Genomic DNA, 144,179 nt, shown 5'->3' with positions numbered 1-144,179 from the left:
TGACAAGCCTTTTATCATTTCATGTTTGTGAGTAGTTTTCATTATTTTATTATTCCATTAAAATTTGCCAAACGGTAGTACACGAGGCTGGTGCGCCTTTCTTTCTCCCTTTTTGTCTTCTATCAGGATTCCCCCATCCATGAAGGGCAGCAAGGCCTCTGTCACTACGTTTTTTTTTGGACATCTAAGGAGAACTGTTTGTAGACATCTGACTAATTATCAAGGATCCCACTTGTGCGCAGGAGTTTGTGTTTTTTGTCAGTATTCCACCGACCTGGCACCTGACCTCACCCAACCCCTTACAGTGTCTGACAGCGGGCCCGACCTGCACACACGTGGGAACTGCCCACCTTTCCACCCTTCCCGCATCCTGGCAGCCGGTCCACTCTGACAGCAGCTGCCTCGTGTTAAAGATAGCCCGGGTTGTGACCTGTGGTCTGGGCCCTTCGGACATGCAGGACCCTTACATGTGTACCGGCTGTACCCCCCTGATGGTTGCCCTGGATACATGTACCAAGCAACAACTACATCAATGCTTTAAGTCCATCACATAATATTTAGAAAGATTTTGCAAATTAAACTTTCAAATCTCTTAAAGTGTAAGTAAACCCTAATAATAAACATCTCTTATTTGCTCCTTTTGGTGTATTTAATATACCATTGGAACCATTTTGTTATGTCTGTTTGACAAGTGCAAATAAATTGTTAGAAATTCAGAGTTGTCCTGTGTGAAACTTTCTGTGTTATCTCAAAGAGCCCTCCTAGTACTTATCTTGGAATACAGAATGATTAGCCTTTATCTTGTAGAGATCTGAGTGTGGGAGTGGATAAGTAGTTTAGCAAAAGATACTGGGCTAACAGCACACAGGGAAATGTGTATTACAGAAAAGTAGTAGGGACCAGCTTGCAGCCAATGCATATAGACCAGCCTTTTAACGGCTTGCCGACCAGCCGCCATCATTATATGGCGGCAGATCGGCTCATTCCAGCGGACTGTCACGATGACCGTAGGCCACGAGCGATCGTAGGCACGAGAGGAAGAGCAGGGACGTGTGTGTGTGTAAACAGACTTCCCTGTTCTGAGAGGAGATACAGATCGTGAGTTCCTACAAGCTGGGAACCACGATCTGCAATCTCCTATAGCAGTGATGGCAAAAGCGTGGCACGCGTGCCGCTCCTGGCACAGCAAGCCATTTCGGTGGGCAAGCCGTGAGACTGTATAAATGTAATCGAAAAAATAATGAAATCGTACACCGCACCTACAAACTACAAAAAAAAAATATCAGCGCTGGCTGATGTGCTGGACGTGCATGGGAGCATGAGGAGAAGCCGTGCGGCGAGAAAGAGCTGCAGCAGCAGTCGTGAAGCCATCGTTCTTCTTTACCAGACGAGCATATTTATTAGTAAGAATACATGTTTTTGGAGATGTGCAATGGCCAAAAAATTTTTTTATTTATGAAGACCTCACACTAACATTGCTGTTCATGTGCCTCATTAAATATAGATGTCATTGGGAAACATATTGCCCCCTCACATGACTAAACATTTCGCCCCATCATTGCTGTTATTGGGCCTAATTATTAGGCCCAATAACAGCAATGATGGGGTGCAATGTTTCCCAATGACACCTATAATGAGGCACATGAACACTAAGGAGGGGGGCAATATGTTTCCCAATGACGCCTATATTTAATGAGGCACATGGACAGCAATGTTTCCCAATGACATCTATAATTAGGCCCAATAACAGCAATGATGGGGCGCCTAATCATAGGTGTCATTGGGAAACATTGCACCCCATCATTGCTGTTATTGGGCCTAATCATAGGTGTCATTGGGAAACATTGCGCCCCATCATTGCTGTTATTGGGCCTCATAATTAGTGTCAATGGGAAACATTTTACCCCCCTCATTGGTGTCATTGTGCCCCAATGTTTCAAAATTGCAATTAATCTTTTTTAAGGGCCATACACGAGGGCCGAATATCGGGCGGCATCGGCCAGTTCAATAGAAACCAGCTGACATGCGACCCGTGTGTATGGTGGCCAGTCGGCTGCCTTCTATCGAAGGGGCATGACCAAAAAAGGTCTGTGAATTGGCATCCGATCAACACTCTCAGCCAATGACTGGAAGCGTTGACCAGTGTGTTCTGGCAGGGGGCCGTCCTCCTGTCTGAACACAATAGCTCAGCGGGGGAGATTGATGTACTAACATTGCATCGTTAGTACAGCAACTCCTCCCGTGCTCTTCAGGGTTTTTTTTGGTCAGCCTGCTGGGTTGAAAAAAAACACGAATAGTGTGTACTAGACTTTAGATACTCTATGCTGGCCCTCAATTAATAAAAAATCCTAGGTCCCTTTGTTTCTAGTTTCTCTGTTTATGAGGGGCTGGGAGGCTGCGTTTTCATTTTTAACCCTGTCTGTACTGTGCAGGCAGATCTTCATTATCACTTGTTACTAAATTTGAACACTGTTTGTGACAGGGTCAACGTTAACATTGTTAAAAAAAAAAATCTTGTAGTCAGCCATGACACCTCCTTCTGAGAAACATCTAAAAGGTAAAAAATATTTATTTTTTCAGGCATGCTGTATGAATGGGAACACATAGCAAACATAAAGTGGGGTTTTCTCAAAAAGACTGCAAAAGTGGAAGCTTTAAAAAAAAAAAAAAAATTAAATCCTCTTAATACTGTTTGTATTTTATTACATTACAAAAAAAAAAAGAGTAATGATAGAAATTGTAAGATGAAGTTAAAGAGAAATTAGAGTTGGACAAACTTATAAAGGTAGACATTTTTTGTCACAATGCTACAGTGACTGCTGAAAAAAGCCATGATAATTTGGTTTAGAGTGCCCACCTTAAGGCCCCTTTCACACTGGACATGGGAGGTGTGGTGGCGGTATAGCGGTGCGATTTTTAGCGCCGCTATACTGTCGTATTTACCGCGGTATTCGGCCTCTAGCACTGCGGTTTTAACCCCCACTAGCATCCGAAAAAGGGTTAATAGAGCCGTGGTTTGCGGGTGGTATAGCCGCGCTCTCCCATTGATTTCAATGGGAAGGAGCAGTATACACACCGCTCCTTTACTGCTCCAAACATGCTGCTTGCAGGAGATTTTTTTTCCTCCCGCCAGCGCATCGCCTCAGTGTGAAAGCCCTCGAGCTTTCACATTGAGAATGCTGGGGCAGGATTATTTCAGGTGTTATTTATGCGCTATTTTTAGCGCTAAAACGCCTGAAATACGCCTCAGTGTGAAAGGGCCTAAACGAAAAGTCAAGCCTAAGCTCGTTTGGCTGGGCTTCTCCTATGGATCACAAGTGTAGTTGCTCCAGAGCTTAGTAAATGAGCAGAAGCTCTGCTGACTTATACCATCCAATCACACGCAAGCAAAAGTGCAATTTTTTTTTCTTGCATGTGATTGGGTAGTCTTTGGAAAGTCAAGCTTTACCTCAGGCGCAACTGCACTTGCAGAGTGCACAGTCTATTTATCTTTAGTAAATCAACCCTAATCTGTCTGTCATGAAGCCCAACATTTACTTAATAAGCTGATCACTTTGGAAGGTAATTCTAATTTGCTTCAGATAAACTTCCACGGTGGTGGCACTTCTGTATGTATGATTTATGAAATGCTCTTCTGCTTGATTACGTCTCAAATCCATAACAAATTGACCGATTTAAATACATTAAATCAAACAAAATCAAAAGTTTATACTTTTGGTTTAATTTACAATCTATTCTCATGAGATTATGTTCAGTAGTACTGTGTAATCAAAATATTGTTTTTGTCAGATGTCCCAGAAGCCTAAAACAATATTGACTGGAAACCAGATTGTTCCCTTCCAAATAAATTTTGAATTTACACTGGGCTCTTGCCAGGTGGTTTTCCTCTGCTGTGCAAACAGCTGTGCCGACCGTAATCTTTACTTAATATATATATAAATAAATCAATAATAATTTAAAGGATACCTGTAGATTTGTTTAAATAGGGATTGTTAATGTAGGCAGCTGATATGCTGCAAATTATAAGGATAAATATGTATCAGTTAGGTAAAGACCTCCCTATACCTGCCTAGTCTTGCCTGTACACACCTGGTGTAAGGTAATTGTAACGTTAATTAGCTCATGTTAATTAGGTCTGGTCACAGGTGTATTTTCAGAGTAATATGAGCAGGATATGTATGCACCTCCTCTTTTACTGTATATAAGCCTGTAGTCTTTCAGTAAAGATATATAGTCCTGCTGGACCCGCAACAAGGAGCTTTGCCTCTTATTTGGGGGGAGTATAATTCTTATGGGTTTCTTGTTCGGCTGATTGGCGTGTCTGGTAGCTGCCTCGTGTTCGGGAATAGAATATCCTAAACGACTTTAACCTCTTTCATACTCTGGGTGTCGCTACAGTAATGTCCTCCAGCACTCCCAGTAGTGTATACAGACTCACTGCACTCACAAATGTTAGGATAGTTAGTTAGAATTATTGGACAACCTGACACACACCTTCTCCTCAGAGTTTATGCTTGAGCTGTATGCTGTCAGCATGGGTGAGCACACTCATACATTTTTAAAGCTGAGCTCCAGGTACGATCCTAATTGCATACTTACATTGGTTCAGCTTGACACAATGTAAGTATGCATTTCTCATACCTTGGGGACCTCCGGGAAGTGGACAATTGCTGTAGGAGTTGGTGTTACTACATTGATCACCACTGTTTTCCAGGTCCTGGGCTGAGCGGTTGACCCACTGCACACTGACCACAGGGGATCACTTGCTTAGAAATGCCACTGTTCACAGAATGCCTTGTATTTCTCATACCTTCGGGACCGCTTTGGAAGTCAACAATCACTGTAGAAGTTGGTGTTGCTACAGTGATCACTGCTGTCTTCCAGGTCCTGGGCTGAGATGTTGACCCACTGCACACTGACCACAGGGGATCACTTGTTCAGCAATGCCACTGTTCACAGAATGCCTTGTATTCTCTTCAATGATGCATTCTCTGATTGGACAAGATGGAGAGGAGGGGTGGTGTCATTGCAATCTCCACCTAGTCAATTCAGATAGATCCTTGTAATTTTTAAAAGAAATGCAAGGGGATCTGTAAATGGTGACAGTGCTGGCACAGGACCTGGAAGATCGTAGTGATGACTGTAGTATTGACGACTAACACAATGATTGTAGGCTTCCACAGCAGTCCCCCAGTTATAGGATATGCATACTTACTTTGGTCAAAGCTCAGAAAGAGAGAACTGTGCCAGTGTTGAACTGTAGCAGTTGTATGATAAGTAGGCCATATGTGTGGCAGTAAGAAGATGATAGCTCAAGCATAGAGAGCCACATGTGTAAGTGTTGGCTTTTGGGATTTGAAAAGTTCTTATCATGATTTTTAAGGTATGAACATATTGCACAGTTATTCTTTTTTATGCTTTAATCACATTCACTTTAAAGCTGAACAAACAGCAAACATACAGTTGACTTATAATGCAGCCCTTCCTTCTCCAAGTAAGAGCGCTACTGTGCACAAGATTACCATTTGCTGATACCAAGATTGATACAGGCACTTTCCATAGCTGTAAAACAACATACAGTTGTATTCAAAATTATTCAACCCCCACTGAAATTGATTGTTTTGCCCAGTTTGACATTGATTTTGATCATTCAGTCATCCTGCTTACAATTAAATCAAAGAGGCACGTGTAGGTCAGACAAATATAACATAACATTTATAATGAAATAACCACAAATGTCTTTTCTGTGCTCACATCATTATCAGTTTTATTCAACCCCCAGTTGACATTCAATCTTAGTACTTAGTACAACATCCTTTTACAGTTATAACAGCTTTTAAACTTGAAGCATAGCTTGACACAAGTGTCTTGCAGCGATCTACGGGTATCTTCGCCCATTCGTCATGGGCAAAAGCCTCCAGTTCAGTCACATTCTTAGGCTTGCGCACTGCAACTGCTTTCTTTAAGTCCCACCAGAGGTTCTCAATCGAATTTAAGTCTGGTGACTGCGATGGCCACTCCAAAATGTTCTAGCCTTTAATCTGCAACCATGCTCTAGTGGACTTGGAGGTATGCTTGGGATCATTGTCCTGTTGAAAGGTCCAACGTCTCCCAAGCCTCAGGTTTGTGACGGCATCACATTGTCATCCAATATCTCCTGGTATTTCTCAGTGTATCCATGTCAAGGTTTTATTGTAGCACCCTCTAGTGCGTACTACTTGTTTCGGTAGAGTAGGCAAACTAAAGTCACTAAATTGGGTCATGGTTTTTAGAGGCCAAGGCTGGTTGACTCTTTTTGGCAGCTCTCTCTGGTGCCTCCCCCTGGTCTGGAAGGTTGGAGAACCTTCTAGAACTAGAGGGTGGGAGTTAGGAGGGCTGTCATGAATATTTGTGGGGCCTCGGCCAATCCCCAGAAGTGGGCTGGCAAGAGGGTAGAGACTACCCCATAAATAGACATGGACCATGCCAGCAGGGCAGTCGGATGGAAGATGGAGATGGAGATGAAGTCTCCCTAGTCTGAGGGTGTCCTGCCTTGGACCAGGGCTTGAGTTCTGGAAGACACAAGGAAGGAAGCTTTCCTGGAGGCACAGGAGCAAATAGAGGACAGAGTGAGTAGTTCAACACTGGTGGGGACCAACAAAAGGGGAGGACTGCCACATGTAGCCAGTCTCGCTTGAAGACAGTGGTGGGCTTAAGTCTTCTACCTTTCCCCTCAAAGATCTCCAGAGAGTCAGACGAGTGGGCTGGTGAAGAGAAAGACAGCTGTGAGGCAGCTGCAGCCAGGAGGTGCTGGGCTCAGTGACCACAAAGGAAGCAGGGGGGGGGGGGGAGTTACTCGCTGTGTCACTCCACATGTGCTATTGTTAGGGGTTGTGAGTTCCTGCCTGTAATGGGCCGCTGCTGAACTGACAAGGAGCCTGTCAAGTTCCCCCAGGAGTGAACCGGCTGAGAGCGAGAGAGAGCAGCAAAGTGTGTGCAGGAGGAACGGTTGAAGAGGAGTCTTTCTATACCTGTATATAGGAAGTTGTCCCTGAAGTTTGCTGAAGTCAATTGGACATCCCAAATGTTCCTATCCCCTTCCAAGTTGTTAATCTATATATATAAAACTCAGTGGGCCAGATTCAAGAAGCACTTGCGCCCGCGCAACCATAGGTTGCGCGGCGCAAGGGCTTACTTGCTCCGGTGTAACGAGTGCTCCTGATTCAGGAACCTCGTTACACCGACTGCAGCCTAGGATGTGACAGACATAAGCCTCCTTATGCCTTCACATCCCAGGCTGCATTCTTGCGTTGGCCGCTAGGGGGCGCGGCCATTGTGATCGGCGTATAGTATGCAAATTGCATACTACCACCGATTCACAAAAGTTGCGCGGGCCCTGCGCACGCAAGGTACGGAGTTTCCGTACGGCGACTTTAGCATAAGGCTGCTCCTGCTAATAGCAGGCGCAACCAATGCTAAAGTATAGCTGCGCTTCCCGCTCGCGACGTTCAAATTTTACGTCATTTACGTAAGTGAACCGTGAATGGCGCTGGACGCCATTCACGTTCACTTAGAAGCAAATGACGTCCTTGCGACGTCATTTGCCGCAATGCACGTCGGGAAAGTTTCCCGACGGACCATGCGCTGTTCGCTCGGCGCGGGAGCGCGCCTAATTTAAATGATTCCCGCCCCCGGCGGGATCATTTACATTAGGCAGCCTTACGCCCGGCTGTTTAGCATATCGCACGCGCAATTTACGGAGCAATTGCTCCGTGAATCGCGGGCAAAGCGCAATATTTGCGTGGGCGCAGAGAAAAATTTTTGCTCTTTGCCCACGCAAATATTGCGCGATTCTACCTGAATCTGGGCCAGTGTGTGTATGTATGTATGTTCCAGCATCACGTCCAAACGGCTAAAGATATTAACATGAAACTTGGCACACATGTTACTTATATGTCAGCAACAAACATAGGATAGGTGGTTTAACCCTTACCCACCCCCATTTGCCATGGTCGGGGTTTTTCTTTAAAGTCCCATTCAACTCTATGGGAAATACATGTTACTTCATAACTTCCAAACGGCTGTACATATTTCGATAACACTTGGTCACATGTTACTTATATGTCCACTTAAACTATAGGATAGTTAATTTATCCCTTAACTACCCCCATTTGTGAGGGTCGGGGTTTTTGTTTAAAGTCCCATGCAAATCAATGGGAAATGTATGTTCCCACATAACTTCTGTACGCCTGGAGATATTTCAATAATACCTGGTACACATATTACTTATATGCCAAATAAAAATATATGACAGTTAAAATAACCCTTACCTACACCCTTATATAAAAGATGGGTATATTTATATTACTATGATTTTCCTCCCCAAAAGGTTAAGATAGGAAGACCGGGCAACGCCGGGTATTCAGCTAGTCTCCTAATAAAGAACAACAAATAAATCCAACAAAGCTACGGACTGTTCCCTGTCTCTGTGTGCCTGTGAAGATTCAGTGTGCCTGGCTGTGCAGGAGTGGGGGCTGCCTGTCCATCTGAAGCTCCTACGTGGGGTGTGCTACAGGATTGCCCTATGATATGTTAATATATATCCTGTTCAGCCCAGCTCTGTGAAATTTTGAAACAACCGCATGCTAGTGATCCCTGGATTCGAATTTCCAGTGCCTACCAGCACTTGACTGTCCGAACATTTGTATGCTTACAAATCAGTGTTTTTGGTGAGTAAGCCTTTATCCATGTTGGTGGTGGCTGCTCTTTATTAATGTCTCTCCCTCTCCTACTTTTTGGTCAAACCCTCCCCCCCCTCTCCCCTTCCCCCTCCTTTTCCCCTATTGTGTCCCAGAGAAACAATATACTTATCTTTGTTTAAAGCCCAATTCTTTATTATTTACAGATTATTTCCCCACGTTTGGCTGGCTTGATATAGCTTGTCCGCCCAGCCACTGTGGGGCTAACACGCTATTATCGCTTGGTTACCCCCAATGCGACCTATTCTTGTAAGTCATGTTTTGCTGCTACATATTCAACATAATTATATCTCTTCCTTCTTTCTTTTTTCCCTTCCCCATTCAATTACATAATTTCCTATGACACTGCCCCCCCCTTTTTTCCTCTTCTCCCTTTCTCCTCCTGATCTACGTGGGCTTTGGGTGACGCACCACTACCCCCCCTGCTGCGCCGCACTCGTGCTGATAGACATAAATAATCTTTTTAGTTTTATAAACTGTTTTTGGTTCTCCTTTATTTACTGTATTGTGTATATATTTTTACTGTATATAAGAAATTTCATTTTATATATGTATACTTGTGAACTCATTGTTTTCTTGTATATATGTTTCAGTAGATGCAATATCTTATGCTCCTGAGGAAGCGCTAACGCGCGTAACATGTAGAGCAAGCTCTTCACCAAATCTTGGAATACTACACTGGATATGCAACTCAACAGTGTACCTGTAACTGTGCTTTCAAAATGAAGCCTATATATGATATGATTGTATAGTGTTGTAATCACAGTTGTGGTATTAGTTGCTGACCTATTCTCTTTTGATTTTATGTCATTCCACTTTTTATGATATTTCATACTAAATAAATTTCTAGTTTTCTACATCTTTTGGTATTGTGTGCCCTTAAAGCCCAATTTATTAGTTCCTTCTTTCAATATCGTTATTTCGGGGCGTTGGCACATTACTCACTAGTGCATTCGCGATGTCACCACGCGTTGTATGCACATTAAAATAGGTCCCTTTATTATCAAATTGTGCTACATTATTATTGAATGGAGCTCAAATTTAATACAGTAAAGTAAATAAACCACATGATGGATGCTGTGAATAGCTAACAAAAGGAATTTAAATGCCTTCATTCACTTTATGGCTGAAGCTTTGTTTGCATGTCTTTGTTAGCGAATGTACATAGGCATGGCTTATTGCTCCATTTTCAGTTTGTGTAACCTGTTTTTTCTCTGTTATATAAATAGTAGCAGCATGCCAATTAGTGTGCATCCATGCATATACCATCTATGTGTTACAGTCTACAGGCTAAATCCAGAGCACAACACAGGATTATTCTTAAAGAGGAACTCATCGTTACAAAAAATGAAAATTTAGCAGCTAGACATGTTATATTGGGGTGTCAGAACAAGCACGGTGTCATCCTGGCCTGGAATGAGGAAGTTGGAGCAAATACCTGTTGAATAAATTATTTGTTCCCCCCCCCCCAATGAAACAATTTCCAAAAGTGTAAAGGACTGTTGATTATTATTTTAATATATAATTTAATTTTGAATAAAATTATATAAAGCCTGTATACTATACAGACCTTCACATAGAGCATTAACCACTGCTGTTTCATAATCAGAAAGAATATTCAACTAAGGTGCAGCGCTCTTTAAAGCGGCCTTCAGTCATTTTTTCAACTTTCCATCTATTAAATCTCCTGCCCTTGTTGTTTTAACTTTGGATAGTAGACATTTTTTTCCCTGCCAGTAAATACCTTATACAGCCCACTTCCTGTTTCTTGTCCAGGCTTATGACATCATGCACAGCTCTCTCTCTCACTCTCGTTAGAGTTTGCCAGGAAGGAAGGAAGGAAGGAAGGAAGGAAGGAAGGAGGGATGAGTCATAAGAGGGCCAATGAGAGCTGCAGAGCTGAAGGTGTGTGTCTGTGTAAATCCAGCAAGTGAAAAGGCAGCAGTTTCAGCTGCCCGCATTTAAAATGGTTGTTTTTTATTCAGCACTTTAATTTACACATACTAGAAGGTTCCATTAAAGAAAATAAGAAAGAAAGCACTCACGTTGCCACATCCGTAAATAATTAGGGGAACATGAAAGAAAGGGATACCAAAAAGGTAACCCAAGATCGGACTTTGAAGGCACAGTAAACAATGAAGAATGTAGAAAACTTTACAATGTTTATTAAGACAAAAATACATACCCGTATTTATCGGCGTATAACACGCACAGGCGTATAACATGCACCCTAACTTTAAGAGGGAAGTTTCAGGAAAAAAACATTCCATGGCCCCCTGCGTATAACACGCAGCCACAGTTTACCCTCTATTTTCAGGGTAAAAAAGTGAGTGTTATATGCCAATAAATACAGTACATGGTATGAAAAAAAAAGAGCATTGAAAAACCAGTTAAAAAAACATATATACTATGATACATGATATATAGTGAGTCCTTGTGTGTCAACATGTTTCGCTGTAAAGCTTCGTCAGGACACATTCAGGGTTCGTTGGTAGCAAAAAAAGATAATGGATCTCACTATCTTGCAGGAGAATCAGCCTTGTTTACGGACAGGTAGCCAGAATATAGATTGATATAATCCTTAGGTCCAAAGTATCTCAATTACTATACAGTCTTCCGATACATAGGCTAAACTGTACATATGTCACAGGTCAGCTGCGGAGCTGATCTGTGGCTTACCTTTACTACTGTAGGTCGGCTGGCACCTGTTGTTCCACATGCTTGTGTTCAGCGCTGGCTGCCCTCAGCAGCTATGGGTGTCGCTGGCTTCACCTGTTGCTTAATATATCCTTCCTTCCTGCTACTTCCTGTCCAGCCCCCTATGTGCCTCGCTATTTAAAGTCCACCAGTTTCTGGTTGCTTGAGCAACACTTGTTTCTGAACACCCTTCCTGTTACATGTTTTACCTGACTTCTCATGAACTGATCTCTTGTGTACCGACTCGGCTAGTTCTCCTGATTACGTTGTCTGCTGCCCGCCCCGACCTTGGCTCGCTATCCGGCTCTCCTTTTGCTTCATCCATCCGTGTCTGACTGGGTCTTTTGGTACTCTCCCAGCGAGCAGGGTGAACATGGGGGTCGTGACCTGGGGTCAGCACGCAGCTTAGCCCAAACCCTTGTGAAGGGTCCCTGGCAGAATAACGTCTGGCCCTTAGATTCCACGCCCTGAGGGATCCCGTGTCACCTGCTTGCCTGTGGGCTCACATCAGTACCATTATGACAACATAGACAGAGTGCTGTAGTGAAATCCAAACCATGTAGTCCCGTTAAGAAATAAGGAGATATCTCGGGTAACCCCCTGGGATAAAGCCATATGCTATTCACCAAAAAAGGGAACTGCAGTCTGCTCACATAATTTGTAATAAAAATATCTTTGCCATTCTGAAGCTTCCCTCCAACTACTTTGCATATTATTTTATATCTACTGTGATTCTGTACTTGCCAAATATGCTGCAGAAATCTCCCTCCATTGAGTCTGGCTGCAGCCATTTTAACTGTGGGCAGCTGAAGCTGCTTCCTGTTCACTTCCTGAATTTACACAGAGACACACCCCCGGCTCTGCAGCTCTCATTGGCCCTCTTATGACTCACCCTCCCTTCCTGGCAAACTCTCAGGAGAGTGAGAGAGAGAGCTGTGCATGATGTCATAAGCCTAGGCTTTTTTCCAGACAAACTCGAAGTTGGCTGTATAAGGAATTTACTGGCAGAAAAAAAAAAAACGTTTTACTATCCAAAGTTAAAACAACAAGGGCAGAAGATTTAATAAATGGGAAAAAGGAAAAAATACTGAAGGTCCGCTTAAAGGAAGGATCAGAAGTGTTCCAGCCCACAGCAGTGTTTAATTGGCCAAACTACTCCATGCATCATCTATCCAGAAATCTTTAAAGTGGCACTAAAGGCAAAACTTTACTTTTCTGGGGAAAAAAAACAAATTTGTGATTTTCTTTTACTTTTACTTTCAATGATAAAAGTGAACAGGAAAAACGGAGAGGGTGTATCTCCTTAACCCCTTCCCGACCGCCGCATGTATATATACACATCGGCAGAATGGCACGTACAGGCACATTGGCGTACCTGTACGTCCCTGCCTTCTAGCGGGTGGGGGGTCCGATCGGGACCCCCCCCCCGCTACATGCGGCAGTCGGATTCTTTCGGGGAGCGAATCGGGACGACGGCGCAGCTATTAGTTTATAGCCGCTCCGTCGCGATCGCTCCCCGGAGCTGAAGAACGGGGAGAGCCGTATGTAAACACGGCTTCCCCGTGCTTCACTATGGCGCTGCATCGATCGAGTGATCCCTTTTATAGGGAGACTCGATCGATGACGTCATTCCTACAGCCACACCCCCCTACAGTTGTAAACACACACTAGGTGAACACTAAATCCTACAGTGCCCCCTGTGGTTAACTCCCAAACTGCAACTGTCATTTTCACAATAAACAATGCAATTTAAATGCATTTTTTGCTGTGAAAATGACAATGGTCCCAAAAATGTGTCAAAATTGTCCGAAGTGTCCGCCATAATGTCGCAGTCACGAAAAAAATCGCTGATCGTCGCCATTAGTAGTAAAAAAAAAAAATTAATAAAAATGCAATAAAACTATCCCCTATTTTGTAAACGCTATAAATTTTGCGCAAACCAATCGATAAACGCTTATTGCGATTTTTTTTACCAAAAATAGGTAGAAGAATACGTATCGGCCTAAACTGAGGAAAATTTTTTTTCTATATATGTTTTTGGGGGATATTTATTATAGCAAAAAGTAAAAAATATTGAATTTTTTTCAAAATTGACGCTCTATTTTTGTTTATAGCGCAAAAAATAAAAAACGCAGAGGTGATCAAATACCACCAAAAGAAAGATCTATTTGTGGGGAAAAAAGGAAGCCAATTTTGTTTGGGTGCCATGTCGCATGACCGCGCAATTGTCTGTTAAAGCGACGCAGTGCCGAATTGTAAAAACCCCTTGGGTCATGTAGCAGCATATTGGTCCGGTCCTTAAAGCGGGGGTTCACCCTTAGAGGGCACTTTTCCCCCTTAGATTCCTGCTCGTTTTTACTAGGGGAATCGGCTATTTATTTTAAAATATGTGCAGTACTTACCCGTTTACGAGCTGCATCCTCTCCGTCGCTTCCGGGTATGGGCTTCGGGAATGGGCGTTCCTTCTTGATTGACAGGCTTCCGAGAGGCTTCCGACGGTCGCATCCATCGCGTCACGATTTTCCGAAAGAAGCCGAACGTCGGTGCGCAGACGCAGTATAGAGCCGCACCGACGTTCGGCTTCTTTCGGCTACGAGTGACGCGATGGATGCGACCGTCGGAAGCCTCTCGGAAGGCTGTCAATCAAGAAGGAACGCCCGCTCCCGAAGACCCAAACCCGGAAGCGACGGAAGAAGATGCAGCTCGAAAACGGGTAAGTACGGATCATATTTTAATACAAATAGCCGATTCCCCTAGACCGAACGAGCAGGAAGCTAAGGGGAGAAATTTTTTTTTTTACAAATGGGTGAACTCCCGCTTTAAGTGGTTAATAGGGCACAGACAGAAATAAAAACTGACTGGGGGGTCTAATCCCTCTCTACTCTATCCAAAACTAAAAATAAAAGTTCTGCCTTTAGTTAAACTTAAAGTGATACTAAAGGTTCCTTTTTTTTTTAAATAACAAACAAGTCGTACTTACCTCCACTGTGCAGTTAGTTTTGCACAGAGTGGCCCTGAACATCCTCTTCTGGGGTCCCTCGGCGGCTCTTCGAGCTCCCCCCCCCAGCATTAGATAACCCCCTTGGAGAAGCGCTCTCCTGAGGGGGTTATCTTGCGGGCGCGCTCCTGTGTCATATATATGACTCAGCCCAGCGCCCGCGTCATTGGATTTGATTGAAAGCAGCGGGAGCCAATGGCTGCGCTGCTATTAATCTATCCAATGAAGAGCCGAGAAGCCGTGAAAAGAGTGATGCGGGATCGCACCCACGTAAATTCAGGGTTAAGGTAAGTAAAATAGGGGCTCGGAGGGGGGGCGGACATAGCAAGGTGTTTTTTCACCTTAATACATAGGATGCATTAAAGATGGGGTTCACCCTATACATTTTTTTTTTCTAGCATTAAATTAAGCATAGTAGCGCGAGCTACAGTATGCCTTTATTTATTTATTTTTGCCCCGTACTCACTGTTTAATCCTATAGTGAAGATTCCGACTCCCCGCGGGGAATGGGCGTCCCTATCCAGAGGGAAGATGATTGACGGCCGTCTCTGGCGCGTCACGCTTCTCCGGAAATAGCCGAAATGGGACTTGGCTCTTCACGGCGCCTGCACATAGTCTGTGCGCAGGCGCCGTATAGCGCCGTGAAGAGCCGAGACCTACTCCGGCTATCTTTCGGGGAGCGTGACGTGCCATAGCCGGCCGTCAATCATCTTCCCTCTGGATAGGAACGCCCATTCCCCGCGGGGAGTCGGAATCTTCACTATAGGATTAAACAGTGAGTACGGGGCAAAATAAATAAATAAAGGCATACTGTAGCTCGCGCTTCTATGCTTAATTTAATGCTAGAATGTTGTTATTGAGGGTGAACCACCGCTTTAAGGTAAAAAAAACATGAGGGTTTGTAACCCCTTTAAGAGTATGAAATGTGAACATGGTACAGGCAATCCCGGCATTATTTCATTTGGTTAATTCATATTAGCATTATCCTAGTTTCATTGTGTGCTTTCTAATGAGATATTCTTATGTCCAGTACCCCTTAAATCCACAAAAACCTAATAGCAACTATACTGCTATGTATTCTCTATTCAAAGAAATGACATCCTTCTGGTTTTTATGTGCGTTTTCTTGCAAAGAACAAAGGAGATTTTCTAGCTCTTTGAAATTAAATAAGAACATAATGCCATACAAAACTTAGTAAGCAAAAAGCACTTGAAAGTAAAGATTCATAAAACACATTTCCTATCAAACTGCATTCCTTAGGGCTACATATGTGTTTTCTAACAATCCTTCTGAAAATTGTCCATGATTGCAAATTTGCCCTGCGATCAATCACAGTTATAGCAATCGTCCTACTGGACCCACTACATAATAACAATAACCTATTGTTAATTATATCAAACTGATCCCAAATTACCTAACAATCCAGGGAGCTCATAGTAATAAAAAAAAAAAAAATGTTCAGTGATTCTGACCTGTCCACACAGCTGAACTCCCTGAATCTTATGCCACCTTCTGGTGAATCTAGTGTAACACTACCCCCGGAGGAGCCGCTGGTTGTTTTGGGTGGCACATTTACCTTTAATGGCTCCCCCGAATTCCTAGGGGTGAGTGATGCGTATTGCATTTGGTAGAAGTAAAAGGAATGTCCGCAACAGGTGCTCTTTGCTGTGCTCTTTATTACCCAGCCGGGTAAAAACAATAAACTTGTGGTGAGGAAAGTAAAGTTGAAGAAGAAAGGAGAACAGCAGATTCAGGCGTGATAATAGGGAAACAGTCCTGCTCCCAGTCGTAAAACTTCTCTGCGCCACTCCTGCCGGAGTGGGTTTAGTGTACCCGGACAGGCCTCTCTCACTGACCTGGCAGCCGGAGTATCACTCGAACATTTGTAGGATAAAGTCTCTGCCACAGATCCTCCTTGGTGAACCTCAGGGAGACACCTCTGTCACAGGCCCTCTCTGACTTGTAGTTACGGAGGCAATCCTCCTTAGATGAATTACGCCTGGATCTCCTTCAACTTGTCGCTCAGGTACCGACTGACAGGTGATCAATCCTTCAGTGTCCGGCTACCTTGATCCCCGTGGTTTGTCAAGGCCCTTTTGGATCGCCAGCCTCTCAATGGTGCTCCTCAGACGGATTCCCCACTGAACATCAGTACAGCTTGGTGTCAGGGCTCCATTCCCGGCTCCATTGAGCTCCCGCGCATGCGCGGGGCAACTGGGCACTGGCGCACGTCCGGGCGCAATATGTGCGCGCGCATGCGCATGCGCATGCGCGGTACAGCGGCGCGCCGTGTGCGTGGACGCGCGCACGAGCGTGCACGTGACAGCTCTGTGGCCAATCAGAGGACTGACTCTCCTATTTAAACTGGCCTCATCCCCTGAACAAGTTGCTGGCTTGTCTTCAGCTCCTATGTGTTTACCTGTTGCCATACCTGCCTGTTTTGACCCGGAATTCCTGACGACTCTCCTCTCACCTGGAACCTCTGACCCTTTGGCTAACGTGACCCGGATTGCTGTTGTCTCCTGCCCCTTGATCTTGGCTTGCTCTCACGGACTCCCTCTGAACTCTCCTGCTCTTGACCCTCGGCCTGTGACTCGGATTTGTCTCTGTTTCCTGTGGACCCTACCAGACTTACCTACCAGTTCCTGCCTGACCAACGCTTGTCTCCAGTCTTCTGCACCTGCCCTGCTTCTGTCAGCTGCACCAGGTCTGCCTACCAGCTCCCGGCACCGGTGCCTCCTTGTGCCGTCCCTCCTCTGTCCCAACTCCAGGGAGTGGTCTGCACAGGGTCGCAAAGGTGAGCCGCCCTCAGCATCTCGGTCTCGGTGAGTACAGGTCCTGATACTTGGGATCCTCAAAAGTGGGAACCCAGTCGCTCACTGGGCTCCCGTCGCTGTTCAGATGCTCCAGGCCAACATGGTCCCGAAACCAGGAACACTGTGTGGCACGCACACCCTGGCCAGGTAGGCCATAACGCCGGGGCGCCGTGATGTGGTCACCCTAAAGGTGGGTGCCACACTTGAAGAAGAAGACCCAGAAACAATGGCATCTGCCTCATAAATACCCCTCCCCAGCATGCACAGCGAGGCCAAACCCTCCTGATTGGCTGCTGGGAAAGAGCACCCAAACCTTGACTCCACTGCTGCCACCTGCTGCACCGGGGTTGGAAGAACACCCCAATGCAAAAGAATAGCCTACAGCACAGCCAAGCTGAGACAGAGACCCTGTTTTGCACTTGGATCGGAGTTTAACTACACTCTGATCTCCCTCTAAATTTAGATAGCACCAGTACCTAAAGTAACCAGGCGCTACACTAGGATCACAATATTTCTAATGATATACCATGTCCCCTAAAGCAGGAGTTCTGAAGTAAAATTCTTTGAAAGTGAGCCAATAAAATGGTTGTCTACCAGATGTCCGAATCTCATGTTTGTGCCATGACCCAGAAAGGGTATATGTATTTATTGTATGTGTATCAATAAATAGATTGGTAAAAATGTGAAGTAACCTGGTGCTATAGATGCAATTAAATTTGTGAGCAAGTATTTAAGTACAGCTGCTCCCCTCAAAGTGCAAAGGTGATAACTTAAAGCGGAGTTCCACCCAAAAATGGAACTTCCAATTTTTGGAATCCTCCCCCCTCGGGTGTCACATTTGGCACCTTTCAGGGGGGAGGAGGGAGCAGACAGTGGCGTAGCGTTGGGGGTGCGGAGGGGGCCGTGGCACCGGGCGCAACATTTTAGGGGGCGCCTGCCAGTATGTGTCACAGTGGCTGCCTCCTCCTAAATGTGCTTTCCTGTGTCTCTGTGCTCTGCCGCCATGTTCAGTCTCAGGTGCCCCGTGATTAGGCGTATGGGGTCATGTGCGGCGGCGGGGCTGGCCTGTCCACGATCGCGGTAGATCCTGGAGTCCCGCCTCTGCCCATGTTCAGTCTCTGGCACCCTGTGATTGGGCGAAAGCGGGACCTCAGGAGCAACCGCGATCGTTAACAGGCCAGCCCCGCCGCCGCACATGACCCCATACGCCCAATCACAGGGTGCCGGAGTTTGAACATGGCGAAGCGCAGGGAACACAAGAAATTGAGATTTTGAGCCGCCACTGTCTTCTCCTCCTCCTCCCCTCCGGACTGATGGAGTTTAGGTTTGGATGGCATGAATATTTCCACTCCTGTATTTCTTTTTTGATATCTTCGTATATACACATGCGTTTTTTTCAGTGCTCTTCATTGTTAAACCAGCCATAGGTAGGGGCATGGTTAGGTAGCACACCAGCACTTTTGCTTCTATGCGCTGGGTGTTTGGTGTGCTCCTGCCCCTTTAAGGAGGACTGGGTACCCCCAGTCACCTGCCCCTTATCTATTGATTAGCCCACCTGTGCTCCCACTGAGGAGACTTTAAAATGTTATAGTTAGGACTGCAGTACACAGAGAGCCTTGACGGGGCCTGCAGCTTACACAGGTATTTTCAAATGCATGCAACTAAACCTCTGTTTTTAATGCATACAGTTAGACAGCTTAATTTGGTTTGTTGCTTTTTTTGGTTGGTAACTTTGAGCCTGGTTATTATGGAAACATTTTTTTATATATATATATATATATATATATATATATATTTAATTATTTTTGAATAATTGCATATTGCTAAGAACGCATCTCACTCAAAGTCCCAACCCCCCCCCCCCCCCCTCTATCCACTAATAGGGATGGAGGCTTATGGTTGTTGATCATATGCCTCATGCAAAGTCCCAACCCTATCCCCCTTTTTTTAACCACTTGCTGACGGCCGTACGACTTTGTACGGCCTCAGCGCGGCTCCCAATCCCTAACAGGCCGTCTTTTTACGGCCTCCCCTTTTCGCGTTCCCCGCGCGCGCTCCCGAGCGCGCAGCGGGGAACTGCTGTGCTGACCGTGTCCCTCGGACACAGCCAGTCACAGATCGCCGTGAACGGCCAATCGGAGCGGCCGTTTCCTAGGCGATCTGTGCGGCCAATGAGAGATGATCTCATATGTTTACATATGAGATCATCTCTCATTCCCGGCTCTCGCAGACAGCGGTGCTGTCAGGGGAGAGAGGAGACGGATCTGTGTCTCTTGTACATAGAGACACAGATCGGTCACCCCCCCAGTCACCCCCCCTCCCCCACAGTTAGAACACTAATTAGGGTACACATTTAACCCCTTCCTCACCCCCTAGTGTTAACCCCTTCCCTGCCAGTCACATTTATACAGTAATTAGTGCATATTTATAGCACTGATTGCAGTATAAATGTGAATGGCGCCAAAAATGTGTCAAAAGTGTCCGATGTGTCCGCTATAACGTCGCAGTCCCAATAAAAATCGCAGATCGCCGCCATTTCTAGTAAAAAAAAAAGCATTTATACAGTAATTAGTGCATATTTATAGCACTGATTGCAGTATAAATGTGAATGGCGCCAAAAATGTGTCAAAAGTGTCCGATGTGTCCGCCATAACGTCGCAGTCCCAATAAAAATCGCAGATCGCCGCCATTTCTAGTAAAAAAAAAAAAAAAAAAAAAATAATAATTCTGTCCCTTATTTTGTAGGCGCTATAACTTTTGCGCAAACCAGTCGCTTATTGCGATTTTTTTTTTTTTTTTTACTAAAAATATGTAGAATACGTATCGGCCTAGACTGAGGATAAAAAAAAAACGTAAAAAAAAAAATTGAGCTATTTATTATAGCAACAAAGTAAAAATATTTTATTTTTTTTCAAAATTGTCGCTCTATTTTTGTTTATAGCGCAAAAAATAAAAACCGCAGAGGTGATCAAATACCACCAAAAGAAAGCTCTATTTGTGGGGAAAAAAGGACGTTAATTTTGTTTGGGAGCCACGTCGCACGACCGCGCAATTGTCAGTTAAAGCGACGCAGTGCCGAATCGCAAAAAGTCCTCTGGTCAGGAAGGGGTTTAAGTGCCCAGTAAGGAAGTGGTTAAAGAAGAGAAGGTGAAACTCCCTTGTGATTGTGAGAGTCGTGTTGCTGGCCAGGGGGGGGGGGGTGGACATGGTCTGGGAAGATGGAGCAGCCAGCCAGAGAGAGAGAGAGAGTCATGCAGTATAGTGTAGTGGTCAGTGTAGTGGTCAGTATAGTGTAGTGGTCAGTGTAGTGTAGTGGCCAGTGTAGTGTAGTGGCCAGTGTAGTGTAGTGGTCAGTATATTGTAGTGGTCAGTATAGTGTAGTGTAGTATACTGGTCACTGTAGTGTAGTAGTCAGTATAGTGGTCAGTGTAGTGGTCAGAATAGTGGTCAGTGTAGTGTAGTAGTCAGTATAGTGGTCAGTGTAGTGTAGTGGTCAGTGTAGTGTAGTGGTCAGTGTAGTGTAGTGTAGTGGTCAGTGTAGTGTAGTGGTCAGTATAGGAATCAGGTAGGTCAGTGTAGTGTAGTGTAGTGGTCAGTGTAGTATAGTGGTCAGTATAGGAATCAGGTAAGTTAGTGTAGTGGTCAGTGTAGGAATCAGGCTGGTCAATACTATTACTATACTATATGAAGGAAAGGGACAGGACTCGGGGAGTGCTAAAAGTCCTGTCCTGACGGTGGCGAGCTGTGGAATAGGTGATGGGTCAGGCAGCGGTGAGCTGTGGGACAGGTAGTGGGTCAGCAGTGGCGAGCTGTGGGATGGGCGGTGGGTCAGGCAGCAGCGAGCTAGGCGTCCAATAGGATTGCCTGTTCTTTCAGCTAATCAGGTGACAGATATCAGACCCGCGCTTCCTGATTGGCTGAGAGACGATTCAGTGTTAGAAAAGCGAATATTCATTTGCTTTTCTAACACACCTGGGTGGGCTCGAGTCCACCCTATATTGAAGCCTACTAGAGTCTATGGCTCTAATCAAAAAAACACCTCCGTCGCTATAATTCATGTGCCCGGAGTCCTGAAAGAGGCCGGACTTCATGAATAGGGGGCAGCCGTGAATAGATTCATGCTGTGCATAAATCTATCCATTATTCATATAGGGGTGGCGTGGATAGAGGGGGCGCCGCCCGTGTGCCTTAATGGACAGGCCACCTCTGCTCACTTCCCGTTTCGGCTATGGGGCAGGAAGTGAGGTGAAATCTATCCAATGGGAAAAAAATTGGCAGGCCTTATAACCCTCCCTAAATATATCCAAAATTAAAGAAAAAAAGTTTTGCCTTTAGGTGACAAAGGCAATGGAACTATTCAAATCGGTGCGATGCCAACTTTGCGGTGCTGCATGGATTTGAGAAAGAAGTTCCTGCACGATTTTGGCGATTTCAGGTACGACTTGTATAGACATCTGTCCATGAAGTCGCACAGATGTCAGCCAAGTGGCACCTGCTTTGAAATTGTGTTATTTCAAGTGAAGTCATGCGATTTTATAGTCGGATTCGGTGTGCACAGGGGCAAAACATCTCTGAGTTTAGCTTCAGATAATCTCTAATACTGCATTTTCGGTGAGCACACATTTGGGTGAGTTGTAAGCACCGTCCCCAGTTGTGTACTGTGCTTCCATCTGCTGGCCCTTACTTCACTACTGTGTCCTATAGTGATATAGGGGTGTTGGATAGAACCACAGTGCATGGTGTGGGATCTGGCATCCGCCACTTTCAGAATTGTTAGATGTAAAAGATTCTTCAACCACTGTAACTTTGCAACAGAGTGAAAATTGACAGAACGGTCAGCTGTTAGCTGTTTTCTTTACAAGGTTCAATATTTAAAACACTTTTTTTAATATTTCGCTTTAAACAGGGAAATTCAAGTGGCCAAGTCAAATGAACAGCTCCCTCTAGTGGTTATTCTACAAATCTCTAGTACCATAAATATAGAGCTGTGTTTCTCAACTTTTTTTTTTTTTTTAAGTCAAGGCACCCTTTATAATTCTGCACAATCTCGAGGCACCCCATTCTAAAATGTAAAAAAAATGAAACTAATAGTTTTACATAACTGCATCTACACACATAGGACACCCAATGTTAGAGGCAATTTATTCTTTCAAAGCAAACTCACCCTTACACCCTTACACCCTGGTACTGACTAGTATTCCTTTTTTCCTCTTACCCCGCAGTTTCTCTTCCTCACTAATGTGACCCCAGAGATGACAGAGAGGAGCAGGGGAGATGCAAGAGAGGATGCTGTGCAGGCTCCCAGCATCCTCCTTATCAGCCAAACGCGTTTTCATCATTGGTTATTAAGATGCCACCGGCTAGAAGGTTGTAATGGTTTACAATGAAGACCTGTGGCTTTGTGTAACTAAAAGGCAGGCTTCATCCACCCGCAGGCTTGTATACCATTTTTGGGCAACTTTTAGCCATTTTGACAAGTAACCCTTGAAAAAACCTAAAGGCACCACAGGGTGACTGGGCACCCTGGTTGAAAAAGCTGATATAGAGAAGCAAGTGTTTAAAACATGAAAGTCATATAATAAATAAATATAAATACTCAATGGCCCAGATTCAGGTAGAGCCGCGCAATATTTGCGTGGGCAAAGGGCAACGATTTTTGCTCTGCGCCCACGCAAATATTTCGATTTGCCCGCGATTCACGGAGCAGTAGCTCCGTAAATTGCGCGGGCGCTATGCTAATTTGCCCTGCGTAAGGGCGCCTAATGTAAATGATCCCCCCGGGGGCGGGAATCATTTAAATTAGGCGCGCTCCCGCGCCGAGCGAACAGCGCATGCTCCGTCAGGAAACTTTCCAGACGTGCATTGCGGCAAATGACGTCGCAAGGACGTCATTTGCTTCTAAGTGAACGTGAATGGCATCAAGCGCCAATCACGAATCACTTACGTAAACAACGTGAAATTCAAATTTCACGAGCGGGAAGGGTGGCTATACTTTAGCATTGGCTGGGCCTACTATGAGTAGGAGCAGCCTTATGCTAAAGTCGCCGTACGGAAACTCCGTACCTTGCGTGCGCAGGGCCCGCGCAACTTTTGTGAATCGGCGTTAGTACGCAATTTGCATACTATACACAGATCACAATGGCCGCGCCCCCTAGCGGCCAACGCAAGAATGCAGCCTAAGATATGAAGGCATAAGGAGGCTTATGCCTGTCATATCCTAGGCTGCAGTCCGTGTAGCGATGTTCCTGAATCAGGGGCATTCGCTACGCGGGAGCAAAACCGCTATTGCGCCACGCAACCTATGGTTGCGCGGGCGCAATAGCTTCTTGAATCTGGGCCAATATGTTTTCATTGAGAAGATACATTTTACCTTTAACACAGAACTAGAGGTAACTAATAAAAAAAAACTATGAGCAGGCAGCTGTTTATTGCAGAAGAGACGTGCAATGTCTGCAGCCTTCTCACAGTCTTCTAGTGATTGTACACTGAGCAGTGCATACAACTGCATGCACTGTGCCGGAATGACGGACTCCCATGCAATTGCCATCTTACCGCCACCGACCAATTATTTAGAGGCTGAAAACCGGCACCTGGGGAGAAGATGACAGTGTCCGGCGAGTGATTTATCTGAAATTGTAACCAGTGGCGTTGGGAGGGGGGGCTGGAGCCCTGAATGGGTTCCCGAAAAGCCTGGGTCTCAGGCATGCACTGTTGTATTGTTAGCCCAGAGTGCCGCCGGCCGCCGCCACCGAGCAGGGACCAGTCTGATCTTGAGCAAGGCCAAGTGACATAGCAGGTCCCGTCTTCTGGAGCCTGCAGTGCCAATGATGGACGTCCAACTAGTCCAATGCCGGAACAGTGGGACGTCCATCATAGGCGGGCGGCTCTCCTCTCCTCCTCTGACTGGCTGCCTACTGTAATGAAGATGGGCACACCGCACACCACGGCTGAGCTGAGCTGCAGGACACATGAAGTATGTCTCCTGGTCAGTTAGGTCAGTGTATGTATGTCACTACCTTCAGTGTATGTATGTCAGGTAGATCAGTGTATGTCAGGTAGGTGAGGTCAATTTATGTCAGGTAGGTCAGTGTAATGGTCAGTGTGTCAGGTAGGAGAGTTTAGTGGTCAGCACTGATGGGCACTGGTAAGCCAACCAGCAAGTGAGCTTACCCCCCGCCACACAACCCCACCGCCCAGCCAAAAAACCCTGCGCCACGGTCTGAGACACATTGCACCCCATTATAAAGATGTGAACACATCGCTAGTAAAGCAGAACCTTGCACATGAGATGTATTGTGGCGCCTGTAGGGATGTACACACCATTATACCAACTGGATGCAATGCATGTTCACCCAACATAGCCTACTGTCACTTCTCTCTAGAAGCAGAAGGCTCAGTGTTGTTGTTGTTCTTGTTATTTGCCTTTCTCTTGCTTCTGACAAACTACAAGTCCCAGCATACCATATTTGCATTGCTTCTGTCTCTGGCAAAAATGCAAATCCAAGCACACACACTGTTTTCTTTTGGGACCTATAGAGAAATGACATATGCAAATATAGAATGCTGGAATTTGTATGTTCTCAAAAAAAAGACAAGCGCAAATAGATATTTCACTTCCTATAGTAAATCGATACTCTTATGCCGCGTACACACGATCACTTTTTGTGATGAAAAAAAATGTCTTTTTTTATCATGAAAAAAATGAAATTTTTCCAACTTCATCATTAAAAATGATGTTGCCCACACACCATCGTTTTTGAAAAATGATGAACAAAGCGACGGCACTCTAAAGGGGAAGTTCTATTCGCCTTGAGGCTGCTTTTAGCTGGTTACTTGTTAGTAAAAGACGATTCGTGCTTTTTTGTCTGTTACAGCGTGATGAATGTGCTTACTCCATTATGAATGGTAGTTTTACCTCCCGTTTCATAACTTGCTTCTGGGCATGTGCGGGTTTAAAACGTAGTTTTTGCCCACACACGATCATTTTTTTGTGACACAAAAAATGACATTTTAAAAAATTACATAAAAAATTGAAGCATGTTCTAATTTTTTTTTGGTCGTTTTTCAGAAGACAAAAAACGATGTTTTGCCCACACACGATCATTTTAAATGACATTTTTAAAAATGTCATTTTATTTCATCACAAAAAGTGATTGTGTGTACAGGGCATTAGGGTTGGGATTGGTGTGATAAAGTGGTGGGAAGGGTGGGTACATCATTGGGTGAGCACCTTCCTTCTTTGGCATTTTGTTGATGAGCCCACTATATCTGCAGAGGGCTCAACATGCATACCTGGTTCCCCAAATACACCCCCCTCAATTCCATACCCTCTTGTCTCATCTTGCAGTCCTTTACTACTACAGAACAAGGGTGTGTTTCCCTGTGTTTCCCTATGCACTGGAAGCCATCAGTATAAAACGTAACCTTTATTAAGGACTTTTTATAAAATGTATATTAATATATTGATCATAGGTGTGCGCAGCCTATTGCATTAGGGTGTGCACCCCAAAGCTTAAACACACACTACCGATCACTCACGATCTTCATTCAGAAAGGGAAGGGGCCAGTAAATTACATATTTACCGGCCCCTTCTCCCACTCATTCTAAAGCATCCACGGCAACAGCCAGCAGGAGAGGTGAGGAGGGAAGCCAGAAGCACTGTAGGGAGAAGGGGAGGAGCCAGGGTAGTAGGGGGAATTTGTGCTGCACAGGGTGATTAGGGTGTGCCTGGGCACACCCTGTGCGCACGCCTATGATATTGATGATTACTGTGTGCATGCCTTTTCCCTTTGGGGGGGGGGGGGGGGCTTGTCCTAGACTACAGACAAAATGTAATGATATAATATTGTTTTTTCAAAAGAAAAAAGTCCACACTGTACCGCAAAATCACTTTATGCAGGTTGGAAAAATGTTATGGGTCCAAATGGAGGACCATGTATTTCAAAGCCATACCATGTGGGAATAACCCCCTTTTTTTTTATTATCTTTACTTATGTTGGTGGTTCCTTTATATTGATTTAATTACAACCCTGGTGAAGCTCTTGTTTGAGTGAAACATATAGGTTCTTTTATGGAATATTATTTCAATATTATATATAGAGTGATCCTTTGAAGTAGTCCAGTTGCTATGGGAGCACAATGAATAGGGAGGTTAATATTGTGGACTCTTTTTTTTTTCTTACCAGATACCTTTTTGTAGAGGTTTTACATACATCAGGGCAAATGAAGATTTGTCACAGTTTGAATCAAATAGGTATAAATGTACCTATGGCATGGCTTTGGAATACAGTGATTTTGTGGTACTGCAGTGGGGAAAAAATATTTTGGACAACTATTGACCACCAATATCCAGAGGCGTACTAAGCATGGGGCGGAGGGGGCGGGCCGCACCGGGTGCCACACACTGGGGGGGTGTCAGGCCAACGCAACCCCCTCCGCGAATGAAGAGGACTACTTAGCGTGCGGCATGATGATGGCGCATCGCACGGTAACAGGGAGGCAGCGCTAGACACAGCTGAAGCGTGGCTTTTCGGGGGGCGGGGGGGGGGTGCCTCGTGCGCAGGGGCGTACCTAGAACATTTGGCACCCGGGGCGGATCCAATATCTGCCACCCCCCCCCCCCCCGGTAAAATGTAAAAACACCCCACTGTGCCCCCTGCATCCTTCAATATCTCTTTGTCACTACTGTGTACCCCCTCTCCACAACTGCACCACGGGACCCCTTTACATTTCACAGCACTCTGGACCCCTTTACATTACACAGCACCCTGCATCACTGGACCCCTTTAAATTACACAACACCCTGCACCTCTGGACCCCTTTACATTACACATCACCTCTGGACCCCTTTACAACAGCACTTCTGGACCCCTTTACATTACACAGCACCCTGCACCTCTGGACCCCTTTACATTACACACCACCCTGCACCTCTGGATCCCTTTACATTACACAGCACCCTGCATCTCTGGACCCCTTTACATTACACAGCACCTCTGGACCCCTTTACATTACACAGCACCTCTTGACCCCTTTACATTACACATCACCTCTGGACCCCTTTACATTACACAGCACTTCTGGACCCCCTTACATTACACAGCACCCTGCACCTCTGGACCCCTTTACATTACACAGCACCCTGCACCTCTGGACCCCTTTACATTACACAGCACCCTGCACCTCTGGACCCCTTTACATTACACAGCACCCTGCACCTCTGGACCCCTTTACATTACACAGCACCCTGCATCTCTGGACCCCTTACATTACACAGCACCCTGCAACTCTGGACCCCTTTACATTACACTGCACTTCTGGACCCCTTTACATTACACAGCACCCTGCATCTCTGGACCCCTTTAAATGACACAGCACCCTGCATCTCTGAACCCCTTTACATTACACTGCACCTCTTGACCCCTTTACATTACACAGCACCCTGCACCTCTTGACCCCTTTACATTACACAGCACCCTGCACCTCTGGACCCCTTTACATTACACAGCATCCTGCACCTCTGGAGCCCTTACATTACACACCACCCTGCACCTCTGGACCCCTTTACATTACACTGCACCTCTGGACCCCTTACAGAATACAGAACCCCCTCAGAATCCAGAATCCCCCCTCATATACAGAACCACCCCCTACAATACAGAACCCCCCCCCCACAATACAGAACCCCCCCCTATACAGATACCACCCGCCTACAATACAGAACACCCCCCCCCCCAGAATACAGAACCCCCCCTATACAGATACCACCCCCTACAATACAGAACTCCCCCCTACAATACAGAACTCCCCCCACACAATACAGAACCCCCCAGAATACAGAACCCCCCTCATATACAGAACCCCCCTCCCCATACAGATACCACCCCCTACAATACAGAACACCCCCCCCCCACAATACAGAACCCCTCTCATATACAGAAACCACCCCTACAATACAGAACATCCCCCCCCCCCACAATACAGAACCACCCCAGAATACAGAATCCCCCCTCATATACAGAACCACCCCCTACAATACAGAACACCCCCCCCCTATACAGATACCACCCCCTACAATACAGAACACACCCCCCCCCACAATACAGAACCCCCCCAGAATACAGAATCCCCCTATACAGATACCACCCCCCTACAATACAGAACTCCACCTCATACAATACAGAACCCCCCCAGATATACAGAACCCCCCCAGATATACAGAACCCCCCCTCCTATACAGATACCACCCCCTACAATACAGAACACCCCCCCCCCCAATACATACAGAACCCCCCCCAGAATACAGAACCCCCCCTCATGTACAGCACACCCCCCCCCCCTCATATACAGAACACCCCCCAGATATACAGAACCCCCCCTCCTATACAGATACCACCCCCTACAATACAGAACACCCCCCCCCCCCAATACATACAGAACCCCCCCCCCCCAGAATACAGAACCCCCCCTCATGTACAGCACCCCCCCCCCTCATATACAGAACACCCCCCCCCCTTACAATAGTGCACACACCCCCCTTGCCTTCAGACCCATAATGCCGTCAGACAGATGATCATCAGCGCGCCGCGTGTTACACTGTCTACACACACAGGCAGCACAGCACAGGGGGAGGCGGCTGCAGCTTCACGCTCCTCGGCTGTGTGACTGTCAGTGTCAGACAGTCACAGCCGTATCTATCAGAGCCGCGGGCGCTGCGCTGCCACAGAGAAGGGGATAATTGCGGTCCCGGGTATGGGTACGGCTCGCACGAGGCACCCCCCCCCGCCCCCCGAAAAGCCACGCTTCAGCTGTGTCTAGCGCTGCCTCCCTGTTACCGTGCGATGCGCCATCATCATGCCGCACGCTAAGTAGTCCTCTTCATTCGCGGAGGGGGTTGCGTTGGCCTGACACCCCCCCAGTGTGTGGCACCCGGTGCGGCCCGCCCCCTCCGCCCCATGCTTAGTACGCCTCTGCTCGTGCGAGCCGTACCCATACCCGGGACCGCAATTATCCCCTTCTCTGTGGCAGCGCAGCGCCCGCGGCTCTGATAGATACGGCTGTGACTGTCTGACACTGACAGTCACACAGCCGAGGAGCGTGAAGCTGCAGCCGCCTCCCCCTGTGCTGTGCTGCCTGTGTGTGTAGACAGTGTAACACGCGGCGCGCTGATGATCATCTGTCTGACGGCATTATGGGTCTGAAGGCAAGGGGGGTGTGTGCACTATTGTAAGGGGGGGGGGGGGGGTGTTCTGTATATGAGGGGGGGGGGGTGCTGTACATGAGGGGGGGTTCTGTATTCTGGGGGGGGGGGTTCTGTATGTATTGGGGGGGGGGGGGATGTTCTGTATTGTAGGGGGTGGTATCTGTATAGGAGGGGGGGTTCTGTATATCTGGGGGGTGTTCTGTATATGAGGGGGGGGGGTGTGCTGTACATGAGGGGGGGTTCTGTATTCTGGGGGGGGTTCTGTATGTATTGGGGGGGGGGATGTTCTGTATTGTAGGGGGTGGTATCTGTATAGGAGGGGGGGTTCTGTATATCTGGGGGGGTTCTGTATTGTATGAGGTGGAGTTCTGTATTGTAGGGGGGTGGTATCTGTATAGGGGGATTCTGTATTCTGGGGGGGTTCTGTATTGTGGGGGGGGTGTGTTCTGTATTGTAGGGGGTGGTATCTGTATAGGGGGGGGGTGTTCTGTATTGTAGGGGGTGGTTCTGTATATGAGGGGGGATTCTGTATTCTGGGGTGGTTCTGTATTGTGGGGGGGGGATGTTCTGTATTGTAGGGGTGGTTTCTGTATATGAGAGGGGTTCTGTATTGTGGGGGGGGGGTGTTCTGTATTGTAGGGGGTGGTATCTGTATGGGGAGGGGGGTTCTGTATATGAGGGGGGTTCTGTATTCTGGGGGGTTCTGTATTGTGTGGGGGGAGTTCTGTATTGTAGGGGGGAGTTCTGTATTGTAGGGGGTGGTATCTGTATAGGGGGGGTTCTGTATTCTGGGGGGGGGGGGGTGTTCTGTATTGTAGGCGGGTGGTATCTGTATAGGGGGGGGTTCTGTATTGTGGGGGGGGGGGGGTTCTGTATTGTAGGGGGTGGTTCTGTATATGAGGGGGGATTCTGGATTCTGAGGGGGTTCTGTATTCTGTAAGGGGTCCAGAGGTGCAGTGTAATGTAAAGGGGTCCAGAGGTGCAGGGTGGTGTGTAATGTAAGGGCTCCAGAGGTGCAGGATGCTGTGTAATGTAAAGGGGTCCAGAGGTGCAGGGTGCTGTGTAATGTAAAGGGGTCAAGAGGTGCAGGGTGCTGTGTAATGTAAAGGGGTCAAGAGGTGCAGTGTAATGTAAAGGGGTTCAGAGATGCAGGGTGCTGTGTCATTTAAAGGGGTCCAGAGATGCAGGGTGCTGTGTAATGTAAAGGGGTCCAGAAGTGCAGTGTAATGTAAAGGGGTCCAGAGTTGCAGGGTGCTGTGTAATGTAAGGGGTCCAGAGATGCAGGGTGCTGTGTAATGTAAAGGGGTCCAGAGGTGCAGGGTGCTGTGTAATGTAAAGGGGTCCAGAGGTGCAGGGTGCTGTGTAATGTAAAGGGGTCCAGAGGTGCAGGGTGCTGTGTAATGTAAAGGGGTCCAGAGGTGCAGGGTGCTGTGTAATGTAAGGGGGTCCAGAAGTGCTGTGTAATGTAAAGGGGTCCAGAGGTGATGTGTAATGTAAAGGGGTCAAGAGGTGCTGTGTAATGTAAAGGGGTCCAGAGGTGCTGTGTAATGTAAAGGGGTCCAGAGATGCAGGGTGCTGTGTAATGTAAAGGGATCCAGAGGTGCAGGGTGGTGTGTAATGTAAAGGGGTCCAGAGGTGCAGGGTGCTGTGTAATGTAAAGGGGTCCAGAAGTGCTGTTGTAAAGGGGTCCAGAGGTGATGTGTAATGTAAAGGGGTCCAGAGGTGCAGGGTGTTGTGTAATTTAAAGGGGTCCAGTGATGCAGGGTGCTGTGTAATGTAAAGGGGTCCAGAGTGCTGTGAAATGTAAAGGGGTCCCGTGGTGCAGTTGTGGAGAGGGGGTACACAGTAGTGACAAAGAGATATTGAAGGATGCAGGGGGCACAGTGGGGTGTTTTTACATTTTACCGGGGGGGGGGGGGTGGCAGATATTGGATCCGCCCCGGGTGCCAAATGTTCTAGGTACGCCCCTGCCAATATCATATCATACAATCAGGGATTTTTTTCTCAGAGAATAAGTGCAGGAACTCCTCCCTTCCAAGCCACGCTTGACTTCGCCCCCTACCCACCTCCGAGCAACAATAGAACCCCCTGCAAATATAGATCCCCTCCAGCAACAATAGATTCTTCAGTAGCCAGCATCAAAAGAACCTGCAGCAGCCAACAACAAAGACCCCTCCCTCAACAGTACATACCTCCTAGCAACGACTGACACCCCCCAGCAACAATAGATCCCCCACAAGCAACAGAAGAACTCCCCAGCAACAATAAACACCCTTCCTTCGCAAAAATAGATACTCTCCAGCAACAATATATTCCCCAGCAGCCAGCATCAATAGACTCTCCAGCACACCCCAGAACCTCTTTCCATTGCATACATTCAGTTTGGGAGGTGCATGTTCCTGCTGAAAAAAAGCCCTGCATACAATATCATCACACAGTTATCAATACACATTTTATAAAAAAAGTCCTTAAAGCGAAGCTCCACCCAATAGGGGTGTCTGCCTCCTCATTCCGTCCGATGCCACATTTGGCACCTTTTGGGAGGGGGGGGGAGCAGTTACCTGGTTTTGACAGTTCGCCGGTCCATTCACAAAGTGCAGCGCGCTTCATGCATGCGCAGTAGGTAACCAGCTGTGAAGCCATAAGGCTTCACTGTCAGTTACCCTTAGTCAAGAGGGCGGCACCAGCACCTGATAGTGGATTGAAAAAGCTAGGTGAGGACGCTGCTGGATTCCTAGACAGGTAAGTGCCCTAATATTAAAAGTCAGCAGCTATAGTGTTTATAGCTGCTGACTTTTATTTTGTTCTTAAGGAGCCTGGAGCTCCGCTTTAACCACTTAACCCCCGGACCATATTGCTGGTCAAAGACCAGAGCACTTTTTGCGATTCGGGACTGCGACGCTTTAACTGAAAATTGCGCGGTCGTGCGACGTGGCTCCCAAACAAAATTGGCGTCCTTTTTTTCCCACAAATAGAGCTTTCTTTTGGTGGTATTTGATCACCTCTGCGGTTTTTATTTTTTGCGCTATAAACAAAAATAGAGCGACAATTTTGAAAAAAAATTATATTTTTTACTTTTTGCTGTAATAAATATCCCCCAAAAATATATAAAAAAAACATTTTTTCCTCAGTTTAGGCTGATACGTATTCTTCTACATATTTTTCGTAAAAAAAAATCGCAATAAGCGTTTATTGATTGGTTTGCGCAAAAGTTATAGCGTTTACAAAATAGGGGGTATTTTTATGGCATTTTTATTAATATATTTTTTTTACTAGTAATGGCGGCGATCAGCGCTTTTTTTTTCGGTACTGCGACATTATGGCGGACACTTCGGACACTTTTGACAAATTTTTGGGACCATTGGCATTTTTATAGCGATCAGTGCTATAAAAATGCATTGGATTACTATAAAAATGCCACTGGCAGTGAAGGGGTTAACACTAGGGGGCGGGGAAGGGGTTAAGTATGTCCCTGTGTGTTATCTTACTGTGGGGGGGGGTGGCCTCACTAGGGGAAACACTGATCCTCTGTTCATACATTGTATGAACAGAAGATCAGCATTTCCCCTGCTGACAGGACCGAGAGCTGTGTGTTTACACACACAGCTCCCGGTCCCCGCTCTGTAACGAGCAATCGCGGGTGCCCGGCGGCGATCGAGCCCGCCGGGCACACGCACGGGAGTCGGGGGCGAGCGCCCCTAGTGGCCGCTCGAAGAGCGGACGTATAGCTACGGGCTCTCGCCCAGGAGAGCAGACCTGCCACCGTATAATGACGGCGGCTGGTCGGCTAGTGGTTAATAAAGGTCAAGTTTTATACCAGTGGCTTCCAGTGTGTAGGAAAACGCACCTCTGTTCTGTAGTAGTAAACAATTGCCACAGTGGTCAATATTGTATAGATTTTTCAAGGCTTGTGTTAGTAGATTTTATCTAACAGTCCACTTGTTTGTCTTTTAATGCAATCACTGGGTGTAGCTGAGATTTGTAGCTCTATATAGAAAAGAAGAATCCAGGTATAGTGTGCAGGTGCTTGTGGCTGTACAGAGACAGGACCAGAACACAAGCCACTATCATTTTTCTTCTTCTGCTCGTTCCCTATATATATAGTGACGGTGCAAGACCCTGCCATGGTGTGAGATCAGGAAATGAATGTATAAGGTGACGCAGGATTCTCAAAGTTTTAGGATGTGTTTATTGTGAGCAGAGAGAGACCGGTGTTGTAATTTTTTCCGAGTTTGTTATTTCTAGATCGGGGCCTGGAGGGAGCTAAGGCTGGGTTTACACTAATTCCCCATATACACGGTCGGAATCCATGACAAGAAAAGTCTGATGTGAGCTTTTGGTCGGAAATTCTGACCGTCTGTATGCTCCATCTGACTTTTCCTGTCGGAATTTCCGCCAACATCAAATTTTCCGACAGAAAAAAATTCCAATCGGAAATTCCGATCGTCTGTAGCAATTCCAACGCGCAAAATTCAGACGCATGCTCGGAAACAATTAGACGCATGCTTGGAAGCATTGAACTTCATTTTCTCGGCTCGTTGTAGTGTTGTACGTCACCACGTTCTTGACGGTCGAAAGCTCCGAGAACTTTTGTGTGACCGTGTGTATGCAAGCCAAACTTTTGCGGAATTCCTTCGGAAAAGCCAACCAAGGTTTTTCCGACGGAAAATCCGTTTGTGTGTACGCGGCATTAGAGCCCTTTCCCACCGAGCTGCCCTGAGCGTCGTCGGTAAAACGGTGCTATTTTTAGCTGTGCTTTACCGTCGGATTGCAGTGCTTTTCGTTCGCTTGCAGGGAGCTTATAACCCTTGCTAGCGGCCAAAAAAGGGTTAAAACCAGTATGGCTTTACCGGATTAAAACGGACAGGCTGTCCATTTTCATCCGATCTCCCCATAGAGGAGAGCGGGGCTCTGACAGTTCTGTTCCTGCACAGTGAGCGGAGATGGACGTGTCATCTCCCTGCTCAGGGGGATCAATGGAGTGATCCCTGCTGAGCTAGCGCAGTCCGTCCAGTGGATCCGCCCTGTGTGAAAGGGGCCTTAGGGTGGTAGTTTGATAACCACTATAATGGTTTAATTCTTCCTACTGATTACCAATGTAGTGTAAATATTAAAATGTGCACTTAAAGTCATTGTAAAGGCACAAGGTTTTGTATGCATTCTATGCATGAGGGTACAAAAACTTCTGTGTGCAGCAGCCCCCCCAATACTTACTTGACCTCCCTCTTGTTTCAGCGATGTCCATGACAACCTTGCCTCTCCCCGGGGACTCGCACTGCTGATTGGCTTTTGGGAGAAGCAGGAGCCATTGGCTCCTGCTGCTGTCAATCAAGGCCAGTGAGCCAATCAGATGGAGGGGGCAAGGTCGAGCCACGGCTCCGAGTGTGAATGGACACAGATCTGTGAGTCAGAAGCATATCTGCTTGAGTGCCCCCAGAGCAAGGTGCTTGATGTGGGGGCACCAGGCAGGAGGAAGCAGACAGGAGTGCCGTGGGGGACTTGAGAAGAGGAGGATCTGGGCTGATCTGTGCAAAACCAACAAGTGAAACATGTTTATTATAAAGAGAAAAAAACAAGGCTTTAATATCACTTTAACCACTTGCTTACTGGGCACATATACCCCCTTCCTGACCAGAGGACTTTTTGTGATTCGGCACTGCGTCGCTTTAACTGACAATTGCGCGGTCGTGTGACGTGGCTCCCAAACAAAATTGACATCCTTTTTTCCCCCACAAATAGAACTTTCCTTTGGTGGTATTTGATCACCTCTGCGGTTTTTATTTTTTGCGCTATAAACAAAAATAGAGGGACAATTTTGAAAAAAATAATAATATTTTTTACTTGTTCCTATAATAAATAGCCCAATTAAAAAAAAAAATTCTCAGTCTAGGCCGATACGTATTCTACATATTTTTGGTAAAAAAAAAAAAAATCGCAATAAGCGACTGGTTTGCGCAAAAGTTATAGCGCCTACAAAATAGGGGACGAATTATTATTTTTTATTATTTTCTTTTTTTACTAGTAATGGCGGCGATCTGCGATTTTTATTGGGACTGCGACACATCGGACACTTTTGACACAATTCACATTTATACTGCGATCAGTGCTATAAATATGCACTGATTACTGTATAAATGTGAGTGGCATTGAAGGGGTTAACACTAGGGGGTGAGGGAAGGGGTTAAATGTGTACCCTGCATAGTGTTACCGAGGTGACCGATCTGTGTCCCTATGTACAAGAGACACAGATCGGTCTCCTCTCTCCCTGACAGGACGTGGATCTCTGTGTTTACACACACAGATCCACGTCCTTGTCTCTGTAACCGCCGATCGCGGGAGCCTGGCGGACATCGCAGCCGCCAGGCACGCGCATCGGCATCTCAGTGATGCGGCGGGCATGCACTCGCGCGCCCCCCAGTGGCCAGGAGAGGAGGCCGTAAAAAGACGGCGGCTCAGAGATTTACAACCACCCTGTGGCCGTATAAAGTCGTATGGCCGTCGGGAAGTGGTTAAAACTATAACTTTTGGAAATGTTAGTAAAGATTTGGTGGTGCCAGTAAATGTTCTATGTTGTGTCAGCAAATTTCAATCTGGTAGGTTGGTAAGACTGACTGTGAGCTTCTCCCTGTGTGATGTCACATAGAGCCTGTCTCTCATTACATGGAGAACACCCAGCCAGGGGCGTACCTAGAGCATTTGGCACCCGGGGCGGATCCAATATCTGGCACCCCCCCCACACGTTAAAATGTAAAAACACCCCACTGTGCCCCCTGCATACCTCTGTATCCTTCAATATCTTTTTGTTACTACTGTGTACCCCTCTCCACAACTGCACCTCTGCACCCCTTTTACATTACACAGCCGCCTGCACCTCTGCACCCCTTTACATCACATAGCCCCCTGCACCTCTGGACCCTTTTACACTACACAGCCCTCTGCACCCCTTTACATTACACAGCCCCCTGCATCACTGCACCCCTTTTACATTACACAGCCGCCTGCACCTCTGCACCCCTTTACATCACATAGCCCCCTGCACCTCTGGACCCTTTTACACTACACAGCCCTCTGCACCCCTTTACATTACACAGCCCCCTGCATCACTGCACCCCTTTTACATTACACAGCCGCCTGCACCTCTGCACCCCTTTACATCACATAGCACCCTGCACCTCTGGACCCTTTTACATTACACAGCCACCTGCACCTCTGGACCCCTTTACATTACACAGCACCCTGCATCACTGCACCCCTTTACATTACACAGCACCCTGCATCACTGCACCCCTTTTACATTACACAGCCGCCTGCAACTCTGCACCCCTTTACATCACATAGCCCCCTGCACCTCTGGACCCTTTTACACTACACAGCCCTCTGCACCCCTTTACATTACACAGCACCCTGCACCTCTGGACCCCTTTACATTACACAGCACCCTGCATCACTGGCCCCCTTTACATCTCATAGCCCCCTGCACCTCTGGACCCTTTTACATTACACAGCACCCTGCACCTCTGGACCCCTTTACATTACACAGCACCCTGCATCACTGGCCCCCTTTACATCTCATAGCCCCCTGCACCTCTGGACCCTTTTACATTACACAGCACCCTGCATCACTGCACCCCTTTTACATTACACAGCACCCTGCATCACTGGACCCCTTTACATTACACAGCACCCTGCACCTCTGGACCCCTTTACATTACACAGCACCCTGCATCACTGGCCCCCTTTACATCTCATAGCCCCCTTCACCTCTGGACCCTTTTACATTACACAACACCCTGCATCACTGCACCCCTTTTACATTACACAGCCACCTGCACCTCTGGTCATGTCAGCTAAAAAAAAAAAAAAAAAAAAAAAAATTTTTTTTTTTTTTAAATCGGGATGGTGTCACCCCTCTAGTGGGTGTCACCCGGTGCGGCCCGCACCCCCCTAGCAACGCCACTGCACCCAGCATCACCTAGAGATCCAGTGATGTCATCAATCCGTATAAAGGAAGGTTTTAATAAAAATATATGAGCATGTTAATGAGGACAGAAAGGGGAATCAGGGAAGGCAAAATAAACACAGTGCACAGTCCTGGATCTAGGCTGGAGGCGGGGCAGGCCTGTGTCACATGACCTCACAGCTCGAAGGTCGGGAGCCGAGGTGTCATACCCTGTACATGGGGGAGGAGAGCGGGCAGGTGTCACCTCCATCCCTCCTATACCGTACCTATCCTAATACTACATACTACGTTCACCCACAATGGCGACAACCCTTTCACTACAACTTCGCGACCATTTCATCACAACGTTAGTACGTCACTCGGCGCGCCGTACGTCTGTCACCACATGCGCTCTTGTGTACGGAAAAGGCTGAACCAATCACAGAGAAGACAGGACGCCCTCTGCGTTGAGCGGCTGGGAGTTCGGCGCATGCGCAGTGCAGTGACCTCGGCAGACCGGCCAGAACATGGATTCGGTGACAGAAAGCGGCGGGGCCGGGTGAGTGGGTGAAAGTGGAGGGGCGAGGTCAGTGCTCGGCTCTGGGACCTGCGTAGTGAACGGAGCCGGGGCAGCGGTATTATTACATGGGTGACAGTGCAAGAGACGGGTCACTGTGCTTGTGTCACTATTGGTGTGAGTGAGCGCTGTACATCTACTCCGACTGAGCACTATAAATACATACATGTTATTATCCGATGTGTACTCCGCTATACACACACCGAGATGGGGGAGGGGTGGCATTTCTATATGACAGCTCGGACCTGTATTCTCATCTTATATCCCCCCTGTGATCACATCATTCCCCCTGTCATCTTCTCTTATGACATCGTACCCCATATTCTTACATCATACCTCATCTTCATACATCATGCCCCCTGTGTCATCTTCCTTTATTATGACATCATGCCCCATCTTCTTACATCATACCTCATCTTCATACATCATTCTCCCTGTCTTCTCTTATCGGTGACATCATACCTCATCTTCATACATCATGCCCCCTGTGTCATCTTCCCTTATTATGACATCATGCCCCATCTTCATACATCATTCCCCCTGTCATCTTCTCTTATGACATCATACCTCATCTTCATACATCATTCTCCCTGTCTTCTTCTCTTATCTGTGACATCATGCCCCATCTTCTTACATCATACCTCATCTTTATACATCATTCTCCCTGTCTTCTCTTATCTGTGACATCATACCTCAACTTCATACATCATTGTCCCTGTCTTCTCTTATCGGTGACATCATACCTCATCTTCATACATCATTCCCCCTGTATGATCACATCATTCCCCCTGTGTCATCTCACCTTATTGATGACATCATGCCTCCATCTTCATACATCATTTCTCCTGTCTTCTCTTATCGGTGACATCATGCCCCAATTTCGTACATCATTCCTCCTGTCTTCTTCCCTTATCGGTGACATCATACCTCATCTTAATACATCATTCCTCCTGTCTTCTTCCCTTATTGATGACATGCCCCATCTTCATACATCATGCCCCCTGTCTTCTTCCCTTATTGATGACATGCCCCATCTTCATACATCATGCCCCCTGTCTTCTTCCCTTATTGGTGACATCATGCCCCATCTTCATACATCATGCCCCATGTCGTCTTCCCTTATTGATGACATGCCCCATCTTCATACATCATTCCTCCTGTCTTCTTCCCTTATTGATGACACCCTTCCTCCTGTCTTATTCCCTTCGCAATAACACCATTCCCCATCTCCTCCTCCTGTTTTCTTTCTTGGTGATGACATCATTCCCCCCCCCCCATCTTCTTCTCTTAGGGACAACATCATTCTTCTTGTTTTTTTTTCTTTAGTTATGACATAATTCTCCATCTTTTCCACTTAGTGATGACATCATGCCATGTCCTCTTCCCCTAGTGATGACATAATTTTCCAGTGTTTGTCCCTTAGTAATGACATCCTTCTCAGTCTTCATACATCATCCCCAGTCTTCTTCTATTATTGATGACATCTTGCACACCTTCTTTGCAGGACCAGTTCTTCCTTGTATTGTTCTCTCATAGTTGTAACTGTAAACTGACCCTTTATTTCTTAAATGAGAGAACTCCCTGCTTGTAGGTACAATGACCATTATAAAAACCATAGCGAACCCGAAGCATGTTATCTATAGCAGTCCATCACATTCCAGTTTTGTTTGCAGTTGAAGAATAAAGTTTTGGTTGTTTGTTGTATGTCGGCTCCAACGTTTCTGCAGTAGGGTTTTATGTGTACTACATTCCCCGATCTCCTTTTGTTGGTGTAATTTGTAGTAGGGAGCCGTGTCAGCAGTCATTTTCTATCAGAGAAGAATAGTAGAATTGTATTCATTTGTAACTTTTTTCTTTTTCATGTTTAGTGTTGCAAAATGTAACTTTTCTTGTAAAACACATTAACTCTCTTCATGTATATAGAGGTAACTAGCAGCCCCCCCCCCCCCCCCCCCCTGCTTTGATGACTATCGTCACTGGCCCAATCTAAACCTTGGGCCGGATTCAGAAAGAAGATACGGCGGCGTATCTCCTGATACGCATTCGTATCTCTGAGTCCGGCCGTTGTATCTATGCGCCTGATTCATAGAATCAGGTTACGCATAGATATGCCTAAGATCCGACAGGTGTGACTTACACTGTGGGATCTTAGGCTGCAATTCCAGGCCGGCCGCTAGGTGGCGCTTCCGTATCTTTTACGCGTTGAATATGCAAATGAGCATTTACGCCAATTCAGAAACGAACGACCGCCCGACGCTGCTTTTTTTTACGTCGTTTGCGTTCGGCTTTTTCCGGCAGAAAGTTACCCCTGCTATAGGAGGGGTAAGTGCGGCGTATCCTATGTTAAGTATGGCCGTCGTTCCCGCGCCGAGTTTTGAATTTTTTACGTTGTTTGCGTAAGTCGTTCGCGAATACGGCCGGACGTAATTTACGTTAGCGTCGAAACCAATGACGTCCTTGCGACGTTATTTGGAGCAATGCACGCTGGGAAAATTTGCGGACGGCGCATGCGCTGTTCGATCGGCGCCGGGACGCGCCTGATTGAAATTTTAGACGCCCCCTAGCCGCGGAATTTGAATTCCGCCGTGGGAATTACGATACACCGCCGCAACTTTAGAGGCAAGTGCTTTCTGAATAAAGCACTTGCCTCAAAAACTTGCGGCGGCGTAACGTAAATCAGATAGGTTACGCGGATCTTTAGATCCGCGTAACCTATCTGAATCTGGCCCAGTGTGTTTTACATTTAGTTTGTCTGAGTGACCAAGGACAAGAGAGGCTTAGGGCCCATTCATAGCGGTGGGTGAGCATTATGCTCAGTATTACATGCACCCACTGGTGCGCACTGTGTAGCGGTGGTGTGATTCATTGTTAAAGCACATTGTACTGTTTGCCTTTTTTTTTCTTCTTCTAATGTCACAAAATGACATTTCATTAGACTCCATGCAATGCACAGCACACTGAAGTGCATTAATATTAAATAAATAAATTGGACTGAAAGCAGATTGCCTTGTCTATGCATTGGAAATGCATTGGTAGCAATACCCCACTGGCTATATATATTATATTATATATATATATTTTTTTTCTCTATCATTTTTATATATTTTTTTCTGAAATTCACACATTCAACAAAGTGCCATGAGAGTAGCTGTAGTGAATAGAGCACACATCTCTAGAACATGACTGGAAAGAGATTCATCAGAAATGATGGGGGAGGGGGGGACCAAAGGTATTAAATCAAATGGTGGTGGGGCAAAGATATTAAACCAGATTCAAATAGGCAGGGTGAAAACAAGTTAAAAAACACATTGGAAATCAATGCAGCTTTTTTTCCTAAACTAAACCATCACCCCAAAAGAAAAATTGTGGCCCCCCGGGAGCCGTATCCCATAATATGTACAGCATATTATGGCACACTTATCTTGCCTATGGTCCCCTCCAGCACGGTGATGTCAGTGCTTTCTTCTGTTGCTAGGTGCTTTCCTGCTTTCCTCTTCTCCTGGTGTTCGTCTAGATCAGGGATATGCAATTAGCGGATCTCCAGCTGTTGCAGAACTACAAGTCCCATGAGGCATAGCAAGTCTCTGACAGCCACAAGCTTGACACCCAGAGGCATGATGGGACTTGTAGTTTTACAACAGCTGGAGGTCCGCTAATTGCATACCCTTGTTCTAGATGTTGAGTTCTCAGTCTCCTGATTGGCTGGGATCGCATCAAAACCCATACAAGCACATGACAGTTACTTCACTACAGAACCGTGCACGAGACTGTACTTTAAGCTGCGCATGCGGGGCCCGGTGTGCACAAATACTGAAGGGCAAGGAGAAGCATTTATGACAGAAGATGCATACAAGAGTCTCTTCTGCCATAAAAACCTTTCCTGCCAGCAGTTTTTAAAAATTGAATTTGCTTCCACTTTTTAAATGTATTTCATAGTGTATTTTCATTCTGGACTGAAAACAACATTTCTGGATGCACTTGGCCAAAACCAAAATGGACAGTTTATTTATTTTATTTTTTATCTATTTTATATACATAATTGTATTACGTTTTTTTTTTTTTAATAGTTTTTGAAGTGCATTTGCATTAAAAAAAAAATGCGCAAGAAAAGCTCAAAAATGCATCCCTTTAAAATTCCATGGGCTAGATTCAGGTAGCTGCACCCCTTCTTACGGCGGCGCAGCGTATCGTATTTACGCTACGCCGCCGCAACTTACAGGAGCAAGTGCAGTATTCACAAAGCACTTGCTCCGTAAGTTGCGGCGGCGTAGCGTAAATGGGGCCGGCGTAAGCCCGCGTAATTAAAATGTGGAAGGAGGGGGCTTGTTTTATGCTAATATGTGATGACCTGACGTGATTGACGTGTTTTACGAACGGCGCATGCGCCGTCCGTGTACATATCCCAGTGTGCATTGCTCCAAATGACGTCGCAAGGACGTCATTGGTTTCGACATGAACGTAATTACGTCCAGCCCTATTCGCGAACGACTTGCGCAAACTACGCAGAAAATTCAAATTTCGAAGCAGGAACGACGTCCATACTTAACATTGGCTGCGCCACCTAATAGCAGGAGCAACGTTACGCCGAAAAAGCCTTACGCAAACTACGTAAAAAACTACCGCCGGGCGCACGTACGTTTGTGAATCGGCGTAACTAGGTAATTTGCATACTCTACACCGAAAATGATGGAAGCGCCACCTAGCGGCCAGCGTGAGAATGCACCCTAAGATACGACGGCGTAAGAGACTTATGCCAGTCGTATCTTAGGCTAATGTCGGCGTATCTTGCTTTCTTAATACAGAAAGAAGATACGCCGGCGCAGCTTTGAATTTACGCGGCGTAACTATGGATACGCCGGCGTAAATCGTTGCTGAATCTAGCCCTTTGTCTTCACACTGGTTTGTTGCAGTGAAAACACGGCAAAAATGCTCCCATGTTGCGTTTTTTTTTTTATGTGGTTTTTGAGTCGCATGACATTGGCAAAACACAAATAACTCTATTTTTGTCAGCTGATATATCCGTGCATCCCTAGTATTTCAAATTCAAGTAGTGTACATGAGCTTAGGCCGGGATAGGGAGAAGCAACAAAATGAGCCAATCATTTGTACTGCAGTGCTTATGTGCAACGTGCTGATAGGAGGTCAGAGCGAGAGAGAGATCATTGTGCAGCTTTCTCTTGTTGCTGCCCAATCACAGGGACAAGATCTCTGATTGCAGCAGAGAAAAAACAGGTCTCCTGTCCTGCCAGAGAGGGCTGTGCTGTGTGGCAGAGTTGTGTAAGTATCAGAGTTGGGTGGATAGAAATATAAATCCTTTTTATATATATATTTTATATCTGTTTTAAAGCAGAGTTTCACCCTAAAATTGAACTTCCGCTTTAAGTGACTCCCCGACATGCCACATTTGCCATGTAATTTTTTTCTTGGGGGGGGGGGGGGGGGGAGCATACCCTCTTTTTAGGGCCATGCAGCTCCCACTTCCTCCTGGTGCTCTGCGGCGCCGGAAAGAAGTTCGCCTCTCCCCCCCCCTCCCTTCGTGCAATCTTCTGAGACACATCACAGGTCCCGGAAGATTGCCTGGCAAAGTGCAGCACACGGCTCGCGCATGCGCAGTGCGTGCCCGGCTGTGAAGCCACAGCCGGGCACCCACAATCACAATGCCGAGCAGAGGAGGGGGACTTCGTTTGCCCGCATCGCTGGACTGTGGGACAGATCCGTGTCCGATTATTAAGTCAGCAGCTACACTTTTTGTAGCTGCTGACTTTTTTATAGGTGGAATTCCGCTTTAAGCTGTTTGCTTGGAGTTCAGCTTTAAAGTTCCCCATACTTGCCTCCCCTGTAGTGTTCTAACTCCCTTGCTGGCACCGGCATCTTGATCTCTTTTGATTGGCCGGTCTGGGATGACGCAACTCCTGCGTTAGTGCATGGGACTTAGATCATCCTGGTATCAAAGCATGCTGGGGTTGGTACATACTAAAGAACTGAGGGACAGCTGGGCAATAAACCACATGTTGTCTCTTCTGCCTTCCTGTTAGCAAAGTTTGTTTTCTGGTTCAGCTTTAAAACCTGTTTATATGTCCTAAAACTACAGTCGCCTTTTAACGTGTAGTTACTGCTAACACAACCAGATGTGAAGCACGTAGTTGGTTGCATACGCGTTGTTTTCTGTTAACTTTTCACAGTGCAGCTGACTTGATAGTGGAATTCCCCATGAGTTAATATGGTTCTAAAGGATAACTGTTACTTGCATTAAGGTAAAAAAACACCCCACTCAGGTAAGTTTTAACATGTTTGTTTAACCACTTAGGGACCGCCCCCTGCACATATACATCGGCAGAATGGCAAATTATAAAAATGCAATAAAACTATCTCCTATTTTGTAAACGCTATAAATTTTGCGCAAACCAACCGATAAACGCTTATTGCGATTTTTTTATTTTTTTTTTATTTTTTTTTTACCAAAATACGTTTCGACCTAAACTGAGGGAATTTTTTTTTTTTATATATATTTTTGGGGGATATTTATTATAGCAAAAAGTAAATAATTATTTTTTTTTAAAAATTGTCGCTCTATTTTTGTTTATAGCGCAAAAAATAAAAACCGCAGAGGTGATCAAATATCACCAAAAGAAAGCTCTATTTGTGGGGAAAAAAAGACGCCAATTTTGTTTGGGAGCCACGTCGCATGACCGCGCAATTGTCTGTTAAAGCGACGCAGTGCCGAATCGCAAAAAGGGGCAATGTCCTTTTAGCTGCATTTTGGTCCGGGTCTTAAGTGGTTTAAAAAAAATTACTTCAAAGACTGTGTGCATGGATGATCAGCATCTGAACCCAGAGAAGGTGGAGGCTGATAGACTAGAGGCATTACAGTTACTGTGGTTGGTTTTTTATATTTACCACTGCATATGGATATTTTTAAACTTTATATATTAACTAAATTGTATACCACTTTTTTTTTTTTTTTAAAGATTATCCAATTAATCGAAACAATATTCGGCCAACTAATCGATTATGAAAATAATTGTTGGTTGCAGCCCTAATGCCCAGCATTATACAAGCTGTTGCAGGTGGTACTACCACCAGACGTGACTCCTTCATGTGGATGAGGCTGCGCTGGAACTAGGAGCAACTGCTTGGCGCCCGTTTTCTGGCTGCAGTATTGCCTCCTGAATGTCTGGTAGCTGCTACCTCCCACCACGGGTCTCTTTTCACAGGGAGGAGAGTGTTCTAATGGGTCTTATGGAATAGAAAACTCCAGACAAACAATACCACTCAACTAAAATGTTTCCTAAATGTAAACAAAGCTTGCAGAAGAGCCAGATGATAACTTGTGAAGATCTTATTGGTTGTTTCACTTGAGCTCCTTTAGGCTGCATTCACACCTTGGCGTACCTAATCGCATCGTTTTGTCCCGCGAATTGCGGCGGCAAATTGCGGTGTTTTGTACCGCGATTTGCGGCGACAAAACGCCGTGATTGTGAATGCAGCTTACCCCCAGGTCCACATCATCAGGCGTACGGCGTTCAGCGTGGAGATGTGAACCATCTCCATAGAGGGCAATGTAAAATCATCCCTCCAGCGTCTTAGGGGCTGCTGCGGCGTCACGCTTCAGGCGTATATACGCCTAGGTGTGAACAGAGCCTTAGTATGAGGTCCATCTTTCCCTGTGCATTCCTCTGCAGAGGGGACCATTGCTATTATGTGTAAGCAGTGGTCTCTCTGCCACACTCTGACGCACCCCTGTTGAGTCAGACCAATAACTCAGCATTCGGCAAAGCTCTTGATCCCTTGTGATCTGAGAGCTTTACCTCTGACTTAGGAGGCAGTGCTTACACTTACTGATAGCAGAGGTCCTCACTGAAGCTGAATGAACAAAGGGACATCTGCTGCCCATAGAGGAAAAGGTATCTTATCAGTGTTGGAAGACTGGCCTACCCTATCGCAAGAGGTAACATTGATCAATGAATTAATTTGTTACAATTGATTGCGCCCAATGCAATGCTGCTTCAAATCAAGTACTTGAATGCTTTTTTAGTGGACTTCCACCATAGCTTGTATGATATTTAACAAGATTTCTGCTACTATAATGTATTGTATAACAATATCTGCCCAGGGGCCCCATAATCTTCTATTGCCCGGGGGCCCCATGAGTTGTCAGTCCGCCCCATGAGTTGTCAGTCCGCCCCTGTATCTGCCCTTTGTGTAGGTCTGCCTTTTGATATTGATGTTTTTTTTTTGCTTTTCATCAGCTCAAAGTTTGTTATTTTGTGTGTTTTCTGCAGGCTACAGTCATAGAATTCTGACGCCTTCCCCCTACAATGGCTCAGTTTGGAGGACAGAAGACGCCCCCTCCATGGGCCACCCAGTTTACAGCGACTGCTGTGTCACAGCCAGGTAAAGGAATGCTCAGATTTTGGTTTTCCTCCATATGTTTATACTTAACACACGGCTCTCGCTTATTTTCTGGACGTGGCAAGAGTGAGATTTTTTTCTTTTTTTTACCTGCTTTAGGCATATGTCGGCAAGTAGAACATTTCTGCACAACTTCTTTTGATATTGTCGGTGATGAAGGTTTAAAGCAGTAGTAAACCGCATAAAAAATAAATAAATAGGGCCCCCGGGCAGTTTAACCACTTCAGCCCTGGAAGAATTTACCCCCTTCCTGACCACAGAGCATTTTTTGCGATTTGGCACAGCGTCGCTTTAACTGACAGTTGCGCGGTCGTGCGACGTTGCACCCAAACAAAATTGACATCCTTTCCCCCCCCCCCCCCAAAATAGAGCTTTCTTTTTGTGGTATTTGATCACCTCTGCGGTTTTTATTTATTGCGCTCTAATCAAAAAAAGAGCATACATTTTGAAAAAAAAAAGCAATATTTTTTACTTTTTGCTATACTAAATATCCCCAAAAATATATAAAAAAGCAATTTTTTTTCTCAGTTTAGGCCGATATGTTTCCTTCTACATATTTTTGGGTTAAAACAATATGTGTATATTGAGTTATAGCGTCTACAAAATAGGGGATAGATTTAGAGCATTTTTTTTATATATATTTTTTTTTATTAGTAATGGTGGTGATCGTGACACTAATGGTCGTGACTGTGACATTATGGCAGACACATCGGACACTTTTGATGCGATTTTGGGACCATTGTCATTTTATACAGCGATCAGTGTCACTGGCAGGGAAGGGGTTAAACACTAGGGGGCGATCAAGGGGTTAAGTGTGTCCTAGGGAGTGATTCTAACTGTGGCAGGGAAGTAATAGAAGAGATGAATGGACAGCCGCACTCCAAAAAAACCTTGACTGTTGTCTTTATTAGTAAAAAGGGATAGACCAGTAATACCTGCAGCTCCGTGTCACAATTGCGGGACACCAGCGGGCATGGTCACGGAGCACACGGCGGGCACGCGTGCCCACTAAGCCGCAATTTAAAGGGGGCGTACCTATACGCCCGTTTGTGCAACTGTGCCATTTTACCGATGTATATTGTCGTGCATACACCGCTGTCATCTTCACCCAGTCTTTCCAGGATCGCGGTATTCGGCTAGCTGATTGGCCGAGGCGACAATTACTGTTTATGGCACGGCTCTGAAGGCACAGCACGTGAATGCGGTTCCTTCAGAGCGCATGCGCCGGCGATGTCACCGGCTGCATCTAAAGTAAATATCTCCTAAATGGTGCACATTTAGAAGAAATTTACAGTACCTAATAGGTAAGCCGTATTACTTTTTAAGTAAACATCATACATTGGAGTTTACTCACACTTTAATACATTTTTGGTTTATGACATTTGTGGATAAAGTTTTAAATCCTGTCTGAAAGTTGGATTAGGGCTTTAAAGCTGGATACAAACTATACAATTTTTTTTTTCTTTAGATTTACCAAAACCATATAATTCGAGGTCAAACCTTAAGAGTTTCAATTTGTTTGCAATCAGACAGGCACTTGCACTACATGGTTTTGGTAAATCTAAAGGGAATCTGACAACAAAAGTTGTATAGTGTGTGTGTGTGTATGGGGTCTAAAGTACAGTTGGGAATATTCTTCTTAAAGTACAACTAAAGGCAAAACCCCCTTTTCTTTAAGTTATAGAGAGGGATTAGAACACCTGTCAGCTTTTATTGCTGTTTTTGCCCCAGTTAGGAAGATTTACTCTCTCTCTATTTGTCCTGTTTACCATTATCATTGAAAGTAAAAGTAAGAATATTCCAAATTTTGGGTTGTCCCTAGAAGGGAAATCTTCCAATGGGGACACTAGTTCAAGGGATTCCCGAATTTTTCAGGGACTTCTTCTCACTTCCTGTTTTTGGCTATGGGACAGGAAGCGCAGTGAAATCTCCTCCTTGGGACAAGGAGGGCAAAATAAAAACGGACAGGGTTTTAACCTTCCCTTATAGATCTCCCTATAGTTCCACTTTAAAGTGTAATACCATGAGAATCTACAGTAGATTTCTATGATTAGTGACATTATATTTTGTGTTGTCCACTATTTTCTATTACAAATGGCTGATTAGAAAAAATGAAATCGATTCCAATCAAGCCATTCAAGAGCCCTCCTCTCCCGGACAGACAACTGCTGGTTTGCGCACCTGACCGCGTCCTGCTTAATGTCTCTTCTGTGTACTAATGTCGGTCCCAGCCAGCAGCATTCTCCATTTCCCCCTTGTGATGTATGCATGTCACATACTCCTCCGCTGTTGTCTGTCCCCGTTCTTCCTAGCCAGTCACTTATTTCTGCCGCCTTGTGACGTTGCACATCACATGCTTAGAAGAGAATGTACACACCCATCAGTTGCTCTATGGTTATCGATAGGGTTGTCCAGATACCGATACTAGTATCGGTATCGGGACCGATACCGAGTATTTGCGGGAGTACTCGTACTCGCGCAAATGCTCCCGATACCTAAATAGAATACTTTTTTTGTATTTATCAACATGTTCTATGAAAATTCTTTGAGTTTTTTTACTACTGCGTGACAAGCAAATAAAACATTTTTATTCATTTTTACTCATTTTTATTCTTTTATAATGTCTTGAGTTAGAGTTCTTCATAATTCTAAAGAAAATATCCTTAGTCTGTATTGTGGTTTGAAAACTGTCACATGACATTTAAAAAAAGTATCGGTATTCGGTATCGGCGACTACATGAAAAAAAGTATCGGTACTTGTACTCGGTCCTAAAAAAGTGGTATCGGGACAACCCTAGTTATCGATGCAGGGGGACTGCGTTCACGCACATGACGAACGATATTACAAGCAAAAAAAAAAAGTTAACTGCGATTTTATTTATTTTAGCTTTTGGGGAGTATCCTAATGGTTCGGGATTTGTTAGGATTGCGGTGGGCTTTTCAAGGTAGTAAGATTTTACATCCACTTTAATAACCTAAAAGTAGAACTAAGGGCAAAACTTATTTTTTTCATTTTTGGATAGATTAGGGATAGGGTTGCAACGGATCAAAAAACTCACGGTTCGGATCGTTCCTCGGATCAGGAGTCACGGATCGGATCATTTTTCGGATTGGCAAAAAAAAAAAACTCCCCCACTGTAATATCCACATCTCCTCCTCCTCCCCCCCCCCCCCCCAACTATAGTACCCCCTCGGTGCAGACCCCCCCCTCCTCTTAGTACAGAGACCCCCCCCTCCTCTTAGTACAGAGACCCCCCCCTCCTCTTAGTACAGAGACACCCCCCCTCCTCTTAGTACAGAGACCCCCCCCCCTCCTCTTAGTACAGAGACCCCCCCCCCCCTCCTCTTAGTACAGAGCCCCCCCCCTCCTCTCAGTACAGAGACCCCCCCCCCCTCCTCTCAGTACAGAGACCCCCCCCCCCCTCCTCTCAGTACAGAGACCCCCCCCCCTCCTCTCAGTACAGAGACCCCCCCCCCTCCTCTCAGTACAGTGACCCCCCCTCCTCTCAGTACAGTGACCCCCCCTCCTCTCAGTACAGTGACCCCCCCCTCCTCTCAGTACAGTGACCCCCCTTCTCTGAGTACAGTGACCCCCCCCCAGCTAGTACCGACAGACGAGCGGCGTGTCCCACGAGTGCGGGCTCCTTCTCTGTGGGTGTAAACGGAGGAGGGCCGCCGCCGGGTGTACCAAGATGGCCGCTAGGCTGAAGCCGCGGCCGTTCCTAATGTTACAGCGGCGGCTCCGGACGTAGGCCGAAGCCGCGGCCATAACATTAGGAAAGGCTGCGGCTTCGGCCTAGCTCCGGAGCCGCCGCCGTAACATTAGGAAAGGCCGCGGCTTCGGCCTAGCTCTGGAGCCGTGACAATCCGCGGATCACAGTGTGTTCCGATCCGAAGGGGGTGACCCCTTCGGATCACGGATCAACTGTGATCCGTTGGACCACTAATTAGGGAGGGTTCTAACCCCTGTCCGTGTTTTTTTTTGCCAGCAGTGTCCCATGGGGGTATGTGGGATGGGGTCATTAGATTGTAAGCTCTTTGAGAGCAGGGACTGATTTGAATGTATAATATATGTAAAGTTCTGTGTAAATTGATGGTGCTATAGAAGTACCTGTAATCAAATATTTATTTATTTCAAGGCTATAACATTCATAAAGCAGTACAAAACGTATGTGCTTTTTGACAACCAGTATGAAAGCAATGAATGCCTTTTTTTTTATTTATTTTTTTATATATACATACATACATACATACATACATGCATACAGATTACCATCTGCAATTGTGTGGTGCGTGCATTGAGCCCGCTCCATAGGGGATTGGGGGAGGGCAGGATTAATGTGTGGATGGCTGATTGTGATTAATGCTCCTGTATAGACGGCCTTTGATGTAAATACTGTATTGTCTCTCAGTGTTCCATTTTCTATTTGCCGTTTATAAAGGTCCTAATATGGAGTTTGCATGTCTAAAAATTTACGTAAGACACTGAAGATCGATTCAAAGTGAACAGGCACCACAATGTAGATGAATGCACACATAGGTGTGAGTCGTTCCTCATGCATTTTACTACTCCATGCTCGCCCCTTATTTTGTCGATAAGAGCTATACTTCAGCTTAGGGCAGGCTTTGGATTAATTCCTGTGGTTAGCCAAGCATATTGGAGATCACTGTAATACTTCTATTCATATCATAGAGTGGTCTGGGAAGACGAGTGGCGAGAGGGAACAGGTTAATATGGGGTTAATATTCCCTTAGCTGGTATCATAGATGACAAACCTATTTCTTCCTGACATGGAGATCGTGTTTATTACTGAATAGGGATTGATGTCACTGTTGCTATGGGTTGTGTTTCCTAGTGAAGAACCTTTTTAGCTGGATGTGATTTACCCGGTTATTTTTATCAGCTCTCCTTATGGTAACTATTTGGCACAATTAAAGGAATAGAACATCTGTGAGCCTTGACAGATTTCTAGATGGTGTTAAATGCCAGCTGAAAGACATGATGTGCCAGACCCCTTCCGGGGTGTGTTACAGGAGATCTGAAGTCACACTATAAAAACTTTCCTATTATTATAATGTTACAATGCTAGGTATATTTTACATTAAAAAAATTCCTAACACCAGACAGTGTTTTTTTCTCAAGCCTCAATGCTTGACAGAAATGCTCACTTTGGCCTTGTTCACAATGGCAAATGGCTCCTTACTGCATCTGAGCTCCACAAACCAAAAAATGCTGTTCAATTCATTTATAATATTTAAAGCAAACACCCCCATCCATGTCTTTTTTTTTTTTTTGTTGACCAATCACTTTGAAAAACAAACCCCTAGCACTTCTGGTTGTGGCCATCTTGAATAAGGGCAAATGATTTGTGTAACATTTACTTCCTAAATCTGCCCTTAGCTCCTGAAGAGTCCTGGGATGTATTACAGGCAGTCCCCGAAATACAAACACAATGAGGACTGTAGGTTTGTTCGTAAGTCGCAAAACTGCCTTTGTAAGTGTAACTTCCTGGGAGAACACTGCCTTTGTAAGTGTAACTTCCTGGGAGAACACTGCATTTGTAAGTGTAACTTCCTGGGAGAACACTGCCTTTGTAAGTGTAACTTCCTGGGAGAACACTGCATTTGTAAGTGTAACTTCCTGGGAGAACACTGCCTTTGTAAGTGTAACTTCCTGGGAGAACACTGCCTTTGTAAGTGTAACTTCCTGGGAGAACACTGCCTTTGTAAGTGTAACATCCTGGGAGAACACTGCATTTGTAAGTGTAACATCCTGGGAGAACACTGCATTTGTAAGTGTAACTTCCTGGGAGAACGCTGCCTTTGTAAGTGTAACTTCCTGGGAGAACACTGCATTTGTAAGTGTAACTTCCTGGGAGAACACTGCCTTTGTAAGTGTAACTTCCTGGGAGAACACTGCATTTGTAAGTGTAACTTCCTGGGAGAACGCTGCCTTTGTAAGTGTAACTTCCTGGGAGAACACTGCCTTTGTAAGTGTAACTTCCTGGGAGAGCACTGCATTTGTAAGTGTAACTTCCTGGGAGAACACTGCATTTGTAAGTGTAACTTCCTGGGAGAGCACTGCATTTGTAAGTGTAACTTCCTGGGAGAACACTGCATTTGTAAGTGTAACTTCCTGGGAGAACACTGCATTTGTAAGTGTAACTTCCTGGGAGAACACTGCCTTTGTAAGTGTAACTTCCTGGGAGAGCACTGCATTTGTAAGTGTAACTTCCTGGGAGAACACTGCATTTGTAAGTGTAACTTCCTGGGAGAACACTGCCTTTGTAAGTGTAACTTCCTGGGAGAACACTGCCTTTGTAAGTGTAACTTCCTGGGAGAACACTGCATTTGTAAGTGTAACTTCCTGGGAGAACACTGCATTTGTAAGTGTAACTTCCTGGGAGAACGCTGCCTTTGTAAGTGTAACTTCCTGGGAGAACACTGCCTTTGTAAGTGTAACTTCCTGGGAGAACACTGCCTTTGTAAGTGTAACTTCCTGGGAGAACACTGCCTTTGTAAGTGTAACTTCCTCGGAGAACACTGCCTTTGTAAGTGTAACTTCCTGGGAGAACACTGCATTTGTAAGTGTAACGTCCGCCTGTGCATGAATGTGGGATGTTCCGCTTTTATGTTATCTGGGGCTCTTCTGGCCATGTAGTACTGCAGTGTGGGATGTGTTTGGAGGTATCTAGGACCAGCGTGGAGCACAAGTGGCTGGCCGTTCGTAAGTAGGGGTCGTTCGTAACTCGGGGACTGTCTGTATATCATTTGCCCAGGCAAAAAAACAGAAGTAACTGAAGAAATGTAAAAAAAAAAAAACTTTCCTCTTTATTTACTAATGCTAGCAGCATAACGATTCAAAATAATCAAGATTGGCGTGGCCTGATGTGAGCAGCGGCGGACGTGTCTGTGGGGAGCTCCGGGAATTCAGCAGATATCTTCGCCCGCCTGTTCCTCTCGGTTCCCCCTGCAGTGTCCCGGGCCAGTATTGTGCAGCGGCTCTGCCGAGATCGCCTGCCCGCCATAGCTCCATACTCCTGCGGCCGCCATCATCTTGCAGGCCAGTGTCGTTCTGGGAAAAGCGCATCTTGGCCTGCTGGAGGTAAGGACTGTCACCTACCCCCACCTGCCTGCCCATCCGCCTACCTGCTACGCTCCAGAGGCCCGTCCGGCCGTTGGGGGCACTCGTAGAAGCCACGGCCTAGTGAAGCCTGCAAAGCACAGCTGTTTCCTGAGCCGCTATCCCGTGGGAGTGAGCTGTGGCGGGCCCGGCCGAGTTCCGGAACGTGGGTCCAGTGTGTCCATCCACCAGCCCTGTATATCTCTACACACCCCCGTCAAGGCCTAGTGTGCTGTTCTGCAGAGACTGCCTATATACACTGGCTGTGGTACCCTGGGGCTTGGAGTCACCTGCCATTTGTGTACACATGCTCCACTGCTCTGAGCATCCCCCATTTTTGTACCCCCAGCCTCACATCCTCACTAACCTGCCAATTGCATGCCTGCTGCACAGTGAAGGGTGAATGGGGATCTCCTGTCATAAAATGAAACCCGAGCTCTCTGCAGAATAATGGAGATGCAGTGTCTCCCCGGGAGACTTTACACATATTTTCTGGGCTTGCCCTAAGATCCAGCAATATTGGACCGAGGTGCTAGATCTGATTGGTCTGGTCTCCCTGATCACAGTACCAATGACGATGATGGTGTGCCTCTTGGGCCTGATAGAAACACTGGTGCCGACTGTTGCAAAGAGAACTTTGATTGGGTTATTACTCTTTTATGCTCGGAAAAATATAGCTATGCACTTGGAAGAAACCCACGATGCCTTCTCTGGCTCAATGGAAGAGCCTTCCCCTGTATAAAGATACATATGAAAATAGAGGGTGCCCCTTGAAATATGATAAAATCTGGCGTACATGGCTAGCGGAACCTACTACGGCTTGATAGTCAGGTGAAGAAGTTACTGATTCGATTTTTATGCGTCAGCTTCTAGGTACTTTGCCAAAACGGGGAAATGGAGATTTTGTGCCTGATCACAGAATAGTTAGTTCCGATGATGGAGGAGACGTCTGACATACTGGGTATCATGCTGTGTCCCGAGTACGCATATACGTAGTCATGAGTTGTTCATTTTGCATGCCAATCATACGGAGATTTGTTGAGCACTAACTGATATGTTGTGTATGTTCCTGTTGTTCTCTCCTTTTTTTTTTTCTTTTTTTTTCTTGTTCAAAAATGCAATAAAGATTTATAAAAAATAAAAAAATAATCAAGGTTGATTGGGAGAGTGAAGTTTCACTTTAACACCCCATTCACACTTGTGCGACTTCACATGGGACTTTGGACCTCAAAGTCGCATGACAAGGCGAACCCCATGTTTTTCAATGATAACCATTTTTATATGCACGACCTAAAGTTGTTCATGCACTACTTTGGTCTGACTTTCATGGAACTTGAGGGCCATAGACTTTAATGTTAAACCTCCAAAGTTGTGAGAGTTGCAAGTTGCACTTGGTGTATACCAGTGTGGGGACTGTGTTTGTCTGCATGGGATTTGCAGGTGTTCCATACCTCCTGTGAGCAGGCGGTTCCATTCATATCAGTTGCTGCATGGACACCACTGCTGCTCCCAGTTTGACTTCTGTGTGGGTGCAGATTGGTAATTAGTCCCTGCATTCTAGAAAGTTGATCATGTGTGATGACTCTACATGTTTGTTTAGCAATTTCCAGAGAGTTCTTAAAAAATAAAAAACGGCTAGAACACATGGAAATTAAAGGACTCATTAAATAAATGATTTTATTTTTGTTCATATATAAACTTTAAAGTGGTTCTAAAGGCTGAAGGGTTTTTACCCCCCAATCCTCATTTGAGCTCCCTCCAATCCAGTGTTGTTCATGATGGCCTTGGCTGTCCCAGGGTTCTCCCTTCTCATTGTACGAGACAGCAGCGGGAGCCTATTGTCTCCCACTGCTATGAATCACTGCCAGTGAGCCAATGAGGATAGATCGGGGGGCAGCTCTTATGGATGCATAGAGCAGCGGCTTGGGAGCGAGCAGACAATGGTGCCCCCCAGGGCAAGCATTTTTTTTGGGGGGGTGGCACTGCTCGAGGGGGCAGAGCCTGGAGTGCCGGCGGGGGACCTGAAAAGAGGAGGATTGGAGCGGCTCTGTGCAAAACCATTGCACAGTGCAGGTACTGTAAATGTAACGTGTTAGTTATTTTTTTAAAAAAAATTAAGCTTTAACTGCTTCAACCGGGCACTTACGCACCTTCCTGCCCAAGCCAATTTTCAGCTTTCAGCACTGTCGCACTTTGAATGACAATTGTGCGGTCGTGCTACACTGTACCCAAACAATTTTTTTATCATTTTGTTCCCACAAATAGAGCTTTCTTTTGGTGGTATTTGATCATCTCTGCGGTTTTTATTTTTTTGCACTATAAACAAAAGAAGAGCGACAATTTAAAAAAAAACACTTTTTTACTTTTTTATTTAATAAATATCCTCAGTTTAGGCCGATACGTATTCTTCTTCATATTTTTGGTTAAAAAAAATCGCAATAATCATATATTGATTGGTTTGCGCAAAAGTTATAGCGTCTACAAAATAGGTGATAGATTTATGGCATTTTTATTTTATTAATTTTTTTACTAGTATTAGCGGCAATTTGCTATTTTTTTTTTTTTTACTGTCACCGTGACATTGCGGCGAACACATCGGACACTTTTGACACGTTTTTGGGACCATTCACATTTATACAGCGATTAATGCTATAAATATGCATTGATTACTGTGTAAATGTGACTGGCAGGGAAGGGGTTAACCACTAGGGGGCAAGGAAGGGGTTAATATGTGTCCTAAGATGCGTTATAACTGTAGGGGGGAGGGGGCTCTCAAGGGGAGGAGACCGATGTGTGTTCCTCTGTACTGGGAACACACATTGGTCTCCTCACCGCTGACAGGAGGTGGATCTGTGTGTTTACACACACAGATCCACACTCCTGCCGTGATTACCGACAATCGCGGGCACCCGGCGGCAATCGCCGGGTCACGAGCGTCGCCGCGCGCCCTAGATCGCCGGGAACGCAGGAGGTCATATGACGTCCACCCGGATCAAGAAGGGGTCCCTGCCGCCGTCATTTCACAATGAGGCGGTAGAGAAGTGGTTAAGACTACATTAAAAGAAAAGTATGGACATTTAGCCACATAGATTCAAAGCCACATCTGTCCCCCTGCCGGCTGCAGTGAGAACTGAGCGATCAAACACCACTGATCGCTCAGTTCTCCACTTACGTATTTCTGCTCAGAGCGGGACTGTCAATCACGAACTCTCTATGCTGCCCCTGCAGCTCTCACTGGAGCACTGGCAGTGGAGGGGGTGGAAGAGGCTGGCTCAGGCTCTCAGCAGATTGCTAAGAGCCTGAGCCAGGTGCTACTCTGGGCATTTGGTTGGATCCTGAACATATGGTTGGGATCTTTCCCAAGCCTGGACCAGCTAAGTGAAGTCCATTAACAGCGGACATAAGCCCGCTGTCAGCTGAAAACTGGTCACAGACGTGCAGAACAAACTGCACTCCTGTGACCTACAGGAGAAGTACAGCCAAAAGAGCTTTGGTTACTTCTCCTTTTTTTATACTAAACCAGATTGAGTTCTTTTTTTATAACGCTATGTACAGCAAACCTCAGCAGTGACGACCACTAGAAGGACGATGGCTATAGTGGCACTTTTTAACCTGAACTATGGAAAATTTCACATATGTTTACAATAAACTGTAGCTACATATGTTTACAATGAACTGTAGCTACATATGTTTACAATGAACTGTAGCTACATATGTTTACAATAAACTGTTGTAGCTACTGACATAATGACCTTGCTGGTTGTATTTGCAGAGATTTGCCTTATTCTACGAATCTTTGTACTAGATGCATATGGCAGCAAACTGCAGCAATTCTAGAAGACGCTTTTGTCGGAACAAATGAAGCTAGAATGTAAAGCTTGAAGTCAGCACTGCATAATTAAAGGCTGACAGAGCGCTTGCACAAGGAGCTGACAAGACCAGATGGCTGCCGTTGCCTGACTAATGAAAGCGCTCTTGTGTGCTAATTTGGAAATTGTCAATATGACTCACTGTCAACATAGCCAACGTGGCCATCTTATGGGCCCTCTGGCAATAAAGATTTCAGGATATCCTCTCGTGGGCATGGTTATGGTTGATTCCATCTGTTATTTTTGTAGACATTTTTTTTTAATTCTGCACTGTCATTTCTTTGATATCTGGTGGTATTTTTCTTCATTTGTTTATATGTTGGTGCTCTTATTTATTACCAGTACCCCACTTTCTGTTTTATGGCAGTCAAGCAATAATGAGCAATGAATGCATTATGTTTAAAGATGAATGGTCCTTTGGAAGGGAAGAATGGTTTGATAGTTTCCCTAGAGACAATACAGCTTTAAAAACATGTAATCTATATTGATCCAAACTATGTGCATGATCCAATGTTATCATTCATATATAGATTGGTCCTTGGAAGGTCATCCAAAAAAAAAAAGGTGCTATTTTAGATACCGGTAGTGTGCGGGGGCTGAGTCAGTTTCTGGCTTCTTTATGTTCTGGATACTCACAACTTGATATCACCCTGCCAGAAATTAGTTTTTAATAGCCACAGCAGACGTGTAGACCCAGAAACTCCAGAGCAGAGATCTGGTCAATGGGGTTACTGAAAGATATGGGCGTTGGATGGTATATTACAGCTTACCAGGATAGTACTATGCAACCCTGCCCCTCACCTCTCCTCCATAACAGAGGGGTGAGGTTCTGTAGTCCCCAGAAATAGCTGCTACAAAATATCATTTATAATCGTTCGAAGAGGCTGAGAACATAGGAAGCTATCAGATGACCCGATTCCTGGTAAAATCATTATATATATACACACTACTTGCAACCGATCTGCAGGGTGAAAAAGTGAGTGTTATACGCCAATAAATACACTATATTATATAAATACACTATATATATATATATATATATATATATATATATATATATATATATATATATATATATATAGTGTATTTATTGGCGTATAACACTCACTTTTTCACCCTGCAAATCGATTGCAAGTAGTGTGTGCGTGTTATACGCCGATATTACAATATGGGCTGCCTCGGAGAGAACGGGGAGGGGGCGGGACGAGTGCCATCAGATTACATACAGCGAGGATCTCCTGTTTACACAGCAGCCTCTGTAATAGAAAGTCCCATTTCCTGGGCTGGCATTGGACCAGTGTTCTGTCTATCATAGAAGCTGGTCCAGGAGGCGGGACTTTGTATTAACGAGCCTGTCGAGTAAACAGGAGATTCTCGCTGTATGTAATCTGACAGTGCTCATCTGGCCCCCCTCCCTGAGATGGGCATTGGTCAGGCTGCATTCATGGCAATGGGGAGGCTGCAGATGGGCATTGATCAGGCTGCATTGATGGGCACTGACCCTTATTTTGCTTCAACGTTCTTTATTTAAAATTTACGTTTTTTTCTGAAACGTCCCTCTCAAAATGAAGGTGCGTGTTATATGCCGATAAATACTGTGTGTGTGTATGTGTGTATGTATGTGTATGTGTGTGTGTGTGTGTATATATATATATATATATATATATATATATATAATTATTTTTTTAAGCAGATATAGCAAATCACTTTCAATGGTGAATTTTACAGACCAGAAAGGATCAGATAAGAGTGTATTGTTGAAGTTTCCATCTACTTTTTGAAGAGTATCTCTGTTTTTTAAAAGCTGGGGCAGATTAACCACTTCATTACTGGGCACTTAAACTCCCTTCGTGCCCAGACCAATTTTCAGCTTTCAGCGCTGATGCATTTTGAATGACAATTGCGCAGTCATACAACACTGTACCCAAATGATATTTTTATAATTTTTTCCCACAAATAGAGCTTTCTCTTGGTGGTATTTGATCATCTCTACGACTGGCAGGGAAGGGGTTAACACTAGGGGGTGAGGAAGGGGTTAAATATATTCCCTGGGTGTGTTCTAACTGTGTGGGGGGAGGGGACTGACTGGGGGAGGTGACTGATGCTGTGTCCCTATGTACAAGGGACACAGATCGGTCTCCTCTCTCCCTCACAGGACGTGAAGCTCTGTGTTTACACACAGAGCTCCACGTCAGTGCTGTCACCGCCGATCGCGGGTACCTGGTGAGCATCGCGACCGCCAGGCACGCGCATCGGCTTCCCAGCGATGCGCTGGGCACAGTGTTTCCCCGCTGCGCCCCCCAGCGGCGCGCACGGGGAATGTAAACAACAGGATGTCCAGGGACGTCCACCCGGCACTTGAGAGCCGCGATGTGGACGTCTTTTTCGTCTACAGCGCGGATCTCAAGTGGGATCTCAAAAAGGATTTCTGGCCTTTAGGAGAAGGTCCCTTTCTTTTGTATTGCATTTCTAATTATCTACACTGCAGAGTAATCGGGTGGTAATAGGAACGCCAAAAACTATAAGGCTCTGTCTATATAAGGTCCCACAGTTAACAGTGCATGTCGGAGCACATACCAAGTCATGAAGTCAAAGGAATTCTCTGTAGACCTCCAAGATAGGATTGTATGGAAGCACAGATCTGGGGAAGGGTACCAAAACATTTCTGCAGCATTAAAGGAGTTGTAAATAAACATTTTTTTTGCTGAAATTACTGTTTACAGGGTATAGAGACATAATAGTTAACTGATTCCTTTTAAAAACGATTAAAAATAGATAATAATCAATCATATAATGTACCTGCAGTTTCTAGTTTTGTTTCCTGCCTCTGCTGTACAGAGCCAATACAGGGCAGTGATGGTTTGGAAAACGAAACTGATTGGTCCTGAGGGGTTTTAGACACACAGTAATCACACCTCCTTGATTAGTGACCACAGAAAGAAAGCTCCCAGTACTGTGGTTATCAAGAAACAGACAACCAGGAAGTGTGGAGATCAGAGAAGAATTACAGCAACTAGAGAGCAAAATTGAACAATGAAGACATGAAAACAGCACTGCATTAAGGTAAAGGAAGCTATTAAGATAAAAAACACAGTGGCCTCCACCATCCATAAATGGAAGAAGTTTGGAACCACCAACATTCTTCCTAGAGCAGGCTGCCTGGCCAAACTGAGCGTTTGGGGAGAAGGGCCTTAATCAGGGAGGTGACCAAGAACCAGATGGTCACTCTAACAGAGCTCTAGCGTTTCTCTGTGGAGAGAGGAGAACCTTCCAGAAGAGCAACCATCTCTGCAGCACTCTTCCAATTAGGCTTGAATGTAAAAGTTACCAGACGGAAGCCACTTCTCAGTAAAAAGCACATGATGGCCCACCTGGAGTTTGACAAAAAGGCACCTGAAGGACAAAATTCTCTGGCCTGATGAAATAAATTTTGAACTCTTTGGCCTGAATGGCAAGCATCAAGTCTGGAGGAAACCAGGCACCGCTCATCACCTGGCCAATACCATCCCTACAGTGAAGCATGGTGGTGGCAGCATCATGCCGTTGTTGTTGTTTTTTTTGTTTTTTTTCAGCAGCAGGAACTGGGAGACTAGTCGGGATCAAGGGAAAGATGAAAGCAGCAATGTACAGACATTCTTTATTAAAAACCTGCTCCAGAGCGCTCTGGACCTCAGACTTGGGGCAAAGGTTCATCTTCCAACAGGACAACGACTCTAATAACACAGCCAAGATAACAAAGGAGTGGCTATGGAAATACTCTATGAATGTCCTGGAGTGGCCCAGCCAGAGCCCAGACTTGAACCCAGTTGAACATCTCTGGAGAGATTCGAAAATGGCTTTGTACCGACGCTCCCCATCCAATCTGATGAACCTTGAGAGGTCCTGCAAAGAAGAATGTGCAAAACTGCCCATCAATAGGTGTGCCAAGCTTGTAGAATAATACTCAACAAGACTCGAGGCTGTAATTGGTGCCAAAGGCGCTTCAAAAAAGTATTGAACGAAGGCTGTGATTACTTGCGTACATGGGATTTTTTGTTTTTTTAAATAAATTAGCAAAGATTTAAAACAAACTTCTTTCAGGTTGTCATTATGGGGTAATGTTTGTAGAATTTTTAGGAAAATAATAAATATAATTCATTTTGGAATAAGGCTGTAAGATAACAAAATGAAGGAAAAGGTTAAGCACTGTGAATACTTTTTGGATGCACTGTATCAATATTAAAAGCTTTTTGACTCGGATTTGATCCTCTTTCTGATTTATCATAAATAAAAGGTAATTCCAACGTTTTGAGTTGCCACCAGAACAGGAAGGGGAAATCTTCCAACGGGGACACTTGTTTCTGTGACAGAGGGGATATCCATTCAAGGCATGCTGTGGATGATGACTGTCACAGTTGCTTGTGTTCCCAACTGAACTGTCAAGCTATCCAATGGTTGGTGTCATAACCATCATGATCACATGTGCAACACTATGACAATTGCAGATCAACCCGAGGCTAAAATGGCAGCTTCTTTCCTGTAAAGGATTCCGCTTTATCTAGACCTCCAGCTGTGACTTAAACTTTTTGTATGCATGAATATTGCTTGTTTTTCCTTTTTGTGTTGGTTCTGTTGTGGAGGTAAAGCTGATTATCACTTTTCTCATACTGTATTTTGATAAAGGATTTATAGTAAACCCTGGTATAAGTGTAGTTTGCCGTGCTTTTTTTGCAGTGTGCATTGTATAACATGTTTGTTGTGCTGTATCAGCTCCATTAGGTGTCCAACAACCATCACTACTGGGAGCTTCACCTACCATCTACACGCAGTCAGCATTGGCAGCAGCCGGCCTCAGCACCCCTTCTCCAGCAAACTATCAACTCTCTCAGACTGCAGCACTCCAACAACATGCTGCAGCCGCCGCCGCAGCCGCTGCTCTCCAGCAGGTGAGTCAGTAATTCTTTATTACTGTCTTCTTTTTTTATTTTATTTAAATGCTATTGAGTCATACAATGCTCTTGTTGGAAGCAACCTTGTGTCGGTGTAAAATTTAAATATAACGGCTTATTCACACAGCACCAGTTCAGGGACACTAAGCTGCAGTGTAATGCACCGCATTGTTTCCTTTTCGTTTATTTGTTACTTTTTTTATATGAATCATTGTACATTGCGTTCCAGTGTGCTGTGTTTAAAAGCTTTGTCTGCATATTGCCGCAGCTCAACGCACCGCACCTCCTGGCTGCATTGAAGTGTAAACAACCATTTTCTATGTACCCTTGTGATGCCCTGCGTTGATTCGGTGCAGAAAAATGTGTGAACAAGCCCAAATGTATGCACAGCATTTCAGCATTCTCAAATGCGTATTATTAGTTGTGACGTTTTACGTCTTTAACTTGACTGAAGTCCCTGACAAGCGAAGCAGGAGAATAGAGCAGACCTGAGGGGCCCCGGGGTCAGGAACGGGGCTTGAGCAGGTGGCAAGACGGTTGGGCAGTGTTCCGGACACTGGGCTGGAGGGGTGTTGTATCATCTATGACAGGGCATTACACACCTGTGTGCTGCCAATAGTACAAGGATTCCCCCTGGGGTTGTATACACTGGGAACAGGGGCTGTAGGGGGACTACAAGTCCCAGGATGTTCTGTACCACCTCTGCTGTACCTCACGTATTTATGATTTTAAATGTACCAAGTCCTTGGGAATCCTGAGAGGGTTTATAGGCATAACTGTGTGTAAACCTGTGTCGTGCATCTGTAAAGATACACATCGGGGGGCGTGGCCAAGATGGCGGACTGAGCGGACGTGTTCCCTAAGCTCTCCTGGAGTGCGATCCGTATTTTATCCCCTATCTCCTGCCTGAGCCTGCCTTGAGGCTCCGAGGTGCTCTGGATGTCTCACAAGGCGTTCGGGTCCCGCAAGAAGCCAAAAAGACTGAAGTTCCCTACCTACATCCCGGAGGATCCTGCGCCGGCTGTTGTCTCCCCGCCGTCTCCTGCGCGCCTTTCCAACATGGCGTCGCAAACGGACCACGAGGAGGGCGATGCTCCAACCGCCCCTGGTATTCCAGAAGTGATGGCGGCGATCACGATGTGCCAGGCGGCCCTGACGAACAAGATCGAGGAGGTCCAGCTGGATGTCAGTCTGATCCGGCAAGACTTCGACAAGATCAGGTCGAGGGTGACGGAGGCCGAGAGACGCGTGGGGGAGGTGGAGGACACTGTGCTGGATCACGACGCCTCTATTAGGGCCCTGCAGTCGAAGGTTAAGGCGCTTGAATATCGCGCCGAAGATGCCGAAAATAGGAGCCGCCGCAACAATATCCGGATAGTGGGACTACCGGAGGGTGCAGAAGGCCGTGCCCCGGCCCTGTTTGCTGAAGAGCTCCTTCGCTCTCTGATGCCTGCGGCCCGGCTCTCTTCCTACTTTGCGGTTGAGCGTGCTCACTGGGTCCCTCCTAGGCCCGGGCCCGAGGGGTCCCCCCCCCGCGCGTTTATTCTCAGGCTGCTAAACTTTAGGGACAGGGATGAACTGCTTCGTGCCTCCCGTGCCGCTGGTGACCTGACATACCGCAATGGGAAGCTGCTTCTGTTCCCCGACTACACCATGGAGACCCAACGACAGCGCCGCACTTTCGATGCGGTGAAGGCCGCTCTCCGCCGCAAAGGCATTAAATACAGTGTCCTGTTTCCAGCTAAGTTGCGGGTCGTGGATGGTGAAACGGTGCGATTCTTTACCTCACCGAGGGATGCATCTGCGTGGGTGGACACCCTACCCTGATCGATGACCTGATGGCTGCCTTGCGCTGCTCCTGTTCCCTTTGCTAAGCTGGCGGACCTATCCATGTTCTGTTGTTCCTACCGGGTAAGCCTATGATCCTCCTATCTGGCGAGACCATGTGAATAAGGGCCTCACTGCTGTACTGTGTCTCCCTGAGCTGTGCGCCGCTGTGCCTTGTCCCGCTGCGCGCCGGCCTGGTTGGCGTCGCGGCTTGGGGGTAAGTTATGTGGGTTTGGATGGACTGGCTCTGCCCCTGTGAACGCTCCGGGATGATGCCCTTCACATGACCTCCCGTATGGAACTGTAACTGTCCTGAGATGGCTGCCCCCGCCAGTACCTGTTTGTAACACCCTAAGAATGTGCCCCCGCATGGCGGGAGAAATGGAGACTTTTTGAATTTATACAGTAACACTCCAGGGCCGGCGGAAAGAGACTTGTGCTTGCCCTTTCTCTTCTACCCTCTGGCTGCTGAGGGGTTCTGACACTGGCTACACGCCCCCAGCCTTCGTTCTAGGCTCCTGTGTTATGGGTTTGTTTGGGACTAAATGCTCCTCAGGTTCTCGAGGTGCATGGGGTGGGGGGAGGGGGGGTTGGGGGTTCCCGCCGACGTTCGGCTGTTTGGTTTTCTCTGGGGTTATTCTTTACTGTTACAGGTTTTATTTTGGTTGGTCTGGGTCGATACAGTGTTTTTGGGTTGCTGCAGGGAACTGGGGACTTGGATGCTGCTATGGGGGAGAGGTCCTCCTCGGCCCTGGCGAGGCGGGGGAAGGGGGTTTTCCTCTCCCTGCCGCGCTGGGCTCGACTGTGGGCTCGGGAGGGCTGGCTCAGTTATGTTATGTGACCCCCCCTTATGACTAACTGTCGGGTAGTTTCATGGAACGTGAGGGGGTTGAATTCAGCTGTGAAGCGCTCTCTGGTGCTTAACTATCTGAAGAAACTCCACCCGCATGTGTGCATTCTTCAGGAGACACACCTGATGGGATCGCGAATCCTGAGTCTGAAGCGGGCATGGGTCGGTGCGCACTATCATGCACCCTACTCTAACTACGCCAGGGGCGTTAGCATCCTAGTGCATAGATCTTTGCCCTTTCAGCTTCTGGACGTGAAATTGGACCCCGGTGGCAGGTATGTGCTGCTACATGCCTTGATCTCTGCGATTCCTTTTGTGCTAGTGGGGGTGTATCTGCCCCCCCCCCGGCGGATCTGGACATGCTTCACTCTCTCATGCAACAGGTGACCATGTATAATGTTGAGAATGTGCTTATCACGGGGGATTTCAACCTGGTTGTCTCCAGGGAGCTGGACAGACTCCGGGCCTCGGGCCCTAGGCAGCATGGACTTGCCGACTGGGCGTCTGCATTCCATATGACAGATGTCTGGCGTCATGTGCATCCTTCCACCAGAGGCTATACGTGCCTTTCAAGTACATATCGTACTATGTCCCGCATCGACCTGCCATTTGCCTCCCAGGGTCTGCTGCGAAGGGTGGTGGATGCGGAGATACTATCTAGGGGTATTTCGGATCATGCCCCGCTCTCTGTCACGATCCAGCTATCCAGGGAGGTAGGGGTGCGGCTGTTGCGGTTGTCTAAGTATTGGATAATGGACCCGGACATTCAAGAGGAGATGCCGGAGGCCTTGTGCACTTACTGGTTAAATAACGAGGGTTCGGTGGGTCCCCTGGTGGGGTGGGACGCCTTTAAGGCCTGGCTGAGGGGTGATTTTGTGGCTCGAGTTGCGGTGCGGAAACGGGGTGCTATGCAGTCTCTGAGGGACCTTGAGGAACGAGCTAGGATTCAGGAGGCTGAATATGTCCGCTCTCCTGATCCTGACCACTATGTGCCCTGGCAGATCTCCCTTAGAGACCTTTCCCTACTCAGAGTTGATCTCACCAGGAAGTCTATGCTGGAAAGTGCCCAACGGGTGTTCGAGTATGGGGATAAGAATGGTAGGCTGTTAGCGTGGTTAGCCAGGGGACAGCGGCCGATGACACACGTCTGCAGGTTGAGGGATGGTGCGGGGGGGCTGCTCACATCACCGAAGGATATTGGGGCCCGGTTTCTGGAGTTCTACCGGGCCCTGTACTCCTCTAGGGTGCAGTACGATGTATCTGAGCTGGGTCGGTACTTGGACCGGATAACCCTTCCGTCCTTGACCGACGCGCAGAGTGCTCAACTAGACTCTGATGTTACTCTGGAGGAGGTGCAGGTTGCCCTGCGCTCCATGCAGTCCGGGAAGACACCTGGGCCGGATGGGATTCCTGTTGAGTTCTACTCTGTGTTTCAAGAACTTATTGCCCCTAGACTTACCACTATGCTACAGACCTCCTTTTCTGTGTCGTCCCTACCGGACTCCATGTCGGAAGCGATAGTCGTGCTGGTCCCCAAGCCTGGTAAGGACCTGGAGGAGTGTGGCTCATACAGGCCCATCTCCCTGATCAATGCAGATGCAAAACTCCTTGCAAAAATTTTGGCTATCAGGCTTGGGGCGGTGATTGAGTCGTTGGTTCAGGTGGATCAGACGGGTTTTATGCCGGGTAAAGGCACCGACATTAATATCCGTCGGCTGTTCCTTAACCTATCTACGTCCCACAGCAATGCGGGGACTCGAGTTGTGGCCTCTCTGGACGCGGAGAAGGCCTTCGACTCTGTGGAGTGGGGTTACTTGTGGGCAGTGTTGAGGAGATTCGGTGTGGGACCTAAATTTCTACAGTGGCTTGAGATGTTGTATAAGTCCCCTAAGGCCAGGATTCGAGTGAATGACTCTCTGTCGGACTACTTTCTCCTCCAGAGGGGGACCCGGCAGGGGTGCCCCTTGTCACCCAGCTTATTCGCCTTGGCTTTGGAACCCTTGGCGGTGTTGGTCCGGGATTCGGATCGCATAGTCGGTCTTAGGGTTGGCCCTCTGGAGGAGAAAGTATCGTTGTATGCGGATGACACTCTACTATATCTCCGGGATCCCGGTGACTCATTGGTGGCTGCCTTGGAGCTGTTCGACGAATTTGGTAAGTATTCGGGGATACGCATCAACTGGTCTAAATCTGCTTTGTTCCCGATAGATGCTAAGGCTAGGGAGATGGCCCCGACGACGGCACTACAATGGGTGGATGAGTTCACGTATTTGGGGATCAGGGTCTCCCGGGACCTTCAGTCCTTCGACCGGCTTAATCTGAGTCCGGTGGTTGGACGCCTGAAGGATCACTGTACGCGTTGGCGTAATCTCCCGTTAAATCTCCTTGGTAGAATCAACGTATTGAAGATGATCTTCCTCCCTAGATTCAACTACTTGTTCCGGAACTGCCCAGTGTGGGTGCCCCCTTCCTTTTTTAGGACTCTGGATGGCTGCATTGGCTCATTTCTCTGGCGGGGTTCCCCCCCCTCGATTGGCCAGGACCACCCTCCAGCTGCCTGTTAGCTTTGGGGGGTTGGCCCTGCCCAACCTGATGGTCTACTACTGGGCTGCTGTACTGGTTACGGCGCGTTGGTGGTTTGAACAGTCCAGGGCTAATGCAGCTGTTTGCCTCGAGGCGGCGATAGTCGGGTCCCTGACTGAACTCAGTAATCTGCTCTATAGAGGGTCTTCTCCGTACCCCGCGCTACCGGGTCCGACAAGAACTACGCTACGGGTGTGGGGCAGGGCCAGACGGCGTTTCCTCTCTCCGGGTCAATGGTCTCCCTTCAGCCCGCTATGGGGCAACCCTGCGCTCGCTCACTTCCGCTCGGTGCCTGACCCACAGCTGTGGGCCCGGCGGGGCGTCAAGGTACTACGGGATATCGTCTCGGGGGGCTCCCTGTTGCCCTTTCAGGATATGTCGAGGCGCTTTGGCCTACCGCCCTGGATGCTATTCCGCTACTTTCAACTGCGGCATGCCTTCAGGGCACAGTTCCCCGCTCCGCCTGTACTCCAGGCGGATGTCGTGGAAGAACTGCTGGCCCAGAGCTCGTTGACTAAGACCCTGTCCTCCCTATACTTTACACTTCTTACTAAAGACTCCCCTAAGATGGATTCCCTGTGGAGGAAGTGGGTGGGGGATATACCGTCACTGGATAGGGAAACATGGGATGACTGTTTTGAAGATGGTTATAAGCTGGTGATCTCCTCCAGGGATAAGTTGATACAAACTAAGTTCCTGCACAGGGTTTACTTTACGCCTCAGAGGCTGCATGGGATTTATCCGCAACGCTCCCCAAATTGCCAGAGGTGCTGTACCTCTGAGGGCACCTACCTGCATATGTTCTGGACCTGTCCCAAATTATCGGACTTTTGGTCCGCGGTTTTTGAAACGGTGAATGTCCGCCTTCAACTTAACCTTCCGACCGCCCCAGAGCTGGCTCTATTGGGGGTGCAGGATGATGAGCAGAGACCCAGGTTTACTAAACTGCTACTGTCCCTGCTGTTATTTTATGCTAAGAAGGTCATTCTGGTAAAATGGACATCCAGGGCTCCTCCTACTCTGGGAATGTGGATGGATGCGGTCAACGCCATCCTTCCTTTATATAAAATGACTTATTTGTGCAGGGGGTGTCCGACAAAGTTTGAGCGGGTGTGGGGACCATGGACGGATGTCCTCTGATAGAGTCGGCACCACACTTGGGATTGTCGTTGATTTCTCAGGCATCCTTGTGCTTTACCCCCCCCCCCTCTCGGCCCCGCCTCTCCCCCCCTCTCCCCTTCTCCCTTCCCCTGCCTTCCCTTCCCCCCTCTTTCTCTCCCTCCTTCCGTTCCCCCCTCTCTCCCCGTCTGAAATAAGTCCTGCAGTCCTGTAGCTTGCATCAAGTCCACGATTGGATCTCTTTTGATTTCATTTTGCTATATACTGTTTCTGTATGTATTTCTCCGCCCAGCCATGTATGCACTGTAACCCGTTGAATTGTATATGTCCTTATTTTTTTCTCTGACTCAATAAAGACCAACCTTGTTGTTAAAAGATACACATCGAGGGCTACATAAGAAAAGGGGTTCTGTCATTTTAAAAATCAAGCTTTATTAGAAAAAAAAAAACTCCTATCTTTTTCAGCTGGCTCCTAGATTCAAAGCAAATTTGTCAAGTTCTGCAGTATAGTGTAGCTAATAAACATTTTAAAAAGTCAGTTTCCTAAGTTGGGCTTTTATTTCTTTCCTCCGTAGTCTTCACCATTTCTAACTAAAATCTAGTCCAATCTGATTAATTGCAGTCAGTGTCTGTTCGCCATATTGGTTGAGTCTGGCAGTTTGTAGTGACTGCCAATATCCTTCTCTGGGGGGGGCTGTCATCCTGCATATGGCTTTCTAATTTGTGACTGTAGCACATTCCATTATGTAGTTAATTAGTTTTACACTTAGCCAGCTAGAGAAAATACTCCAAAAGTATAGACAAGTTGTTTTTTACTGCTCCTTTCAGAACTTGCATCCCGAGCAGCTTATTTTTTCTAAATGTAAATCATTACTAATTTAAAAATCTTGACTCGTTACAAGTTCTTCCCATAAACTACGCATGTCAGGATGCTGTAGAATCATCAGTTTTAGTCTGATATTTATAATGTATACTCTACACCAGGGGTGTCCAGCCTGTGTCCTAGGGGCCTCATATGACACAAGATGGCTATGAATGCAGCCCAACGCAAGATCGTAAACTTGCGTAAACATTATTAATTTTTGTAAAAATGTGTTTACACTTGGCGAACACATGCGGCCATATACAAATTTGACAGACTCTCTTTGGCGCTCTTTCACACAGTGCTGTCTGTGTACGGATTCCGCTTGCTCAGCAGGGATCGCTCCATTGACAGCCCCCCCCCCCCTCTGAGCCGGCGGATGACAGGTCTGTGTCCGCTCACTGTGCGGAGACGGACCTGTCAGATCTCCGCTCTCTTTATGGGGGATTGTATGAAAACAGCCTGTTCGTTTTCATCCGATCCACCAGACAGATGAAAAATAGGGTTTCTATCCATCTGGATTTAGCGGATCGGGTGACAGCGGACATGTCACCGCTGACATCCGTTGTTCTATAGAACTGTATGGAGCATCAGTTCATTTCCTCCTAAAAACCTGACAGGCGGACCTGAGCGGTCTGCTTGTGTGAAACAGCCCTTACTGGACGTTAATTTTCCAAAAGAAAAATATCCCACTCTTCACAATCATGCCGTATTCATCTCACCAGTTTTTGGCAGAACCCATATTTGTGAGCAACTATTTTCAAGGATGAAACGCATGATGGGCAAAATTGGCAACAAAATATCTGATGAGCACCTTGAGAACTCATTGAGAAATGCTACTACCAGATATTGATGCGTACGTTTATCAAAAACAGTGTAAATTATCACATTTGTTTTTATGTTGACATCCTTTTACTTTTTATAATACAACATATTACATAAAAATGAAGTGTGATCTGTCTGACTTTTTCTTATCATCAGCTATTCTTATTGTTAGTGTATTTTATGTGTTGCCCAAGACAATTCCTTTTCTTCCAATGTGGCCAGGAAGGTCAAATGTTGGGCAGCCCTTTTCTAGACATTCTGAATGTTTTAGCCAAACTTTTTTTCCATCTTGTGCTGTAAATTTGATATGTGAAGTAATTCAGGTAACCAGGAGAGGTAACCAGGAGATGCGTTTATTATAACCTAACGATACTTATTAGACAAATCATTTTTTAAACTGCCTGTTAATTGCCTTATGTGTGTAATTTTAAGTGTAATTGACCAGCTATGGACATTAAAATGTGTCCATATTCCCTACTGCAGTAAGTTTTGATTTAAAAGCAAACCTTCACTGACCTTTGTTGCCAAAGGAACTGCGGAGCAATTTATCCTCATAGTGAAAATTTGCTATGTTATGGGCAACCTTGAGAAATGTTAATGGTACCTAAACAGCATCCTGAAAATGTACTTCCTAGTGTGTAAGTGTGCCTAGCCTCCAGTCTCATAGCCAAGTGTCTGTACTGTGAGATTGAGGCAGTGCTGCCTATAAAGTCGCATGAGATTTGGAGAAAGATTAGGGACTACTTAAGTTCTTTAACCACTTAAGACCCTGACCAATATGCAGGTAAAGGACCTTGCCCCTTTTTGCAATTCGGCACTGCGTCGCTTTAACTGACAATTGCGTGGTCATGTGACATGGTTCCCAAACAAAATTGGCGTCCTTTTTTCCCCACAAATAGAGCTTTATTTTGGTGGTATTTGATCACCTCTGCAGTTTTTATTTTTTGTGCTATAAACAAGAATAGAGCAACAATTTTGAAAAAAAATCAATATTTTTTCCTTTTTTCTTTAATAAATATCCCCCAAAAATATATAAAAAAAACTTTTTTTTCCTCAGTTTAGGCTGATGCGTATTCTTCTACCTATTTTTTGTTAAAAAAATCGCAATAAGCGTTAATTTGTTTTGTGCAAAATTTATAGCGTTTTTCAAAATAGGGGATAGTTTTATTGCATTTTTATTAATACATTTTTAATACTAATGGCAGCGGTCGGCGTTTTTTTTTTTTTTTTCGTGACTGCGAAATTATGGCGGACACATCGGCCAATTTTGACACATTTTTGGGACCATTGTGATTTTCACAGCAAAAAGTTCTATAAAAATGCATTGTTTACTGTGAAAATGACAATTGCAGTTTGGGAGTTAACCACTAGGGGGCGCTGAAGGGGTTAAGTGTGACCTCATATGTGTTTCTAACTGTAGGGGGCGGGGCTGGACGTGTGACGTCATTGATCGCCTTTCCCTATATCAGGGAACAGACGATCAATGACAGCGCCACTGTGAAGAACGGGGAAGGTGTGTTTACACACACCTCTACCCGTTCTTCAGCTCCTGTGACCGATTGCGGGACTCCGGCAGCGATCGCGGTCATGGAGCTTCGGATCGGGTCGCGGGTGCGCGCCCGTCCCACGGCTGGGCACTTAAAGACAGGTACGTGCTTGTGCCCTGCCGTGCCATTCTGCCGACGTATATCAACGTTAGGCGGTCCTTAAGTGGTTAAAGCTCGTAACAGAAATACTGAGTTTGTTGTCCAAGCCAGCTCAACTTGCCTTGCTCCCCCTCCCAGCAGTGACTTGAACACCTTCCAGGCTTCTGGTCTCTAATGCAAGCACAGAGCAGATACATTGGGGTTGATTTACTAAAGGCAAATAGTCTGTGCATTGTAAGTGCACTTGCTGTAGATCTGAGGAGAACATGCAAAGAAACATTTTATTTTTTTATTGCATTTAAGCCTAAATATGAGATCTGAGGTCTTTTTGACCCCAGATGTCATATTTAAGAGGACCTGTCATGCTTTTTTCTATTACAAGGGAAGTTTACATTTCTTGTAATTGGAATAAAAGTGATCCATTTTTTTTTTTTAAACAGTGTAAAAATTAATAAAATCTATTAAAATAAATAAAACAAAAACATTTTTTTTTTTTAAAGCGCCCCGCCCCGACGAGCTTGCGCGCAGAAGCGACCACATACGTGAGTAGTGCCCGCATATGAAAACGGTGTTCAAACCGCACAAGTCAGGTATCGCCGCAATCGTTGGAGCGAGAGCAATAATTCTAGCACTAGACCTCTGTAACTCAAAAGATGCAACCTATAGAATTTTTAACCGTCACCTATGGAGATTTTTGACGTCATTCCACGAGCGGGCGCAAATTTGAAGCGTGACATGTTGGGTATCATTTTACTCGGCGTAACATTATCTTTCACAATATAAAAACAAATTGGGCTAACTTTACTGTTGTCTTATTTTTTTATTTAAAAAAGTAATTTTTTTCCAAAAAAAGTGCGCTTGTAAGACCACTGTGCAAATACAGTGTGACAAAAAGTATTGCAATGACCACCATTTTATTCTCTAGGGTGTTAGGAAAAAAATATATAATGTTTGGGGGTTCTAAGTAATTTTCTAGCAAAAAAAATTTTTTTAAACTTGTAAACACTGAGTCTGAAAAACAGGCCCGGTCCTTAAGTGGTTAAAAGGAACCTATTGGGCTAAAAGTATGGTGGCTACCATTGTGGTGTGTGTGTGTGTGTGTGTGTGTGTGTGTGTGTGTGTGTGTGTTTTTTTTATTTAAAAGGTGCATGCTCTGTTATCCTGATTTTCTCTATTTGGGAAGTCACTGACCCAGAACAAATGTATGCTTTTCAAATGCCCCAACATTTCTATATCTGCATGCTGGTTCCAGGTCAATGACAAAGTTGTAAAGCAATCATGAGTATGACTTGCACTTTTTTTTTCAAGAAAACCTACACTTATTGCTTCCCTCTGTTCCAGCAACTCCCTGCCAGGATCATATTGTAAATAATATAAATCTGAAACATATCGAAGGTTAGAGCTTGTTTCATGGTTTTATTGGTTTGTTTACTACCTCTAATCGGCCTCAGAATGTAACTACAAGTTTATACTTGATTCATCAATTCCCTCTGCTACTCTAAAGTTGCACTGTAACAGAATGAAAGCTGTTTGTTTTTCTAGAGAAAATCTGTTGCGTTCTTCTGTCTGTTGGCTGCCCAGAATTGCAGGTTCAAAGGATGTAAATACAAAGGAAAAGTTTCTGTACCCCATTATACCCCTTGTACAGTCTTCTGCCCTTTAAAATATGCGGTGGGCAGCATTCCAAGACTGAAGGCATCATTTGTTTTTCTTTCAGCAATACAGTCAGCCGCAACAAATCTACAGTGTACAGCAGCAGGTATGTAGATTTTTTTTTCTACCAACTAGATCATAAAGTGTAAAGTAGGCCTTGTCTTGCTATGCCTTGTCTGTGTTCTGTCTGGCATAGGGTAAAGTTGGTAAATAGAAAAATGGCACTCACATTGCCAACATCCGTAAATAATGTGGTAAAGTAAAAAATAGGGGTAGCGGCACAGTAAACAATAGAGATGTGTAAACAATATATACATGTTAAATAGAAAAAGAAAACCACATATATAACCGGATACAAGGACAATACAAGAATTAAAAATCATACATATGAGTACATATAAATGAGAACCCGAATGCATCACCATGTTTCGCATTGAGGGCTTCTTCAGGACGCAAAAATCCCCAGGGGAGAGCACAAAAAGCCCTCTTTTTGTGCTCTACCCTGGGGATTACCTTGAACCTGTCCAGTCTAATAATAGTCACTACTTGGGGGATCTGTATTGTATATCCCCTTTTGAGCCATGGATCCCAACCTATTGATATTTTGAATTATCACTTTGACTTCCTATATTTGGGCTTGTCGGCTGAAAAGGAAGACATTCTTCTTATATCTATTTTCTTAATTTGTGAATTTTGTAGTCATATATATCGTCTATTTGGAAATTACAGTTGGTTTCCCCCATTTTTGCTTCACCCAGCATTGCACCTTCTTTGCGTGGCTTGTATTTTCTCCTCTATTGGATGTCTGGTTTGGCCACATGCTAACCAAGAAACAAATTTGTAAGAGTGAGATCCCCTTTCTTGCCTCTACAATTACTGTTTTCCTGAATTTGCGTCCTAAAGAAGCCCTCAAGGTGAAACGCGTTGATGCATTAGGGTTCTCATCATTTATATGTACTCGTATGTATGATTTGTATTGTCCTTGTATCCTATGTTATATGTGTGGTTTTCTTTTTCTATTAAACATTTATATATTTTTTACACATCTCTATTGTTTACTGTGCCGCTGAAAGTCCGATTAGGGTCCATACCCCTATTTTTTGTTTTTTATTTACCAGGGTAAAGTTGGTGTAAACGGCTCCAATATATACACATCTAGAAAATGCATGTATGAACTGTTTTTTAATGTTCAAACTTTTTCTCTTTCATTTATTGAATGGCACTGCTTGAAACCATTAGATCGTGACCAAAGTTATAACGCCACCTGCAGGATTAGGGTAGCTAGGTTCAAACAAAAGAACAGGTCAGGGGAAGCCAAACCCCCATCCCTGGTAACAGCCCAATTTTAGTCGACTTTTTTTTTTTTTTTTTCAGTTAACTGCTGTGCTGGGTGACATGTCAGTTATATAGATTCTTGTAATGCCACCAGCACAGCCTACAAGCGCTTGCAACTCTTCTCCTGAGGGACCAGTTTTGACAGCTCTGTGTTGGTTTTTTATTGCATTTAAGCCTAAATATGAGATCTGAGGTCTTCCGTCCAGGAATCGAGCGATCAAATACTGCTGGTCGCTCAGTTTTTAGTGCTCCGTGAGCAGAGACCTGGTGACTGTCAGTCACTGGCTCCCTGCTCTGCCCCCCATGTTCATTGGAGTGCTCGGCTGTAGATGGGGTGGGAGCGGCTGGCTCAGTCTCTCAGTGGCTCGCTCTGAGCCCGAGCTGGGTGCCGGTCCAGGCATCTGGGTGGATCTCAACCATATGGTCACAATCTTTCCCCAGCCTGGATCAGCTCTGTGATGTCAGTTGACAGCGGGCTTAAGACCACTGTTTGCTGAAAATGGGTCACAGGACTGAACCATGATCTATAGGAGAAGTACGACCAAACGAGCTTTGGTTTCAGTCCTATCCTGAATGCAGCAAGCCTTATCCGAGAAATTTGCTTATAGCGCTCAGTCTTTTTGGGTATGAGTCTATCAGCATGGCACATCTTGACTTTGCAATATTTCCCCACTCTTCTTTGCAAAAAAACTCCAAATCTGTCAGATTGCGAGGGCATCTCCTGTGCACAGCCCTCTTCAGATCATTCCACAGATTTTCAATCGGATTCAGGTCTGGGCTCTGGCTGGACCATTCCAAAACTTTAATCTTCTGGTGAAGCCATTCCCTTTGTTGATTTGGATGTATGCTTTGGGTTGTTGTCATGCTGAAAGATGAAGTTCCTCTTCATGTTCAGCTTTCTAGCAGAAGCCTGGAGGTTTTGTGCCAATATTGACTGGCATTTGGAACTGTTCATAATTCTCTCTACCTTGAATAAGTAAGGCCCCTGTTCCAGCTGAAGAAAAACAGCTCCAAAGCATGCTGCTGCCACCACCATGCTTCACTGTGGGTATGGTGTTATTTTGGTGATGTGCAGTATTGTTTTTGCGCCAAACATATCTTTTGGATTTATGGCCAAAAGGTTCAACCTTGGTTTCATCAGACCATAACACATTTTCCACATGCCTTTGGGAGACTTCAGTTGTGTTTTTGCAAAATTTAGCCGAACTTGGATGGTTTTCTTGGTAAGAAAAGGCATCTGTCTTGCCACTCTACCCCATCGCCCAGACATATGAAGAATACGGGAGATTGTTGTCACATGTACCACACAACCAGTACTTTCCAGATATTCCTGCAGCTCCTTTAATGTTGCTGTAGGCCTCTTGGTAGCCTCCCTGACCAGTTTTCTTCTTGTATTTTCATCAATTTTGGAGGAACGTCCAGTTCTTGGTAATGTCACTGTTGTACCATATTTTCTCCACTAGATGATGACTTTCTTCACTGTGTTCCATGGTATATCTAATGCCTGGGAATTATTTTGTATCCTTCTCCTGACTGATACCTTTTAACAATGAGATCCCTCTGATGCTTTGGATGCTTTCTGTGGACCATGGCCTTTGCTGTAGGATGCAACTAAGAATATGTGAGTGCGTCATGGGTCTTATAACGCCATGTTTCTGTTTTTCCAGTTTGCAAACAGCTGCCTAGTTGTCAGTTCATAGCTTTACCAAATACTACAAGGTTGATATTGCTACTTCTGCAGATGATGGTAGCTACAGCTGCAAGGTTCAGCAGGCAGTGGTGTGAGTGTTTTGGCTAGAGTTGTGCTTTTATTGTTTTACCTTTTTGTTGGCCTTTTCTGTTTGGTCCCACTTTCTATTTTACCTATAGATTTTGTTTGTACCTAGCAGTCTACTCCTGCAGGTAACAGATAGAGATCTAATATATTCAAGCATGTTCTTGAATGAAGACAGAGAAGGATTTTATGGCGAGTACAAAAATCCAGATTTCTTAATTCTGTTCAGCCTTTGTTGTGATTTACAGACTCTTGCATGGTATGGCCAAAAGGGCGGCTTTGTAGCTTCTGGTGTCACCTGTTTGCACTTTATATAGTGAATAACCTTGATGGCACTACTTGGTTCCTCCTGTGAGCAGCCTAAGACCCCTCAGCTCACAGTGCAAAAGTCTTAATGGCTTCTACCAGATATATATATATATATATATATTATATATATATATATATATATATATATATATATATATATATATATAATCTCATCTCTAAAAGCAGTTCCTTCCAATAGAGGAGCTCTGTCCCAGTTTTTTGGCTTCTGTAGGATTATTTGGCATGCAGCACTTTAGGACGTATTGGATGCCTATGTCCCCAGCCACGCCCTGTGGCTCCATCCTCCAAGACTCGGCAGTGATATAAGGATTTCAGAAAGGAACCACAATGTGCAGCAGGGGATGCAGGCACCTGACTAAATTCTAAACAGTCTTATGTAGCGTGCAGTACTGTGTGCAGTTAGCATTGTCTTATGTACTGTACACCATTTTGTTGTGTATTTTTGGTATGACATGAAATTACATTGTGGAAAGTGTGCTTATTGTATCCTCTGTTCTTTACGCAGTTGCAGCAGCCTCAACAGACTTTAATAACACAGGTGAGTGCTTGTTTGTGATACTTAAACATTCAAATGTATTGTATAAGCATGCAGCAAAGAGTACAGTGAGTATATATCATTAATGCTGCCAATATTGTATTTCTGTGTTTTGCAGCCTGCTGTTGCACTGCCAACAAGCCTCACGCTGTCCACTCCCCAACAGGCTGCACAGATAACAGTCTCTTACCCGACTCCCCGCTCCAGCCAGCAACAGTCCCAGCCTCAGAAACAGAGAGTCTTCACCGGGGTTGTTACCAAGCTCCACGAAACGTTTGGCTTTGTGGATGAAGATGTGTTCTTTCAACTTACGTATGTATTACTCTCATCATGTATGTATTACTCTCATCATGAACTAAAACATTTTGGTAAATCTTGGAGGCATTACCTTATGTATAATTTAGCTCCTTTTGCATGTTTATTGTTTTAAGCACAATGTTCCCTTAAGACTATAATTTTTAGTTTGTAATTAGACTTGCATACAAAATGCAGCCTAATAAGCTGTTGGCTGGTTTTAGCTGAAGACTGGCTTAATATGGTGGTTTGTATTGCACCATCAATCTTAATGACAGGATTGTATAAAGTGTTGGACGTTGAACTTTTTTTATTTTTTTTTCATTTTGGATACAGATAACCCAGATTTTTTTTCCGAGATCTGTGTCCCATTGCATAGAATTCCTTCACTTCCTGTCCCATAGCCAAACAGGAAGTGAGAGTAAATCCCTGCAAATTAAGGGGAATTTCTTGGACTTTTTTTTTTGCCAAACTCCTAGATTTCTTTTTTTTTTTTCTTTTCCAGTGCTGTTAAGGGTAAGTCCCCACAAGTCGGAGATCGGGTTTTGGTGGAAGCTACATACAATCCTAACATGCCGTTTAAATGGAATGCCCAAAGGATTCAGACTCTTCCAAATCAGGTATGTGAATACCCTCTGCTCTCACCATCTAACTTGCTTGGTATGATGTTTACACCGATTGCTTTTTCTTGCTGTAGAACCCAGCTCAAGCACAGACTTTAATGAAGAACCCAACAGCAGTTATGCCACCTGTTGCACAACAGCCTGCTTTTGGGGTTCAGTCTCAGCCGCCTCCACAAGCACAAACCTTGCTGCAGGCGCAAATTTCTGCTGCTTCACTAAATCCATTACTTCAGGCACAGCCTTCTCAGCTGTTACAGCAACAGCAGCCTAAAGGTACACCGTATTTTCCTTTTTAGCTCCAGAATTATTCTGCCACTACTACACTAAGGCCTTGTGCACACGATGAGAATATCGGACAAATGATCACTCTTTGTTTTGTATTTTATGTTTGATTTTTTTATGAATTTTTTGCATTATAGTCTCATATGGAAAACCATTACTAAATTTTCGTACGGGCGAATACAACTTCAGAAGAGATGTATTGTAATGTATTCTTTCATTTCCAAGCATGCGTGGTTTTGGTCTTCCAACTTTTTTTTACAGGCGAATACTGTACTGATTAAACGAAAATCATTTTGTCCTGGTATCGTATGAGAAAAATGTTTGTATTTGTCCGTTTGGATAATTTTGCATGAATTATCATGATCGGCTCTCAAAAGCTGTGTACTAACGTTCAGATTATCGTAAGATCGCTTTGAAAGTGTTTTTTTTTTTTTTCTTCTGATTTTCTCGTCGTGTGTACTAGGCAAAAGCCATTCATGTCTGAAAAGCATAATTTTAACCATGTATGTTGTCAGATACATGTATAATAAAAAATTGGTTCTTTCCCCTTTATGTGCCAACTGCTGGCAATGTATTGTTTCTCCAGGCAGATAACTCAACTTACCAAATTAATATGGTAACTGGTAATTTTTAGTAAATCTAATGCTGGGATGGGTTAAACCGTTCATAAAATCAATCATCCCAAATACTAGTCATACACTGCTTGATTTTAATGCTGAATTGGCTGAAAATTGGGCTGTTTGTGGCTTTATTGGACCCCCATACTTGACAAATTTGTATTGAAACATTGAAGGAGTCAAGTGGAAAATTGTTGGCTGAATATTGATTAAATTCAATCTGTTGCCAGTTTTCGGAATACAATAGCTGGCCGAGAAGATTTCTCCATCCATGCTGTATTTAGTTTGGATGGGGAAATTGAAGCATGTATGGCTAGTCTTTGCCTTATGAAATGACTGTAGAAGGGAATCTTCTTGTTGCCCTTAGTAGTAACCAGTCAGCTTTTTCTGAGCTGCTCTAGAAATCTAATGGTAAACTCGGATTTGTTGCAATTCACAAGACAGACAGTTGAGGCCCTGGGAGGAACTTTGAGAGTCAATGAAAATTATTTTCTAATGAGATTGGGCGGACCTTTAAAATCGGGCATCAAGAAATTTCCTTTTATATATAACATAAATGGTTGTATATCTTTGTACTTTTATCTGTTACATTAACATATACAGTAATAAATCTTTTATTTTTTTTAAGTAAGCGCTCATATATCTACTTTTCGGGACCATCTTGGTTTTCCTGATGTTGGTACGTTACTGTACAGCTGCTGTAATAATTATTTTTTCCTATCTGTGTTAAGGATCTTGCCTTACCGCAGTTGGTAATTCTGTTGTACCTTACCATGCTCTTTCTTTCTCTTCCCCCTCTCAGCTGGTTTGTTACAAACCCCTGTTCGCATCGTATCCCAGCCACAGCCGGTGCGGAGGATTGAGCCGCCATCCAGATTTTCTGTCAGGAGTGATCGAGGGGATTCTATTTCCAGTAGGAAAGATGACAGGAAGTGAGTTTTTCTTAATAGAAAGCAACTGCAGTCTCAAAATTGTTACACAACTTTTCAGCAATGGATCGTGTCCTCACTAATTGTAGAGTTTGGGATTCTGCGACACCCCCAATCCCCATGTACTCCTGTTATTGTTGAGAGGCCAAGTGAGCACAGAGACTCCTGTGTAGCCTGAACAGTCATGTCACTGCAAAATTAAGGGGGTCCAAAAACTACTTTCAGCATGATTGGCAGGGGAGGTATTAAAGAGGTGGTAAAAACAGGCTGTTGAGTTGCTTTTTAACTTCCCCCCCCTTGAGCTGCAAAGGGAGCCAGACACGGTTGTACGCAGGCCGTGGCAAAAATGTTCCCCGATTTGTTGCGTTTTGCTGATGCACAATTGTGGGGCAGAGATGTGCCAGTTACAGGGTTCAACCAGGCAGTGAGAAGGCATCATATGTCTTCTCGCTGCCCATCAAATGCCTCTGAAAAGTGATCCAAGGCTTGTAACTTTTAGCCTTTTAGCCTTAGTCTTGAGCAAAGTAAGTCAATGCAATGGTTGACCTCCTGGAAAGGCTGGTTCTGACTTCAGTCTTCGGCCTACAAGAAATATGCAAACTAAATTGAAACAAGTTAATCTGTTTACCAGTTTCAAAGCATGATCAACGGGACATTCCAGCAACTCGTATTTTCAAATCTTTCATGACTGGTTTCCTTTTGATTATGAACTTGGAGATCTGTACAGAATGCACTTGTAGATTGAGTGTTCTGTAAATTTAGATCTAGACATCCCAATGGACTGTTCATATTACTGCAGTCTCTTGATATATTTACTCATTGAATGAAATAGATGAGCCTGTTCTGTGCTGCACTCTTCGTTATCTTTGGTTCCTTTTAGTCTACTTACAGTATTCATAGAACCAGTATATAAATAGAAAATTCATCAGCATAATAATTTGACATAATTTTGATTTGGCATCCTATGTCGATGGAATATTTGCATTGACTTAGAGCTTTTTGCCTAAGTTTAATAAAGAAGTTACTAATTGAGTACAATAATGGGTATTTTTTTCATTTATTTTTTATTTGCAGTATACAGTAAAACCTTGGATTGCGAGCATAATTAGTTCCAGAAACATGCTTGTAATCCAAAGCACTTGTATATCAAAGCAAATTTCTTTATAGGAAATAATGGAAACTCAAATGATTCGTTGCACAACCATTTATTCATAAGCCCTTCAGTTTATAGTCTATATAAAAAGATTATAACAATGTGATAGGTTGTGTAACCATAAAATGTCAAAATAAGGCAATGCAGATATCCTTCTTTTTTTTTTTTATGTGTCGTTGTAAAGCTATTTATATAAACCTTTATATAAACCTATGTGATCTCTATGTTCTGAAAGATTGTCATCTTTTCTTAGCCGAGAGAGAGATCGTGACAGACGCAGGTCACGTGATCGTTCTCCTCAGAGAAAGCGGTCAAGAGAGAGATCTCCGCGGCGTGAAAGGGAGAGGTCACCTCGCAGACCCAGACGGGTTGTTCCTCGCTATACTGTTCAGTTCTCCAAGTTTTCCCTGGACTGGTATGTAGGCTGCACACTACTTCATTATCCTGCTTTAAAAGTCCATTGGTGCTAGTTCAAGGATCATATGCTTACACATGGCCAGTTATTGATTTACTTATAAAACTCTGCCGACCCTCTTTTTGTTAGTTTGCATGCTATATATTGATGGTGTATGAAAACTAACAATCTGAATAGTAGATTCTTCTTAATTGTACATCATGTGACACTTTTCATGACTACTTTGGTTATGCTGCCACCTGCCAAAACGCCCTAAATCATTTTAAATACAACCTTTCTTCCTTGAAATGGTAAATGCCATTCATCTCACCTGAAGAAGGTGTTTTCACTCAGCTGTACCCCATAAAGGAGAAATTCTAGAAGAAATGGGATTCTCAGGCTGTTGACCCAGTTATTTCCTTTTTGAATAAGACCCTGACAGTCCCTGTGGATGAGGTCCCAGTCTTTAAAGCGGAGCTTCACCCAAAAGGGGAAGCTCTGCTTGTCTGCCTCCCCCCTCCCCCTTCCAGTGCCACGATTGGCACCTTGTGGGGACGGGGCAGGCACCTGGTTTTGACAGGAACCCGCTCCCACTTCTTGCTGAGTTTGCAGCAACAAATTGAGAAAGTGCAGCACAATTTGCACATGCGCAGTAGGATACCGGATGTGAACCCACAAGGCTGGTTTACCTTACCCAAGATGGCGGCACTAACACCCAAGAGCCGATTCAAGAATCGGCTTGGGTGTGGACACTGCAGGATCCTTGGACAGGTAAGTGCCCTAATGGTGACATTTTGGCAGTATTTGTAGCTATGTTTTTTTTTTTTTTAATACAATTATAAAGAAAACATTGTTTTAATTTGTTATTTTGTCTTTTTTCCCCCTTAATGGTATTTTAGCAATTGTCCCCATTTATAAAATGTGTATGTACATGTTTTTTAAGGGACACCTATGCATTCAAATAACATTTACATAAGTGGGTTAAAGCGGAGTTCCACCCATATAAAAGTCAGCAGCTACAAAAAGGTGTAGCTGCTGACTTTTAATAATCGGACACTCGCCTGTCCCATGGTCCAGCGATGCGGGCGAACAAAGCCCTGCTCCTCTCTGCGGTGCCGGCATTCCGGCTGTGGCTTCACTGTGCTGTGATGGCCGGGCAATCTTCTGGGACCTATGACGACCCAGAAGATTGCACGGAGGGAGAGGTGAACTTCCTTCTGGCACCACGGAGCCCCGGGAGGAAGTGGGAGCTGGATGCCTCTAAAAAGAGGGTATCTGCTCCCCCCCCCCTCAAAAAAAATTGACATGCCAAATGTGGCATGTCAGGGGGTCACCTTCACTTAAAGAGGAAGTTCAATTTTTGGGTGGGACTCCGCTTTAAGTACACCAACAAAATATCCAGTAATTAATTTAATGTCTGCAGTGTCTCTTTTGTGAAAGAAAAAGTAAATATGGCTGTGGTCTTTGGCATTCATTTCGGTACTGACAAGTATTCCCTAACCTGTGCTCAAAAGATGTCATCTATGACCATGTAGGAAATGTTTTATTTTTCGTTTTTCAGTCCACTTACAGCTTTAGTGATGGTTGTGACTGTTGACTGTATTGATTACCATGATGTACTGTGTGTACTGGGAAACTTTGTAAGGGGCCTTGCACATGGGATGGGCTCCATTAAAATACACCTGTTCAGCAGGGTATATTTCTTCTGCAGGCGGATGGCTGGTCCGTGTAAGCTCTGCTTATGCTTGGGCCCTCTCTCCTCTATGGGCAAATGGGTGTAAATGGACCCGACCGCCTCTCCATTTACACCCGACTGCCATCCGATCCACCAGATGGATGGGTAATGTCTGTTTTTAGTGGATTGGATGTCGACGGCCCATTGACTTCCGCCGCTTCATAGAGGAGACTGGAGGGGTCCGATCAGGTCTGCTTGAAAAACTGACAGGCGGACCCGATCGGTGCGCTAGTGTGAAAGGGACCTTAGGCACTGACAAGGAACTGATGAACTTGGAACAGTCAGCATGGAAATGTTGTTGTTTTTGATGTGTGTATGTAATGTTAATCCAAAGAAAAAAGACTTGCTTGCTGTAAGGCAACAGAAGGTCTGAAGTGGGTAAATCTGAAAGGATTCAGTAATTCTGAGAATACTCTTGCATGCTGCATACTACATTTTTGCAACTTTTGAGAGTGCTGTACTTTTTTGTTTCTGATGCAGTCCCGGATGTGACATGATGGAGCTGAGGAGACGTTATCAGAACTTATACATTCCCAGTGATTTCTTCAATGCCCAGTTCACATGGGTGGATGCTTTTCCTGTCTCCCGTCCTTTTCAGCTTGGTAGCTACAGTAACTTCTATGTAATACACAAGGAAGTGGACCCTCTTGATAAAAATTCTGCTGTACTGGACCCGCCTGATGTGGATCACACATACAGTGCAAAGGTGTGGTGTTCATTGGTATACATGGAAAAGATTTTATTACTATAAGCTTGTTATATGGAATAACTTGGGAAATGCCCCGGTGTGATTTGTGTATATGTGCGAAGGAGGGAGGAGGGGAGGAAGTAACTATCCAAACATATTGCTGGAAGTTACATTTCACCCTAGACAACTAAGCTTCCCATTAAAAATGATTCTGTCCCCGAGAGTATACATTATACAAATTTATGATTATTTAAAACCAGTATATAATATTGCCTTTAAACATTTAAATGTAAAGAATTGCACACTTTAGAGTCCACTTATGTATCTTTTACTGACACAGTGTATAATGTATTCTTCACGACTGTAAACTACATTTTAACTACCCTAGCTTTGAAATTAAACATAGTTTCAAAATTGTTATTTGCTCCAGTGTCTGTTCTGCAGGTCTTAACATGTGATGGCCACACAATCCTTTATATCTCTGGAAGCAAGTGCTCATTCTGGCTATTCTCTACCCACAGGTCTTCGGTTAGGCGCCAGCTTCAATTAGGCTGCTGCACAGGTTGCCAACAAGACAATCCTTGTCTCTCCGGTGTGTCCTTCCACTACAGGTTATTTAAAACCACATGACATACCAGTCTTGGGTTACAGTATCACATGCCTCATTTGAGAAACCTAAAATTGAAGGGCCAATCATGGTTTTTGGCACATGCCGTCTTCATCTGGGTGCATGTGATGCATTTGGTAATTTAGTCCAGTAAAGCAAGCTATACAGTAACTTAAAGCATGCCATGTTTTCCTGAATCCCCAACTACCTCCTAGCATATTTTCCACTGGGAGCTGAAGGAAATATCCGTTGTGACTCACTCCATGTGATATCGCCGCCACATAGAGTCCATAGTCCTGTGTAAACTACAACTTCAGTGACTTTTCATGTACAAGGGCTTTCCTTTCGCTCCCAGCAACTAAACAATGTTGCAGGAAAGTGAAAGGAGGGTGAGTATATGGTATAGGTTTAGGTAGTAAAGGGAACCTGTTGCTTTGCCCTGCGTGGCGTAAAGCATAGATTCACTTAAAGGTTGTCATAGCCTATAATGGAAAAGGTACACCTGAAAGACGAGTTTTATCACAATATTGGGGTTGCAAGTGGATACGCTTGTGTGGAACCTGTGCAGACAATAAGATCCAAGCTGTAACCAAAGAGAAGGGTGCCTCTGGGAGTGTAGCCAGAAGTAGGTTTGGAGAACCTTTTGGCAGTAAGACTTTGAGCTACAGGTTAAACGGTGGAATTTAAATTGATGTGAAACCGTGTTAAATCTGTTATTTATTGGTCATTCAGGAGACACTAAAGTGACAGCTTGGAGGATACATTATACCAGTGGTCTCCAAACAGTGGCCCTGGGGCCAGATGCAGCCCCTTTCTTGCCTTTATCCGGCCCTTGGGGAACTATTCTTCCCACCGACACCAATGATGGGGAACTATTCTTTCCACTGACACCAATGATGGGGAACTATTCTTTCCACTGACACCAATGATGGGGAACTATTCTTTCCACTGACACCAATGATGGGGAACTATTCTTTCCACTGACACCAATGATGGGGAACTATTCTTTCCACTGACACCAATGATGGGGAACTATTCTTTCCACTGACACCAATGATGGGGAACTATTATTTCCACTCACACCCAACGATGGGGCAATCTTCCTATCCCTGACCCCTGACATGGACATTCACTGTATTGTTCATTTAAGCACAAGAGACTCCATTTTGTTCACGCTGTTGAAATGTGTTCTGTAACCTTCACCTAACACATAGACACATCTTCTGCTAGAAGCTCTCTCTGTCTCTACTCCCCCCTCCCCTCTCAAAGTTTTACTTTTGCAATTGTTCTATTCTCTAGCTTTTAATAAGATATTCCTATTAGCTTTTAATAACCTATTTCTATTTGTTAGTTTTTAATAACATCTCACACCACCCGTTTCCTATCTACATTTTACACACAGTGATTGCATCCTGTGTATCTGTTCCTGCAGCTGCAGTATTAACTTCTGTTTTTAGAGTCCCAATCAGAAATAATTCCATAACACCCCCAATGATGGGGCACTCTTCCTCTCCCTGACCCCCAACGATGGGGCACTCTTCCTCTCCCTGACCCGCAACGATGGGGCACTCTTCCTCTCCCTGACCCGTAACGATGGGGCACTCTTCCTCTCCCTGACCCGTAACGATGGGGCACTCTTCCTCTCCCTGACCCGCAACGATGGGGCACTCTTCCTCTCCCTGACCCCCAACGATGGGTCACTCTTCCTCTCCCAGACATGAATGATGGGGCGTTATTGACACCAGGACATTTTCTTCTCCCACTGGCCACAGTCCAGACCCTCCTTAGTCTGAAGGATAGTAAACTGGTCCTTTATTTAGAAAGTTTGGCAACTCCCAGCATTATACAGTTACTGTTTGTTCCAGTGTGAGATCTAGAACAGGCTTCTAGAATGTAGAACTGTGAATATTTTTTTTACTAAAGAATTACCTACCTGTTTTTTCCTTTGTGCTCATATTAGGTCATGATGTTGGCAAGTCCATCTTTGGAGGATTTATATCACAAGTCATGCGCTCTTGCTGAGGACCCAGTGGAAGTTAAAGAAGGCTTCCAGCATCCTGCAAGGCTAATTAAGGTATATATCAACAGACACATTCGTTGGTTTGAATTACACATCATAAATCATAATCTATTGTTTGAGAAGCCAAACAAGGTCTCTCGCAGAGAACGGGAAATGTAAGAGGCTGGTAAGACCCAGAAGGAGCCTACACCTGATATTTCAGAGAATATTGGAGCTTCAAAGGGGAGTTGAAGACTGAGACTTTTTTGCTTTTAAAAACAACTCTAATAAAAGAGAGCGAGATGAAGGTGGTCTTTGCTTCATTATTTTATGAGTCACTTACCTTGCAGCTGGTAAAGTCTGAGCAAAGTCCGAACTCCTGATCTTCTTAATTTTTGTTCCATTTATGCAACTCAAAGTAATGACGCAAAATAATTTGAATTATAACCAGAAAACTGGTTTCTTCACAGCATCTATACTTCATTTACCACAGGTTTATTTTAAGGCTGATGATGCACAGGCTCACAGCGGCTACCTCCTTCCCCTCTTTGTGGCTAAGAAAATCATAACTATTTTTGGGGAACCCTAACATTACCATTTTTAAAGTAATTGCATTTTATCGGTTTTATAGCAGCAAAATCGATAATGTCAATCACTTTTAGTGCTTCTTTATGATATGTTGCACCAATCGTTATGCTTATCTACAAATCACAGAAGAAAATGCTGTAGCAAATCGCTAGTGACTTCAGTGAATAAATTGTTCACTACAAATCACTGTTAATCACTCATATTGGCAATTTAAAGCAGCAATTAATCTCTGCAAAAAGAAATCCTAAAGCGGAACACCAGAGAAAACACACATCAACCCTTGTAGTAGGCCACATTTGTACCGCAAGTCAAGTGAAATATTCCCAAAGCACACTTTCCCAGAAATGACTTGAATCTGGTGGATTCTGAGGCAATTACCAGCTGGGAGCCGGGTATCAACACAAGTCAAAGAATATAACCGCCAGCACACCATGGATCCTCAGGATAGCGTCCAAAACGTAATCACATCACTATAGTAAAATGTGATGTTTTGCCCACGAGAGAATCCTGGTGCCTTTTCATAAACTCTGTGCTCCCCCTCTACAGACTTGCCCATCAGAGTAGGCAATGCCCAGCAAAATTTGACAAAAATCTAGTCGTGTTGGATAGAGTGGAGAGCGATTAGAACACTTGTCAGGTTTTTATTGATGTCTATGTCACTCTTTTGGAGATTCACGCTCTGTCTTGTTGACCAAAATCACCAAAAGTGAAGAAAATCCCAGATTTTGGATTGTCACCAGAACAGGAATAGAGGTTGAAATCTTCCAATGGGGACATGAGTTCTTATGACTGAGGTGACAACTAGGGATTCCCTTACTTTGAAGGAATTTTCTCTCACTTACTGTTTTGGCTATGGGATAGGAAGTGAAGGGAAATCTCCCCAGTGGGACACTGTTGACAAAAACAAAACTGACGGGGTAAAACCCTCCCTTAAGCCTCGTACACACGATCGGACTTCCAACCAACTTGGTTTTTCAGCTCTTTACCGCCACCCTTTGGGCAAATCTTACTATTGTTGGCTGATGTTTAAGGCACACGATCGGATAAACCAAAGTAACCGATTTATCGCCCAATAATTGGTGAGCATGAACAGCCAAATTTTGTTGTTAACTCAGCCAATAATTGTCTGATGGAGCATACACACGGTTGGATTATCTGACGCAACACGTCCGTCAGACAAATATGGCCATAAAGTTTGATCATGTGTACGAGGCTTAACTCTATTTAAAATTGTGGGGGGGGGGTATTGCTTCTACGTTAAGAGTGTAAGGAAATGCAGCAACTTAACTGACAATTGCAGGATCTGTAAAGCGATTTGTGAATCGTGTTGTTTGTCCAGTCTTATGTGATGTAAGGCAGTGGTTCTCAACCCTGTCCTCAAGTACCCCCAACAGGCCATGTTTTGGGAAGTTCTCTTAGATAAAATAGCTGTCCAAAATATCAAGCCATTGACTCCGATTTAAAGCTCCTGTGCAAGATAAAGGAAAACCTGCAAACATGGCTCGTTGGGGGTACTTGAGGACAGGGTTGAGAACCACTGATGTGTCGGAAATGCTTTTGAATGTCCAGTTGCTGCTAATGTGAAGTTCTTTGCCACCCATACAGGTTACACCTCAACTAAACCAGCCTAACATGGCCTAATAAAATAAATATACTGCCTACCTAGATACATTTTCTTCCTGCTAATACCGTAATATAGATATTTATTTTTTTCACCAAACTCAGCGGTTTGAGGCCCCGTACACACGAGAGGATATCCGTTTCCTGTGGATAAATCCTCTGGCGGATTTGGATCTGATGGCTGTACACACCATCAGATCGAAATCCGCGCGGAATACATCCGCGGTGACGTGTCGCGCCATCGCCGCGACGATGACGCGGCGACGTGAGCGACGCTGGAAGGTAAATACTTCCACGCATGCATCGAATCATTACGACGCATGCGAGGGAGGGGAGCCGACGGACTGATCCGGTGAGTCTGTACAGACGACCGGTTCAGTCCGCTGGACTGGATTCCAGCGGATAGATTTTGTAGCATGCTAAGAAATTTTTATCCGCTTGGGAATCCGTCGGCTGGATTTTTATCCGCCGGGAAATGTCCGCTCGGACGTACAGACGACCGGATCTATCTGCTGGAACTGATCCGCGGATCAATCTCAGCGGATAGATCCGGTCGTCTGTACTAGGCCTTAAGCTCTACTCCAGCTAGTACATTTTTTTGGTTTAGTAAAGTGGGTAAGTGTCAGAACTATTAAGGTTTTTTCTTTCACGCCCTCACTGGGGCTGCAAGAGAGAGAACAACAAAAATCTGTCGGATGTTCTACATTCCCATTCTACTAAATACATTTATTGCTTTCTGAATGAATGAATGAATGAAAAACTTATATAGCGCGGCACATGCGAACTGAATCGCCTCTGGGCGCTTTCTGTGTCCCCATTCGAGAGAGGCATCCCTTGTACTTGTGAAACCCTGAGAAGTGGGTGCAGAACGCCTCTAATGGGGACGCACATTGCAAAAAGTAGCCCTAGCCATGTACCCCTCTGGTCAAAATTAGTATTGACTAGGTTTTAACTGAATCTCAGGAATGCTTGTATAATCTCAATTTAGTTTTTTGTTGCCTGCTTAGTATTTTGAGTAAGCGCTTCAGGCTTAATTGTTCTTATTTGTTTCCTTGTACAGTTTTTAGTGGGGATGAAGGGTAAGGATGAGGCAATGGCAATTGGAGGACACTGGTCTCCTTCTTTAGATGGACCGCATCCAGATAAAGACCCTTCAGTGCTGATCAAAACTGCTGTGCGTTGTTGTAAGGCCCTGACTGGCATTGACCTGAGCTTGTGCACACAGTGGTAAGTACATTTCTTACCCCGGGACATGTCTCCCTGATCAACAGGCTTCCCTTCCCCCAAGCTATGCAGGTGCTCTAGTTATGCCAGATTTGGTATGCCTGTCAGATACAGAGGAAGAGCGGGGGAGTTTACGTTTTGTATTGCTATTTTACTTAATATTAAATGTTTCTGTGCATTTTGAAGACTTTTTTTATTTTTATTTTTTTTCATGCTCAGCTGCAGATCGTCCAGAAGATTACGTCTTTCACTATCTAAAAACCCAGTTGTGTTGCCGTGTTTTCTAATGGTATTTCAAGCTTTGTTGACACTCCTCTCGAAAATTAAATTTTTCTGCTGAAATTACATTGCCTGAAGTTAATGTGCTTGATATTATGGAGTACTGTCCACGTACATTCTTGCAAATTTATGTAAAGTTCAGTATTGACAACTATTCATTGTGTCTTATATACTGTATTCGAAACAATGCTTCGACTTACCTGAAGAAAATCAATGGCCTTTATATAATTGCGTTTTTTTATTTTCTTTTTGTAGACAACCCAGAGCTAGCTGTTCTTGATGTGCTGCAGGAAAACTAGGTTCTTATGTTCAATGCAATCTAGATTTTGTTTTTCCAACATGCTTCTTCCCTTGCAACAGGTACCGATTTGCAGAGATTCGCTACCATCGCCCTGAGGAGACCCACAAGGGGCGTTCGGTTCCTGCTCATGTGGAGACAGTGGTTTTATTTTTCCCGGATGTTTGGCATTGCCTTCCCACCCGCTCAGAGTGGGAAAACCTGTGCCGAGGATACAAGCAGCAGCTGGCCGACAAGCTTCAGGGTGAACGCAAAGAAGCTGATGGAGAACAGGCACTGAACGCTAATCCCTTTTTCTATTTCCGCTTCTCGCAGGCACAGGAACACAGGCACAATGCACCGCACACACTAAACACACTCCCCAAAAGAACACTCCTTGTGTGACTTTAACCTATACCAGCTTCCTAACATGGGGAAAAATGATATTTACATTTATATTTCTATATATCATTTTATTACATTTGTTTTTTTTGCCTATAGTAGCTTTAGCTTGTGGGGTCAGTTGTACTTAGTGGCCCTTTTCACCATCTTCCCATCTCTGTGAAGGTTCACATTAATCATTTTCATCCCTAAATCCTGTAAATAATAAAATCTGAACCTTGTGATTGTTTGGCTATAAAGGAATAGTTATCACCTGGAATTAACACAGGGTGGCTTAAGTTGCAGACATGGGACTATGCACACTGTGCGGTCTGTGCAGGCGAGCAGTGGCTGTACATACTTGTATTGCTTTTCCTGTTCATCCTCCCTTTGTTTCACAGATCTGACTCTGACTGACTTAGTGGTCAGTGCTAGAATGTGTGTATGTGCCTCCAACAAAGCTTTAGGAGAAGACAATGAACATTGTGACCTTGCTACTTGCACGGACCTACGACAGAATCCATTGCTCCAATGGTAGTTTACTAACCATGTTCTTGTACATTTGTGTTAGGAAGAAGAAGACAAAGATGATGGGGATGCAAAGGAAATCTGTACTCCTTCTCACTGGTCCAAACTTGATCCGAAGATCATGAAGGTAACTTACTGTCTTTTTATAGAAAACAATATCCTTTTCTGTTGTTTTGTTCTTTTTTCAAGACAGAGGAAAGCAAAAGTTATTTACTTTCAGACCACAGGTAAGATTTACTAAGTGTGTAGTGATCTAACTTCAGCTTGTTCAACTAAGCTTTGACAATAAAGCTGATTGGTTACTATGCATGGCTGCACCAGATTCTGAGTGCACCAGTTTTAGTATCCGTCTGAACTTCACGGACAGAATCGGATATCGGCAGATGTCAGCCGTCATGTCACCGCTGACATCCGCCGCTCCATAGAGGTGAATTAGATGTCCGATTAGGTCCGCCTGAAAAACTGACAGGTGGACCTAATCAGAAAGCCTGTGTTAAAGGGGCTTTAAGTATTCACCACAGTATTTTGCATATGATCAGTGAGCAGTTTGTTTATTAACACATAAAGCTATGCTAATTATGTGCAAAGAACAAGACTGTCTCTAAAGCTTATAGCAGCCAATGCTAGTAAATCCAGTCAGTCTATTTGTCACGTAGCTGGCTGTTGTACATTAGAACACCTCATTGGCCTTAATTCTATAAATAAGTATGTCTGAATAAATGTAATACGATGGAAAGCACTATTCTATCTATCTATCTATCTATCTATCTATCTATCTATCTATCCATCCAATGATGTAGAGGAGAACCGCACCCGGTGTACAAGGAGTGCCAGCAATCAGGTCTTCCCACCGTATATATGTATATGAAGAAAGTTCAAAAATGTCTGCACTTAAAATCTTTTTATTTTTCAAATTTCTTCAAAGAGGTTACATACCAAAAAGTAATTATTCAGACATAGATCAGACACATATAATTATATTTATATATATTTTTTATATATATACATATGTATGTGTGTGTGTGTAATATATATATATATATATAATTTTGTGTATGTATGTATGTGTGTGTATATATGTGTGTGTGTGTGTGTATATGTATGTATGTATATATATATATATATATATATATATATATAGTTCAACTCTGATTAAGCAATTCGATAACAAAGTATTTACATACAGTATATTTTTCTTTTTACTTGCATAAGAGCATCCTTCTTCATCTGGCTAAAATTTAGAATATCTTACTCTTTTGCTTCAATTTCATTTAACGCAGTGGTCATCAACCCTGTCCTCAGGGCCCACTTACAGGCCAGGTTTTATGTATTACCTTGGGGAGATGCAGACTAGAATACTGCAGGAGGAGCAGATTATATCACCTGTGATGCATTTCAGTTATCTTGCAAACCTGGCCTGTTAGGCCCCTTTCAGACGTCCGCTCCGCCTGTCCGTTTTTACAAGTCCGTTAACGGACTTGTAATACATCCCTATGGGATCGCGTCCGTTAGCGGATGGAGCATCCGCTAGCGTCCGCGTCCGTCGGGATCCGCTTTTCCGAACGGAAGAAACCCTATTTTTCTTCCGTTCGGCGGAGCGGAACTGATGCAGACGGACAGACGGTCCGTCTGCATCAGGTTCCCCATAGGGGACAGCAGAGACAGGGCGGTCCCTGCACTGTGTGCGGGGACCGCCCTATCCGCCGACAGCTGAGCGGGGATCCCCGCTGAGCAGACGGAGACACACGGAGCGGACCCGGAAACGGTCCGCTCCGTGTGAAAGAGCCCTTAGTGGGTCCTGAGGACAGGGTTGACGACCACTGATTTAACGCTAAACTCCAGCTAAATACACCTGTATTTGTATTTCTGTCTATTCTCCTTGCACAGCTAGATGAATGACACCACTAATGGTTAAAGGGGAAGCTCCACTTCATGTACTCCTTCCCCCTCCTCTAGCACATTTGGCACATAATTTGTTTTGAGGAGGTATCTAGTTTTCATAATTATCCTCTATCATTTAAAAATTCCACCCTCCCCTCTTTGCTTGTAGCCTTCTGGGACATGTTCTTTCTGGGATGAATAGCCTCTTTCAAGACCAAAATTATTATTTTTCCATGCAATGGGGCTGTGCCCGCACTGCGTGGGTTAACTACTCGTTTTTGTATAGGGCAGTGGTCATCAACCCTGCCCTACAGGGCCCACTAACAGGCCAGGTTTTATGTATTACCATGGGGAGATGCAGTCTAAGGCTGGGTTCACACTACTACACTACTTTCATCCTACTTTGCTCTGCTACATTGGTCCTACATTTATCCTACATTGGTCCTACATCCATCCTACTTTCATGAACAGGATACTACTTTGGTCCGACTTCAATGATATTCAATGGGCCTGAAGTAGGATCAATGTAGGACCAAAAGTAGTACAGGGAGAATTTTCAAAGTCGGACCGACTTGTGTAGGACACTACAAGACGCTCTCATAGGGAAACATTGAACACAGAGCAAAGTAGGATGAAAGTAGTGTAGTAGTGTGAACCCAGCCTTAAATACTGCAATCACTGAGCAGCAAATGAAATCCTGTGATGTATTTCAGTTATCTTGCAAACCTGGCCTGTTAGTGGGCCCTGTAGGGCAGGGTTGATGACCACTGGTATAGGGGATCGCTAAGCGGAGCTATACTGGCCTAACTTTCAGATCCTCTGAGTGCAAGACTGGTCCCCGCCACTCCTGCCACCCACCACACTTTAGCGGTCTAGTGAATGGACTGTTCCTGATGTCATCACGCCCATAGACCGGCTCTGAATGTGAGGACAGCAGGAATAGTCCATGACTGGACGTGGGGGAGTGTGGTTTTCTGAAGGATCGGGTAAGTTATAGCCTGATTGTACTGGCTGGACTGTTAGGTTACGGAGCGATTCAGATAGCCTGTATACAGCCAGTACATGGATATCATTTTTTTTGCCCTTTTCAAGGGTGTTTTTAAGGTTAAGTACAGGCAATAAATGAATTTCACTCTTGCACGGTAGGCACTTTGTGCTCCCTTCTATTAAATCTTAAATCCTTCCAGTGCACCTGTGGGCACTGAGTAGGAGCAGAATGTCTTCATTTTAGCCTCTATTCACTGCATAGATTTTGCTACTGATTAATCCGGTGAGAACTACTTCAACTTGTATATGCGGTCACACCTGATTGTTAACTGACCTTGGACTGAGCTTGGCTCCTTATCAGAATGATAGGCTAGTCCCTTGTACTGTATATATTGTGTACTATGACGTGTTCTTAAACATACTGGAAATTGATTAAGATTTAACAAAGGCACTTACAAGTTCACAAGGTGTACTTCATTTGTTGCTTTTATTTCACAGACAGGTTTGAAGTGCAGAACTTTAAAGAAGATCTATTATAATTTTTGTTTTGCAGCTCTGTCCCCTATGGGAAAAAAGTACATACATGACTTTAAATAAAGTGCTGCGCTACTACAGAAAAATAATGAAAAACCTATATGTGCTATAAACACAATCGGCAAAACAATGTCAACACAGTGCAATAATTCAATAACGCACAATAAAATCGAAATTAATAAAAATTCCTTATATGAATCCCATAGCCTGTTGGTGTGTACAGAAAGCAGTGTTAAAACATCCAGTGAAGAATCAATGTGAAATCACTCCAAGCACACAAAGAAGGTACATTAAAGTTGAAAACTTCCACCACAATGGGTCCCGTTGGGTGCGCTCTCACCTCCATATATTGGCCTTCGCAGCAATGGTCAAAGCATGCTCTCATGTGATGTGACGCCTCCTCAGCTTGGTAATCTCAAACTCAAATCCTGTTCCACCATCTGGAACTCTGATCATCACAAGAAACTCAGGTGGCGGGTGGATAGGTTAGTCCAATTCACAAGTTCAAAATGCAATAAAAGTCAACACTGCTATTTTATTATTAAAATCATAAAAATAACATGCCATTCACATGTTAAAAGAAGAAACAAAAGCATATATATATATATATATATATATATATATATATATATGGCTTTAAATTCCACTCATCGATTGTTACTGGGGCAGATGATTGTGGATGTAAGAACAAAATCCAGCTCCTGCAGCCAATAGCTTTCTCTCACTCAGTTCCCTGTAGCCATGCTCTACGCATTTCGTCAGTCTGTTGTCCCCGACGTTATTACGACAAAACGCATAGGGTGTGGTTACATGGAGTGAGAGCGAGAGAGTGGCATTTTATTTTCAATAATATAATAGCAGTGAGCACTATGTTGGCTTTTAATGTGTTTTGAACATGTGAATTGCACCGACCCATCCGTTCACCACCTCGGTTACCTGTGATGATCCGAGTTCCAGAGGATACAACAGGATTTGATTTTGAGATGACCAAGCTGAGGAGCTTCTGATCTGAGTGATCACATGCTTTGACCTTTGTTGCGAGGGTCAATATATTGAGGTAAGAGCACACCCAAAGGGGCCCATTGTGGTAGAGGCTTTCAACTGTCAAGTACCTTCTTCACTTGCTTGGAGTGATTTCACATTTGATTTTATTCACTGGATGTTTTACCACAGATCTTTCTATACACTCATAGGGGTAGATTCAGATAGAATGGTCTATCTGTCCGCCCGGCATAACGTATCTCAGATACGTTACGCCGCTGTAATTTAGGGCGCAAGTTCTGTATTCAGAAACAACTTGCGCCCTTAGTTACGTTGGCGTAACGTATCTGTGTCGGCGCAAGCCCCCCTAATTCAAATGTGGATGATGTGGGCGTGTTTAATGTATATTAACTGTGACCCCGCGTACTTGACGTTTTTTATGAACGGCGCATGCGCCGTTCGTGAAAAAATCCCAGTGCGCATGCTCGAAATTCCGCCGCAAATCGTCATTGCCTTCGACGTGAACGTAAATTACGTCCAGCCCTATTCGCGAACGACTTACGCAAAGGACGTAAAAAAATTTAAAACTCGATGCGGGAATGATGGCCATACTTAACATGGGATACGCCTCATATAGCAAACCCCCCCCACCCCACCCATTCTGATCCGACAACAGCCGTGAAGGAGGCTGCTGATATATAGCTGCAGCTTGCCTTGGCTTTGAGCACTTTCTCAAGAGAAGCAACGGCAAGAGGAATGCAGAAGCTGGCATATCCCCCCTCCCCCCTCCTTATGCATTTCTCCATCTCCCTCCTAGCTGCTGATGGATCAGCTATGGCAGGAAGTGATGGGGTTCAGGTCAGACTCCATAACTAGGGTTAAAAAGCACTTAAAAACATGGGGCGCAGTACTATATGTACTTTGTCCTATATTGGGACAGAACTGTAAAATAAACATTTATGATAGATCATCTTTAAACAATTCAATAATTCTTAGTTATGATGTGCAGTGTGATTTTTCTATGTATAAAAATTTTTTGGACAGGTAAATGATTTGCGAAAAGAGCTAGAAAGTCGAACACTTAGTTCCAAAGGACTAAAATCTCAGTTGATTGCTCGATTAACAAAGCAGCTTCGAGTTGAAGAACAAAAAGAGGAACAGAAGGAGCAAGAAAAGTGTGAAAAAGAAGAGGAGGAGGAGGAAGAGCGCAAATCTGAAGATGATAAAGAGGTTTGTGTTCTGTGTAATCTTTAGTCCTACCTAAACTACTACCAAAATGAAATTGTAACACGTGGTTCTGTTGCTAGGAAGAAGAGCGAAAACGTCAGGAGGAAATGGAGCGTCAGCGAAGAGAAAAGAGATACATCTTACCTGAAGAGCCAGCAATTATTGTACATCCAAACTGGTTAGCAAAAAATGGCAAGTTTGATTGCAGCATCATGTCTCTAAGCGTCCTGTTGGACTACAGGATAGAGGACAATAAGGAACACTCATTTGAGGTATGTGCTGTAAAATGTTTTCACTGGTGTCATTGCTCCATGCGTTTTTACTTTAAGGTCTCGCTTGCACAGGCAATGAGCCATGGGAGATAAGTCATCCATATACACGGTAGAGCTGCACGATTAATCGCGGAGAGAATCGTGATTTCGATTCTCCCCGCCCGCGATCTCCCCGTGGGATGACCCGCGATTCTTCTGTGTTCACCGCTGGTTCCACGTAACCAGCGTGGAACGCAAATGCCGCTGACATCGAAACCGACGTCAGCAGCCTGCGCTGCTGGATAGATTCCTTCAGCTTCTCTCACAACAATAGTTTGTATCCATGCGCCACCCAGTGGTTGCCGGCGGTACTGCTTCTGATGTATTAAATATTCTCACAGTTCTGTACAACTGTGTGTATCCATGCGCCACCCAATGGTTGCTGACAGTACTGCTTCTGATCTATAAAAAAGAGACCAGTGATATGTCTATAATGTTAAAGACCATATAACTCCTATGAAAAAATCTGAATCAAAGTTTTATTCTGCTTTTTTCATAGGAGTTATATCTTTAACATTATAGACATATTACTGGTCTCTCTTTTAATATATTCATATTTTCAGATAAATTCTTTTTTTTTGGGGGGGGGGGGGGGTTCTGGCATTACATTTTTGAGAATCGTGAGAGAATCGTGATCTTTTGTCTAAGCAAAAGAATCGTGATTCTCATTTTGACCAGAACAGTGCAGCCCTAATACACGGCTGTACCTTCTAATGACTGGTACAGCGATGATTTTCATTTTGTATGCACAATCTCTCCATGCTCGTACAGCTCAGTGGAGGCTGTTAAATGAGCTGACGTGGTTCTTTGTATTTCTGAAGTAAGCCTAATGGCCTATAGCAGGATATGCAATTAGCCGCCCTGCAGCTATTGCAGAACTACAAGTCCCATGATGCATAGCAAAACTCTGATGACAGCGACAAGCTTGACACCCAGAGGCAGAGATGGGACTTGTAGTTTTGCAACAGCTGGAGGTCTGCTAATTGCATATCCCTGGCCTATAGAAATGTAGGTAAGGCTTATTAAAGGGGTCGTAAACGTTTGTTTTTTATTTTCTAAATATTTTCCTTTAAGCTAGTGCATTGTGGGTTCACTTTTATCTTTCTTGATTTCCCTTCTAAATGTTTTAGAACAGGAAGTGAGAAATTCAGACAAAGAAAAAAACATTTAGAAGGGAAATTGAAGGAAAAGGTAAGTGAACCAACAATGCACTAGCTTAAAGGAACCTATTTAGAAAATAAAAAACAAACCTTTACAACCCCTTTAATGCCTGGAAACCTGCACACTTTTGCTTATATTTTGTGACATCTACATTGATAGGTAATAACATATAGCAATCTTTCTTCTTCCTGCTTTTTTTTTTTTTTTTTTGTGCAGTGTATCAAATGAAAAAAAATAAAGGAATATTCAATTTTATGTGTTTGGGAATGGACAGCATTCATTCCTGTGTCATTGGGCTTTTGGCGTGTGCTGATGGCATTACTTTGACATCAGAGATCATTCAGAATACATTGACGGTGCATTTTACCCACAATTGGGCAACTCCTGATCTGCATTTAATCTTCTCTAAGCAGGATTTGCATTCGCTTGGATTTGTATGGGGATGCAAAACCTGCTTTGATTGAATAGAATCTCGTCAATAGAGACTCTAGTTGTGAGAACCTCAAGCTTAAAGCGGAGGTCCCCCGAAAAATATATATTAAAAACCAGCAGCTACAAATACTGCAGCTGCTGACTTTTAATAAATGGACACTTATCTGTCCAGGGTGCGCACTATGTCGTCAGCCGAAGCTGAGCAATCGCTCGTCTCACGGCTGCCTTCGCCGCCATTCTCGGTAAGGGAATCAGGAAGTGAAGCGGTGTTGCTTCACTGCCCGGTTCCCTACTGCGCATGCGCGAGCCGCACGCCCTCACCGGTCCCCGCTGTCTCCCAGGACCGGTGTGTTTCCCAAAAGACAGCTGGGGGTGACGCAAAGGGGCGTGACTCCCACGGGAGTCTATTCCCGGAAGTGGGTACAAATACAACACCGGAGGGGGGGGGGGGGAGTGTTCCGAAAACCGGAGATTCACTTTTTGTGTGGACCTCCGCTTTAATAGAAAATATCATATTTTGGGCAAATATTATGCCCACATTTCTTAGAGAATAAGTTCACCTTTTGTAACATGTTACACCTGTATTTAGGCTGTAACATGTAACTGTTGCAGCAGCCCCACACCCCCTGATCCCCCCTCCTTGTGACAGCGGGCTGGGGATCCTCTCCCCACACCCACTGTCACAATTAAAAAAAAGAGTTCTGTGAATAGGAGATCTACAAGTACCAGCAGCCTTTGTGGCTGTCGGCTTGTAGTTAATAATGAAATACCGTGGCACTGTTGAGCACTGTGGTATCTCATTGATTCTTCCTGTTGTATAACTGCTTGCCGTTACGAGCAGAAAGATACACTGACAGTCTGCAAGAGCATGAGATTGCACCTGTGATCTGCTGATAATGGGTGCAATGCTTTACAGGCTCCGAATAAAAATATTTAAAAAAAATCACTCCTTTTTTTTCCTACAAATAGATTTTTTTCTTTATCGTACATCACGGGACACAGAGCGGCATATTCATTACTATATGGGTTATATGGAGTACCTTCAGGTGATGGACACTGGCAATCTCAAAAACAGGAAGTGCCCCTCCCTATATAACCCCCTCCCATAGGAGGAGTACCTCAGTTTTTACGCCAGTGTCTTAGGTGTTGGTCATGGTTTAGCTTGCCTCCACATCCTTGGGATTAAGGTGGGCTAACCGGTTCTGTCCAAAGGCCTCAGTGCTAAAGTGGTCAGCAACCGGACCCCAAACCATTGGGGTATAGCCCATAATGCTTTCTGTCACAGAGAACTGGACTCTGGGCCCAGAACTTAGAAACCTTTGGGGGCCTAATGTTTCTGTTGCCAGGGTGCTATATGGGCCCAGGACAGTGGATCCTTCATAGGAACCCAGGGCCTGAAGGTCTAGACGCCCCACGGAGATGGGGGAAGATTGGACCTCTTGCTGTGCAAAGTCCTGCGGCATGGAGCAGGTAAGTGAAGGGGAAACTTGCGGGACTTGGTTCGCAGCAGGTTTTGTCTGGGGGAAGGTCACAGCGGGACATGCCTATGGTTTATGCGCTGCATCTGGCAAGGTGAGTCACATATCTTAAGATAGGATGACTCTATATGTGTATATTCCCCATAATTGTGACCTCCCTGGTAGTATTGCAACTGGTGCGAGAAGCATTGAAAAGGGCCTGTGTGTATAGTGACAATTCTCTCTGAGAGAAGCCCCTGGGAATCTATTGAGGTTTCTTATGTAGAGAGTGAATGCTCTTACCTGCAAGCCTGCTCAGAGAGGTCCAGGCGGTTGCTGCAGAAAAATAAATGCCGCTCTGTGGATCCTGGCCTGGACGGCAGGATCAGCCTCTGACCTCCTCGTGTGGGCCTCCCCCCCCCTCCGCCGGCGGGCGCGCGCGTCCCCGTGATATGGGCGCAATTTCGCGCCGTTTTTCTGAAGGGGAAGGGCGGGCCCGTAGGTAAAAGGAAGGGGCGGCCCTTCCAAAAGAGTTCCCAGCTCAGTGATGTGTTGGAACTGAGAGAGGAAGGACCAGAGCGGCAGAGTGGGGCGCCGAGGACACACAGTGGCCAAAGAAGAGTATTACAGTCTTAAAAAAGACTGTCTTTCACCCTAAAGATAGGGTTTCTTTTTCTTTTCAGCAGTTTTTATTGGCAAATACTACTAAAGGGGGATAGAATGGTTTTTCTTTCTTTGGTTTAAAAAAAAAAAAAAAAGAAACAAACCAAGATTAATAAGGAAAGGCATTTTTTTCCCCAGAAAGGGTTTTTGGGCAACAACTATTTATTTTCCCAAACACCATTAAGTAGCGGGCGTACCTCGGTATTGTACCATGGCATCTGGTTCGGAGGGTACAAAAGGTGGGGATTCCCCCAGAGGGTCCGGGGTCTCGGACAAAGTCTTACCGCTACTTTCCCCAGAAGGAGCCTTGGTGAGACCATCGGGATCTGGGGCTGGAGCTGGCACGGGTCAGTCCAACCCTAGGGTGGTCACGGACGAGGTACTGTCCACCTCTCTAAAGGAGATGGAAAAAAGAATGGAAAGAATGATAGCCAAGGCTATGCGGGGCAGAAAACGGAATAGATCTCCGTCGCCCGAGCGTGAACCCTCAGATGAGGAGGTCCCTTCCGCAGAGGAATGGGAAGACCTCTTGGACAAGGACCAAGTAGGTTCAGGGATCGAGGATCCGGGTACGGAGGAGTCTGGCGCAGCCTCCCAAGGGGAGAGCTGGTGGGTTCAAGTTTTAACAGACTTGGTCCATAGGACGTTCAACTTGCCAGTACCAGATCTCCAAGTATCAACGGTCTCAGCTTTGGGCTCACTAAGAGCGCCTCAAACCAATGCGGTTTTTCCGATCCATCCTCTACTAGAGGAAGTTATGTTCCAAGATTGGGCCAAGCCAGATAGAATCTTTGTACCACCAAAGAGATTCTCTGCCTTATATCCTATGGAAGAGAAATTTTCCAAGAGATGGGCAGCCCCGGCTGTAGACGCAGCCATCTCATGTGTTAACAAGTCTTTAACATGCCCTGTAGAAAACATACAGGTGTTCAAGGATCCGGTTGATAAACGCTTGGAAACGCTACTTAAAACCTCCTTCACTACTGCAAGGGCAGTAGTGCAGCCAGCTGTGGCTGCAATTGGGGTTGCGCAAGCATTATCGGATCAAGCTAAGCAGATGCTTAAACTTATTCCTGCCCAGCAGGCAGAAGAATTTTCGGACGTCCCTAGGGCCATACGCTTTACGGTAGATGCGATTAAGGATTCGATCCAGCAAGCATCACGCCTATCATTATCCCTTATCCATATGAGAAGACTCTTATGGTTAAAGAGCTGGGAGGCAGAGCCCCCATGCAAGAAGCTCCTGGTAGGGTTCCCCTTCCATGGAGGACGACTCTTCGGAGAAGACCTGGACAAATACATCCAGACCATTTCAAGCGGAAAAAGTACTCTTTTGCCCACCAAGAAGAAGTTTCGGGGGCCTGCGTTTAAACGACAGTACTCCCCTGGGCAGGGGCCCTCCAATACCAAACAGTATCGACGGCCTCCTGCAAGATCAAATTTTAACAAGTCGCAGGGACAGGCCGGCGCAGGCAAGAAGCAGTGGTTTCGCAAGCCAGCAAAGCCAGCCCCCAAGCCGGCCTTATGAAGGGGCGCCCCCACCCTCGAAGGTGGGGGGAAGACTGCGTCTCTTTACAGAGGTTTGGGAGGCCAGCATTCCCAACAAATGGGTACGGTCCTCCGTGGCTACAGGCTACAAACTAGACTTCCTAAAGTTTCCTCCTCCTCATTTTCAGGAGTCAAGAGTACCAAACGATCCGAAGAAGGGAGCCGCATTAATAGCGGCATTGAATCATCTACTCTCTCAGGAGGTAATAGTAGAGGTACCAGTCCAAGAACAGGGGCTAGGTTTCTACTCCAACCTATTCATTATCCCAAAGCCCAACGGCGATGTCAGGCCAATTTTGGACTTAAAAATGGTAAATGCATACCTAAAGGTCCGCTCATTTCGGATGGAATCCGTGCGGTCAGCAGTTGCCGCACTTCAGAAGGACGATTTTATGGCATCCATAGACATAAAGGATGCTTACCTTCATGTTCCAGTTTACCAGCCACATCAAAGATTTCTACGCTTCTCGGTGGCTCTACGTCATTTCCAATTCATGGCGCTTCCCTTCGGGTTGGCTACGGCCCCCCGGGTGTTCACGAAGGTCCTAGCTCCAATCCTAGCCAATCTAAGGATTCAAGGGGTCACGATCCTAGCATACCTGGACGACCTCCTAGTCATAGATCACTCGTCTCCTGGCTTGGAACGAGCAGTGGCCCTCACAGTTCAGTACCTCGAGAGGTTCGGCTGGGTCCTAAATCGAGAAAAATCAGCATTCCAGCCCACAAGGCAGTTGGAATATCTCGGCATGAGATTAGACACAGAACAACAGAGGGTGTTTCTGCCTCTGATAAAAGTCAAAGCCATCAAGGAATTAATTCTACTGGTTCTAAGCAAGAAGGAACCAACTGTTTGCCTATGTATGCGGTTACTAGGCAAGATGGTGGCCACATTCGAGGCGGTACCGTACGCCCAGAGCCACACTCGCATCCTGCAGGCAGCCATCCTGTCAGCCTGGAGCAGGAGGCCACAGGCCTTAGATATCCCTTTGCCGCTCTCATCAAGAGTCCGACAAAGTCTGTGTTGGTGGTTAGACCCTCAGAATCTACTGAAGGGGAAGTCTTTCAGCCCAGTGGCTTGGAAGATAGTAACCACAGACGCCAGCCTAACAGGCTGGGGAGCAATTTTGGATGGTTGCACTCGCCAAGGCACTTGGGCAAAGCCAGAGAAGCAGTTGCCCATCAACATCTTGGAGCTCAGAGCTGCTCGACTAGCCCTCAGGGCTTGGACGTCCAAGTTGCAGGGGTTCCCGGTGAGAATTCAATCGGACAATGCCACGGTAGTGGCATACATAAATCACCAAGGGGGAACCAAGAGTCAAGCCGCTCAGAGAGAGGTGAGCTTGATTCTCCTATGGGCAGAAGCTCATGTGCCCTGCATATCGGCGATATTCATTCCAGGAGTGGACAACCTTCAGGCGGACTTTTTAAGTCGCCAGACTCTGTTGCCGGGGGAATGGTCTCTACATCCACAGGTCTTTCAGACACTCTGCCAGAGATGGGGAGTGCCGGACGTGGACGTCATGGCATCAAGACTCAACAAGAAACTAGACAGGTTCATATCCCGCTCAAGGGATCCGATGGCCTGCGGAACCGATGCGCTGGTTTGCCCTTGGCATCAGTTCAGACTACTTTATGTATTTCCCCCGCTCCAGTTACTACCCCGCCTGCTGCGCAGGATCAGGGTGGAGCACATACCAGTCATCCTGGTAGCTCCAGCATGGCCCAGAAGGGCATGGTATTCACTAATCCTAAAGATGGTAGTGGGAGACCCTTGGACTCTTCCTCTATGGCCAGACCTGCTATCGCAAGGTCCGATCCTCCACCCTGCCTTACGGCATCTAAATTTGACGGCCTGGAAGCTGAATCCCTGATTCTCAGGGGTAGAGGTCTGTCTCAGAAAGTAATCTCTACCCTAATCAGAGCCAGGAAACCGGTCTCTAGGGTGATTTATTACAGGGTCTGGAAGGCCTATGTAGGCTGGTGTGAGTCCAAGCGATGGCTTTCTCGCAAGTTTACCATCGATAGAGTATTAAGTTTTCTCCAGCTAGGAGTGGATAAAGGACTGGCATTAAGCACAGTCAAAGGACAGATTTCAGCTTTTGTCAGTGTGGTTTCAGCGGCCGCTGGCCACCCACTCGCTAGTTAAGACCTTCCTTCAAGGGGTCTTACGTATTAATCCTCCAGTTAAATCCCCGCTTTGTCCGTGGGATCTAAATCTTGTTCTGTCAAGTTTACAGAAACAACCGTTTGAGCCGTTGGCTGAAATTCCTTTGGTTTTACTGACAAGGAAGTTAGTATTTTTGGTCGCCATAGTTTCCGCCAGAAGAGTATCGGAACTGGCAGCCTTATCCTGTAAGGAACCATATCTTATTTTGCATAAGGACAGGGTCGTTCTCCGCCCTCATCCTTCCTTCCTACCAAAGGTTATATCCAGTTTTCATCTAAATCAGGATTTGGTATTACCATCCTTCTTTCCTAAACCTACTTCCAGAAAGGAAGGGTTGCTGCATACCTTGGATATTGTCAGGGCCATGAAGGCCTATCTTAAAGCTACAGAGAAGATCCGGAAAACAGATGTGTTGTTCATTTTACCGGATGGGCCCAAGAAGGGGCAGGCAGCTGCAAAATCCACCATCTCGAGGTGGATTAAACAGTTAATCACTCAGGCCTACGGCTTGAAAGGGTTGCCTCCTCCGTTATCATTAAAGGCTCATTCTACTAGGGCCATGGGCGCCTCCTGGGCAGCACACCACCAGATCTCTATGGCTCAAGTTTGCAAGGCAGCAACCTGGTCTTCTGTCCACACGTTTACAAAATTCTACCAGTTGGACGTAAGAAGGAATACGGATACAGCCTTTGGGCAGGCAGTGCTGCAGGCTGCAGTTTGAGACCCTCGGATTCCGGGGGGCTCCCTTTTGAGTTAAATTTAAAAATTTATTTTTTCTCAACTAAGTTGGATTTATTATGATTTGAGTATATCTCTAAATTAAATCCTTTTGTCTTAGGAAGATGTTCTCCCTCCCCTCATTGTAAGCATTGCTTTGGGACATCCCATATAGTAATGAATATGCCGCTCTGTGTCCCGTGATGTACGATAAAGAAAAAGAGATTTTTAATACAGCTTACCTGTAAAATCTTTTTCTTGGAGTACATCACGGGACACAGAGCTCCCACCCCTCTTTTGGGGACCATTTTGGGAGGCATACTGCTTGCTACAAAACTGAGGTACTCCTCCTATGGGAGGGGGTTATATAGGGAGGGGCACTTCCTGTTTTTGAGATTGCCAGTGTCCATCACCTGAAGGTACTCCATATAACCCATATAGTAATGAATATGCCGCTCTGTGTTCCGTGATGTACTCCAAGAAAAAGATTTTACAGGCAAGCTGTATTAAAAATCTCTTTTTTTTTTTTTTTTTTTTTTACAAAGGTGAACTTATTCTTTTATTAAACCTAAAACCAGAGGCGCCTCTAGGCTTTGTGAGGCCTTAGGCAAAATTTAGACATGAGGCCCTACTCAAGTGCAACATATGGATGGATGCCTGGAACTTGCGATGTCAGACCCCTCCCCACCTCCCGTACATTACACCAGCTGCACATAGGTGGGGAGGGGTCAGTGCGGCCGCACAGAGTTGTGCTATCACTTCTGCAGAAGCCGGGTTTCTGTATTCAGAAGTGACAGCGATGACCGGAAAACATAGGGCAGTGGCGGAACACCACCCTGGTGATTGATCGCAGGCAAATTAGGCGGCCGCGAGGCCCCTGTGAGGGCAAGGCCTTGGGCAACCGCCTAATTAAAGAGCCGCCTCTGCTTAAAACCACCTTAGATGTGATAGCTGCATTAGTTTCCCTTTTTAGGGCTTTTTTCCTCTGTATACCCACTGCTGATCTGGCTAGTAACATGTCTTTGCTGTATTAGAGTGCTCTGGATGAATGATAACAGGGGGCACATTTGAACGGCAGCATGGTCAGTCTGAAGGGGGGGGGGTAGTGGTAGGTGTGTTCGCAGATTTAAAGTGGTATTAAACTCAAAAGCAAACCTTTATTATATTGCAGCTTAGGCTAGGTTCACATCACAATTTTTACATCCGATAATCGGACCGTAAAATCGGATGGAATCGTATATGACAAAATCGTATGTAATCGGATCAGTCATCCGATTTACATACGATTTAGATTGACCACAATATAAAAAAAATCGGACACGCTTTTAATACGAAAATCGGACACGATTTTAATACGATTTTAAATCAGGACCAAAAATCGTGGTCAAACACGATTTTTGATGCGATTTTAAATCGTATCAAAACGGATGCGGATCAAATCGGATGCACTTGGGGACCTACATTAATGAATGGAAGTGAATGGATAAGTTTTGCCATACAGATTTGTACGATTTTAAACCTAAAATCGTGAGAACAAGTAGGATGATAAAATTGTGGTGTGAATGCACCCTTACTGTTTACGTTTTATTAAATAGTTGTCGTAAATATATTTATTGGATATCCTGCAAAAACCAGGATATATTTTTATTGAGCCTATCCTAAATCCCATTAGCTGAACTTAAATGGGACCTTCGGACAATAGCATTACTGTGGCCTACATCACCCATCAAGGGAGCGCCGGTAATCTGGCATCTTTGAAGGAAGCAAACCTGATGATCTCTTGGATAGAAACTCACTGTCCAGCTATCTCTATGGTCCCCATCCCAGGAGTGAACAACTGGAAAGAGGATTACCTCGGCATTCATCCAGATGACTTTAATCTGATATTCCTGGAAAATAGGCGATTCCAGATCTAGCCTCAATGTTCAACAATAATCTTCCAGTTTGTTGCCAGAACACGAGATCCTCTAGCTTTAGATGCCTTAATAATACCATGGTCTCAGATCAGGCAAATTTTTATACCTTCCCTCCAGTGCAAATTCTACTTTGTCTGCTAAATAAAATAGCGCAAGAGAGGAAAAGATTGATTCTAAATGCAGCAAACTGGCCAAGAAGAACCTGGTACACTGACCTACTCTGGCTTCTAGCAGACAACCCCTGGTCTCTTCCCAACACGCCAGATCTGCTATCTCCAGGCCCTTTATTACACCCTGCTTCTCAGTATCTGGCTTTAATGGTATGATTGTTGAAACTCTGGTATTAAAGTGGTTCTAAAGGCTCAAGGTTTTTTACCTTGGACAATGTCCATTCACAGAAGCGTGGCTCCAGAGCTTTCCTGCTTGAGTGCCCCCATAGCAAGAAGCTTGCTATGGGGGCACTCAGGATGAGGGAGGAGACAGAACCACCAGCAGGGTACCCAAAGAGAATGGGATGGGGAGCTGCTCTGCAAAACCACTGCACAGAGCAAGTATAACATGTTGTTTAAGTAAAAAAAAAATTGCCTTTAGAAACACTTTAAAGGATAAAGGGGTTTCTGAATCTGCAATTCCTACTTTACTTGGGGGGGGGGGGGGGTTGTACCAGGAAGGTATAATATTGCACCTGGAAATCCCCTTTTCTGGTATGAAAACAGGCACTTTATATTACTCTGTACTTTGCATTCTGGTCTTCCTTCAAATACATCTTCACTATAAATACTTTTAAATTGTCAGTTCTGGGCCTTGTCTATTTTTCAAAATCCAGACATGTTTCTGAACTGGCGTCCCTTTCCTGCAAGAGAGCCTTTCCTAATTTCCTAACGACCTCAAGGTTGTCTTCTGCCCAGGGCCATCCATTCTCCTGACCGTGGTTTCACTTTCAGGTGTTACATGTGTGTACACCCTGGGGCACATACTCGACCTTCTAACAGCCGCATGACACTACCTTTTTATAGGTTGCAACACTGTTGTTCAGCATAGGAACCAGCACATTGGGGACCTATTGTGTGCGGATGATATTCTATCCTGCTGTTTGTGAGGTGTTTGTTGTCCCAGTGGGCCACAGGACCATTTATTTTAGCACAGACAACGTGTGATTATACCTGTGACGCCTAACTCCAGCTTGTGAATTGTGTTTTGACCTCAAAGTCACTACGAGATCCTTTTCTCAAATTGTGACACCGTTTGCTATATGTGCCCTATGGATGCATCCATCGAGAGATCATCTGTTGTATAACTACTTGTTCTCTGTTACACATTATCTCACAAAATCCTTTTTATCGTCCTGAAGAAGCCCCGTGGCGAAACATGCGTCGGCGACTTCTAAGGATTTTGTATACAGTGGTCATTTGTTGTAATTTATTACCATGTATTTGTTTGTAATTTAATATGACATTAAACTTTATTTTTAATATACTTCCCTGGCCTTAAAGTCTGACCATCAATATCTACTTGTAGTTGTTGTTTCCCCCTTACTCAATGAAGACATTGTCCTCCCATCCATATGCCCTGCACCTAAACATCCAAAAAAGTTTCTCTACATTGCCTGGATGTAGTCAGAGCCACAGTATACCTCAAGGCTACATTTCTGATCAGACTGATGGATTCCCTGTTTGTTCTGTTCTTGGAACCTCACAAAGGACCACCTGCTTCAAAGTTCACTATTGTATGATGGATGCGAAATCTGATTGCAGCCTTTTCCTGGGCTTCCGTGCGCACATTCCACCAGGTCGGTGGGAATTTCATGGGCACCATTTTGGCAGCCTCTGTACCCCAGGAATGTAAGGCCACCATCTGGGCATTCCGTTCATACTTTCCAAAGTTTTATCAGGTGGACATCTAATCTTGTGTGGATGTAGCTTTTGGCTACAAGAGTATCCCAGCAGTTCTATGAGATCGGGTCTTCTGACAATTGTTTGGCTTGTTGGGACAGTTATTGTTATTAATATTATTTCAAGTACTTAGAGCGCTGTCAATTTACGCAGCGCTTTACATATACATTCACATCAGTCCCTACCCTCAAGGAGCTTACAATCTAAGGTCCCCTAACTCAGATTCATACATACTACTATCTTTGGAGCGTGGAAGGAAACCGGAGAACATGGCGGAAACCCACGCATGCACAGGGAGAACATGCAAACTCCAGGCAGGTGGTGTCGTGGTTGGGATTAGAACCAGTGAACCTATTTACTGCTAGGTGAAAGTGCTAACCACTACACCACTGTGCTGCCCTGTTTGTCTTAGTGTTGCTCACGTTTCCTATTCATTGCTTGGGGATGTCCCATGGTGTATGAGTACTTTGCCTTAGACCCATCCTGTCCGATTAGGATGGGAGGAATTTTGACTTGCCTGTAAAGTCCTATCTCTGAGTACAGTATTCCCTCATTCCATTCTTTGGTTTATTCTTCATTGCTTGCTACATAATTGGAGGGTATTGGGATAAGGTTATAGGGGTTGGCACTCAGAGGGTGCGTCCTCTAAAGCAGTGGTCCCCAACCTTTTTGGCACCGGGGACCGGTTGGGTGGAAGAAAATGTTGCCAAGGCCCGGTTGGGGGGAGTTTAAAGATGGCATGCAGGGGGTAAGCGATTTTTCGCGGGCAATTTGTCAGCGCATTATTTCTATTATTACATTGTAGTAATAAATAAAAAAGTTAAACCCACCATAATGCAGAATCAGTGGGAGCTTTGAGCGTGTCACTTGCCATGTTGCCTGCCACCAGATGTGGTAAGGCCCCAACAGATGAAGGCAGTGCCCCCCTCCGCAGATGAAGGCAGTGCCCCCCTCCGCAGATGAAGGCAGTGCCCCCCTCCGCAGATGAAGGCAGTGCCCCCCTCCGCAGATGAAGGCAGTGCCCCCCTCCACAGATGAAGGTATAGCCCCCCTCCACAGATGAAAGTAGTGTCCCCACTAGGCAATGGGGGGGGGGCAATGTGATAATTTTTTGGGAGAGAGTTGGAACATTGGTGCTAAGTGGGAGAGGGGGGTAATGGTGCTAAGTGGGCGGATGTTTGGGACATGTTTGGGGAGAGAGGGGCTACTTGGGATGAGTGGGGGATATTTGGGATACATGAGAGGAGAGGAGAAACATTTGGGATACGTGGAGGGACATTGGGGATAAGTGAAAAGCATTGTGGATAAGTGGGGGGGGGGGGGGGAGAGAGGAGAGACATTAGAGATAAGTGGGGGGACATTGGTGTGACAGGAGGAACATTGAGGACTTTAAGTGGGGGAGACATTGATGCTCTGTGTATGTGTATGTACATCCGTTTCACATACCGCAGTTCACTTGGTCAATCAGCTGCAGATCCATATCCCTGGAGAAGTCTTTTCATAGCATGTGGGGACCGGGATAGAGCTGGCGCCGCAGCACCAGTGCCAGAGTGGCTGCCACAACCTGGGGGAAATCATCCAATCCAGAGAGGAGGAAGAGAAGACGGCGGCGGTGGTTCACACAGCAAGGCGGAGGCGGGACTCCTGGAGCAATCCAGCCCTGCCAGCGCATGTGACCTCCGTTTGTCCAATCTCTGAATGGAGCCTGGTGGCCGAAGCCCAGAGCACAGCCAGTCACGCAGCAGCAGCCCTGAGCCCAGCCCACCACAGGCACACACACTACGTCGGCGAGCGGCGAGTCCTCCCGCGGCGCCTCCTCCTCGGCCAATGGCGTGGGGTTTGCCTTTCGGCCAATCAGGAAGCGGGGAGGACCCACAGTGAAAATATTTAAAAGTTCCTCGGGCGGCCCGGTACCGTTTGATCCACGGACCGGTACCGGTCCGCGGCCCGGGGGTTGGGGAACACTGCTCTAAAGCTCTGCCAGTGCTTGATCACCTGAAGGTACATGTCTATGACCCATGGTTTATGACAACGCTACGTGTCCTGTACTGGATATGCAATTTAAGTCATAATTCGCCTTGTTACTCCTGGCCACACCACTTTTATATAAATGTTTTATTGGATGTTGTACTTTATCTTAGCAGAGCCTCGTTGCTTTTTGCTCCCTCAACATTTATTCAGTGAAGATGCTATTCTTGCTTTCAGAATTAGATGGAAATGGAATTTCACACAGTTCCCTAAAGCTGGCCGTACATTTTATATCATTTTTTAGGTTTACCTTCAACTATAAAGTGCAAGGGCCTGCCTGATTGCTGACAAATTGAATGTGTTTTGATTGGACCTTTATCATATATGATTTGGTAAAGGAAAATTGTATACTGTATCGGTAACCTAAATTGTCCTGTTTGTTTTTGTCTTCCCCTCAGGTGTCTCTTTTTGCAGAGTTGTTCAATGAAATGCTCCAGAGAGACTTTGGGGTGCGGATCTATAAAGAGCTTATAACCCTCCCTGAAAAAGATGATAAGCGAGACAAAAAAATTAAGAAGGAAGACCGGAGAGACAAGAAAGATGACAAGGATGACGATGAAGAACCAAAACTCAAACGCAGAAAATCTTCAGATGAAAAACTAAGATTAGAAGAAAGAGACGACCGAAAGGTTTGTGTGTTTACAGTTTGGATGTTCTACTAAAGCAGTGGTCTCCAAACTGTGGCCCGAGGGCCGGATGCGGCCCTTTGCTTGCCTTTATCCGCCCCTTGGGGCACTGCACCTCCCACTGATACGAAACCCTACTCTGCTATCTGACACCGACAATGGAGCACCATTTCTCCCACTAATGGGGCGCTATTCCTCCCTATGATACCAACAATGGGACACTATTCCTCCCCCTAATGCCAGATCTTTCCTCCCACTAATGCCAGGAAAATTTCCACCCCCCCGCTGGCCAAAGTCTGGCCCTCCAAGAGTCTGAAGGACAACAAACTGGCCCTTTTGTTTAGAATGTTTGGAGACCCCTGTACTAAAGGAAAGATGTCGGCATTACAGCAACATTTTCAGCCTGCCCATCATTTTTCATGTAAAATGAATTGTGAACTGACTGCTATCGCCACATGCACTGCAGATTGTGAAACAATTTACTGTACATACTACTTCATCACTGATCCACAATTACTAGTACTTTTTAGGTTCTAGTCAACATATTCTGTACAAGTGTGGCAACCAGACTGTGTTTAAATGTCCCAATATGTATTGCTACTTTTGCATAAATAGTATACCCAAACTGTATAAATCTGGATGACCCGCATGGCACTGGGTTGCCACAGTTTGCCAGTTGTGGCTCTTTATTTTTTGTTCTGTTTGTATGCAGACTCAAAGTTTTTATTATTGCAGAGGGATGACAGAAAGCGAGACGATTACAGAGATGATGAAGAAATAGATGACGACGTCCAAGAGGATTATGAGCCTATTGGAGCAGAAGAAGATGACGGTGAATATGAAGGTGTGTATGACTGAGGAACTTAAATGCTGGTGCTGTACAGATTACTTGCACATGCTCTTCACATGTTTAGATCTTGTAAGCAGTAGAAGCTTTTTATGCTAACAGTTTTTGCTTTAACCACTTCAGCCCCGGACCATTTGGGTGGTCAAAGACCAGGCCACTTTTTGCGATTCGGCACTGCGTCGCTTTAACTGATAATTGCGCGGTCATGCGACGTGGCTCCCAAAGAAAATTGGCGTCCTTTTTTTTCCCCACAAATAGAGATTTCTTTTGGTGGTATTTGATCACCTCTGCGGTTTTTATTTTTTGCACTATAAACAAAAATAGAGCGACAATTTTGAAAAAAATGCAATATCTTTTACTTGTTGCTATAATAAATATCCCCAAAAAAAATATATAAAAAAATTATTTTTTTACCTCAGTTTAGGCCGATACGAATTCTTCTACATATTTTTGGTTAAAAAAAAAACGCAATAAGCGTTGATTGATTGGTTTGCGCAAAAGTTATAGCGTTTTCAAAGTAGGGGATAGTTTTATGGCATTTTTATAAAAAAAAAATATTTTTTTACTAGTAATGGCGACGATCAGTGATTTTTTTCATAACTGTGACATTATGGCGGACACATCAGACACTTTTGACACATTTTTGGGACCATTCACATTTTCACAGCGGTCAGTGATATAAAAATGCACTGGTTACTTTGAAAATGACACTGGCGGTGAAGGGGTTAACCACTAGGTGGCGCTGTAGGGGTTAAGTGTTCCCTGCCTTGTGTTTCTAACTGTAGGGGGATGGGCTCTCTGACACATGACATTGATCTCCGCTCCGCCACGGAGCCGAGATCAGTGTCATTCTCACTAGGCAGAACAAGGGGATGCTTGTTTACACAAGCATCTCCCCGCTCTATACCTCCATGAGACGATCGCGGGGATCCCCGTGGTGATCGAGTCTGCGGGACCCCTGGTCCGACTCACGGGGAAGGCGTCAGGGTCACGAGCGTACGCAATAATGCCTGTCCGTGCCATTCTGCCGACGTATATCTACAGTGGGCGGTCCTTAAGCAGTTAATAACCAACAGGCAACAGACCAGTTGTTGGAACTGGCATTCTCTTGCCTAATCCCAGACTTTTAGGACTCTTTCACACGGGGGGATCAGTAATGATCCGCCCCGCGAACCTCCGTTTGCTCAGCGGGGATCGCTCTGCTGATCCCCGCTGAGCCGGCAGATGACAGGGCGGTCCCCGAACACTGTGCAGGGACCACCCTGTCAGATCTCCGCTCTCCCCTATGGGGGGATCGGATGAACACGGACAGTCTGTCCATGTTCACCCGATCCACAGACAGATGGAAAAATAGGATTTCCTCCGTCTACAGAATCGGAGCATTGCAGACCCGGATGAGATCGGGTGTCAGCGGATGAACACCCGCTATCCCATAAGGATAAACGGATGGATGAAAAAGTAGACATACGGTCCGCAGGTGTGAAAGGGGCCAAAGTTTCACTGGACTTTAAAGTAGTAGTAAACTCTGCTTTTGAACTTTTACCTAAAGGTAAGCCTATAATGAGGCTTATGTGTAGGTTCAGTAGATCTCTCTCTCTTTTTATATTGCTGACATTCTTAACACAAACCTGTCCCACAGCTGCAGTATGTATCTAACAAACACAGTAGTATCTTTTGCAGTGTCACGTTCTCTTTTAGGCTGGGTTTACACAATTGCCAATCAGATGCAGGTTTTCTGCACCTAATTCGCATTTTAGGAGGTTGTTGTCTGGCTCTCAATGTAGCCGATTCACACATCTCCGAAGCGAATTCTGGTCAGTTTGAAGTCTGAATTCAGCCAAAAACTGAGACTGAAATTGGACCTGAAATGGTGAACGGGGACGCACCAGACCCATACGGTGAGTTGCTCCATACTGGGCTGAGCAAAATACAAAGGCTGCCAATGGCGACCTCTCCACTTGAAAATCAAACTGCCCTACTTGTGTACGGATCCAGTAGCTTTCGTACTTATGTTTGAGCCGGAGTAAGTATGCAGATCAGGAACTTGCTGTGAGGTTAATTCTAGGCCAGTATGTCCGAATTTCCACCATTGCATCAGCATTGCTTCCAGGCATTTTCAGGAGGGCAGCAGATTTCCTTAAATTTGTTTTAGCTTTTGTGGGAAGAGCACCTACAGTATATTATTATTATTTAGCTCCTGCTCAGTTGCCATTTTCACTGAAGATCATGTGTTGTGAGTCTTCTTGCATAAATATCTTCATTTTATCTAGTATCTCTGCCATGTGACACCAGCATTGTGTATGCATAATGGATGTCGTTATGCAGATGTTCTTCAATGGGATTCATTTCAGATAAGTGGAGCAATGAAAGTGTAAGCAAAATAAATCGGGATCTTCCTGCTATGGACCCAGCAGCTCCACATGTTCTCCAGGTTTCATTGCTCTACTTTACACTGATCAGCCTCTTTGCCCTAAGAAATGGCTTAAAACGGAGCTCCACCCAAATGGGGAAGCTCAGCTTTTCTGCCTCCTGTACCCACTCCGCTGCCACATTTTGGCACTTTTTGGAGGAGGGGGTACCTGGTTTTGACAAGCCCATTCGCAGAGCGCATGCGCAGTAGGGGCTTCTCTTAGAAAAATGACTGAAGCTCCGCTTTAACGATTTTTCGTACTATCAAATCTACTGCCCTTGCTGTATTAGCTTTGGAAAGTAAAACATTAATTTAGTGGCAGTAAATACCATATGTTTGCTACTTCCGCCTTTTTGTTCTCGAAATTTGCCCGGTGCTTACTGCACATGCGCGACCAGGAGGCATTGTACTGCGCATGCTCGAGATTTAACGTGCCAGAGAGGCGGAGCAACACATGCTATTGCAGGAAAACTGTGGCCAGGGCTTCAATTGCCCTCAGTAAACATGGCTGCCCACACAAGAAGTGTGAGGTATGAGAGGCGAGCAGTTTGACAGATAAAAAGTTAAGTTAAAAGCAATACGAATTCCTAATTCTGCTTTAAAATGTTAGAAATACATACTGTTGTAGTTTTTTGGAATTATATGTGTTTGACTGCAGTTTCTCTTGAAGATGGTGGTGGTCATTTTTTTTGTTGTTTTTTGTACTGTGCTCAGCATACTTAGAAGCATAGTTTTAGTAAAAAGTCCTTCGGTCCTCAATACTGTGTTTTTATTTTAAATAAATAACATGAACCAGCACACGTTTATCACAGACAGGGAAGACGATGACGATGACTCGAGCACCAAGGATAAACGTGAAGACAAGAGGGAAAACAGATACAGCAAGGAGTGCCTATCCAAAGACAAGGTATATTACTTATAATCTGTATTTCTCTATTCATGTATGTAGCACTTTATAAGATTAGATGCTTGTATGTAGCACCCGATGTATTTAACATACTCCCCGAAAATCTGTATGTTGCCAATAACCATTTCATTTATATACTTATTTCCAGTGTGCTGTCTAAAAATACACTCCTGTCAAAAGTGATAGTGAATCAGTCCAGCACACAAGGGGGTAGAGCCTTCCAGTTCAGTGCTTCTTTTATTCATCCAGTCATTGCTAGATTATCACTTAGGCTGCATTCACACCTGAATGTTGCGTATTGTAGCGCGATTTGCCACGACAAATTGCAGCGTTTTGTCCCGCGATTTGCCGCGACAAAATGCGTCGTTTTTTTTTAGCCTACAATACGCCGGAGGGGTGATTTAACATTGTCGGCTATGCCGAACGCCGAAAGCCTCCTGAAAAAAAGGGTCCGGGACTTGTTTTGAGCTTCAGGCGTTTCGGCGTTCAGCGTGGAGATGTGAACCATCTCCATAGCCGACAATGTTAATCACCCCTCCAGCGTATTTCAGCGTTGGGCGTAAAAACGCCTAGGTGTGAATGCAGCCTAAACTGAAAGCCCCTCATTGGGCAGGAAAGCTGTGGCCAAACACCTCAACTGCAGACTACTGAAAAAAGCCAGTAGTTTAAGGTTTGCCAAGGCTTCTAATAAGATTCAGACCTGAAATAAAAATAAGTGTGAAAGTTACATAGATCTAGTTGGTTAATCCTACCAGTGAATATCCTTACTGACCAATATGGGGGCAGGAGGTCAGAATTCCTTATCCACATACTAACTCCAGGTAAGTAACTTAAGTGGAATTAAAGCCTGCTTCACTTCAACTCTCAGCTCCCCCAATGCCGCCGACGACTTCACCAAGTCTTTTGGGTTTAGAGTAGGGTTGTGCCGATACCCCTTTTTAAGACCGAGTACAAGTACCGATACTTTTTTTCAAGTACTCAAGGATACCGATGCTTTTTTTTTATGTCATGTGACGCACTGATGGAGGGCACTGGCTGATGGGCACTAAAAGGTGGCACTGACTGATGGCTGGCAGTGGCACTGATTATGCAGCACTGATAGGTGACGCGCACGGATGACTGGCACTGATAGGTGGCATGCACTCAAAGATTTTACGCATTGATAGGTGGCACGTACTGAAAGATGGCACTGATAGGTGGCACACACTGAAGGATGGCACAGATAGGCGGCAATGATGGGCACAGATAGGCGGCACTGATAAGGGGGGGGGGGGCATTGATATAGGCTCAGAGCTAATGGGGGCCTGCAAGGGGGGTGCTGCTGATCTAATGGTTGGTTACCACACATTATTACAGCAGTTGGTACCCCCTCTTAGAGACCGCCATTAGCTCAAAGCCCCCCCTTCCTTAGAGACTTCCAGAGATCAGAGAGCCCTCCGCCTCCCCCCCCCCCCCTCTCATAACAGCGGGCCCTGCCCTCTTTAAGACATCATTAATGTCTTGCCAAGGAGGGAAGTGTGAAAGTCGAGCTGAGGGGGGGGGGGGGGGGCGCAGAGCTGCTCTTGGGCTCCTTGCACTATGCAGACTGTGTGTGAACAGATCATTTGGCAGGTTTACTCACATGCACACTGTTCCCCGCAGCGCCGGCAGCACGTACTTCTCCTCTTCTATCCCGCCTCCCGAACCTCAGAGTGATGTCACGGCGGGGCTGGCACTAGAAGGCATCTGTCGGGCGGAGCTCATTCTGCCTGACAGGGAAGAGAATGTGCCAGGTGCAGGAGGAGTGACTTCCTGTTGTAGCTCTCACTCCCATCACAGGAACGGGTGAAGCATTGGGAGTATTTGCGTGAGTACAAGTACTCGCGCAAATGCTTGGTATCGGTCCCGATACTGATACTAGTATCTGTATCGGAACAACCCTAGTTTAGAGTCTTCGGGCCATCCTAATTGGCCATCCCCAAATGATGCTAAACCCACGCATGCTCAGGGTGGTTAAAGGATACCCAAACCTAAGAGCAAAAATGTAAAACATTGCAGCAGCTTTTCAAGCGTATCTTCTGTGAAAAGTGTGTTTTTTGCATTTCTAGATGAATTGAAATTTTCAATATGTGACTTTTTTTTCCCAGGAGAAAGAAAAGAAACTGATGGTCACAGTAAACAAGGATCTTCTAATGGCGTTTGTATATTTTGATCAAAGTCATTGTGGCTACTTATTGGACAAGGACTTAGAAGAAATTATTTATACCCTCGGATTGCATCTGTCAAGAGCACAGGTACTAAACCCTTCTGTTAGTTGTGTTCCCAATTTCTGCCTCTGGAAAGTGTTTGCTCACCTGTTGGAGATTTCTCCTTTTTGGGAAGTGAGGGCATTAAGCCTCTTGCTGGGTCTTCACTGCTACCCCAGACTGCAGAGGGCAGATTGTCCCCCACTTCTGAAACGGCTCTGAGCTTTATTTCTCCAAACCATCCACAGGCAGGTAAATGATGCACCATTGTATGTCCTATTCTTTTCATTGCTTTTATTCAGTCCTCTGCTTGATCCTTATCACTGATCTCCTCAGCACAACTGTGACTCTGCTTTACAGATGAGTTTAGACGGAGCCTCACCCAAAAGGGGACGATCCCACTGAAGGCTCGATTCACACCTATGCATGTTGCTTTTGAGCATTTTTTCAGTGCTTTTTGCTGTGCTTGATGCGTTTTTGACGTGAGTTTTTTTTTTTTTTTTTTGCCAGAATTCTTTTTTTTTTTTTTTTACATTTCCTTTAACAACCAGCTATAAACAGGTTAAAAAAAAAAAACGCAAATCGCGGTAAAAACGTGGTACTTGCGTTTTGGATGCTGGTCCATTGAATTCTATTACATGCAAAACGCTGCTTTTTGCAGGAAAAAAAGTTCCTGACTAGAGCTGCACGATTAATCGTGGAGAGAATCGCGATTTCGATTCTCCCCGCAGGATGACCGGCGATTCTTCTGTTTTCACCGCTGGTTCCACGTAACCAGCGTGGAACGCAAAAGCCGCCGATATCAAAACCGACGTTAGCAGCCTGCAGTAGTTTGTATCCATGCGCCACCCAGTGGTTGCCGGCGGTACTGTTTGTGATGTATTCATCCTTCTCACAGTTCTGTACAACTGTGTGTATCCATGCGCCACCCAATGGTTGCTGACAGTACTGCTTCTGATCTATAAAAAAAGAGACCAGTGATATGTCTATAATGTTAAAGACCATATAGCTCCTATGAAAAAAGCAGAATCAAAGTTTGATTCTGCTTTTTTCCTAGGAGTTATATGAGCTTTAACATTATAGACATATCACTGGTCTCTTTTTTTATATATTCATATTTTTCAGATAAATCACAGGTTTATTTATTAATTTTTTTTTTTTTGGGGGGGGGGGGGGGGGGGGTTCTGGCATAAAAAAAAATTTTGGGAGAATCGTGAGAGAATCGTGATCTTTAGTCTAAGCAAAAGAATCGTGATTCTCATTTTGACCAGAACAGTGCAGCCCTATCCCTGACCCTTTCCAAAAACGCAGAGGCACAAAAAAGCATTGATGTGAACATGTTCCATAGGAAACCATGTTAAAAAATGTCCCTGCATTTCTGCAAAATGCATCAAAAAAAGCATTAGTGTGAATGGAGCCTAAGGCTTCCACCTGGTTTCACCTAGGCGATCCAACCGGAAGTTTTCACTAGGCGATCTCACAGAAGATTGCAGGACCATAAACGATGTGCAGCAAAGCTCGCACATAGGCACCTGGCTGTGAAGCGGCAAGCCATCACGGCCAGGTGCCCAAAGTTGAGATGCCTGGGACAGAAGGCCAATTGTAAGAAAAAGGCTTGGGTGATCACATCGCTGGATCCTGGGACAGGTGAGTGTCTGTTTTTAAAAGTCTTTGTAGTGGACTCTTTTTGTAGCTGCTGACTTTTAAAAAAACACATATATGACACGAGTTCCTTATTAAGCTGTCCACAGATGGATCGAATTTCGGCTGGTTCAGCAAGGGCCGGCTGACTTTCGATTCAGTTTATGGGAAGTCTCATTATACAGAAGCCAATCTCTCAATCGACTTCTGTAGGTTTTTTTTATTTATTTTTTCTGATTACTGCCACCCGATGTAGCTGACAACACTGATCACTGTATTCTGCCAGGGGGGAATGCTCCCTGCTGGCAGATTACACTAGCACAGCGGGAGGATTCCCCCATCCACACAATCTGCACTGTTTTCTGTTCAGCCTGCTGATAAATGTATACTATGCCTTACTGTTGTCACCAGCATAGTTTGTGTGCCCATTCTGCTTTCTGTGTAATGTAAAGGCTGATCAGATGCAGATTGAGTAGTTTGTTTACATAGATCCTCACTACATAGTGGTTAGCAAGTCTGAGGGACGCTAAACAATTCGATTTTAATGTTTGTGGCCACACTTGGGAATGAGGCTGTTTTTGGCCCGGATGGAACTTCATTCATTTGCAGATCATTTCTGCATTGGTGATTACATGGTGATTACAGGCCCACAGCACTACAGCTTTGAAGTGCTGTGGGCCTGCAATTTCTTCCAATGGCGCTTCCTGCCTGCAATCAATAGCAGGGAACCCCCACAGGGTCTCCTACAGCTAATCGCAAGCAGCCAAGTGCGAATAGGGCCTTTGATGGCACTCGCACTAGTTGTTGGAAAATTTGTACAGGTGTTCTGTAAGTATACTGTAAGTATATTGTATGGTGTGTTGTCAGCTTTTCAGAATCAGTGTGCACTGTATTGTGTGTAATAGTTGTCAAAACATCAGACCATACCTGTGTATTAGTAGGAAGCTGCATGTTGTTGTCTGAGGACCAGCCTGGGATCAAGGGGCTCTACAGGAATTGGGTTGAAGTCCTGCACAAGTACTTATCTGCCCTTTTGCACTGGTAACCGGTTCATTTTTACCATCCTTGATTTATTTAACCAATTCATGATCTCAATAAAATTTTGTTGCAGGTGAAAAAACTGTTAAGCAAAGTTTTGCTGAAGGAATCCTTATGTTACCGGAAGTTTACAGACACTTGCACAGATGATGGGAGTCATGAAGAGACTGATATTTGTAATGAAGATTTTCTAGGTATTCTGTGAACTGTTGTACCTTGGTGTTTGCCAGCCATTGCAGGTTAAAAAGCATGCCCTGCAGATTTCCTAGATTAAAGTACGACTGGATTTACATATGTAAAGGCAATTTTATTTGGATAGAGTGGAGAGAGATTAGAACACTTGTCAGGTTTTTATCGCTGCCTGTGCCCCTGTTAGGGAGGTTAACCCTCTCTATTTGTCATGTTTACTGCTATCACTGAAAGTAAAAGAAAATCCCAAATCTCTGGTTTTCCCCAGAACAGTAATAGTGGGGAAATCTTCCAATGGGGACAACCAGGAATTCACTCACTTTGGAGGGAATTCCTCTCACTTCCTGTTAGGAAGATAAAGCAGAACTTTACCCTTCTTGATGAGTTACCTCATCCCTATCCGCCCCCTTCACTGCATAGCTATCTGTTGTTTTTTTTGGTTCTTCCTACTTTTGTTTATTTTTTCATGGAGACTGATTTCTTCCTGGCCGCTCTTCTGTCATTCGCCTAGGCAAATGGCGTCATCGCTTCCTGCTGTTTCTCGGGAAATGTGACTTGGATATTCCAAAAGGCGCTGGGAGCATCCATGCACTAAAGTAGGGGGGACGGGCCTAGCGACAGGTCATCGGTGGGAAGTGCCTGTGCCTCCCGATGACATCCCAGAAGAAAATGGCGGTGTGGGACCCGAGTGATAGCTACATAGAAGGGATTGCAGCAGGACAACGCTAGATCCACTGTGGGTCAGTATCCTCCTTGTGCAGAACACTGCATCAGGTAGGCAGGGAAATATATATATATATTTTTTTAGGGGGGGGGGGGGGGTAAAGATCCACTCTTAAGTGGTTGTAAAGGCTCAAGGTTTTTCTTTGCATGAAGGTAAAAAACCTTCTCTGTGCAGCAAATACTTACCCGAGCCTGATCCAGCAATGTGCATGAAAGCCCCGGCTCTCTCCCTCCTTATTGGCTGAGACAGCAGTGGTAGCCATTGGCTCCTGCTACTGTGAGTCACAGCCAGTGAGGAGAGAGCGCGGGCTGGACAAAGCCACGCTCCGTATGTGACTGGACACATGGAGCAGCAGCTCAGGAGCCCCCATAGCAAGCTTCTTGCTATGGGGGCACTAGGCAGGAGGGAGGGGTCTAGAGCACCGGCGAGGGACCTGAGAAGAGGATCTGGGCTGTTATGTGCAAAACCACTGCACAGAGAAGGTAAGTATAACATGTTTGTTACTTATTTTATTTTTAAATTAACCTTTAGCCTAGGTTCACATATGTGCGATGCAGGAACCAGTACGATTACAGTGCTGGTTCCTGCATTGCATTTCTTTGGCAGGCAGTTTGCACTGCCCTCTGCCAACCGCTGCACAGATGTCAAATCTGACAGGGTTTAAAATCCTCCCTTATTCTACCAAAATTGCAAAAAAATATGTTTGGCCTTTTAAGTTTAAATTGATTGACTTTCTCCAATTATTTCTTTACCAGGAAACAGATTGCTTTTGCCATTCAAAATTGCACGATCGGGAGTGTCCTCTGTGGAAGAAAATAGCGGACTGATTGTGTACAATGGGGCGATGGTTGATGTGGGAAGTCTTCTGCAGAAGCTAGAAAAGAGTGAGAAGGCAAGAACAGAGCTGGAGCAGAGGCTTCAGGCTCTCCAGTCTAAAACAGGTATTCTATAAAAAAAAAAAGATGAAATCCCATCAGTGTATGTATGGACTGTATAGGACATAGACTGGAAAAGGGAAGCTGTCTTATTTCAGGGTGTGCAGATTCCATGGCGATCTGTCACAAAGAGTGATTAGGCTGTGGTGGTAGCAGTCTTTTAGTGACTCACTTTCCACAAAATAATTGTGTCACCAAAGCCATGTGTTGTATACAGTATGTACTACATAGAAAAGCATAAGCGTATGTTTAGTATTTAATTAGTTACATAGGTTGAAAAAACACAAAAGTCGGTCTAGTTCAACCCCCCCCAAAAAATACAATCACATATACACAATCCTACACCCACAGTTATCCAGAGGAAGGTGAAAAACCCCAGCAAAGCATGAACCAATTTGCTACAGCAAGGGAAAAAAATGGATTTTCCCTGCATCAGGTTCACCTATAAATGTCAGTACCCAGTTATATTATGTACCGTGTTTATCTTCCTATAACGCGCCCCGGCGTATATCGCGCACCCACAACCTTGAAGGAAAATTCCTGGAAAAAAAAAGAAATACTTAGTTTGGATGCCCCTCGTCTGTGTCCATCAGCGGCCTTGTCCGGTCCGGCGTCCTTCTGCGGCCATCGTGGTGTCCTACCGCTGTGTTTTTCAGCCGATCCCCGCTTCCCGTGCTGTGTTTGAACCACTCCGCCGACCTATACCGAGCACAGTACACTCGGGTATACTCGGGCAGGCTCAGCTCCTCTTGCGTAAAGGACGCACAGGACGTGACCGCGAGTGGAGCCGAGCCTGCCCGACTATACCCGAGTGTACTGCGCTCGGTATATGTCGGCGGAGTGGTTCAAACACAGCGCGGGAAGCGGGTATTGGCGTATAAATCGCGCACCCACGATTTTGCCCTGATTTTAAGGGCAAAAAAGTATGCGGTATACGCCGATAAAAACGGTACATTTAGGAAAGAATCCAGGCCTTTTATAAAGCAATTTACTGAGCTGGCCAGAACCACCTCTGGAGGGAGTCTATTCCACATTTTCAGTGAAGAATAGAAAACCCAGAATTGCCACGCTAAATAGGAGGTGATAAAACCAAAATACAAATTATATATACAGTGATAAGTCCATGAGAACCTCTAAAATATGAATGTTTAAATCTGTGAAGAAAATTCAACATAAAGTTCTTAAATATTCGTGTCTCGGTGATGATAAACGATTGAACGCCAAAAGTGCACCTTCCACCGTGACAAAAGAAAGGCTGTGCAATCCGTCCTTTGGATACAAACAGAATGATAGAAGTATCAACACAGGTGACTGTTCTCTTTGTTTATCGCTCCCAAGTATGATAAAAGAAAAGAGAGGAAGTACATCAACATGGCCGTGATAGTTTATTGAGGTAGCATAAGTCCAAACAGAGAAGGATAAAAAAAAATTCCAAGGTAAAAAACTATCTGCAGACCACACAGAAACTAGCGTGTTGAGAATTAGCATAGACTCCACCCTACTAGTTTCGTCATTACTGACATGTCATAACGGACACTCGCACCCCCACCGATGATGTCAGTTATGACGAGACTAGTAGGGTGGAGTCTACTATTAAAAAGTAAGGGTCTCTACTAGAGGTCGACCGATATATCGGTTGGCCGATATATCGGCCGATATTTGGCCGTTTTTATGAAATCGGCATTGGCCGATTATTGTAAAAAAATCGGCCAATTCGCGTCTATTACAATAAACGGCTGGCATGGCCGCCTGCCCTGCAGTACTGACAAGTGCTCTAGCAGCGCGTGTCCCTGAATCCTCCATCCGCACGCCCACTATTGAAGTCAAGGAAAGATTTTACTGGCCTTGCATCGTAGCGCCCCGCCCCCGCTCCGCCCCATCCCTTGGCGCGCTGTATTGGATAAACAATCACAAGCTAAGGAGAGATTTCACTGGCATTCATCGTACCGCCCCGCCCCGCCCCTCCCGCGGCGTGCTGTATTCGATACTTGTAAAGTGCCAATGATTGTTTCTCTAATACAGCACGCCGAGGGAGGGGCGGGGCGGGGCGGTACGATGAATGCCAGTGAAATCTCTCCCTAGCTTCTCTATAGTGGCTGTGCGGGTGGAGGATTCAAGAATATATTGCTTCAAGAGCACTGATCAGTACTGCAAGTCAGGTGGCAGATACTTGTAAAGGGCCAATGATGGTTTCTCTGCCACCTGACTTGCAGTACTGATCAGTGCTCTTGAAGCAATATATTCTTGAATCCTCCGCCCGCACAGCCACTATAGAGAAGCCAAGGAGAGATTTCACTGCCATTCATCATACTGCCCCGCCCCCTTCCTCGGCGTGCTGTATTAGAGAAAAAATCAGCTTCCACCTGACATGGTAACTCCCCCCAGCAGGAGATCGTGGACAGCACTAGCTCTGTCTTCCTTTCCCGCTGAGGTGGAGCCTGCTGGCTGCTTGTATTTTACTTGTTCAATGATTTGCTGGTCATCTCATCGGCATGAACCTAGCCTATCAGGTGCATGCAGATAGATACCTGCAGACTTAATTTTATGTCTTTTTAAAGTGAAACCTGGCTGAGGCTGGCATTGAGAAAATGGATGAGGATGACTCTGGGTGCATATCAGAGTTACATTGTGGAGATCCTCTTCACAATGTAACTCTCATCCTCATTCATTTTCACAATGCATTGCAAATCAATCATCTTCATTACCACAACGCAGCACCACCCATCCCCCCCACAACGCAGCACCACCCATCCCTCCCCACAACGCAGCACCACCCATCCCTCCCCACAACGCAGCACCACCCATCCCCCCCCACAACGCAGCACCACCCATCCCTCCCCACAACGCAGCACCACCCATCCCTCCCCACAACGCAGCACCACCCATCCCCCCCCACAACGCAGCACCACCCACCCCCCCCCCCCACAACGCACCACCACCCCACCCCCCCCCACAACGCACCACCACCAATCCCCCCCACAACGCAGCACCACCCATCCCCCCCCCACAATGCAGCACCACACATCCCTCCCCACAACGCAGCACCACCCATCCCCCCCCACAACGCAGCACCACCCATCCCCCCCACAACGCAGCACCACCCATCCCCCCCCCCCACAACGCAGCACCACCCATCCCCCCCCACAACGCAGCACCACCCATCCCCCTCCACAATGCAGCACCACCCATCCCCCCCCACAAAGCAGCACCACCCATCCCCCCCCCACAACGCAGCACCACCCATCCCCCCCCCCACAACACAGCACCACCCCCCCCCCCCCCCACAACACAGCACCACCCATTCCCCCCCACAACGCAGCACCACCCATCCCTCCCCACAACGCAGCACCACCCATCCCCCCCCCCCACAACGCAGCACCACCCATCCCTCCCCACAACGCAGCACCACCCATCCCCCCCCCCACAACGCAGCACCACCCATTCCCCCCCACAACGCAGCACCACCCATCCCTCCCCACAACGCAGCACCACCCATTCCCCCCCACAACGCAGCACCACCCATCCCCCCCCCACAACGCAGCACCACCCATCCCTCCCCACAACGCAGCACCACCCATCCCCCCCCCCCACAACGCAGCACCACCCATCCCTCCCCACAACGCAGCACCACCCATCCCCCCCCCACAACGCAGCACCACCCATCCCCCCCCCACAACGCAGCACCACCCATCCCCCCCCCCACAACGCAGCACCACCCACCCCCCCCCCCCCCACAATGCAGCACCACCCATCCCCCTCCACAACGCAGCACCACCCATCCCCCCCCCACAACGCAGCACCACCCACCCCCCCCCACAACGCAGCACCACCCATCCCCCCCCACAACGCACCACCACCCATCCCCCTCCACAACGCAGCACCACCCATCCCCCCCCCCACAACGCAGCACCACCCACCCCCCCCCCACAACGCAGCACCACCCACCCCCCCCACAACGCAGCACCACCCATCCCTCCCCACAACGCAGCACCACCCATCCCTCCCCACAACGCAGCACCACCCATCCCTCCCCACAACGCAGCACCACCCATCCCCCCCCCCCCACAACGCAGCACCACCCATCCCTCCCCACAACGCAGCACCACCCATCCCTCCCCACAACGCAGCACCACCCATCCCTCTGCACAACGCAGCACCACCCATCCCCCCCCCCACAACGCAGCACCACCCATCCCCCCCCCACAACGCAGCACCACCCATCCCCCCCCCACAACGCAGCACCACCCATCCCCCCCCCCACAACGCAGCACCACCCATCCCCCCTCCCCCACAACGCAGCACCACCCATCCCCCCCCCCACAACGCAGCACCACCCATCCCCCCCCCCACAACGCAGCACCACCCATCCCCCCCCCCACAACGCAGCACCACCCATCCCTCCCCACAACGCAGCACCACCCATCCCTCCCCACAACGCAGCACCACCCATCCCTCCCCACAACGCAGCACCACCCATCCCTCCCCACAACGCAGCACCACCCATCCCTCCCCACAACGCAGCACCACCCATCCCTCCCCACAACGCAGCACCACCCATCCCTCCCCACAACGCAGCACCACCCATCCCTCCCCACAACGCACCACCCATCCCTCCCCACAACGCAGCACCACCCATCCCTCCCCACAACGCACCACCCATCCCCCCCACAACGCAGCACCACCCATCCCTCCCCACGACAGCACCACCCATCCCCCCCACAACGCAGCACCACCCATCCCCCCCCCACAACGCAGCACCACCCATCCCTCCCCACAACGCAGCACCACCCACGCCTAGCACCACCCATCCCTCCCCACAACGCAGCACCACCCACGCCTAGCACCACCCATCCCTCCCCACAACGCAGCACCACCCATCCCTCTCCACAACGCAGCACCACCCATCCCTCTCCACAACGCAGCACCACCCATCCCTCTCCACAACGCAGCACCACCCATCCCTCTGCACAACACAGCACCACCCACACCTAGCACCACCCATCCCTCTCCACAACGCAGCACCACCCACGCCTAGCACCACCCATCCCTCTCCACAATGCTGCACCACCCATCCCTCTCCAAAACGCTGCACCACCCATCCCTCTCCACAACACAGCACCACCCATCCCTCTCCACAACGCAGCACCACCCATCCCTCTCCACAACGCAGCACCACCCATCCCTCTCCACAACGCAGCACCACCCATCCCTCTCCACAACGCAGCACCACCCGCGCCTAGCAAAAATAAAAAAATCGGCCCAAAATATCGGCTGCAAAAATTGGCATTATATATCGGCCATCGGCCGCCCTGATTTCTAAATATCGGCATCGGCCGCCCTGATTTCTAAATATCGGCATCGGCCATAGAAAAACCCATATCGGTCGACCTCTAGTCGCTACACTGACCCTTGGGGTACACCACTGATAACCTTAGACCTGTAGACTTTACCTTACACATGAGCTGTGTGTGGGGAACTGTGTTAAACGGCTTTTGCAAAATCCAAGTATACCACGTCCACAGCCACACCTCTGTCAAAGGTTTTACTTGCCTTCTCAATTAGTTCCAGAAGCATGTTGTAATCCAAAGCACTTGTATATCAAAGCAAATTTCCCCATAAGAAATAATGGAAACTTATCAAAAGCTAAAGTTTTTTTCCAATCGGTTTTCTATCCATGTACGGCCAGCTTTACTTTACCAGGATGCACAGCACCCCCTGATGACCTCAGGTGGCACAGCACCCCCTGATGACCTCAGGTGGCACAGCACCCCCTGATGACCTCAGGTGGCACAGCACCCCCTGATGACCTCAGGTGGCACAGCACCCCTGATGACCTCAGGTGGCACCACAAAAAAAGTTGGTGGGGTTTTAACCTATTTTCTTTAATGGGGACAATAAATGAGTGATATGGAGAACTGAGGGACAGTTTTCAAAAGGTACAGAAAGAACTCGACTAAGTGAATTTCAAGCAAGAATTGTTTTATTTTTTTAATGTAGTGGAGGAGGCAGTAGGTTAAGGTAGGTAGGTAGATATGTATGTAGCAGCTATATCTCTCACTAATTCAGTTCTGGACAACGGAAAACATCACAACTGTTCCCAAGGTGCTGTGTCTGTGCAAAGCTTTCTTTTACCCTCAGACACTTGGGTTTTATAGGCTTCTCAATGCATGTTGTAGATGACTCATTTGTTAGTCTTTGTGGATCATTGCTGTGTTTTGTTTCCCGCAGAGGTAGATGAAAAGACCATCTCTCAGCTAGAAGCTTCTAATAAAAGTTTATCCGGGGAGCTGAAAGAAACAAAGAGTGACCTCAGTCACTTACGGGAAAGCCTGAAATCCCTGGAAGACACGAACTGCCAATATGAGGACCAGCTGACTAAAACTATCCGAGAGCTTTCTGCAACCATGGAGGGGATCCAAACCGTTCTCAGCAGGGTAAGTGTGTGGTTTATGCATCCCTGAACATGACTGTATAGTGAGTCCAGTCACTTGTATACAAAGTATATTAATGCTCAGAGCCGCTACTGATGTACAATAGGTGTTTGATTTTTGCACAACACAATGTAGAACCTTGTCATGCAGCTTCGTGTTAGAATTGTATTGGTCAGTGAAAGTTCTCATAGGAATGGTGGGGGAACTATTCTGAGTGGGTGGGGCTTCACTCCTAAGGCCCCATACACACTGAGATTTTCTGTAGATTTTTGTTTTCAGATTTACCAAAAATCCCGGCAGTATATCACCGCTATTTTTAGCGGCGCTATACCGCCACCGCCGATCCAATGTGAAAGGGTCCTTAGGCTGGATTCACGCTGCAAATTCCAGCTCTCTTTTCTCTGAAAAGAGATAAGAGAGCTGTTCAGCAGATCATCTCCGTTTTAGCTGCCAATTTGGAGACCTGGGAGGGGGGAAGTGTATTGAGGAGAATGAGAGAAATCCTGATGAGAAATGAACACATCTGCAAATCAGATGCGTGCCCACAGAAGATAATGGGCCTGAATTTGCACCCGAGCCGCACCGCAATGCCTAGATAACGCACGCCTTTTTTGGGCAATGCGCAGTGCGAATGCATCGCACATATGTGAACCAGCCTCATTAAAATCAATGTATTTTATAATGTTATGCGAATTGGATGCGGTTTAAGCCGCACTCAATTCGCATAGGTGTGAACCCAGCCTAAGAGTTTCAATTTGTATGGAATCAGGCAGACCCTTGCACTACATGGTTTTGGTAAATCTGAAGACAAAAATCTGCAGTAAAACTAATCGTGTGAAAGGGGCCTAAGGCCCCATACACACTGTTGGCCGTTCAGGTCCGCCTGTCAGTTTTGACAGCAGACCTGAACGGCCGCTCCATGCAATCCTATGGAGCATCGGATGTCAGCGGAGACATGTCTGCTGACATCCGCCAAAATCAGACAGGTTAAAATGCCCCCCCCTATATGCAGTGGGGCTGTGCCTCGCCCGATCATCCAGAAAACAGCGCTCCCCCGCGTCAAGCAGTGGTCTGTTTCTGGCGTCTTTAAGTCTTGAGTCAGTCTATAGGCAGGAACATTCCACTGTAGTAGACCCCTGGTGCTGAAAGAATCAGGGGAAATCTCCTAGACAAAAATAAGGACAGCCCCACTGCATGGGGGAAAAAAAGAAATTGTCCGGAATTCAGCTTTAAGCTAAAGACCCACTTCACTAGAAAAGCATCGCCTCCCACTGTTGTACATAGAAAAGAGTTTGCCTCAGTGTAGGTCCACCAGACTGAAAAGTACCTAAAACATGGGGAAACTTTAGTAGGAATAATTTAAAACTTATATGACTATAAGTCCATAATAAAACACCTTGAAGGCAGCCCAGTGAAGATGAGAAGCAACTCTTAGGATAGCTGAGGGAAAAGCACAGAGGCACCGCTCTAAGTGCAGTATCGTAAATTAATTTTACTGAGCAAAATGAGCATACATACACACAAGAGTAGGATTAAAACAGGCATGTCAGATATAAGTTGTCAGAACGTCTGAGAAGGGGGTCCATCCGTTTGCCTATGGGCTTGGTGAAGTGGAGCGGGTTGCTCCAGTGTTCGCCGACGCTTCCTGGTCCTCGAGCACACAAGGAGCCGGGTGGATGGTGACACTTCTGGGTTAGCGGTGGGCCGGGTGAATGACGACACATCCGGGTGGATGGTGACACTTCCGGGTTAGCGGTGGGCCGGGTGGATGGTGACACTTCCGGGTTAGCGGTGGGCCGGGTGGATGGTGACACTTCCGGGTTAGCGGTGGGCCGGGTGGATGGTGACACTTCCGGGTTAGCGGTGGGCCGGGTGGATGGTGACACTTCCGGGTTAGCGGTGGGCCGGGTGGATGGTGACACTTCCGGGTTAGCGGTGGGCCGGGTGGATGGTGACACTTCCGGGTTAGCGGTGGGCCGGGTGGATGGTGACACTTCCGGGTTAGCGGTGGGCGGTGACACTTCCGGGTTAGCGGTGGGCGGTGACACTTCCGGGTTAGCGGTGGGCGGTGACACTTCCGGGTTAGCGGTGGGCCGGGTGGGCGGTGACACTTCCTGGTTAGCGGTGGGCCGGGTGGGCGGTGACACTTCCGGGTTAGCGGTGGGCGGTGACACTTCCGGGTTAGCGGTGGGCCGGGTGGATGGTGACACTTCCGGGTTAGTGGTGGGCCGGGTGGATGGTGACACTTCCGGGTTAGCGGTGGGCCGGGTGGATGGTGACACCTCCGGGTTAGCGGTGGGCGGTGACACTTCCGGGTTAGCGGTGGGCGGTGACACTTCCGGGTTAGCGGTGGGCCGGGTGGATGACGACACTTTCGGGTTGATTGTGGACCAATAGACCGCTCCACTTCACCAGCCCATAGCCAACGGATGGACCCCCTTCTCAGATATTCTGTTTTAATCCTACTCTTGTGCGTATGTACGCTCATTAAAATGTATTTACTATACTGCACTTAGAGTGGCGCCTCTGTGCTCCTCCCACTGTTGTACATGAACTAAATATTAACTTTACTAGATGAGTTTCCTCCAACTATGTCCCTGCTGTACCAACACCAAATACCCCCTTCAGTGGCCGAGCATCTTCTCCAACTTTACATCATCTTGTACAACAACCTTCTCTAATTTGTTCTCAGAATCCGCTGGCGTCTGAAGATCAGAAGTCAAAAGAGAATGGATCCAGTTTTTGATGAAACTTTAACTTTGTTTTGGAACAAAACCAACATACGATGCAAAGTAATTGAATGCAATTGATGATTTTCCAGTGTGAGGAGAGAAATGGGATGTAGTTTTGCTTAATATTTAATGGAGAAGATGTGTAAATAGTTTTATGAATGAGTGAGATGCGTTGTGGTGATTTGCCTGTAATTAACAGCAGAATATACATTTTTGAAATCAGTTTAGGATAAACTAAATGTTAGCAATTGAACTAGATTATATAATAATAAATACAATCTATATATATTTTCTTTTGCTATCCCTCTTTTTTATGTATATATTAAATAACTGAAAGGTCTTAATAATTTTTCTCTGGTCTTTTAGTACGTATTTCCATTTGTTGTGAGGAAATAATAGCTACACAACCTAGATTGACAGTACTCAGCAATAAAACTAAAGCCGAATCTTGTCAGCTAACGCATTGGAATTACTTGTACTAACGCATTGCATTGTCTGTTTCATTTCTTCCCCTGTGTATAATAAATAAATGCAAGCAGTATTTAACGATTATTGTACAATAAAAGACCAGTCTAAAAGAATAAAATGCCTCATGACAAATTCTTTCTGCTTCTCATATTGATGTATATTAATAGTTTTGCACAGCCCCACAAAATAATTATAGCATTTTAGGGTCTATGGGGCTTTATTTCGGAAACTCTCATAGTGCGTCTCTGTGCGATGTGAGAGCCTGCTGCTGGGCAAAAGGCTGGCCACTGGCAGAACTCTAAAAAGCTACATTTTATGCCCAAAATTATTGTGGCGCCTGACTTTTACACGCACATGAACTTTATTGGTATCCCAGCCTTAATCTATAGGGTTCCATATCGAGTTGGCCGACCTTTTGCAGCTATAACAGCTTCAACTCTTCTGAGAAGGATGTTCAGTGTTTAGGTGTCTATAGGAATGTTTGACAATTCTTCCAGAAGCGCTTTTGTGAGGTCATGCACTGATGTGGACGAGAAGACCTGGCTTGCAGTCTCCGCTCTAATTCATCCCAAAGGTGTTCTATCGGGTTGAGGTCAGGACTCTGTGCAGGTCAGTCAAGTTCCTAAACTCCAAACTCGCTCATCCATGTCTTTATGGACCTTGCTTTGTGCACTGGTGCTCAGTCATGTTGGAACAGGAAGGAGCCATCCCCAAACTGTTCCCACAAAGTTGGGAGCATAAAACTGTCCAAAATGTTTTGGTATGCTGATGTCTTAAGTTTCCTTCACTGGATCTAAGGGGCCAAGCCCAACCCCTGAAAAACAGCCCCACACCATAATTCCTCCCCCTTCTTTCCACCAAATTATTTGGAGAGGTGGCCCCAATACTTATGGCAATATAGTGTGGATGAGCAGGTTTGGGGTGGAGGAACTTGACTTGCCTGCACAGAGTCCTGACCTCAACCCGATAGAACACCCTTGTGATGAATTAGAGAGGACTGCGAGCCAGGCCTTTTTGTCCACATCAGTGCCTGATCTCACAATGTGCTTTTGGTAGAATGGTCAAACATTCCCATAGACACACTCCTAAACCTTGTGGACAGCCTTCCTAGAAGAGTTGAAGCTGTTATAGCTGCAAAGCGTGGGCCAACTCCATATTGAACTTTATAGACTAAGACTGGGATGCCATTAAAGTTTGTGTGTGTGTAACGGCAGGTGTCGCAATACTTTTGGCAATATAGTGTATATTCTGTGGTCTTAAACTGGGAGAAGGTTGATTTGCTCTAGCTGGTCCAAGTATCCCTAGTACAGGGATCCTCAAACTACAGCCCTCCAGCTGTTGCAGAACTACAAATCCCATGAGGCATTGTAAAACTGACATTCACAGACATGACTAGGCATGATGGGAATTGTAGTTCCTGAACAACACCTGGAGGACAGTAGTTTGAAGACCCCTGCCCTAGTACAACATGATACAGTAGCAAGGCTGGAGGTCTGGGAGATGTAATAAACCCCTTAACATGGAAGGTGCAGAGGCACCTATATGGGAAAAATAGGTCTGAGTATAAAAGGGACAGGTGGAGAGCATGTGTGATTCACAGCATTGGATTTTCTCACTGGCACTTTTGGGGTAAAGAAGCAAGTTGGACTTTCATATAACTGCATTTACATATTTGAATAAGGTTGTGTTTACTTGCATTGTGTGTGGGGTTTACTATTATTAGCACATTGATGTAAGTGATGTATGCAATGGCCAGGGAGGGACTATCCAATATAGTTACTCCAACCTCAGTCTCCAGGACCAACAGCTATACAAAAATGTGAGGAGCGTACTCTCACTTTTTGTGAGATACTGTATGTTTGGTGCAAAAGATCACCATACCCACCGTGAAGCATGGTGGTGGCAGCATCTTGCTTTGGGGCTGTTTTTCTTCAGCTGGAACAGGGGCCTTAGTCAAGGTAGAGGGAATTATGAACCGTTCCAAATACCAGTCAATATTGGCACAAAACCTTCAGGCTTCTACTATAAAGTTGAAGAGGAAATTCATCTTTCAGCATGAAAATTACCCAAAGCATACATCCAAAGGAATGGCTTCACCAGAAGATTATAAGTTTTGGAATGGCCCAGACCTGAATCTGATTGAAAATCTGTGGAAGGATCTGAAGAGGGCTGTGCACAGGAGATGTCCTCGCACTCTGACAGATTTGGAGTGTTTTTTTGCAGAGTGGGCAAATATTGCCAAGTCAAAGACTGCTGTAATAAAATTAAAAGGCATTTGTTTAATGGTGTGCACACTTATGCAACCATTTTATTTTTACTTCCCTCCACTTAAAAAATGTGTGTTCAACTGAGTTGTACAGTTTATAGGTCACATTAAAAAAAAAAGGTGAACAAAGTTCTGAATTTCTTTTATTTTTTTTACATCACAGAAACCTGACATTTTAACCACTTCCCGACCGCCCACTGTATATGTACGTCCTGTTTTTAAAGATGGATATCTCGGTAACGGCAGCAGCTGCTGCCACAACCGAGGTATCCATCTCTTCAGTGGGCGGCCGTGTAAACGGTAACGCCGGTCTCCGTGGCGGATTCGCTGCGAGATCGCCATTATGGGTGGCGGGAGAGGGGCCGCTCTCCCTTGCTTACCGGAGCCGTCGGTAGCAGCGGAGGAGATCGAGGACTCGAGTGAGGGCAAGATGGCCCCCAACCGTCCTCATAGCTTTGGTGGGCGGAAGTGACGTCAAAACGTCAGTCCCGCCCAGCGTCTTAAAGAGACAATTTTTTTTTGTCGTCATTTTTTTTAAATGACAATTGTTTTTTTTTTATTATTGCATTTAAGTCTAAATATGAGATCTGAGGTCTTTTTGACCCCAGATCTCATATTTAAGAGGACCTGTCATGCTTTTTTCTATTACAAGGGATGTTTACATTCCTTGTAATAGGAATAAAAGTGATACTTTTATTTTTTTTATTATTTCAGTGTAAAAAATTATAAAATCAATAAAAAAACAAAATTTTAAAGCGCCCCGTCGAGCTCGCGCACAGAAGCATACACAAGTAGCACCCGCATATGAAACCGGTGTTCAAACCACACAAGTGAGGTATCGCCGCGATCGTTAGAGCGAGAGCAATAATTCTAGACCTACTCTAGCTCAAAAAATGCAACCTCTAGAATTTTTTAAACATCGCCTATCGAGATTTTTATGGGTAAAAGTTTGATGCCATGCCACGAGCGGGCGCAATTTTTAAGCGTGACATGTTGGGTATCATTTTACTCGGCGTAACATTATCTTTCACAATATATAAAAAAATTGGGCCAAATTTATTGTGGTCTTATTTTTTAATTAAAAAAAGTGATTTTTTTCCAAAAAAAGTGCGCTTGTAAGACTGCTGCGCAAATACGGTGTGACAAAAAGTATTGCAATGACCGCCATTTTATTCTCTAGGGTGTTAAAACCCCCAAAAATTAGAAAAAAAAACCAAAAATTAGAAAAAAATATATAAGTAATTTTCTAGCAAAAAAAAAAAAAACTGTTTTAGTCTTGTAAACGCCGAATCTAAAATAACACCTTCTGTCCTTAAAGCGGATGTGCCACGGGAAAAATATATTAAAAGCCAGCAGCTACAAATACTGCAGCTGCTGACTTTTAATATAAGGACACTTGCCTGTCCTGGAGTCCAGCGGTGATCGCAGCAGATGACGAGCCGATCGCTCGTCACCCTGCTGCTCCCCCCTCCATCCTCGGTGAGGGAACCAGGAAGTGAAGCGCTCCGGCTTCACTGCCCGGTTCCCTACGGCGCATGCGCGAGTCGCGCTGCGCCCGCCGATTGGCTCCCGCTGTGTGCTGGGAGCCGAGTGTTCCCAGCATACAACGGGGGGACGGACGGGAAGGAAGGAAAAAACCCGTCCTTTGCCCGTATCGTAGGGCCGGAAGTGGGTGCAGATACCTGTCTGTAGACAGGTATCTGCACCCCCCTCCCCCCTGTAAGGTGTCAAATGTGACACCGGAGGGGGGGAGGGTTCCGATCAGCGGGACTCCACTTTAGAGTGGAGATCCGCTTTAAAGGAGTTCTCTGACCTAAAACTTTTAACCCCCGCTGTGCCCAGGCTGTAAAAAAATAGAAAATAAACTGTCACTTACCTGCCTACGATCCCCCGTTGTTCCGATATCGCCGTCCCGTTCTCCGGTCCCGGTCTCTTCCGCTTCCTGTGTGTCGGTGACTCATAGTGCGCTCAGCCTATCAGTGGCCGCGACGGGACATTGCTGCGGCCGCTGATAGGCTGAGCGCACTATGAGTCACCGACACACAGGAAGCGGAAGGGGCCCGGGACCGGAGAACGGGACGGCGATATCGGAACAACGGGGGATCGTAGGCAGGTAAGTGACAGTTTATTTTCTATTTTTTTTACAGCCCGGGCACAGCGGGGGTTAAAAGTTTTAGGTCAGAGAACTCCTTTAAGTGGTTAACATATTTTTATATCCTGTGTATGATAAGATCACTTTCCCACCCCTCTCAAGACATGCAGGACATGATAAAGGCAGATAATGGATATTACAATTACCAAAATGCTTACTAATAAGTCCCTCAAAGCACTAGGCCCAGACAGTTTCTCTGCACTTGATTAAATCAGACAGGCTCTTGCACTAAATAGTTGAGGGGAGAGCTAAATGTGATTGGATGGTGAGCTTTATGGACCGTTTCTCTACAGCTTGAATGAAAGTCAAGAAGTTTTTGCTGGACAGGTAAGGGTGTTCTGGTTCAGAAAACATAAAAGCATTCTTAGTATTAATAGTATATTGTTACATAGGGGAGCTGGAATTTTTCTCTGGCAAGAAGTGAACATGGCCTTTAAATTGGTCACCAGACAATTCCTTTCTAGGTTTCCTGATCCATAAAGAGCATGTTGGCTTTGGTGCCAATAGACAAGCCCCTGACAATACACACACACAGCAATACATCATCTCCGCCACAACAATCTACAGGGCATGTTTTTGTCACCCAACATACAGTTGTGCGCAAATGTTTTCATACCCTGGCAAACTTGAAATGTTGGCATTGAAAATGACCGATAATGCCAAAAAAAGTCTTCTTTAACCACCTCAATACAGGGAACTTTGACATGTATGTGCGCTATAAACAAATACATATCCCAAAAAATATAAAAAAACAGAGGTGATCGATTACCACCAAAAGAAAACCACTTGTGGGGAAAAAAAAGGATGTCAATTGTGTTTGGGTACAAAATTGACATGTGCAATTGTCAGTTAAATTGACGCAGAGGCAAAGCCTTCCGGGGATGAAGTGGTATAAAAAAAAAATATTTTTTTTGAATTGAACTTTGTCGAAGTATATGACAATAAGAATTTTTTTTTTTTTTTAAAAACCTTCCCTGACAAAACAAAAATGTTTTGATTGGAGTACCACTATATTAACCACTTTTTTTCCCTTTAATTCTGTGGTCCTTGACAAAACTTTTAGTCTGGAATAGTAAAAGATAACACAAAGGCAGCGAAGTTAAACAGGTGAGATTTCCTGTACAGTTGGGCCTGACATCCAAGGGGAGATTTCACATCACCACAAGTAGTGGTCAAGGCCATGCTCGGAGGAAGAGACTTTACAATTGTAAACAATAATGACTGTATTGTCTCCCTAAAGCGGAGCTCGAGTCTCTGAAGTGAAAATTAAGACCCCTTTCACACTGAGCTGCCCATAGCGTCAGTGGTAAAACGTTGCTATTTTTACCGCCGACGCTATGGGCCGTTTTGCAGCGCATTTAACCCCCACTAGCAGCCAAGGTTTAAAACCGCCCGCAATGCGCTGCTGAAGCGGCGCATTGCGGGCGGTATAGCCGCGCTGTCCCATTGATTTCAATGGGCAGCATCGGTGGAGGAGAGGTATACATACAGCTCCAAAGATGCAGCTAGCAGGACTTGTTTTTTTTACCACCCTGCTAGCGCACCACTCCAGTGTGAAAAAGCCCTCGGGCTTTCACATTGGAGAGAATGAGCAGCTTTTTAAGGGCGGATTGCAGGCGCCATTTGTAACGCTCTAGCGCCTGCAATATGCGTCAGCAGCTACAAAAACTTAACAGCCTGTTCCAATTACATCTGACCAGGCAGGCTCCTGAACGACATGGTTGCTGGTAGATCTAAAAAGGAGATCGTACAATTATATAGCCAGCTTAAAGCAGACCTTCCGTCATTTTTTCATCTTTCCCTTATCAAATTTTCTGCCCTTGTCGTTTTAACTTTGGATAGTAAAAGAAAATTCTGCCAGTAAACACCTTATACAGCTCACTTCCTCTTGTCTGGTCTCTAGCCTAGGCTTATAACATCATGCAAGGCTTTTTCACTCCAAGGGTTTGCCAGGACAGGAGGAGGGATGAGTCATAAGGGCCAATGAGAGCTGCAGAGCTAGGAGGTGTGCCTCTGTGTAAATCCAGGAAGTGAACAGGCAGGAGCTTCAGCTGCCCACAGTTAAAATGGTTGCAGCCAGACTTAGTGCAGGGAGATTTCTTCAGCCGATTTGGCAAGTACAGAATCACAGTATATATAAAATACGTAAAGTGGTTGGAGGGAAGCTTCAGAACGGCAGAGATGTTTTTATTACAAATTATGTGAGCAGACTGCAGTTCCTCTTTAAGACCAACTTTTTTTTTTTTTGTATAAGCTATATACCAGACCATTAAAAGTTCACTCAAAATGCACAGAGAAGACAAAGCCTGCCTATATAATGCCGCCACTTTTTATCCAGGTATAGCTGTAAAGAATTAGGCCATACTGCCCTTGAAAACTGCTTCTCAGCTTAGTTATCCCATGTGCTGGTAGCAACAGGCAATCCAAGTAAATAGACAGCCCTCCACAACCATTGTAGGATCTTTATTGATCTATGTGATGAAATTCTGCAGTCCTGTTCAAGTGTATAATAAAACAAACGCACAGATTTCACTTGTTGCGCCTAACCACCTATTATTGTCAGCAACCGCTTCTTGGTATGACAATTCTAAAGGCCCATACAGACGATAGGACTTTGACAACAAACTTCAAAATTAGCAGGTTTTTCAAAAAATCCTACCGTGTGTACGCTCCATCGGACAAACTGTTTCGGTTTTCATCGGACAAAAGTTCGCTCTGTAAACAGACAAACTTTCCAGCAACAAAGTCCTACGGTGCAAAGTCCTGCCGTGTGTACAGAAATCCATCAGACTCAAGTCTAAAGTACAAACACGCATGCTCAGAATCAAAAGATCAGACAATAATACAGACGTTGACCAAAGGGTGGCGGTAAAGAGCTGAAAACCATGTGATTTGGGGAAAGTTTGCTGTGTGTATGCATACCAAGTTCACGACCAACGCCCTTCGAACAAAAATCCATGGAAAAGTTTGACAGTGTGTATGAGGCTTTAGACATCTAGACCAGGGGTCTCCAAACTATGGCCCGAGGGCCAGATGTGGCCCTTTGCTAGCCTCTATCTGGCCCTTGGGGCGCTATTCCTCCCACTGACACCAACAAGGGGGCACCGTCTCTTCCACTTATACCAATGATGGGATAATATTCCTCCTACTGATAGGGACCCTACTTCTCCTCCAACTGACCACCAACCCTGAGGCCATATTTATTCTCACTGATGCTGGGCCCGGGACATTTTCTGTGCCCACAATTCGGCCCTCCTAAATTCAAGGACAATAAACTGGCCCTTTGTTTAAAAAGTTTGGAGACCCCTGATCTAGACCACTAAATAATTTGCATGTAGGAAAATAATGCACAACTACATCCAGGACATTTTTTACTTATTTTATTGCATATTATAACAGCTGCAACTTGAATCATTTTTTCAAAACATGTCTAAATATAAAAACAAAAAATTACAAGTTTTGATATTGTACAAAATTATACAAAATTTACAGAATAAAACTTGACAATAGACTGAGAAAACAGGTCATGTAAAATATATCCGCAGCCTCCTCCTGATTTTACATCATGTTTAATACAAAATAAAGCACTTTGTTGAACATGGATGATTGATTGGATGATTGGACGCCTTGTTTCCAATAAAAAACACTTGTTTTCCAGTATAAAGAACCAAAAGGAAAATATTTCCCCAATTGCCAGAACATGGCAGTATGCAAAGGGTTAAGGCACATTATAATAACTTTATTCCCCTTAAACATAAGTAAAGTGTCATTTTCCTAATTGTGTGTAAAGGAAAGAGGGCAAAGTGATAAATAAAGTTCTGCTGGCAGCTGAAACCATTCATAATTAGTGTGTGGAATATAAAAACAAACACATATAACATTGCAGAAATCTTAGTGAAGATGGAACCTTGGCTGCGGTCGTTGATCAATGTTTGCGACATGAGAATTTAGACCCACGCTAAAGCTTTATTCCCACCAGCTGTGTCGTCGTCATGCATCCTTCACCTCCTCTTCCAACACATGCAACAGCTCACATGGACGGACCAATCGGGTCTGCCTGTCAGTTTTTCAGGCAGATCTGGTCAGACCATCAATGACTCTACGGAGCAGTGGATGTCAATGGACACGTTAAAGCCTCGTACACACAATCGGATTATCTGACGGGAATTGTGTGATGACAGGCTTTTGTTGGATAACTCACCCATTTGTACGCTCCATCGGACAATTGATGGATAGCAAAGGTAAGAGGTTTTTTTTTTTTTTTTTTTTTTACAGCCCAATGCATTCTCTGCATTGAGGAAACCCCCCCCCCCCCCCCCAGAGTCCTGTATCAAACCAGCGCTGTACTGTCTGCTGCAGGTTTTCTCCCCTCTTAACTCACAGACCTTGATGGCAGCAGCCAATGGCTCCCGCTGCTTTCAGCAATCAATTCCTGTGAGGAAGGAGTGGGGCCAAGCCGATGTGTGTCTATTGATGCACACAGCCCGGCTCAGGATCAAGCCGGTATAAATGCCCCCATAGCATGTGGCTTGCTTTGAGGGCACTGGAAGAGAAGGAGCGCTGGTGGGGGACCCCCAAAAGAGGTGGTTTGGGGGCACTCAGTGCATAACTATTGCACAGAACTGGTGTGTGGGTAGAGATGGGCAACATCCGGTTTTGTGCAGGTGGCAATGGGTGATAGGATGTCACACTGCACAGTTTAGAGTGGAGAGCCAAGTGTAATCTGAGAACCAAGTGGAGGGAATGGACACACCCCCCTCTACACAGTATAATCAGAAAAACATACCAACGCTGTCAATCAATGTTGAAGATCCTCTCACAGCCTTCTCTTAAAATTCTGCACAACCTGTCAGATGATTCCTGAAGATAGCAGAGGAACAAGACTGCAAACAGAAATCACACTTGGTGCCTTGTTAATTTTCAAGTCAGAGGCTCACAACCACTTTAACCCACTAGCCGACCAGCCGCCACCGTTATACGGCGTCAGGTCGGCTTGGCTGCGCAAAATCACGTAGCTATACGTCATTTAACATTCCAGCCCCCTGCTCGCCCCTGGTGCCGACACGCGTGCCCGATCACTGCCGGGCACCCATGATCGCTCGTTACAGAGCGAGAACCGGGAGCTGTGTGTAAACACACAGCTGCCGGTCCTGTCAGGGGGAGAAATGACCTATCGCCTGTTCATACAATGTATGAAGAGCGATCTGTCATTTCCCCCATGTCAGTCCCATCCCCCCTTCAGTTGGAACACACCTAGGTAACACAATTAACCCCTTCCTCGCCCCCTAGTGTTAACCCCTTCCCTGCCAGTGGCATTTTTACAGTAATCCATGCATTTTTATAGCACTGATCACTATAAAAACGGTCCCAAAAATGTTTCAAACGTGTCCGCTATAAGGTTGCAGTACCGATAAAAATCGCTGATCGCTGCCATTCCTAGTAAATAAAATAAAAATATTAATAAAAAATGCCATAAAACTATCCCCTATTTTGTAAACGCTATAATTTTTGCGCAAACCAAACGCTTATTGCTTTTTTTTTTTTTTACGAAAAATATGTAGAAGAATACGTATCGACCTAAACTGAGGGAAAAAAAAAAAAAGTTTTTGTATATCTTTTTTGGGGATATTTATTATAGCAAAAAGTAAAACATATTGCATTTTTCAAAATTGTCGCTCTATTTTTGTTTATAGCGCAAAAACTAAAAACCGCAGAGGTGATCAAATACCACCAAAAGAAAGCTCTATTTGTGGGGGGGGAAAAAAAAGGACGCAAATTTTGTTTGGGAGCCACGTCGCACGTGGCTCGAGCAATTGTCAGTTAAAGCACCGCAGTGCCAAATCGCAAAAAGTGGCCCGGTCATTGACCAGCAAAATGGTCCAGGGCTGAAGTGGTTAAAGCTGGCCATACCCTGCGCAAATTTAAGCTGGTTCCTAACGAACCAGTCAAAATTCTATTAGTGGGTGGCCCTGTCAACACTACTTCACCCAACATTCACCCAACATTCACCAAACAGTGGCTGAATCTCATTGGATGTAGCCACTCTTCAGGTATTCTGGCAGCCAACAGTTTTTTTTTTTTCAATTTTCCTCTAAAGAAAACTGCGAGGCGCCAACAGTGTGCACTGAAGTCAGTAACCAATTTCAGTACAGAAGGGGAGGCCATACAAGTGTGCAAACCTGATGGTAAGGCTGGAGTTGATCTGAACATGTACATCATGAAAAAGAGAATGTAGGGCTTTTTCAAAGCAAACTTGTGCAGTCGCTAACTGAAGTAACAGCGCTCACAGGCAGAACGATTGTTCTAAATGGATTCTTCAGAGGCCAACAGCCGGTTCACAGTGGGAAAGCAGACTAAAGTTAAAACCCTATGTTGCCAATCCCGTGCTTCGGTCAACTAACCAAAACCTCCGCCAAATCCCGCTACAAATCTAAGGGAGAACGTAGATTTGCAGTCCAAGGACCTCGGCTCTGGAATGCTCTACCCACGACCATTCACATGGAAGAAAACCAGAAAACCATCGGGCTTTTTAGGAAAAAACTAAAGACCCACCTCTTCTGAAGGATCAGGACGACACTGGACACAAGGCGCCTTGAGGCGATTTAGTTTGCATTTGTAGCGCTATAAAAGTTACTCACTCATTTCTATAAAATGTAATGCCCCAGAATCTTCCCTTTACACACATATGCGAGATGTGGGGCTTGGCTAAACCTGCATGATTCCACCAAGTGATCTAAAATAGATGACAAGCTATAGGCCAAGTTACATGGGTGACATTACCCGTAATCGCTTGCCAAGAAGGGAGGGTTACAGTTTCTGAATAGCTAGG

The 144,179-nt window shown here is 45.5% G+C and overlaps 1 protein-coding gene across 3 annotated transcripts; it reads left to right on the top strand.

Annotated features, from left to right (window-relative positions):
- Positions 1–37,844: 37,844 nt before the first annotated feature.
- CCAR1 (cell division cycle and apoptosis regulator 1) lies at positions 37,845–133,050 on the top strand. 3 transcript variants are annotated; one of them, XM_040362196.1, is made up of 26 exons: positions 37,845–37,950; positions 46,251–46,362; positions 62,122–62,297; positions 73,730–73,771; positions 77,610–77,642; positions 77,758–77,951; positions 78,439–78,553; positions 78,631–78,829; positions 80,084–80,134; positions 80,258–80,387; positions 81,791–81,952; positions 84,147–84,372; positions 86,922–87,035; positions 90,229–90,395; positions 91,032–91,242; positions 91,901–91,984; positions 97,372–97,470; positions 97,548–97,739; positions 112,158–112,388; positions 113,121–113,229; positions 116,455–116,549; positions 118,676–118,822; positions 121,527–121,647; positions 123,122–123,307; positions 129,530–129,735; positions 132,425–133,050. In XM_040362196.1, the coding sequence occupies exons 2-26, from the start codon at positions 46,287–46,289 to the stop codon at positions 132,476–132,478; spliced, it is 3,420 nt and encodes a 1,139-aa protein (XP_040218130.1). In that variant the 5' UTR covers positions 37,845–37,950; positions 46,251–46,286; the 3' UTR covers positions 132,479–133,050. The 3 variants fall into 3 exon arrangements, with proteins under 3 accessions (XP_040218130.1, XP_040218129.1, XP_040218128.1); XM_040362195.1 differs by having other exon boundaries at positions 97,369–97,470; XM_040362194.1 differs by having other exon boundaries at positions 97,285–97,470.
- The last annotated feature ends 11,129 nt before the right edge of the window (positions 133,051–144,179 follow it).

This window comes from Rana temporaria, chromosome 8, assembly GCF_905171775.1.
Source record: "Rana temporaria chromosome 8, aRanTem1.1, whole genome shotgun sequence".
NCBI classification, from domain to species: Eukaryota; Metazoa; Chordata; class Amphibia; order Anura; family Ranidae; genus Rana; species Rana temporaria.
Note: the sequence above shows the minus strand (reverse complement) of the source record. Positions and strands in the feature narration are given on the sequence as shown.

Bases quoted from the DNA above. Each gene is read 5' to 3' on its own strand.
- CCAR1 (XM_040362194.1), top strand. From the start codon at position 46,287: ATGGCTCAGTTTGGAGGACAGAAGACGCCCCCTCCATGGGCCACCCAG. The intron at 113,230-116,454 runs GTGTGTATGACT...CGTTTATCACAG, and splicing joins AGATGACGGTGAATATGAAG to ACAGGGAAGACGATGACGAT. The intron at 116,550-118,675 runs GTATATTACTTA...TTTTTTTCCCAG, and splicing joins AGTGCCTATCCAAAGACAAG to GAGAAAGAAAAGAAACTGAT.